Source organism: Cupressus sempervirens, chromosome 10, assembly GCF_028749045.1.
Source record: "Cupressus sempervirens isolate cs-2001-9-10 chromosome 10, ASM2874904v1, whole genome shotgun sequence".
Lineage (NCBI taxonomy): Eukaryota > Viridiplantae > Streptophyta > Pinopsida > Cupressales > Cupressaceae > Cupressus > Cupressus sempervirens.
Window position 1 is genome coordinate 844,180,951 of NC_143127.1, and position 144,179 is coordinate 844,325,129.

A 144,179-nucleotide genomic window follows, 5' to 3' on the forward strand; every position below is an offset into this window, starting at 1 on the left:
TTAAACCTACATCTAATTTAGCTAGAATGAATATAGTGATCCCATATATATATTACAAATAACCATACAATAAAATGTGTGTATGCCATACAAGGCGCATCCTATGGCATGGATTTCTCAAGCCTTGGTATGGGCAATCTAAACCATAGTTTGTGTGACATATAGCATGTACACCCTATGTAATGTTCCTAAATGAATACACACATGTAAGAAAATCTTCTAAATAGGTATGTAATATCCAACATGCCTTGCTAGGTCAATTTAAACACTAGTACCACAAATACAATATAACATTGAAATATAAGTACATACTCTTCCTTTCTTATACTTATGTTACATTTTATGCATATACTTTCAAGATGTTTGAGAGTGCTTTCAACTTCATAAGAGTTATAAATTCTTGATTTTGAGGTTTTAAAAAAAATTATGCTTGGCGAATTTCAAGAATTAGAATATTGTCTTCAATACAATTTCCAATGGAGTATTTAGTGTAACCTTAATCACTTCACTTTTACATAATCATTTAAGGATCATTGTACATTTTATTGTTTATGCTATGACTAATTTGGTAATTGACAATATATGCCTAACCATGTTCAGAGGAGGAGAGAAGGGGGATGGGTGGTGGGCTAGTGGGGCTCTCTCTCTCTCTCTCTCTCTCTCTCTCTCACACACACACACACACACACACACACACACACACACACACTCACTCACTCCCTCATATACATGGTATTTAATTTTTTTCTTCCAAATATGGTGTCTTCTTTGATCTAGTAATGCTAGCCCTTTATTTGGGTTTGATTCATGATAATATTTACTTTCAAACTATTTATCTTGAATAGTTAAACTGTGAATTTTTTATATTATTGTTCTTTCATATGGGTTGGCAACATACCAAAGCTTAAAATTATATATATTTTTTCTTATAGCTTCTATTTAGGCAACAATATCAATGTCTAAAGAAACAACATAATGCTCTTTAATTTTAAGTTTTCTTGTTAATGTGTTTTTGGAGGCACATTTATATTGTAAACAAATTTTCTTTATATTTTCACCTTCATATATTGAGCCTATATTAACAATCATACAATTAGTTCATTTATATTTAGTTGACAAATTAATAAATAACTTCATAAAAGCGTAAACATACATGTCATAATATCTTAGTTCAACTTATACTAACATATAATATTTTTGAATGGTAAGATGTCCATTCTTATTCAAAAGATGTTGAACTAATAGAAATAGTGAATTAATTTTCATATTATCATATAGATATTGTTTGTTAAAACATGAATTCATTCAAATTTTAAGATTTTTAAGAATTTACAATTAGTACAAACAAAGATTAACAAAATATATTACCTTATATGTACTGAAAGTAACGATAATGCTGAAAATGTTCATTAAATAAGCATTAATAAAGAACAATATATAAAATTGTAGGATGATATGTTTCAACATCATTTCTCATTGTTAAGAATGAAAGGAGAAAAAATGTTATATATGTATGTGAGTGACCATTATTTTTTAAATTTTTTAAATCTATTTCTATTAATATATGACAATGAAAGAAAAAATTTTTGTTGGGAACATCCTCTCAATATAATTTTCCTTTAAAGGAATTATAATTGCTCTTTGAGCATTAATATGATTGTAACAAGAAAGATGGGGAAAACAAATTACACAATAGTTATTAATTATAAAAAGAAGAAACACTGGTAGAGGTAGTGTTAGTCGTATTGGTATGACAGTCTTCTCCCAAATCTAACAAGAGCTGTAAATTTCTTGGTATTTGTGGCAATGGAACCTCCATCTTCCCTTCCAACATCTTTACTACTTCACTCATGCTTGGCCTCTCATTCTCATCATCCTGGATACACAAACCCCCAACCACAACAGCTCTTCTCACCTCTTCGATATTCGCCTCGCTTGCCATCCTATTATCCACAACGCCTGTTATGTTTCCTCCTTGAATTTGATGTGAAGCCCAGGTAGGAAAGTACATCCTACTCACCTCCACCCTTAGATCCAGATTCCTACGGCCAGATACAATTTCCATCAATGTCATGCCGAAACTGTATACATCCACCTTCGGAGTGATAGGAAGGCCACCGATCCACTCGGGGGCCAAGTATCCTGGAGTTCCTCTTGTTGTTGTCAATACGCGACTGAAATCTCTTCCCACCAGCTTTGACAACCCAAAATCAGCTATCTTTGGGTTGAACTCACCATCCAGAAGAATATTTTCAGGCTTAATATCACAGTGAATGATGCGATCCCTGCATTCCTCATGTAGATAAACTAATCCTCGTGCAGTGCCCAGTGCGATCTGGAATCGGGTCTTCCAATCCAGCGCCTTCTCCTCTGTGAAGAGTGAGGAATTCAGAGAGCCGTTGGGCATGTACGCATACACCAGCAACCTCCGAGAGCCTTCTACACAGAATCCATACAGCCTCACCAGATTCACATGTTGTAGATTACCGATGGTACTTATTTCTGCACGAAATTGCTTTTCTGCTCTTGTTCCCAAACCCTCTAATCTCTTTACTGCCACACGCGTGCTATCTGACAGAGTTCCTTTGAACACCGAACCGAATGCTCCGCTACCCAGCTTATGCTTGAAATTCTCCGTTGCAATACGCAGCTCTTTGTAACTGAACACTTTTAGCGTGATTGGTACAGGCTCGTTCTCTTCTCTTCTCTTCTGCTCTTCTCTTCTACGTTTCCACAGAACAAATGCGGCCAAGAGAACAAAGAAAGCTGTGATGGAAGGAAGTGAAATAACAAGTGCAGGGGCTTTGCTGTTTTTCTTTGATGTCGAGATTTGCAACTCGGAAGCTGCCAGCCGGATGAAGATGGATTGGTTGTCAGATGAAATGCTCATTGTCGACAAAACTCCAAACCACAGTCTACAGACTGGTACTGAACCAGAAGTAACAAAAGCAAAGGCTGTACAGGAGCAATTGTTGAGACAAGCTGTCCTGCAACCTTCCATCGTAGGCTTCTTGTTGTACGAGACAGCTTCTTCTTTCGGCAAGTATCGGTTCTTGGATTCCATGAAGCCGTCGGACGTGGTGCCCTCTGTGGCAGAGCATTGGAGGGGAATTCGCCGAGCACAGCCACTTGCCAACCAAGTCTGAGAATCATTAATGGGCGTGAAACCCTCAACACAACTGCACACATCATTCGCATTGCACAGCCCATAGGCCCCACAGATATCATACTCACTGCATTGACCTTTGTACGATGACCATGCCTCACTCCAGTGACCATCATCCATCCCAAAATAAACTTTTAATTGGCTATTTTCCTCTAATCGAACTCGCGCTGTCAGGATACTTTCGGACGGTTTTACTGTAATATAAAAGTAGGATCTTGAAGTCGAAACCCTCACAAAGGAAAACTTGTATCTGTTAAGATAGTATCTGCCCTCTGGAATTTTGCTAAAATAAGTCCCACGCCACCATCCAGTGGACCAATATGGAACACTGTCGTTATAGCTCATCACCAACTGCGCCTTTCCTTGAGACATCTCCGTTCCCATGGAGAAGAGCCCACTTGCAGGATCAGAAGAACTCTTCCAAGAAGTTAGCTTCATGCCCCTCCAGAACTTCATGCCAGGCAACCATGTATCTCCCGGATGAGCGAAACTCTCCCACACAATCTCTGACCTGTTTTGGCCGTCTTCAAGCATTATGATGAAATTACCAGACTCGGTTATCACTGCCCGTGATCCTTTCAGACCATTATCAGTCGACCAAACTAACCGACCTTCTCTATCAAACAACCTGAGATGACCGGAGCTCGAAAAGCTGAGAACGCCGGGCATCCCTTGGACTGGGTTATTCCTATTAGCCACCCACACTACCTCCTTCTGGAAGAATCGTGAGTACCAGATGCCAACGTAAAAATTATTCGTTCCATTCGGACTGAAAAATCCAAGTTCAAAAGTGCCATACTTGGATATTATGGTCTGATTCCCAAGAAGCGAATCTCCCAGCAGAAGCGAGTCCCTGCCATCTAGTGCCAATGAGGTGCTATTGTTCAGTCCAATAATAATTGTCATAATCACTATAAAGACCAAATACTTCATCGACATGTCGATAACCATAGCAAATACATAAATAGCAGGCTTTCCTTATATAAAACTGCGATTAAGCTAGGAGCAAATACCTCATCACCATCTCTATAGAAGCTGTACGTTTCTAATTCAAATAGATAGGAGCAAATTGCTCATCGTCATCTCGTGGAGATGGTCATAACTGTTAAGCTTGTAAAAAATAGTCAATTTTAACTGTTTAACATTTAGTGTTAGAATTAAACTTAATGTTTGATATTTAAGCAATCCGCTTGTTATAAATTTATTATTTTATACCAGTGCACAACCTAAGATTCCATATATCTATAATTTTAGTTTTATCTAGTATCAATCTATAGATATTGATATGGATGGTTACATTTCTAAATCATTCCTACAAGAACTGCAAACTTTTTGTTATTATTTTCAATTTCAGATGACGATCGCGTTCGACTTTCCTTCTAAAATATCTTTAGAATTTATATGAGATTGGGATCGGGATAGTTGACCTTTACTCGTATTATTGAGATCATATTATTCTATACAAAGTTGACGTCAGCTGATAGCGTCATTCGAATCAAATAAGATCCCATGGTTGGCAGACCAATTTGGATAACCATAGATGACTTGTATTTTTCTGAATATATATATGGATATGAATTATAGTCAACGCTCTACTGTAGTTTAGTTTGAGGACAAATGCTTATTCTAAGGAAAAAGATTTATTCCAAGCTGTTTTGATGATTTAAACATCTTTCCATTCAGATTGGAAAACAAGAAAAAGAGCGAACGTGGAAAAAGTGGTGCCGTGGATCGTTCCGAAATTCGCTCAGTTTTCCGGGTCAAAGAAATGATTTGACAGCGCAAATACTCCACTCCACCGTACAACTCGTTCGGATTGGTCTTCTAAACGAAAATCCACGTTTTCTCGATCAAATGTAAGTCAAGACGGACGGACAATGCCAGTTGCAGATGAGGACTTACTCAAAAAATAAAAGAAAAATGGGAGTTGCACACCAAACAAGAATTGAAACAAAATTTTAAAATAAAAATATATATACAAGGGGACTAGCCAAAAAAAATCATCAAGAACAATACTACTCACAAAAAAAAGACACAAAGGATAACACTAAAAAACATAAGAATTAAATAAAGAAAATAAAATGAAGGCCAAAGAAATTAGCAAAACCTCATAAATACTTAAGAGAAAGTAAAGAAATGAGGAGAATATAATCACAAAAAAGAACTATTCAAAAAAAAAGATAAAGATTTAAATTAAAAATATAAGAATTAAATAAAGGAAATAAAATGAGGGGCAAAAAAATTAGCTAAACCTCACATAAAATAAATGGAAAGTAAAGAGATAATTAAAAATGGCAGGGATTAAGAAAATAAAATTACAAATGGTCATATTTTTAATAAATAAACAATAGGAAGCTTTTGGAATTTTTTTTTTTATGAAAGTGAAAGTTGTATATATTTATATTAACTCAAAAAATATAGAAATATTACACATTATTAAGCAGTAATATGAAAATTCAGTGTGATATAACACAAACAAAGTGTTGAAGATGGTAGCTGCGATAGAGATCTTTATCTCTGAAAATATGAACGTTATTATTGTTATTGTTACGTTCAGTTGAAAAAGACACCTAAGTTTTAATTTGTAATAGTAAATGTAAATGACATGTGTCATTCTCATGCATTGAGGCATGAATATTCGAAGAGTCATATTTAATTATAGGAGTTATGAGAATCTCAAGAGACCTTCGGTTATAATGTGAAGAGTCTGTTCTTAAGTTATATATATCACATTAAGCGATAGGTATTGTACACTTGAACTTTTATTATCAATAAAGATAGATTTTGTTGTGTGGCTGGGTTTTTCCCTTCATTCTTGAAGGGTTTCTATTCTTTGTTTCAGTTTTCTCTTTCTATTTGCTGGTTATTATCTTTGATTTCTAGGCTATAGTTTCAACATGGTATCAGAGCTAGAGTTTTGTAGCTCCCCACTTCAAGTTACTACAAAAGATTATTTTTTATTATTATTTATTTATTTTTCTTCACTATTGGGTGAGGTTCTTGGCTCCTTGCTATCATGTCCATTTGATGATTCTGGTGAGATAGGTCAGGACATTTATTTCTTTCATGCACTCTATATTTATCATGAAAATTAAGGAATTCACACCTTCAGTAGTATTATAGGGAGCAAGTCTGAATTTCATCGCTTGGGTTGTCATTAAATTGCTTTAGTTAAGTTGGGTTGTTTCATTGCTACCTATTTCTGTTTGGACTGTATAGACATTCACTATTGCAAGTTTGATTCAGAATTGAATTTTTTTATCTAGATTTAATCAAAAATTGTTGTGGGACATTTTATTTTTTTTGTAGACCTTGAGTATATTGGTTGCATTTGCATGTCAGTTCACCAGGTGTCTTATTTTTCTCCATCGTTTTCTATCTCTTAATTCTTTCTGGGTCCTGTATGTGTGTTGACGACAGTTATCCTTTTGGACTTTAGTTACTTATTAAAGATTTATTGCATATATGGTAACTGTCACTTTTGAGAAATGAAGGTCATCGTACAAGATCATTCCTCCATCACAGCTCGCTTCAGGTTAATCTTCTTTCTGTTAGTGATGATGGTATCGACAGTAAGTCATATATTATCTCTAGCTTTACAATTACTACATATATTTACTTTGCGATTGATAGGCTCGTTTTAGATATGTGACATCTGGAAAAATCAGCTTTTTTCTATATGGTCGACATCTCTTTTCTTATTGACTGCTTCTCAAATTTAAGTTTTTTTCAGTATCTTTTCAAAAGTGAAGGCTAAGTCGATTTCTCATGTGTTGATAGTTTCTCGATCATTTTGATAGTTAGAGTGTGTTTCTTTTGAAGGCAAGAGTCACTATTTTTTTATAACATCACTACAACATGAAGGGGTGTTTTAAGACAACATTAGAGACAATTTTTAAGGGAATTGTTATAATTTGAGACAAAAAAAAAGTTGTTTGTTGTCTTACCTATTGTCTTTAAGCGACTGTCTTAAACAATTGTCGTAAATTATTGTCTTATAAAGACAATAAAGAACAATTTTTTTATTGTCTCGTAGAGACAATTTTAATTTTGTCTTTATATAAACTATTGTGTCTTTAATCTCACTTATTGTATTTCTTAAGATGATTATGGAGAAAATGGTGCAAACTAATAAATTTTTTAAAATTATATTATTTAGTATAAACTAAAATATAATTTATTATTTCATGTTAAGGCACGATGGATTTGAACCACCATCCCCTGCTTTTAATGCAGGTGCTCATCCATTGAGCTAGCACCTTTTAAAATAAAGAAAAATTTTGCAAATATGAGCCACAAGAAAGGAGCAAAACCAATTAATTCAATGAGTAGTAACATTGGTGGTGAGCTGGACTTACATGTGGATAGACGGTGCTAGGTTTTGGCACATTCAAATCTGGCACTCAAGGTTGCTAGCTCATCACACAAATGTAACAAATTAGATGGGACTTGAACTTGTTTTAATTGTAGACTATAAAACACAATTTCAATTGTTGATTACAAGCTTTTGATAGTTTAAAAAAAAAATAGAATTCTAATTTAAAAACCTTTAGTTATGTTCTCTATGTGTGTTGACTTAAGGCTTTGAAAACAGGCATGCACATACAACAACAGAGAAATTTTAGCCGCAACTGATTTGGTATACATGTACACCTAATGTGGAGGCACAAACAAACAAGTCAACCATTTGTCATCACCACTTATGCCAAGAATGAAAGCCTTTAAAAGTAACTAATTTATAAAATCAATTGTAAATTGTTGCATTCCAAGAAGACCATTCAACTGCAATTCTAAACATGACAGTCAGCATCGAGTATAAGTTGAATCACCTTGGAGAAGGCGAATGGAAGAACTTTTTTTAAAAGAGGGAAGCACATTGGAATTAAGGGAGCATGGACAATTTGGTAACCAATGTGGATGGAAAGCTAGTTAATGGAAGACATTGTCCCAGTTACCTCTACTCTCCACATGATATGTCTACCACCTCCTCTCAACTTGTAGACTCATCACTACAAAAAATCATGGCATGACCAGATACCTGTAAGCCAGAGCATGACATATTGGCTCTATGACTTAGCACAATGTAATGAATTTTATTTGGTAGATAAACCATCACATCTAGGATGTAAGAACGTTGTTTTTGGCATTCATTGCTCCCACCATAATGGAGGCCAATGCAAAAATACTAAAATTTATGTAAGTAGAAATTTCTAATTTCAGACAAAATGTTGGACAAGGGTCAAAACATGGGCATGCTTCATCAAGGTTGGACGTTGTCACCATGCATGATTGGTAGCCCACACAAGCAGAAGATATTGAACAAAAATAGCCTGAGACATTAGGAGTTTTGGATTTAATATGGGAGCTTTCTCGGCCATATTGGACCCCACACAAAAGAGCTAGGGATCATAGAATAAAAAAAACATTGGTAGAACTTTCATTACAAAGATTCTCATAAATATATTTGTTCATATGATAGAGGATTTGCTGACTGTGGCAGCATCCGAGAACAATCTAGTTTGTGATGTGGAGCAATACAATGGAGAATACAAAAGTATGTTTCATCTGCCAAAAAATTTGTGGTAGGTGATAAAAGGACTACTTCGCAATTTTGAATTTGGGAAGTGGATCATTGAAAGCGCAAGAGTGATTTTGGAGCACTCTCCCTACACAATGGAGCTTGCTAAGGAGTAGTAGATACTAAATTATTCAAGTACATTAGAGGAGCTCTATCTTTTACATATTTTAAATTTTAAACACTAGTGGAATCCAATGAAATTCCAGAATCCAGATATCTCATTTAAAGAAATGGAAACAATTGGAGGAGAATAAATTTTTTACTCTGATTTAGTTTAGAAAAGAATCATTTGAACGGTATTAGTACAGAGTCTGGCAACCTTGAGATCATCTCAAGATCTCATTGTTCTCTAAGATTTGGAAAAAAGAAGGGAATGTTGTTGTACATGACTCTACTGGTGAAATCGAATGGAAAGCAGGGGATGTCATACTGCATAGCTGTGCTAGTTGGACTAAATACATTGTAATTATTATTTTTTGAGTCCAACAGGTATTTTTGACTTCAAATGAGTAAAAGATTTTTATACCACACACAAGCATATTTATGTACAAACAGATAACTAGGAGAGAAAAATTACATACCATAATATACCCTACCAAGAGTCCAAAATGCTAGAGCTCCGCAAACACTAAAGATGCCAATTGTTTGCCGCACCATTGTTGAGCAGGGTTTTTGCATCTGATCTCATTAACTCTCCATTCGACCATCCTAAAAATTGCCTCAGGACCATCTTCCTTCTTTCTGATACTTTCCTATAATCTTCCTCAATCACAACCAATTACCAAAATCACCAATACTTTTAATATCAAAATATGATAGTAATAAAAAGAAAATCTAAACACATATCACTTATGAAAAAAGAAAAATAAACTCCATAGTGATCCCTGCCAATGCTTGTGAGTGGGGGATGAAATTTCACCTCAGCCCCTCCCATACATTCCTCTCAAGATGTGTGGTAATTAAAGAAGATCCTCTCCTATAATATATGGAATAATCATTTACTTTTCAGGGCAAAGACAACTTTCTTCTATAGCCCACAATATATAATAATATTCAGCTCCTTGAATATTTTCATGATGAATTCTCTTATATAAGCTTTTCCAATTTTCAAGAAGGCATCAATCTGCTCACCTAAGATTATTATCACAAAATCAAACAGTCCTAGACTCTCGTAACATTTGGAAAATCATTTTCACCTTGATTATTCAAAATCATACACAACCATTGAAAATACAATTCATTTAAGTACATTTTTCTTTTAATCACAAACAAATATTATTTTTCAGAAAGAGGTTATCATGAAAAGTTTATGCTCCTTTAAGAAATAATCTGTTCCAGTTGACCTCAATGTTCAAAGATGTTTAGATTGCATAAGATACAAGATCTTTCAACGTTGAGGCCCTAGCTGGAACAAATTATTTCTTAAAGGAGCATAGATTTATCATGATAACCACTTTCTGAAAAACAATATTTGTTAATGACTCGACAAATTTTCATTGCATGAACTCCAGTTTGATTTTGTTGAAGAGTTGAATAAGAATTTAATATTTTTTTGGCCAGCTCTAACCAATGAAATTATTTGGTTTTTGTGAAAACAACAAAATAAGGATTGTTTTCAAGGAACAAAAAAGCAACTCACTGAGTCATCTAAAAAACTCATCTTTGTCTATATTGTCATGCAGATTACCCTTACACTAGACCTTACATAGAAAAAAATCTGGGAATTAATTTCCCATGCAAAGTCAAGATAGTGAAAGTCAGAGTTGAAGATGGAAAAATGTTGGCCTTATTCTAAAAAAAGAATAACAAATTTGTCAAAAGCTACAGGAAATTCCAAAAAAGGGACAAGAGGAATTATACCTATCGTAAGCTTTAAGAGGATAAGAATCTTAGAGAAGGAATGACAGTGCTGAGGAAGACATGGCGTGAAAATGGTGAGATCTAATGACTTAATTTGAGATAACAGTCAACTAATTGGAACCTATGATATGGATACATACAGTGAATTGGAATATGTATTTTGCTAATCCTTTGAAATGTTCAGCCTTTGGGTTGATCCACCATCTATTCCTCTATTTTTAGTTCTTCTTGGTTAAACTATTGTATCTACAACTCATTTTGCTAAGACCAAGAAGATAATGCATATTCATATATATGTGTGTAACACTTTCCTATTCATTCACATAGTTGCCCTGCCTCTAAACAAAAAAGTATGAATTCAGTGAATTAAATTAACATGCACAGAAGAAATATTTTCTAACAATAAAAAATGATTTTTAAAACATGAGATGTCAATTGAAATGAGCACAAAAAATAAATCATTGAGGCTTTCTTAATGAACACCCAAGTTCAATTCCCCAAGAAGCATGTTAAATGCTTCAAATATAAAAATGTTGAAAGTTGAATTGGGTAAACTAACACATCCAATTAATGGTATGATGCATCCCAACAGGTTGTATGTTGTATCACAACAAGGAATTCATGTCTAAATATGACATTTGAGATAACTGTCGAAGGAAATCCCATAAAGTGATGTTAACCACACAAACAAATATATAAAATAACTTGCAAACGGTTCCACTTTCTATGATCTCAGCATCTCTAAGGCCATGTGTGCATGTTTGAAGATCTTTACTTTGAAAGGTTGAACAAGACAATCTAGTAAGTGGTTGAATCCCTCTAGACACTGCAACATGATATTTTCAATTTGTCAACACTCTCCATTCTTACAATGTCAAATAAAATTAGAATGGTTTACAGCTCAACCTATAATCAAAATACTAGATCATACAGGGGCCAAAAAAGATATTGACATTCTGTTTGCTAAATCTGGACCTCTTTCAAAGAACAAAAAAGATCTAAGCACCCATAACAAGTATAATGAATATTTTTAAAGACTCCACTCAGCCCATTCCATAGCCAACAAAATCAATCTCTAATAATCAAGGGGAACTCAATTATGCAGCCCTAAATAAAAGAGTATTTACAAATTTTTTTAACATTGATTTTTGCAGCCAAAACCATAATATTGGATGCCAAGAAAATGCTAAGAAATTTTGATTGTATGTAGCCCAAATCAAAGAACATTTCAGATTTCTTATTACAGATTTTGTTGTCCAAAACAATGACAAGAAAATTATAAGGTAATGTAATAACATGCACCCCATTAATAACCCAATCCATAACGTAGGAAGCAATCTAAAAACTAAGTTAATTGGGGATAGATTCAATTACTCCCAAAGATTTACTTGTCATCAACGCAGCCAATAATGAAACTGATCTCTTTCATTTTAATGAGCAATATTTAAAACAAACAAACTCATATGCAACCGAGTACAACTTTCTCTATGAAATGCAAAAATGTTTTATTTCCATGTTTCTCTCTTTACATATTATTAATCTTCCATAGAGAGAGCTTTGTTTTCTGCTCTCTAGTCAAGATTGGATTCTCACAAATTTGTTTTTAAAACAAAACTATGTTATACTTTTCCTATCAAGAATCAACCCTGAGAACACAAGGAATGCGCCAATGAAGTTGACACTCAAAAATACATCAGAAAACCAACAATAGCTAGATCATGAAGTGGCAACTCCATTTGACCAAGTTTTATTGGCACAATAGTGTCAACATAATGAAATGTACCCCAATAAAGATAGAGATAACCTTTATTACCACAAAGGCACCAAATGTCTTAAGGAAAACAAAAACACATAATTTTTTTGAAGCCAAAAGAGCCCCAAAAAAAGTGTTTCCTCCCAACTTATAAAAATAGATGAGAAATAATTCTATTGTAAACCTAGTGCTAATATCTCCAAGGTCCCAAAGCCAACTACGAGTTTGTGCTACAGATCCAATATCTGTGGTTTCCAATGACTGATGATAGTTGTGAAAATTGAAAATTCCTGTCAATGTTGCTATCTTATCAAGTTAGATAAGTGTGAGTTAGGGCAATCACAAAGCTCTATTTGCTAGAGGGTTTTGATCTAATGCACAATAATCATGGTGAATTCCAAAAGAATCAAACTAATGGCCTGTATCCACATGTATATTTTCATCCCATGATTTAGATTCATGATCTATTATACTAATAGATAGCTCTGCAAGTTGTTTCAGATCACTCCTCGAATTTTGTCTGATACACCATGGTGATTTATTGAAGTGTCTTTCATGTGTTGCAGCAAAAGCTGGCACAGATTGCAATGAATGCATCCTCTGCGTACACTTACTTTCACCTTTTTCCTTCATTGTTTAGAATAGATCCCTAGCTAAGGCAACTAGGACCATTAAATTGTAACCATTTTTTTAGCATATGAGGATCGATCTAAATTGTTCTCATGTGAATTTTTCATATTCTTTCTTTCCCTTTAAATCAATAAACACATTAAACAAGTGTTAATGAGCTTCCTTTGAATTCACTTCATCCACCAGATTATGACAATTGACATGAATAAATAAGATTGATATTTAGAACTTGCCAAATTTACCCCACAATCTAATACTGGTGAGGTTGTAAATTGGGAATGCTATCTTTATAAATCCAAAAGGATAAAACTATAGTATTTACCAAATTCCAATTTATTCTAGTTTCTTAGGATGGGGTTCTATGGAGAGGGGTGGGTTGATATATGGTCAAAATATTTCCTATTTCACCTCAATCATATTTAGAGGGCTAAAAATAAGAGCTTCTATTATCCTTTACCCCTCCCCTGTCCAAAATCCCACAGAACCTTTCTTTTCTAAAAGCCCCACCAAAGCTTTTCGTTACTAGTTGTTGTGAATACTAATTTTCTTGAATTGACCATATATTTTTTTGTCATGTTACAAACTACATAAAATATTGGACGTTCGATCCTCTATTCAAATTGGAAGTCTCAATATTCTAAACAACATACCACTTTGTTAGTAGCCGTTGTAATATGAATAGCATTAGCCCTCCATCTTTTTGTTAGCAGATGCATGTGCATGGTATCTATAACAAAAAATGGCTATCAACTCCATGTCACTGTCCTATGAGAATAAATATATAGTAAAATATGATATGGTGAGTTCAACTAGTAATTTTGTTTGGAAATTTTAAAAAGCATAATTAAAATAAAAAAGACTAGATTTATGTGGTCAATTATGAGTCATATCTCTTTGCTTTTAGATTCAGTTGGGTGCAATTTTGTTGCTTTACAACTCTCTCACTCATCCTAATTAAGTATCACAAGGTGTGATCCAAAACATTGATGTTACAAAATCACACACAGTTGAATCTAGAAACAAAGAGAAACTGATAATAATTAAAATTTAAATTCAATAAATAATATGTTTTGGTAAGAAGGAAGATGTAAACAAAACATAAATAATTTTTCCTATTTTGCACGTGTCTCCTACTTATACTACTCTGAATCAACCTCAACAGTAGGGAGTCGAATTGACCTAAACATTAGAAATTGGAAAAATTGTTTGATGTTGATCTACTTATCCCTAGTTTAATGGCTTGAGCTAGATATCTATCAACTACTCATCCAACCAATTGGATTCTTTCCCAAGAGGCTCAGGGAAGCATCCAATACTCTGTTGGGGTAAGACATCATAAGAAATCCTCACAGGGATGGGAAGAGACATTGAAAAATTGCATATAGGCCTAGGGTTTCTCTGGTAAACCCCCAATTACAAATTACCTCCCCCACCACTAAACATTTTGAGTCTTTGTCTCAAGAATTTGTGATTATGACAGAACAAGAATTACAATAAGAAAAGAAACCCAACTCTAGTTTAATTGAGTATGTGATACAAGTAATAAATAATATTTGCATAAGGGCATATACATTTTGTTTATTTAGGGATATAGTGATAATTCAACTATTATGTAAGAGAAAAGAATGGTAACTCTGATTTCATTAGGGATACACTATAATCTATATGTATGAGAAAAGAAGCCTAGAGCTAGCTTAATTATGATTACAATATAACCAATTTGTACCAATCTATGATAATAGAACCATAGCTTGGATGATAGACAAGATTTATGTAGTTTGTGGTTATAAGCAAATGTTGGTTTGGATTAACTATTAAGTAACATAGAAATTCTTGGTATCAATATCAATAAGAGCTAACAAATTTCCACAATCCATCAATGTTATGATTTGTTATTTGTATTTGATTGTGTGTCCAATTTTTTACATAAACATTTCGGATCACACTCCGTGATCCATCATCAGGATGCATGCAAAAGAAGAGAAGGCTAACTATCTCTTTTTCTCCTTCTCTTCTTTTGCATGCATCCTGATGATGGATCATAGAGTGTGATCCAAAACGTTGATGTAAAAAATTGGACACACAATCAAATCCAGATAACAAATCATAACATCAATATCAATGTTTGGATCTTTTAGCATCGATATTTCAGCTCATTTCTGGATTAAGTAACGAAGAATACACAAAAGAAAGGACATCAGAGTATTATGTTTGATGTTAGGGTGTATATGATAGCACAACGAGCTTGTATACTTGGATTTAATGTTGGTGATGAATTGGAGGAGTAGCCACCCTGGATGGAATTTTGCTATATTGAATTTCTCTAAGAAAAACCTTTCTCTTTAAAACTGTGCTAGTGCAAGTTGACATTCCATGTTCATATGGTAAAGTTTTGATTTGCTATTTTGTTCATAGAATAAAGCCACTCTTCTAAGAAATATCCCAAGGCATGATACTAAATGTCCAGACTAAAATATTCATGTTAAAAATATCAAAGATTAGTCTCCCAGATTAGTCCATATTGGAATTGGAGGTGTATTTCAATATGTACATTGTATGTAAATAATAAAATTTCATCTCAAAGTCCCTTTTTGTGTAATCAAAATATTTTGATAATCTAATATTTGATTACTTGAAATAAATTTTAGTATTAAGTTAAAAGATGATTAAAATGAAAAAATATATATATTTAAATAAAGAAGAGATTATTTTAGTTGTCAAAAATAAGATGGTGAAGAAGAGATTATTATGGTCAAAGATGGCGTAATAAAAATGTAAGAATAGAGAGAAAGGAACCTAAGTACAAAGATGCAATAGGAAATATTGGCGCTTCTTTCTTCAATTCTTTTTTCCTTCATCCTGATTTTTTAAATCCAATCATCACGATTAGTAGGATAATCAAATGGCTATGAGCTATTGTTATAGCTTTTGAAAATGAAGAAACTAACCAAACACAGTTATCTTGCCAATGTATTAGTCGTTTACATATATAGTAGATATACTTCAGGAATATGGTCCTTTGGCCTCATGCATGGCAAGTATATACTTTTTTTATAGTTCACTTTATTGCAAAGTCATGGATCTATACTAATATAGAAGCTTATCATATGGTTGCACTTAAGAATGCATAGTTCACCCTCAATGGGAAGACATATCATTTGTTTTTCACTGCATTAATAAATTGAAAATAAATGTAAAACACTCATAAAAGTATAAGTAGTTTCTGGAATGTAGATTTTTCACTTGGGGTTGTATAGTAAAAGCCTTCATTTTGGAAATTACTTTTCGCATTCAGATTGATATATTTTTCTCTCAAATAGAACAAATGACATTTTTCAATGATTTTCGTATTGTTATCAGCATTTTTTTTTTCATGGCTATTTAAATTTCATTTGTATATTCATTTCCTGGGCTGGAGATCTATAATGATTTTGTGAGCTGCACATAATCATCCCTAGTTTTTCTTGTATAAATACAACATTGATTAGCCTTGTTAATTTTTTGTTTTGTTGCTTTTGGGTGAAGTTGTCAAGCTATACTCTTCATCAGCATCATAAATAGTTGCTCTCCTACTCGGCCCCGGCCCCACCAAAGGGCAGGCAGATAGGTTGTCGATAATAGAAGAGTAGTAGGAGCTATAATTTATCCTAGTTTTGCAAAGAACAGTGATTGAGATCAGGACAAATTTAGCATCAATACAAGGACAACACTTATTTCGTATTACCACTCTGGCTAAACATTTGAGGGCTTCATTTTTCAGTGGGGTTGCCAAAACGTCATTATGAAATAATGTAATAGAAAAGAATTGGGTAACACTAATACGTGGAAGTGGAGATGGTTGTCACTCATCAATCAAGTAATCATGGTAAAAGCAGTTACAGGGGTGATGTGTATATATATATCATGTCTTGCTTGGCAGGAGGCCTCTAAAATGAAAGAAGGTTGAAAGGATTTTTTATTGGGAGGGGATGAATGAAAGCAAAAGATTCTCGTTGGTGCACTAGGACAAGGTGACTAAACCATTTGAATATGGTGGGGTGGGAATTAAAGATATAAAGTAAGAAAGACAATGCATTGGGTGCCAAATTAGCCTGAAAGGTGTTCAAACACTCTAAGAAATTATGGTGCCAAATCATGAAAAACAAGTATTTGGATGGTCTTAATCCAAGTAGGAATCTCACTTTGGCATTTAGTAATAGCAGTTCAATTGTATTAAGGTTCGAGTGGGATTGTTGATAAACATTATAAATTATCCAACGTGTGGGTGAATAATTGGAGAACAAACTTTTGGGCTGACTTGTGGGATGGATTCCTGCAGTATTAAAAGAGATATTACTTCAACTCGGGGGAAGAATGTGCAACATTATATTGATAGAATACACATTCAAGGTAGGATGGTATAGGCAAACATTGAAACTATTCGGATCAAGGAAGAATCAAATCAAAATTCAATAAGAAACCTGTGAAGAGACCACTAATACTAATGTTGAGATTCAATGGTGTGCTACCATATTAGGCCAATACTATGCCCACTTGAGCTACACGATGACAATATCTACTAGTAACATGTAGAATAATGACAAATGCCCAATAAAGCTTTGTTGGATTAAGAGATTGCTTTTGAAAGAAAGTGCTTTTCTTTGGACCATTTTGAACAAATGTGTCCTTACAAGAGATAAGTACATAGAACAAAGATGAGTGGCCCAAGCTGGTGTGTTCTCTGCAAAAGTGTGAAAGTGATATTACAACACTTAATGTTGTGTCCTTTCCTTGAACAGTATTGCAAGTGGTTTCTAATGAATTGAACTAGATGGGTCCAAAATATAAGAGCATTGCAAATTTCCTAAAGAGTTGGCCAAAATTGAAGTGAAAGGGCATTTGGGGCATTTGGGGAGGTTTGTTGGGATTCTTTGGACAGACTGATCAGTTGTCTCCCATAGCATATATAATCTAGTGTCACGTTAGGCATTTTGGATCTTCGGGCTAAGAAGGAAAAATGCATGAGGAAGGAAGAGAGTTTGATTGGGAATGTTATGGAAAATTAGCATAATTTAGAGGATTTTAGGGGTTACACAGGTAATAATGGATATTTTCTCAGGCAAAAAAAAGCTATATAGGATCGTAGAATTTGGTGCAGGAATAGGCTTCCTCCTGATAAGAACATGTAGGAAAGGGCTCACAAAATTTACTGAAAGGGGAACTGAACAACACAAAAGGAATACATTTTTTACTTTGGCACACATTGATGGTGTGTAGTGGAGTCAAGAGAAGAGTAGGTTGTGTTCCTCTTCTTACTACTGGATGAAGAGGACAGAAACATGATTATGAACATTGTTGATGCAAATGCATGGTCTAAGCAACCAATTCATGATGATTCATGAGGCTCTATTTGAGCAACTGGAGAAAGTGCTAGGTGACTTCTAGATGCTCCAATTTACTCAACATATCATCTAATCTAAGTGTTGCAATGCTTTGGACAAATCAATCAGATGGATCCTAAAGTATCCATAATCTAGTGTTATGTTAGGCATTTTAGATTTTGAGGCTAAGAAGTAAAAATGCATGGGGAATGTAGGGAGCTTGATTAGTTGTATGGAAAATAAGTATAATTTGGGGGAGTTTAGGGGTTGCATAGGCAATAATGCAAATCATTTCAGTCCAGAAAAACTAGATAGGACATATAGTTGATCAACATGAACTTAAATAACAGATCATATTAATTGAAAAACCTCAGACAACTAAGTTGTGATGTCAACCAAGAAATAGAAAATTATTGGGCTGTCACAAAAGCCATCTCTAATTCGATGGCTTAGTTAAGAACAATATTCACTTCACGAAATAGATTAAATTGTCCAATAACAACAAATAAGGTTAATGTGTCCTATAGAATTAAAGTTGAGATTGTCCAATAGTGGATAAGGTCAATGTGTCCTACAGTAAAAAGGTTGAAAAGTTATGCTTGGAAAATAATGGTAAAACATTTTAAATTCAAAAGAACTCAACAGCACAGAAACATAAACCTCAAAAATTGAGACGATGACCTCTGTCTGAAGAGCGCTGTACACATCTTGCACATCAAGAACCACAAGCATTGACGGCTGCACAAAGAAAGAAAACTATGAAAATGATAAATGTACTGAACCTTTATTTTAATATTAGTATCACAATAACATTCAATATTGCTACAATCAAAATAGTTCATACCTTTATCATATATCACAACATGAAATTATAATGTTATTTAGATAACAATATATTGAAAAAGATTTCTAGGCTAAACTATATTGCATTACCTTATGATAAACGACTCTTGGTAATTAATCAATTATTCAAATTTCATCCTTATATTGCTACTCTGCTAAGTGGGTTATTATAGAAAGATTCTCATTTCTTATCAAAAGAAGCTGGAAAAATTTATTAAAACACAAAACAAGTATTATCATCAACACAAATTCTTGCAACGTAGGGTTTTAGAAACATTAGATACTAAATAGATGACTCTGGATTAGGAAACTTAATAATTAGGCAGGATCAACAACACCTTATAATATTTAAAGCTCCTAAAAAAATGGTAAAATGAACTCTTTATGTTTCATCAAAGTGCATATCAAGACATCCCCAGCATGGCTTTGTGATCTCTACGGTACCCAAATGGGGATGTAAAATAGTCAACTCCACACAAACATAGTTACAATTATCCATAACCTAATTACAGTAAATTAAGGCTTTCACTTCATCAGCTAAAATGAATTTGAATGTAAGACTAGTCTCATCAATCAATTAGTTGATCACCTTCAATAGCACCTGAGAGGAGTGATGACTACCACAGAAGAATGCCAAATGTATGTTGATCTGCCCTAATTTGAGTAATACAAAACATTTGGTTTAGTTTTCATGTTCACCCAATAAAGTTTGAAAATTTTCTTCAACTGTTTGCCCGAAGGTGAAAATAAAAAGACGAACTTGAAGGGTTCTAATAAGGAAAATAACTCACAAAATTCTTGTGTTAATCAAAACTAGAATTCTTGGTTTGACCAAACTCACCCTGTTAAATAATGAATATCAAATCAGATGATAGAAAGTATGGACAAGTAGCCTTATTCTGTAAAAAAAAATCAAAATGTAATTATAAACTCAAATAAAAGAGACATGAAAAATAAACTTGACAGAAAAACACAATTCCTAGATTTCAAGAGATTAGTTTTTCACACTTGTATCAATTTTTATCAAACATGTAACTAGAAGGTAGGCAAAATGATGAAAATTTTATGTAAATAAACTCCACAAAGTACAAATGTATTTTAGTACACTCCAAACCTGTCAAAACATGAAAGTGAATCAGAGCTGTGTATTTTTTATAAAACAATGGTATAAGTTGACCAAATTCTTCCCTAAAAAACCAGGTTCCTAGTCTGGTCTGGTCCAAATAAGGGTTTGATTTTGGTTGAGCCCAACTATGGTTTGGATACGTTCAAACTCAAATATAGCCTAGGTCTTGTATTCGCACTGTGGGTTTGCAGAGAAGGATCCAAGAAGAGCTTTCCCAAAATTGAAGTGAAATTTGATGTATGCCATAGAACCTAGGTAGAATTTGAGTTGTGAATTGAGACAATGAACTTAAAATAGGATTTTCAGTGGTGTCCTTTAAGAACTACTTGTAAACAAACCATATCTAAGGAGTTGTGATTGGAATTCCAGAATGGTTATCACCAATAGTCAAAGTAGAGGATGCATCACAACTGTATATCATACAAAAAGACTATGGAAATTTATATTCGATACTATGGAATTATTGTGTAAGGGAAGGATCAATTGACATCATCCAGACATATTAAAAAAAATTGGATCAAGGAAGAAGCAAATCAAAATTCAAGAACAAATCTATGAAGAGATCACTAAAACTAATGTTTAGATTCTCCAGTAGCTCAGTTGTTTATTCTCCTTTAGATTATTAAGGGAGAAAGTATCTTCAAGGCTTGCGTCACAGTTTATCTGAGGACGAATTTTTAGTCATCCCTAAAAATGAAATCAGCTTATCTAAGAATGCAAATGGGATTGAGAATAAGTGAGTAACAAAATAGAAGACAACTACTTCCATAAGGAATTAGTTCAAAGGTTATCAATAGTCACAATTCTGATAACTACTATCACCTTCATTGCCGCTTTCACAAATCTAGGAGGAGTGAGCAGCGATAAAGGTATTCTGTATAGTTGAGATTAGACCTTTCATACAAGAAAGAAAACATTCAGCATGGCCTAAAGCAATGCTTGATGCATCAAAACCCTAGGAGGATCCATGGAGTGGAGAGATAAATGGTAAGGAACCACGTCAAATTAGGGCAAAACATTGTAAAACCTATAATCTCAATGAAATCATTAAAAGATCAAGATACCGCACACAGTAGGGCATATAAAAACAAAGAAAGCTCATTAATATATTATGCAACCATGACACGTGTCTTACCTCAGTTGATGTGTTTGAGATGGTCCAAGGCTTTTAGCAGTTGACGTTTTCTAGCCTAAGTGATCTTTTTCCATTAGATTGAAAACCGAAAATCCCAAAGACCATATTAATTGTGCCAAACTAGAAAAGTATAATGCAAATATAGAGGAAATCGAGCAAAAACGATTAAACTTACAAGAGATCTTTAGGGTATTTACCTTTTTATTGTGCTTATCAGAATCATTCTGGTTGAAGGCATCGACGGTTAGGGCATGATAGATCGGGATAAAAAATTTGATATAAATGATGAACTCGTCATGACTTCCAATCATATCCATGATGATAACCCTTTTGCTTCTGTTGGGAATAGCCGATGACGCAAGAGTATGATAGATCAAGGAAAAAATTGTTATATAACTTAGGAACTTGTCATGACTTCCAGTCATATCCATGAGGAACCGACCTTTTGCCTCTGTTGAAATCTGCAAATGATGCCCTGTTCAGAACTACGGATGATGCCCTATTCAGAATGCAAAAACTGAGTTAGTCTAATGAGCGCCATAACAATCTGTCATTTTAGGAAAAGTCACAAGTTTCTCTATTGTCTTTATTTAAAAGACTTAAAATAATTTAAATATAAATAATGTTTTAAAGACAAATTTGATATTTTTTTCTTTAACTAACGTTTTTAATAGTGCTAGTGTGTAGTAGTGCATGCTTGGGGCTTCAAACGTTCATTATCGATAATTTATACTCTCTTTTCTGCATTGAATATTTGTCTTAAGTTCATGTGATACCAATGATAGGAGTGTGATGTTTTCTTGATTAATGTTCTTTTTCACTCATTTTTGCATATTCAATGGCACTCTCTAGCGTTGTTTTTTCCTTCTCTGTCAGGGTTTTTCATATGATCTTCTGAGTTGTATCCTCTCATATATTTCTTTTTGGCTTGCTCTCATATGTCGTGGTTTTTTTTATATGCTATTTCATATGGAAGTTTTCTTGAAATTTCTTTCTTTGAAATTGGTTCATGTCATTTCAACTTCTCTTTTGTATCCATGCTCATTTATTCTTTCATCGGAAGACTTTGTGGTTTGAGTGATTTTATGGAGGATGATTTAGCATCGGGACTGTTATCCTTCTTCTTCGACGGGTTGATTTGATAGTGTCAATTGCTTGTATCTTCTCCTCCATTGTCTTATTTTAGATACTAATGACTTCTTGTTTTTACTGATTATTTTGCATGAGTTTTACAAGAATTATAAAGGATGGTGAAGTGTCATTAATAGAATTTTGGTATAGTTCTATTTTTATTATTGACTTCTTAAGTTACTTTCTTCTTTTTTCCCTTTATCTAGTGTTTTTATTCAATGACCTGGCATCACATGTGGTGGACTTTTAGTTAAAATGAAAACTATTATTAATCGCATCATGTCTATTTGGAATCGTATTTTTTATCTATCATTAAAAGGGAATATTTGGTGAGAGTCCATATCGTGTGTATATTTCCTCATCGACAAAGCTATCATCTTCACAATTTATTTATTGAGTCTCATTTTCTATAGATTCAAATTTATTATTTCTAGTGTTGGGAAAGAAAATTTTAGAACTTGTTGGAGTTCCTTGTCAAGGGTGGATGTCATTCTTAGCATCAAACAATTCAAGATTAGTTCAAGTCCCTAGTTAGCCTCAAGGTTATCGGGATTCATTATTTCTTGGTAGATATGTTCTTCAATCTGCAGTTGCAATTAGGAAGTTGTGACTGTGACTTGTGATCTAGGAACTTGTTTCTAGGGCATACACCATTCTAGCCGAGATGCTTGTCATTTAGAGCAGGTCTCAGGTTACTAGTCTTCATAAATCACATATGTGAGTTTGTAATGTGGATGCCAACATATTCAAAACTGGTAGAACATCATTGGAGCTCAATCAATCATAAGAAAAGGTTGGAATCGATGAGAAAACTAATAAGAGATTACATGAGAAAATAATGGATTACCTCTAACAAAGAGATAAGAATTCTATGGTCATTTTTCTTTGCAATTTTTAACTTGAAATAGTATGCTTTTAGCATTAATATTTATAATCAATTGATAGTTGATTGCAAGATGCAACAAGATAATGATTATACTCTAGAGGGAGATGTTGAGCTTTAGAGGGAGATTTTAGCTTCAAAGGAAGGCTTCATAATTAAGAAGGGAGTGGTTATGGAATCCCCTTCACTCTCATATATGCTTGTGATGCTTATGGTATTTGCAAAATTTGAGACTTAAGTGGAACCAAGTCTTGTTTTTATGCATTCTTGTGTGAATAAATGAGATTGTAAGATCAGCTATGATAACTTTTTCACTATGCAATAGTGAACATCATGTTGAGAGAGTCCACGATGTCATCACGTTGAAAGATTACATGATGGGAGTTGGATGTCATGTTGAGAGATTCCATGATAGTTCATGTTGAGAGAGTCTGTGAATAAAGGCTTAGTTGTGAGTCTGACAAATCTTTTCATGTTGAGAGATGAATGTGATTAATTTTTACAAGGTTTCATGTTGAGTGATTACATTAATATGTTTGATTGTTATAGTTTTTCATGAATCTAATAGGATATATGGGATAAAATTTTATCATTAACATTTTGGTTGTAGTCTTGTGTGATTGTTCAACTAAAGATCTCTCTCTAGCTAAGAGGGAGTGTTGAAGATGGTAGCTGTGATAGAGATCTTTATTTTTGGAAATATGAACGTTATTATCATTATTGTTACATTAAGCTGAAAAAGACACTTAAGTTTTAATTTGCAATATTAAATGTAAATGACATCTATCATTCTCATGCACTGAGGCATGAATATTCGAAGAGTCATATTTAATTATAGGAATTATGAGAATCTCAATAGACCTTTGGTTATAATGTGAAGAGTCTCTCCTTAAGTTATATATATATATATCACATTAAGTGATAGGTAATGTGTTAGATTGTGGTGACTGATCAAGAAAGTATTGTACATACTTCATAAATAGTGGGGTTCAGAAAAAAAATTTGGGCAATAGCCGACATGGTAGCCGACATATTATGGCCGACATATGGCTGACATGTTATAACCCTAAAGTGGTTTAATACTTGTATAAAAGGGCTTAGGGTTGGGTATTTTTTCATAATGTTGTGATACGAAATTGGTTCTTGCGGCGGTATTGAGTTGTAAGGGATTACGAATTGTAATTAGGTTGTAATCACTGGATTGTAATAAGATCAGACTTTCTATTTGGTGGACAAAGCCCAGGGATTGGGTGAACCATGTTAAATGTTGGTGCCTTGTGTTCATTTCTGTGTGTTCTATTATTTTTTGTTATTGGTTATATTTGCATGTAGTTTTTATTTCTTTCTGTGGTTTATCCTAACAAGTGGTATCAGAGCAAGGTTGTCTTTCAGTTATCCTCTGCAGGAAAGTCTCACAGTTAAGTGGGAGTCTCACAGTTGAGTGGGAGAAATGGAAGATGAGGGTAAGTTGAGGGTTGACAGGTTTAATGGGCAGAACTTCCAGTTATGGAAGATGCAAATGGAAAACTATTTATATCAGAAGGATTTATGGAAGCCATTGGCAGGAAAAGCCAAGAATTAGGGAACTATGTCAGAGGCTGAATGGGATCTTTTGGATAGAAAGGCACTCGGAAGCATTCGGTTATGCTTGGCACCATCGGTGGCATTTAATATTACAAAAGCAAAAATGAGAAAAGATTTGATGAAAACCCTAGCAACACTGTATGAAAAGCCCTCCGCTTCAAATAAGGTATTTCTCATGAAGCGTTTATTTAATATGAAAATGGAAGAAGGTGGATCTGTTGCAGATCATTTAAATGAGTTTAATACTATTACTAGTCAATTATCTTCTGTGGGTATCAATTTTGATGAAGAAATTAGGGCTCTCTTGATTTTGTGTTCTTTGCCTGAAAGCTGGAATGGCTTGGTAATGGCAATGAGTAATTCTATTCCTGGATCTAGTACCCTAAAATATGATGATGTGATCGGTGTTATTTTAAGTGAGGAAACTCGTAGAAAATCCTCAGGTGGATCTACATCAGGAAGTGCTTTAAATGCACAAAGCAGGGGCAAAATGACTGAAAGAGGAAGTAACTCTGGAAATCGTGGGAAATCAAGAGGAAAGTCAAAGGGGAGGAGGTCTCAATTGAGAGGACCAAATGATTGCTGGTACTGTGGGAAACCAAGGCACAAAAAGAAAGATTGCTGGAATCGAAAGAAAAATGAAAGAGATAAATCAAATGGAGACAAGGAGGCAAACGTGGTAAGTAACAAATCTGAAGAGGATGCTTTGCTTCTGTCTTTAGAGAGTGTTGATGATTCATGGGTTTTAGATTTTGGTGCTTTATTTCATGCTACACCTCATGGAGGTTATTTCCTTGATTATGTCCAAGGGGATTTTGGGCTTGTTTATTTGGGGGATAATGAACCCTGTCAGATTGTTGGAAAGGGAAAAATTAAGATTAAGTTGCAGAATGGGAATCATTGGCTACTACATGAGGTAATACATCTTCCAAAGCTGAGTAGGAATTTAATTTCAGCAGGGCAACTCGGTGATGAGGGTTGTGTAGTTACTTTTAATGATAAAAATTGGAAGGTTTCAAAAGGTTCCCTTGTAGTAGAAAAAGGTGTGAAAGTAGGCACCTTATATCTTTGTACAGGTCATATTGTTCCTTCTACTTTGATTGTTTAAGAGAAAAATGAATATTCAGGAACAATTACTACAGTTGAGCAGGGAGAACAAATAGCTGTTGTAGATTCTGATACAACGATGTGGCACAATAGACTTGGGCACATGAGTGAGAAAGGTATGAAAGTACTTCATTCAAGGAAAGTTTTACCAGGTCTAAAATGTGTGAATATGGATTTCTGTGAAAGTTGTGTGTATGGAAAACAAAAGAGAGTGAGTTTTGTAAAGACAGGGAAGGAAAAAAGAAGAAGGAGAAATTAGATCTTGTGCATACAGATGTATGGGGACCAGCCCAGGTATCTTCCCTTGGTGGCTCTCATTATTATGTTACATTTATTGATGACACAACTAGAAAAGTATGTGTTTATTTCCTTAGACAGAAATCTGATGTATTTCAAACTTTTAAGAAATGAAAATGCTTGGTTGAAAATGAGACTGGTAAGAAATTAAAATGTCTTAGATCTGATAATGGTGGTGAGTATTGCAGTCATGAATTTGAAGATTATTGCTCCACTAATGGTATTCGTAGACAAAAAACTGTTCCAAGGACTCCATAGGAAAATGGAGTGGTTGAACGCATGAACAGGACTATAATGGAGCACGCAAGGAGCATGCGGTTGCATGCTGGGTTGGCCTTACACATGTGGGCGGAGGCTATCAATACTACAGTATATTTGATTAATAGAGGTCCCTCTACTCCTTTGGGCTTTGGTATTCCAGAGGAAGCATGGACTGGTAAGAAGGTGAGTTATTCTTTTCTCAAGACCTTCGGTTGTGAAGCTTTTTCTCATATAGACTCTGAAAATAGAACCAAGCTAGAAGCTAAATCAAAGAAATGTGTCTTTGTTGGATATGGCATTAATGAATTTGGTTATAGGCTTTGGGATTTTGAAAATCTTAAAATTATTAGAAGTCGGGATGTCATATTCAATGAGAAAGTGTTGTACAAAGATCTATTGTAGCAACATGAGAAGAAAGAAGATGATTATGTAGTGCTGGATGATACTCCAAAAGCTGATGTTCCAGCCATTCCTCATGATGTGCAACAACTGCAACAACAAATACCACACACACTAGTGAATGTTAGATGGTCAACAAGGCAAATTAGGCCTCCACAAAGGTTTTCTCCCTCTTTGTATTCTATTTTACTTACTGATGCTGGTGAACCTGAAAGTTATGAAGAAGCTGTGCAGGTGGATACTAAGATTCAGTGGGAGTCTGCAATGAAAGATGAAATGGACTCTTTGCTAAAAAATAAGACATGGGATTTGTGCAAGTTGCCTGCAGGTAAAAAGGCTTTACAGAATAAATGGGTTTACAGGTTGAAAGAAGAGGAAGGGGGTAAGAAAATATTTAAGGCCAGGTTAGTTGTAAAAGGATTTGCACAAAAAAAGGGAATTGATTTTGATGAGATATTTTCTCCTGTTGTTAAAATGACTTCTATTTGTACTGTTTTAAGTCTTGTGGCTACTGAAGATTTGCATTTAGAGCAGATGGATGTTAAAATAGCCTTTCTTCATGGTGATTTGGATGAAGAAATATATATGGCTCAGCCACAGGGTTTTGAGGTCAAAGGTAAGGAGAACTTAGTGTGCAAATTGAAGAAAAGTTTATATGGCTTGAAGCAAGCACCTCAGCAATGGTATCTGAAATTTGATAGCTTTATGCATGAGCATGGATATAATAGGTGTCATTCAGATTACTGTGTTTATTTTAAGAGGTTGGATGATGATAGCTACATTATTTTATGTTTATATGTTGATGATATGCTTGTAGCTGGGTCTAACATGGATCATATTAAGGGGCTAAAACACCAATTAGCACATGCATTTGCTATGAAGGATTTGGGGGCAGCAAAACAAATCCTTTGTATGAAGATTTGCAGAGATAGGAAGAATAGAACATTGATGCTATCTCAAGCTGATTATGTTGAGAAGGTGTTGCAACGTTTCTCTATGGAGAATGCTAAAGCTGTCAGCACACCTTTACCTGGTCATTTGAAATTGACTAAGGAGATGTGTCCCAAGACACAGGAAGAGGAGGATAAGATGTCCAAGGTACCCTATGCTTCAGTTGTAGGAAGTTTAATGTATGCTATGGTATGCACTAGGCCAGATATTGCACATGTAGTGGGAGTCATTAGCAGGTATATGAGTCATCCAGGATTTGAGCATTGGAATGCTGTCAAGTGGATTCTCAGATATTTGAGAGGAACATCCAATAAGTGTTTACACTTTAGGGGCTCTACTACTGATTTACAGGGCTATGTTGACTCAAATTTGGCTGGGGATATTGATACCAGGCGAAGTACTATAGGTTATGTCTTTACTGTTGGTGGGGCAGCCGTGAGCTGGGTTTCTAGGTTACAAAAGATTAATGCTCTCTCCACTACAAAGGCAGAGTATGTTGCTACTACAGAGGTAGTCAAAGAGATGATATGGCTTTAGTTCTTCTTGAAAGAATTGGGACATCCTTAGAAGGATAATTATTTGTTCACAGATAGTCAGAGTGCCATTCATCTTGCTAAGAATTCAGCTCTGCATTCTAAGATCAAACACATACAATTGCGGTACCATTTCATTCGGTCAGTTTTGGAGGATGGACAGTTAAAGCTAGAGAAGATACATACCAATGACAATCCAAAAAATATGTTGACAAAGGTTGTAACAAGGGAGAAGTTGAACTCCTCTTTAGCTTTGGTTGGTCTTTTAGACTGAACATGAATAAAAGAATAGTAAAGTCCAGGATGGTTTGATCCAGTGGGAGCCCCATGTGGTAGTGGTATTGCTACAGGATCAGTCTCCAAGTGGGAGATTGTTGTTTAGTGTGGAGCCTGATCAGTCCCCAAGTGGGAGATTGTTAGATTGTGGTGACTAATCAGGAAAGTACTGTACATACTTCATAAATAGTGGGGTTCGAGCCATCGCACCGAAATTTTTTTTGGGCAGTAGCCGACATGGTAGCCAACATATTATGGCCGACATATGGCCGACATGTTATAACCCTAAAGCAGTTTAATACTTGTATAAAAGGGCTTAGGGTTGGGTATTTTTCATAATGTTGTGATACGAAATTGGTTCTTGCGGTGGTATTGAGTTGTAAGGGATTACGAATTGTAATCAGGTTGTAATCACTGGATTGTAGTAAGATCAAACTTGTTGTTTGGTGGACATAGCCCAGGGATTGGGTGAACCACATTAAATCTTGGTGTCTTGTGTTCATTTTTGTGTGTTCTATTATTTTCTGTTATTGGTTATATTTGCATGTAGTTTTTATTTCTGTCCGTGGTTTATCCTAACATATTGTACACTTGAACTTTTATTATCAATAAAGATATATTTTTTTGTGTGGTTGGGTTTTTCCCTTCATTCGTGAAGGGTTTTCCCAAGATATTTTTGGTGTTCTTTGTTTAAGTTTTCTCTTTCTATTTGTTGGTTATTATCTTTGATTTCTGGGCTATAGTTTCAACACAAAGAACCTTAGAAGTTTATACTAGAGAATAAAAAATGAGGGGGAGGCACTAAGGAGAAGAAATAGATGGAGAAATATAATAACTTCTACTAAAAGCATATATTTACATTATCGAGATGCTTTGAAAACTAGAATTATACAATGAGACAAGCCAATAATGTTAATGTGCACATTCATAGAAAATATATCAGAGTGCCCAATCAAGCAATCTGTTAAAAAAAAAGTTTCTAAGGAATGAAACAGATTCCTTCATTATATCACCATATCTCCTTTTTGACAGTTCAAGGAAGAGAGCCAAATTAAGTGTTTCCCTCACAACCACCCTTGAAGCTCTACCAAGAACATGAGCAGTAGTCTTAATTAAAACACCTTTTGACAAACATGAGGCACATGAACATGTTGTAGAAGAAGAGAAAGACAACTAAATAACAAAACTTGTTTAACCAAGGTGGAATCAAGCAAAACCTTATACCTACAAACCACATTTTGAACATAGCAAAATCTAATGTATCCATTGAACTCTTAATTGAATCATACAAAAGATCATTAAAACAATTTCTTAGCTATTTGATCCCTTGATAAAAAACCACCCACTTATGCAAACCCACTCCACATATAGATTATACTCTTGAATAGCCTTTCATAAAGCATTATCAGGAATCACTCCATTTCTAACTACCTTATAAACCAATGAGACTAATTCATCTTCACACTAGAGTAAGTCAAGATCATTTGAAAGAAACACATACATAATTTGGTAAGGATAAATGTGATGGCAAGTTACAAGAGACAATATATTCTCACCAATGATCACCTACACATTCTTGCAATAATCATTGAATCCTATATGAAATAGTTGGTTTAAATTTGCGCTACAAATCTACCTGGTAAATGGCCTTTGAGAAAGAGATAACTGAACAAACATCAAGAAGTTCAAAGGAGAGTAGTTCATTCTGCAATAGTGGTACCTCATACAAACATGAACTTTATTTTTATTGTCTTGAGTCGATTTTATGGAGCTTGTATTTGACTCTTAAATAAATTCAAAAAGTGTTTCAATGAGATGGAAACTGAGAGATTAAATAATGAAAAATGCTTGCAAAGGATGTAGAATAAATTTTAATAATGCAAGCTTGATACAAATACTAGTCGCGAAGCTCAAACCTAGATACATGGCCATTTGATGAAGGGTGATCCCCTTAATACCATAAACACATAACAAAAACAAAGAAATAACAACAATTTGTGAGAATAAAATATGGGCTTCTTATGATACCAAAAATGCAAAATTACACAATTCAAGATTACAATATGGTAACCCACATGGGTGCCTATATTACAGTAATCTACAAGATAAAGCTGTGAACTATCACCCAAAGCTATCCTAGATAATGTATGTGCACTTCTTAAATAGGAAATTTTATGTTTTTTAAGAAGGTTCGCCACTCAAACTTAATACCTAGGGCTGATAGACCCAAACAATACATATAGAGTCAGCCAAATACATTTTTGACATTTATTTTAGAAGTTTTGGTTGGCCCAACTTCAGAGGGCCATAACTTTCAAAACATTGCTTTGATCAATGATCACAACCACTTTTCAGAATCCTCAACTCCTGATCTACAAAATCACTTATGTGCAAGCACCCATTCGTTGAGTTTTCAAGCCTCATCCATGCATGTTTAGACCTCCAATGGTGAACCTAAAGTTTGTATACAAAAATTACACAACAAAATTCTATAATAAATCCATGAATACTCATGATATGGGTCTGAGCCTCAACTAGTAGGATGATATATCCAAGATGAATATCCACCTCTGAAATTAGGACATTCTAAGCTCGTATGATTGGCTTACTAAGTAGCAAGCTTCAAGAAACAACAAATCTACATTGAGACAACCCTAATTCAAGAAACTAAAATGAAATATTTTTTGGGTGATGCAAGATTGCTCTTATAGCCATGATGCTCTTGCATCACCATCTAAGAACAAAAAGGTATAGGAATGGATAGTCATGGCATGGGAAGATAAGAAACATGCGTCCCATCATTTCGAAAAGATTCAATTAGGAGAAATGAAGACAGTAGATCCAATAAATACAATACATGTCTAGAGAGATGGGAGGAAGAAGGAATAAATTCCAGATCTTGAAAGTCGGTGAAATAATTGCCTTTAGATTTAGTTACATCATTTAACCATTTAGGTGAGTGTAGTGCCATGTGAGGTGGAAAGTTGAAACACACATGAGGGAATGTAAGCCATTGTCAACCAAGAATGGAAAAAAACTTTGAATTACTTAAAATCTTTGTCTAATTTGTTGAGTATTGATGTGAACTGAATTATGTTATTTGATCAAATCACACCCTTCCACTTGTATGCCATCACAAGACATGTTTTCAAGTAGATCAACATGTCAAATACCTTCATTTTATGTATTCATAATGAAAAATTCCCATAATATGTCCATAAGAGACCAGACTTGTTGGAAGATAATATTGTAAATTTTCAAGTTTGAGAGATCCTTGATTTGGTTGCCTTGATAATAAGCATTGATCTCAAATTGGTTTTGAAAAATGAGTGTCTATACACTTAAGTCATCTACTTAGGTCATGCCATATAAGTAACATATGCTAAGCATAACATATAAGATAGTGCATGTCAAGTAAACAATGAGTGTCAAATCACTCAGATGCCGAGTAGATAGTATGTGTTGAGTGATTCAAGTATCGAGCAAGCAATGCATACCGAGTGACAACACTGAAGTTATAATTAGTGCCGAGCACTAGGGACTTCAAATGTCGAGTAATACAATTTTGACATAGTTGTTTGTATTAGTACAAACTACTATGTAAACCATTTTTGAGCCGACTTAACTATTTTTTTATGATCTTTGTTGATAAGGATGAATCTTAATTGTGAACCCTATGCATTACATGCATCCAAATATAAAAAGGGAAGGTTTAAGAAAAAATATGGGTGAATCACTACTGTTGATTCATACCTAACCCTAAATCACCTAGGTCTTCTTAAGGAAGATAAACCCTAAACTTTTGAGAGAGAGAAAAGGAATGCTAACTTGAACTGGAGAGATTTTGCATATGTAGATAGAGTGGTCATGGTGATTAAGGTGTCATGAATTGAGTTACATTGCAGAATGAGTTAGAAGGAGAAGAGAGGAAAGGAAACATAGGACAATTGAGGTACATATGATTAGAAAGGATCAAGTACACATCAATATAGAGGTGATCTAACATCAAGAAACAAAGTGCTAACCAAAGGATTATTGTTGAGACATTTTAATAGGTGAATCAATTAAATCTTTTAACATGGTAGTCTTGATAGGCTATTATAAACCCTTTAACAGGGTGCTTACTTCATTGTAAGTTAAAGTCCTCTTACCAGGCACACCTTTAGTAGGGTGTTTAAATCCTTTAATAAGGTAGGATCTAACAATCTTGTAAGCCTTTAATAGGGTAGACCTTTCACAGGGTAGATCATGTTTCATGGTCAAACATTGTAACCTTCATTGGATACACTTTAATACTACAATAGTGAAGATTTGTGGGTGTCATCCCTCCCTAGTTATAGCTTCTCCTTTGAGGGTTTTTGGGTAATCAAATATCTTGTTTCATACATGTGTTGAATATTTTCTTCAATGCTATGAATGTATATGCTTAATTTGGTATTTCATCTTATATGCATAGACTATGAGATGGATGTGTGGTGAAAAATTTAGAGGTTGAAAGTTTTAAGTGCTGATTCACCCCTCCCATCCCTCCCTTGCCCCCAAGATTTTACTTTCCTACTGTGTTTCCAACAATTGGTATTAGAGCACAGTTCTCTAAAAGAAAAACTTTGCAACTTTGAGAAAAGATCTTGGAGATGGAAGTCTACAAATTAGGAAAGACTATTGAGAACCAGACAATTGAAATACAACTTTCCCTACATCAGCTAAATGAAGCAAGAGATGAGTTAAAGAGATCATTGAAGAGATGAAAGTACTTTCAATTTGATATTTATACATGAATACAGGTTGCAACATCCTCACAAATTCTAAATATTTTAATTATTTACATAATTTGACCCCAAAGAGATACGACACATATATTTTATAAATAACCGTACAAATGACAATTTAAACCTACATTTAATTTAGCTAGAATGAATATAGTGATCCTGTATATATTTTATAAACAACTGTACAATAAAATGTGTGAATGTCATACAAGACACACCCTCTGGCATGGGTTTCTCAAGCCTTTGTATGGACAATCTAAACCATAGTTGGTGTTTCATATAGCATGTACACCCTATGTTGAGTTCCTAAATGAATACATGCACATAACAAAACCTTCTATATAGGTATTTAAAATCCAACATGCCTTACTAGGTCAATTTAAGCACTAGTACCAAAAATACAATATAACATTGAAATATAAGTATACTCTTCCTTTCTTATACTTATGTTACATTTTATGCATATACTTTCAGATGTTTGAGAGTGCTTTCAACTTCATAGGAGTTAAAAATTCTTGATTTTGAGATTTTTAAGAAAATTATACTTTGCAAATTTTAAAAATTAGCATAATGTCTTCAATATGATTTCCAATAGAGTATTGATTGTAACCTTGATCACTTCAATTTTGCAACATCATTTAAGGATCATTGTGCATTATGTTGTTTATGCTATGGCTAATTCAGTACTTGACATATATGTCTAACCATGTTCAGAGGGGGAAAGGAGGAGAGGATCTCTCTCTCTCTCTCTCTCTCTCTCTCTCTCTCTCTCTCTCTCTCTCTCTCTCTCTCTCTCTCTCTCTCTCTCTCTCTCTCTCTCTCTCTCTCTCTCTCTCTCTCTCTCGCATGCGCACACACACACACACACCCACACACATTCATTTTTCCATATACATGGTATTGAATGTCTTTCTCTATTTTTATTCTTAAAAATATCGTGTCTCATTTGATCTAGTTATGTTGTCCCTTTATTTGGGCTTCATTCATGATAACATTTATTTTCAAACTATGTATCTTCATTACTTGAACTTTGATTTTTGGTATTTTTATTCTTTCATATGGTTATTAGTAGTGTATAGAAGCCAAAAATTATATTTTTTGTTCTTATAGCTTCTATTTTGATAGCAATATCAATGTCTAAAGCAACAACTTAATATTCTTTAATTTTAAGTTTTCTTGTTAACATGATTTTGGAGGCACATTTATACTGTAAAAAAATTTTCTTTATATTTTCACCTTCATATATTTAGCCTATATTACCAATCATACAATTAGTTCATTTATAATTAGTTGATAATTTCATAAAAGCATAAACATACATGCCATAATATCTTAGTCCAACTTAAACTAAAATTTAATATTTTTGAATAGTAAGATGTCCAATCTTATTTAAAAGATGTTCAACTAAAAGAAATAGTGAATTAATTTTCATATTATCATATAGATATTGTTTGTTAAAATATTAATTCATTCGATTGTAGAGATTTTTAATATTTTACAATTAATACAAACAAAGATTATCAAAATATGTTGCCTTATATCTACTGAAAGTAAACATAATGCTAAAAATAGTTATTAAAGTAAGAATTAATGATTAATAAAGAACAATATATTTAAATTTGCAAGATAATATGTTTCAACATTATTTTCTTGTTGTTAAAAGTAGAAGGAAAAATAAATGATATATATGTTCTAGTTCAACAATGAAAGAAACCATTATTTTTTAATTTTATTTGTCTATTTCTATTGATATATGATAATAAAAGGAACAATTTTATTTTTTGGGAACATCTTCTAAATATGATTTTCTTGTAAATGGAATTTTTATTGCTATTTTACAACTAATATGATTGTAACAACAAAGATTGCAAAATAAATAACTTTAAAAGGTGTTGAAGTAAAACAAATAGTGAATTAATTTTCATATTATTATATAGATCTATTGTTTGTTAAAATATTAATTCATTCAATTTCTAAGTTTTTTATTTTTTCCAATTAGTACAAACAAAGATTATCAAAATATTACCTTATAACCACTAAAAGTAAAGATAATTCTAAAATGGCCATTAAAGTAAGCATTAATGACTAATAAAGAACAATATACAAATCTATAGGATGATATGTTTTAGCATCAATTTCTTGTTGTTAATGTTTAAGAGTAGAAGGGAAACTAAATGATATTTATGTATGTGTGAATGAGGTCATTATTGTTTAAAGTTTATTTATCTTTTTCTAATGATATATCACAATGAAAAGAACAATTTGTGTCAATGGGTCCTTGGTCTATTGGTGAAGTTCAATGGCTCACAAAGAGCCTACTAGGGATCAAGTCTTGCTAAGTGCAAGGCTCAAAGACATCATAAAGAATGAAGCTGGGATTGTGGCCTGTATTGGGTACCTAAAACCTCTTTGTGGATGACATCCATAAAAAAAATGAAAGAACAATTTTTTGTTTTGGAACATCCTCTCAATATAATTCCTTCTAAATGCAATTTTAATTGCTCTTTTATAATTAATATGATTGTAACAACAAAGATTGCAAAATAAATAAACAAGGGCCTTGTTTGAGCATCAGTCCCTGCCTTTTGTGACTATTGGAAAATAAATTTCAAAAGAATAAAATTGAAAGCATTTCATTCAACTGCAAGCAATAAAATTAGTTATTGTTATGTAACACTAACAAATTCAAAATAAGTTAGTTATATATATTACATTTTATTAATAAAAATTAGATTTAGGTAACGTATTTAAATGTTAAAAAGAAAAGAATGAACAACTTTGTACCCATAATGGTAAGAACCTGATAGAATGTTGCAAGAGTTTTTTCTTTAGTCCGATCAAAACTTTTGTCTAGTGAGAGAAGCTTAGAATACAAAATACATCATATGCATTATCTCACTTAGGAAAGCTTGATTAATGGATTGGTCATTTCATATATAACTTAGAATATACAACATTGTGATCAAAGCTTAGAATATATAGTTTTTCCAATTTGAAAATATTTTTGTAGACTAATTGCTGCTCCACAACATGTTTGGAGGCATTTCGACCTTTTAGGGACTATGGTATTGACTTTTTCATATATTTATGTACTAGAATATCTTCCCTGAGACACATGATACATCAAAGCATGCCCCTTTCCTATAAATATGAAGATATTCATTATGGATACACATGTCCAAGTCCCCTTCAAAAGGACAAGCATCTCCAAGCTTTAGTGGAAGAAACTGATTTTTTGAGAATAACTTTTGCTAAATGAGACTTATTATTATCAACCAATTCTTTAAATTTAAATCAAAATTTGTTTAAAAAGAAATTGTTTCTTATTTATTTTGTCATTGTTACTTTTAAATTTGTGTTTATGCATTTCCAACCACACTCTAAAATCTATAATATACTAAAGATCAACACATGAAAATTGATTGTAAACATATTTTATTACTCTTGTTTAGTTGAAACATGATCTAAACTTTTGAAAAATCACTTCACACATAATAAAGAATTAATTTAGTTGCAAAACCACTGACACATCATAATATTGATTCCAAACTTCACATATAATAATTTCAAATTTTGAACTTATCAGCTTTATTTGCTACATGTCTATAGGCATGTAAATGTTAGTATAGTCACTAGCTCATCATTATTTCTTAATTTTAATTTTTTGTGTGTAATTTTAATGGTTCAGTTTAGGAAAATATAAGTTGTGATTGTAGGTTTCAACAAATAGCAACACTCTACCTACTTTTGTGTTCAAAACCATTTTATAATCGGATCCATGAGTTACATATCATATTCATCATTATTAGTGATGTTGGAAAAAAAAAACAATGATAGTCAAAGTGTTAGAATGGAAGAAATTTGGAACAAGAATTAGAGAGAACATCACTTTAATGCATGAACAAGATGGTTCCCCTAACATAAATTAAATGAAATTTTTGATTTCCAAATATGTAAGTTAGAAATGTACATTGTAATAAACCTCTTTGTCATTTCAAAGATTGATTAGAAGAAGGATTAAGTCATGCATTTCTATTAAGCTAAAGATTGATTAGAAGAAAGATTAAACTAGGCAATATGTATTGGGAAGCCGAAGTTGAATGGCTAGAGTAGCATTTTGTAGTGTTATAACATTAGGGATCTCTAGTTGCCAAGGCTTGATAATTAAAAGAAAATAATCAAAATTTCTTGGTATAGAGGGATACCAAATGAGGAAAAAGAAAACTCAGGTACCCTAAGAAGTCTAAGTAAACTGATGCGTATAAAAGATTAAAATGAAATCTGGCATAAAACTAAAACAATTGAGCAATTGTGAACTATAGCCCAAAGTTGTAGAGAGTAGAAATAGAGCAAACGAACAATCAATCTGCAGACTTCGATAAGAGTCTCAAAAAAATTGAACAATTGAACAATATCCATACACAAAAGGAAGCAAGGAGAAAAACTTTCAAATGCATGACATAATAATATCTTAAGAAAAATAGGTGTCTTGGGCAAGAAGATACTGACCTTCAAAATTGCAGACCCTGTTGTCTAAGTGTTGTGGGCCTTTGCAATTTGTGCTAGCTCTTAAAACCAAACACAACATTTGAAGCTTTGATTAAAGAAATAAAAATTTGAGACACCACTTCCACTATCAATCATAAATATAGTTAGTTGTTGATATTTTTTTGTTAAATTTGAAAACAAGCTAACATATAAAAATGTAAAAGAGGCAAAATTTCCCCATAAATCTTAAAGATTAGGAAAAAAAAATTCAGTACCATTAATTGAAATAGTTTAGGGAAAAGATATGAATAAGAGGAAAATTATATCATAAATTTAAATCAAAGTTTTAGAGTTTACCTTAGATCATGATAAGCTACTGTCTTTATGAGAGAAATAGACAACAATTAGCTTTTGAGATCTTGAATACACTTCTTGTAGAAGAGGGTCTTATCAGAATTGTAGGAATTGAGCTCATGTTTTTTTCTTTTAACTTCACAGAGACCTCTTTAAAGTTCCTTCTACAATTTTAAGAAACATGAACACAAATGCACCTTACTCTTTATTTTACTACCGCGTCAACACATGCAAATAAATCTTTTGGGACAATTTACTTTCTTTGGTGCTATCGATGGAAAAGAGTTAGAAATGGACGTGTGGATAAACTTAAAATCTCCATGCCATGCACGAAGGACACATTGATGCTAAATGTACTCTTAATAATTGTTGTAAAATTCTTATGAATTAAAACAAAGGACTCTCGGGAAAAATAGCTTTAGCCAATAAGAAGAGTACAATTTCAAATTAATATTTACTTAAAAATACAATATTTTCAACAACTTTAGTTTTGAATACATAAGAGTTATTTAACACTTTTCTCAAAACGTAACTAATAGAAAAGAAGGCAGTGAAAACTATAGTCTCCTGCCTTAAAGGAAGGGACTAATTATATAATAGTTATTAACATCCTCTCACCGAGATCACACTCCAACAAGTTTTACTTTATTATTGTATAAGGAGATCGGAGCTAAAATGAAGTATCCTGGAGTTCCTCTTGTTGTTGTCAATACACGGGTAAAATCTCTTCCCACCAGCTTTGCCAAAAATAATTGTAATCTCTAAGACCAAATACTTCATCGACATTTCGATAACCATAGCAATTACATAAATAGCAGGGTTTGCTTATATGAAACTTCGATTAAGCTAGGAGCAACAAATAGAGAGGAGCAAATAGCAGCTGTACGTTTCGAATTAAATAGTGAGGAGCAAATAGCTGAGATGGTCGATAGTAATTATGACTTTATCAGTTTATGTGGGTACACAACGTAAGATTCCATAAGTCTCTAATTTTATCTTAGAATCGATCTATAGATATTGATATGGATGGTTACATTTCTAAATCATTCCTCCAAGAACTGCAAACTTTTTGTTATTATTTTCAAATTCAGATGACGATCGCGTTCGCATTTCCTTTTCAAAATATGATTAGAATTTATATGAGATTGGGATCGGGAAAGTTGACCTTTACTCGTATTACTCAGATCATATTATTCTATACAAAGTTGACGTCAGCTGACAGCGTCATTCGAAACAAATATTCCATGGTTGGCAGACTAATTTGGATAACCATAGATGACTTGTATTTTTCTGAATATATATATGGATATGAATTATAGTCATCGCTCTACCATAGTTTAGTTTAAGGACACATACTTATTCTAAGGAAAAAGATTTATTCCAAGCTGTTTTGATGATTTAAACATCTTTCCATTTAGAATGGAAAACAAAAACAAAGAGCGAACGTGGAAAAAGTGGTGCCGTCTATCGTTCCGAAACTCGCTCAGTTTTCCCAGTCAAAGAAATGATTTAACAGCGCAAATACGCCACTCCACCGTAGAACTCGTTCCGTTTGGTCTTCGCAACGAAAATCCACGTTTTCTCGATCAAATGCAAGTCAAGAGGACGGGCATATTTTTATCGGTTATTATAGGTGGGCATTTCAATATAAACTTGTCCCATGCATAAAATAACTAACTAGTTGTTTTGTTTTTGAGTGGTTTATATTTTTCATTAATATTTTTTCCTATTGCAATCTTATTGCAATCTTATGCAACACTTGGTGAAGGAAGCTTTGGGTTTAACTGTGGAGGAAACTCCGTAGTTAAGCGCGCTCAGGCTGGAGTAGTACTGGGATGGGTGACCTCCCGGGAAGTCCCGGTGCTTCACCCCTGTGAGCATCACCTAGATCCAATGAGTGCTAAGTGTTCCATTTATTCTCGTGAGAGATGGATTCATGTTGAATCACTACTCATGAAACATGGGTCATCGAGTTTGACTCAAAAATCACACAGTTAAATCCTGATATTCACATCACAATTTGACTAGCTGTGAAAATCATCTCCTACTTATCAATTGATGAGCTTAAGGGGCTTTCTAATGAATGGTTCATAAGGCACAACACTTGGTGAAGGTTTTGCAAATGGGGTTGCAAGCTTTGGGTTTAACTGTGGAGGAAACTCCGTAGTTAAGCGCGCTCAAGCTGCAGTAGTATTGGGATGGGTGACCTCCCGGGAAGTCCCGGTGCTTCACCCCTGTGAGCATCACCTAGATCCAATGAGTGCTAAGTGTTCCATTTATTCTCATGAGAGATGGATTCATGTTGAATCACTACTCATGAAACATGGGTCATCGAGTTTGACTCAAAAATCACACAGTTAAATCCTAATATTCACATCACAATTTGACTAGCTGTGGAAATCATCTCCTACTTATCAATTGATGAGCTTAAGGGGCTTTCTAATGAATGGTTCATAAGGCACAACACTTGGTGAAGGTTTTGCAAATGGGGTTGCAAGCTTTGGGTTTAACTGTGGAGGAAACTCCGTAGCTAAGCGCACTCAGGCTGGAGTAGTACTGGGATGGGTGACCTCCCAGGAAGTCCCGGTGCTTCACCCCTGTGAGCATCACCTAGATCCAATGAGTGCTAAGTGTTCCATTTATTCTCATGAGAGATGGATTCATGTTGAATCACTACTCATGAAACATGGGTCATCGAGTTTGACTCAAAAATCACACAGTTAAATCCTGATATTCACATCACAATCTTTTATCATCTTATGTAAGAAAGATCTTTTATCGTATATCTTGTATTTAATGAGTGCGTTATAAAAGTGTTTAAAGTATGTAAAGTCATAATTGTTCAATCCAATGAGTGCTAAGTGTTCCATTTATTCTCATGAGAGATGGATTCATGTTGAATCACTACTCATGAAACATGGATCATCGAGTTTGACTCAAAAATCACACAGTTAAATCCTGATATTCACATCACAATCTTTTATCATCTTATGTAAGAAAGATCTTTTATCGTATATCTTGTATTTAATGAGTGCGTTATAAAAGTGTTTAAAGTATGTAAAGTCATAATTGTTCATGATTAGGAGAGTAATTAGAACAACGTTCGTGGTGTATTTGACATTAATCTTGTATTTTGTCCCATGTTTGAAAGAAATTAATTTGGAGAATGATTGTAATATTCTTTTTATTTATGTGAAGAATTTAATAATATTCTCCTTTAAAATGTTATGTATTTATTTAATTAATATAGATTTTTATTTTTTATTTTTTTTAAAGTTAAAAATATCTTATTTAAAAAAATTAATAAAAATAATTCGTTCATGTGTGTGGGAGTGGGGGGGTGGGGGGGTAGATAAAATATATATTAAAATGTGAAAATAAGCATGTCTTTTTAGATTTTAAATGAGAAAAAATATTTTTATAATTGAATGCCAGTCCACAAGCTAATAATATTCTCCTTGTTTAGGTGAAGAATTTAGGACATAATTTTTTTGACTAATTTATATAAATAAAAATATGAAGTAAATTGAAAGATATATTTTTCATTTTGTGAAATTTTTTCTATTTTTAGAAATTTAAAATGTTATATAATTATTTGATTATTAATGATTAAAAAATAGAAAGAGTATAAAACATCTTTATTTTTTAAAATTAATAAAAACAATTCACTTAAAAATTTGCAAGGAATTTAAGAAATTAATAATAAGAAATATTAAAATGTGAAAATAAGCATATATTTTTAGATTTTAAGTGAGAAAAAAAAATCAATTGGGAAGTTAATAATATTCTCCTTATTTAGGTGAAGAGTTTAGGAAATAATTTTTTATATAAATAAAAAATATGAAGTAAATTCAAAGATATATTTTTCATTTCATAGAATTATTCTCTATTTTTAGAAGTTTAAAATGTTATGTATTTATTTTATTATTAAAGATTAAAAACTAGAAAAACTATTTTATATATATATATATATATATATGTAAGGAGTTTAAGAAATTATTAATAATAAAAATATTAAAATGTGAAAATAAGCATATCTTTTTAGAGTTTAAGTAAGAAAAAACATTTTTTTAATTGGGTGTCAGTCCACAAGCTCATTCCAATTTTAAACTATTTTTGGTATGATCCCCTACCATAAATGTCCATATAGTTATATATGTATTTTGTTTCCATCCCCAAAAACTACTCAATAATCCAACACATTATTATGAACTAATAAACTACCAACAAATTAGTTCCAAACATAAATGACTTACAAAATAATTTTTACATGCCCAATTTAGGGTTGTGTTTTACTGGAAATGTAAATCTTTCTTATGAATTAGTTTAATTCCCTTTTAGAAAAAAACTACACAAATAATAAAATATTAAGACTAACTTTCTACTTTATTTTTTAAATATGTTTTATGTGATCATTACAAATTTAACTAGATGACAATATAAATAAGCCATTAACGAATATTGTATTATTCATGCATAAATAAAGAAAATGAAAATTAATGACATCAAAGTAGATGTAAAAGTTATATAGTCAAAGAAGGTAACAAATCTTTATTCTTAGATAATAAAGCCATCCTTGACTCTTTATGAATTTGAAAAAATAGAAAAAAAAAATATGTGAAACCATTTGGGATTGAGATCCACGATCCTTCCCATGAAAAAGATAAAGTCATTTCATATGACACACCCAACTAAACTAACAAGTACTAAATTTAAGAGCCTTCCATTTTATCATAGCAACTTACTCTAAGACTCATAGGTTGAGACCTATATTGGTATTGTGTTGAATGATGAATGGAAGCACGTATAAGGAAATTGAACTATTTAAAAGAATGCCTCTTCAATATCTTATATTCTTTGTTTTGGTTCTAATATGACAAGATACTTGAATCTTAAAGTCCCCCATTGAGCTTCATTTTTTCACCTATTATTGCTCAGAGATAATGTAACTATATTCCCCATTTTACACCAAATTTTAATAAATTAAGCTCTCAGATTTAAACTCTTGTTACAAAAAAATTATTTTGGCTACACAATAACAAAATGCAAAAGTTATTCAATCTACCTGCTACACTTAGTACTGTAGTAAGAGAACACCTACAACCAAATCTCGATAGCGATGTCGATTAACTTCCAAAAAAACTCTTTCTATGTAAAGGCCAATGAACAATGTTAACGAAAAACCTTTGGATTCAAATGGGCCTTGAAAATGGATCACTTGGGGAGGTGGTAGATATTGTGTATACGGGTAAGTGCACAAAGTTGTGGTGCCAAAAGGGGGGTATAAGTGGACACCTTTTTCCTAAAATATGCAAATTTTGAACTTCAACAAGAATTTGAAGATAGTTACACTCAAAATTTTCTTCAGATATGACAAAAAAAAAAAAGTCATAGTCCTTTGAATCTAGTTTCTAAACTACTAATTTTTTTTCAAAATGGTTTAGTTTTAGGTCCTCAAAAAAGGGGGCCACAAAAAGTGGTACTGTTTATTCCAAAAAAATATAGCACAGTAAAAAGTGTGGCCCCCCTAAAATTTTAACTTTTTTTTTGAAATTTTTTAATCGCTCTGGTCAAAAGTTACTTAACACTATGTAGTTTATCCCAGATTTTTCGAGTAATTTTATAATATAGTTTTTTTTTTAACGAATTTTTTAACTAGACACATCCCAAAAACGTGAAATATCTGTGTGCTCCCCCTAGAAATAATTGAAAACTAATCTAAAATCAAAACTTCTTTTTTTCAAAGTGTGTAGAATGGAGTCTAGTTTCTAAAAAACTAAGTTGTTACAAAATTCGATGAATGAGCTAAAATCTATAGCCCAATTAGTACGTGGTGGTTTTTGACAAAAAATGAACATACATTCAAAAGAAATTATAGATGAAAGGCTTGAAATAGTTCAAATTAAAAATAAATTATATGGTTAGATAGCTAACACAGAGACCTATAATGCTATGTAACCTGATCTTATCAATACCCAACCATGAGAAATCTTGAAGGGGAGCACAGAAGAAAAAATAATCATTTTTTGAATGTTTGTTGGAAAACACGTCTCGGGCCTGTTCATCAAATCCAAACCTTTGGGTTGGATCTCCAAGGCAAAACCAAGCCTTAGGCTTGGGTTTGATTAAGTTTTAAATAGCGCATGCCCCCTATAGTGTGCACGCGCTATAGCGTGCACGCGCTATTTAAACCTCAGCTCTAAATAACGCGTGTGTGCTATAGGGCGCAAGCACTATAGTGCGCATGCACTATTAAGATGTAAGTTGCAAAAGAGAACTAGGTGGGGGGGGATAGGGGAATGGCTATGTGTGTGCATGAAAGAGATAAAAAGAAAGTAGGGGATAGGAGAGGGGAGAGAGTACAGGATGGGAGAGAGAAAGTGAGAAAGAGTAGGGGTGGCAAAGAGAGTATAGGATGTGAGAGAGAGAGAGAGAATAGGGGTGGCAAAGAGAGGAAGTGTGAGAGAGAGTACGGGTGGAAAAGAGAGAGTGTGGGATGGGGGAAAGAGATTTAAAGTAGGGGATGGGAGAGAGAGAGGAAGTGTGAGAGAGAGTACAGGTTGGGAGAGAGAGATTAAGAGTAGGGGATGGAGAAGACAGAGAGTAGGTGATGGGAGACAAAGTGGGAGAGGAAGAACTTGAGAGAGAGGAGGATGGGAGTGCATGTGTGTGAAAGAGAGAGAGTATGGAATGGGAGAGGGGGAAGACAAAGTAGCTCAAGAGAGAGTAGGGGATGGAAGAGAGAGTAGGTGATGGGAGAGGGAGTGGGAGAGGGGGAGATAGGGGGAATAGAAATGCGTGTAAGAGAGAGAGAGAGAGAGAGTAGGGGATAGGAGAGAGTGTGAAAATTTAAGAGAGACTAGAGGGTAGCAGAGAGAGAGAGAGAGAGAGTGGAGAGGGAGAGAGTAAGAGTGAGAGTGAGAGAGAGAGTAGGCAGTGGGAGAGGGAGAGCAAGTGAGAGAAAAAGTAGGGGATGGAAGAGGAGAGAGGGGGGATGGGTGTGTGTGTGTGAAAGAGAGAGAGTCAAGAATGAGAGAGGGGAGAGAGAGATAGAGAGAGTAGGCAATGGTAGAGGGATGGGAGAGAGAGGGAGAGAGAGTGAGAGAGAGAGAGAGAGAGAGAGAGAGAGAGAGAGAGAGAGAGAGAGAGAAGGTGGTGGGAGAGGGAGTGGGAGGGAGAGAGAGGTGGAATGGAAGCATTTAAGAGAGATAAAATAGGGGATAGGAGAGAGTAGGCAGTGGGACAAGGACTACGAGAGAGAGGGGGGGGAACGGGAATGTGTATTTATTTATAAGATAGATAGAGTAAAGGATGGGAGAGAGTGTGAGAGTTTGATAGAAAGTAGTAGGGGATGGGAGAGAGAGTGAGAGTAAGGGATGGGAGAGAGAGAGAGAGAGAGTAGAGAGGAAGAAAGAGAACTTGAGAGAGATAGATAGTAGGCAGTAGGAGAGGGAGTGGGAGAGGGAGAGGGAGAGGGAGAGGGAGAGAAATAAGGGGGATGGGAGTGTGTGTGACAGATGTAGAGAGTAGGGGATGGGAGAGAAGAAGAAGAGTGGGGGGATAAGAGTGTGTGTATCTATGAAATTCAGAGAGTAGGGGATGGGAGAGAGTGTGAAAGTTTGAAAGTAGGGGGTGGCAGAGAGAGAGTATGATGATGGGGGAGAGAAAGTAGGCGATGGGAGAGGAAAAGAGAGAGGGGGGATGGGAGTGTGTGTGTGTAGGAGAGATAGAGCAGGGGATGGGAGAGAGTGTGAGAGTGTGAGAGTAGGGGGTGGATGAGAGAGAGAGTATGACGATGGGGGAGAGAAAGTAGGCGGTGGGAGAGGGAAAGAGAGAGGGGGGATGGGGGTGTATGTGTAAGAGAGATAGAGTAGGGGATGGGAGAGAGTGAGAGTGTGAGAGAGTAGGGGATGGGAGAGGAGAGAGAGAGTAGGGGATGAGGGAGAGTGTGAGAGTGTGAGAGAGTAGGGGATGGGAGATGAGAGAGAGAGCAAGGGATGAGGGAGAGAAAGTAGGCAGTGGGAGAGAGAGTGGGAGAGGCAGAGAGAGCTTGTACAAGATGGGAGAGAGAGAGAGAGAGAGTAGAGAGAGAGAGAGAGTAGAGAGGGAGAGAGAGAACTTGAGAGAGAGAGAGATAGTAGGTAGTAGTAGTGTGAGTGTGAGAGAGAGTAGGGGGTGGTAGAGAGAGTACGACGATGGGGGAGAGAAAGTAGGCAGTGGGAGAGGGAGAGAGAGGGGGAATGGGAATGTGTGTAAGAGTGACAAATTAGGGGATGGAAGAGAAGAGAGAGAGTAGGGGATGGGGGAGAGAAATTAGGTGGTAGGAGAGGGAGAGAGATAGGGGGGATAAGATTGTGTGTGAGAGATCTAAAGAGTCAGGGATGGGAGAGGAGAGGGGGTGAGAGAGGTAGAGAGAGTAAGTGGTGGGAGAGGGAGAGTGAGAGAGAGTAAAGGATGGGAGAGAGTAGGAAGAGAGAGGGAGGGGATGGGAGAGAGAGTAGGGAGGATGGGGAGTGATGTGTTTTGAGAAAGTAGGGGGTGGCAGAGAGAGAGTATGACGACGGGGGAGAGAAAGTAGGCGGTGGGAGAGGAAAAGAGAGAGGGGGGATGGGAGTGTGTGTGTAAGAGAGACAGAGCAGGGGATGGGACAGAGTGTGAGAGTGTGAGAGTAGGGGGTGGCAAAGAGAGAGTACGACGATGGGGGAGAGAAAGTAGGCGATGGGAGAGGGAAAGAGAGAGGGGGGGATGGGGGTGTATGTGTAAGAGAGATAGAGTAGGGGATGGGAGAGAGTGAGAGTGTGAGAGAGTAGGGGATGGGAGAGAAGAGAGAGAGTAGGGGATGGGGGAGACTGTGAGAGTGTGAGAGAGTAGGGGATGGGAGACGAGAGAGAGAGCAGGGGATGGGGGAGAGAAAGTAGGCGATGGAAGAGAGAGTAGGAGAGGCAGAGAGAGCTTGTACAAGATGGGGGAGAGAGAGTAGAGAGGGAGAGAGAGAGTAGGGGGTGGTAGAGAGAGTACGACGATGGGGGAGAGAGAGGGGGAATGGGAATGTGTGTAAGAGAGACAAAGTAGGGGATGGGAGAGAAGAGAGAGAGTAGGGGATGGGGGAGAGAAATTAGGTGGTAGGAGAGGGAGAGGGAGAGAGATAGGGGGATAAGAGTGTGTGTGAGAGAGATATAAAGAGTCGGGGATGGGAGAGGAGAGGGGGTGAGAGAGGTAGAGAGAGTAGGTGGTGGGAGAGGGAGGACGAGAGAGAGTAAAGGATGGGAGAGAGTAGGAAGAGAGAGAAGGAGGGGATGGGAGAGAGAGTAGGGAGGATGGGGAGTGATGTGTTTTGAGATAGTGTGTATGCACTATACTGCATACGCGCTTTATAGTGCGTACGCGCTATATTGCGTATGCACTATCTCAAATCACCAAAAAAAGGTCAAAAACCAACCTTGGGGCCCATTTCATACATTTTTAACTTTTGGTTTGTTATGCTCTCTATTATTTCGATAGAAAACACGGGTTTCAACATCTAGCAAACACTATTTCAACACTTTTGGAAGCTAGCAAACACCAAATTCAATCATTGGATACGTGATTTGAAGAATTTTTGAATATTCTTTTAATAGAAAAGGTTAGTGCAATCCATTTTAAATATTGTTTGTTGATATATAGATACAAATTTGATTATAATTTGATATGTTATGTAATATATAGTGAATTCATTAAAAATTGTATGTTTGAATGAAATGTTATTTCGAAATGGTTAGAAATTTGACAAGTCGTTTGATATATATTGTGTATTCATTCAAATAATTATAATTTTTATATGTAATTGAATAATTTTTAATTTACACATTTTAAGTAATTCGGATGTTTGAATAATTTGACATGTAGAAATCATCATCATGCCAAGGAAGAAACCAAAGATTCAAACAAATGCAGATAGGGAGAGAGATTTAACAATTAAAAGAGATAAAATGAAATTACTGCGTGAACAAAGAAAATTGCAAAGCAATGATGAAGAATTAACTTTCGAAGAGGATCAAGAACCACCAGTACAAAGAAACAAGGAGGAAGAATTAGAAAGACAAAGAGAACGAATGAGATTGTTACGCTCAAGAAGACAATTGAATTGTGAAGCTACACCATCCTTCAATGTTGGAGTCATATCGTCCGCTACACCATCTTCGAATGTTGGAGTCATATCATCCACTACACCATCTTCCAATGTTGAAGTCATATCGTCCTCTCATGTTGAAGAGACACTGATTTATAGATTCGACGATATACACACTCCATCATGTCACGTTGAAAGCACAACATCAACACATCAAGTAGGTGATATTCCATCTTTTACATCTTATTGCCGAGGCACATCATCTTCAGTTCAAGGTATGCAATACACTCAACCTTATATTGATGTTCAAAATGTTGAGAGAATTGAAGAGATTAGAACAACTTCTAGAATTCATTTTAGAAAACCAAAATATTTGATTGATATTGATACTAACATTTTGAAATCAATGCCTGACAAGATTAGCAAGCGTACTTGTCAAAGAAAAGTTAATCATATGTGGAGATTATTTTTTGAAGAATTAAATATTATAGGTCAATGCCAATTATTTGTTGAAATGATGAGGAATTTGAAATTTAGGCCTATCATGAAGATTCTTAGGCTAAGAACGATGGATGATTCAAATGAAAGAAATATTGTAAAGAATCTAATGAGTTCTTATGACAAAGTGGGTTCTAAATCATGCACCAAAGATAATAATATCACAAGATGAGTACTCACATCGACAATAGTAAGTAGCCAAATGAAGAAAGCTTGACTCATGAGAAAGAAAAGAAAAACATTAAAAATTGGTAGAGGTACCTTAAGGAGAGCCATGCTAAGGCATGAGAGATTAGAAGATCCAACAAAAAACGAGTTATGGACATTTAGCGGTAGACTACCGCGAAAGGATAAAGAAATTAGTGAAGCCTTGAAATCATTGATCAAAAATTTTTGGAAAAATAACACACGTGTTTCTCCTAATCAAAGAGATGTTGTAAGAAGGAGGATTGGTAGCCGAAATCATGAGCCACATGCGAAACATATTTTGGACTCAACTCAAACACAATTTTTTGCAAAATTTATTGGTATGTATCCTCAAATTCGAATAAGTCAAAGATTTTTTGAGATGGGTAAACCTTTTTATGTGAAAATAAATCACACGCGCACAACTTTTTGTTGTAGGATACATATTGAATTTTCTAACCATTTTGATATTTTTAGGCACATATGTGTAGTTTTTCATTCTCAGTTTGTTTTGCAAGATTGTGACATAAAAGAGCCACCAAGATCTTCAAGGGAATTCATATCCAACATTTTATGTGAAATAGGGGACGGCCAACAATTTTACAAGACATCATGCTTGGATGGTACGTGCTTATTTTGTGGTTCTTTGCAACTTTTATCAACTTGTCAACATATGGATAGTACACATGCAATTGGAAATGAAATAGTAGATTATGAAAAATTCAAGACAGTGACATATGCTCTAAAAGATGGGAAACATGGTAAAAGATGTGATCTAGTTATTGAAAAGATTCCAGTGTATGAGTTCATGAAGATTTTTTGTGAAAAGATTATGTACGAGTATGCAAGGCATACCCATAGAGCTTGATGGTTGGATTTGCAATTCAAGTTGTGTAAGGATACATTTCCATTGGATACCATTATGCAGAGAACTATACACTACAACCACAAAATGAGGTGCAAGCAAAGTATTATACATCTCAATAGGTTTCTATATTTGTTCACATAACATTCATGCATTCACCTACAAGTACAGAAGATGACAGGAAGATTTTGAGGGAGTACCATTTTTACATCAGCGATGATCGATCACATTCTACGGAGTTTGTACATGGTTGTTTTCAACTATTTTATGGAGATTTGGCTAATAGAGGCATATCATATCGTCAACACATTATTTGGTTAGACAATTGTGCATCTCAATTCAAGAATGCACGGATGTTTTATTGGTTGAGCAGGATGCACAGGTTGTGTAGAATTCAATATATGTGGAATTTCACAGAGGTTGGTCATGGTAAGGGAGAGCACGATGGTGCAGGCGCATGCATTAAAAGAGCCTTGGCTCATGAAGAACTAAAGTACAAAGATGGAGCAATATTGATAGATGCAAAATCCATCGTCCAATGGTGTAACACTACAATGGGTCCAAGTAAGGAAGGTAAGTCTACAGTTTGTAAATGTTTTTGGTTGATAGATAATACTAAGATTGCACCATATCAAGATTATTGCACACTAACAGGATCTAGTGAGTTGCACTCTTTTAGAAGCTCTGATGTAGGTTCATGGAGTATCCACACACGAAAAATGGCATGCTATTGTCCATCATGTGCAGAGGAAAATTGGGATGACTATGAGTCAACTGAATGGGTGGACAAATGGGATATATGGGTTTTGGACCCAATTGACACCTATTGTCCCCCACAAGCACTGGAAATGGTAGAGATGGATTCATTTATTGACTTTGACCACTTGTCAGATTTAGTGCAACCTGGTAATATATATATATATATATATATATATATATATATATATATCTTTGTAATTTCAATATGCAACTTTATAACTTTTACCCAAGTATTTTCTAAATTAATGACCGCATTTTGTACATTTGTCACTGCAGGCCATGTTTTTGTTGTTATTGTATCTGAAGACAATGAAGAAGGGACAGATTATTATTTTTGTTGTTGTGTTGAAGCAAAACAAAAATTGGATCACTTGGTTATAGATGGTGAAGGTTTAGAGTACCATGTCGGTGCGGTGGTTGTAACAAGCACATGGCTTAGATGATATCCTATGAAGAATCCTAACTTGTGGTCACTAAATGCCACAGGGCTGCAATCTTTGATGGGGCATATCTCAGAGCTCATGTGAGATATGGATGAGATTCTAGTTCCTATAGGACCGTGTTACAGAGACCTACAATAACCTCTCTCACTTTTTGGAGATCGCATTCTGTTTTCATTCTACAATGCCATCTCAGGTGATGCTGAAACTTGCAATGTTGACCAGTACAAAGTTGCCAACTGCCAAATCTCTCTCATCTTTCATCATGGGATCAAACTGTCTGCTCCATTAGCTCTAGGTGACTGGGTAAACCCTATCCCCAACCTTTTCTTGTCCCCTTCAGTGCTCGAACGTTCTCAGGCATGCTGAACCGAAATGTCCCTAAGGGTCACTAAATGCCATGGGGCTGCAATCTTTGACGGGGTATATCTCAGAGCTTGTGTGAGATATGGATGAGATTCTAGTTCCTACAAGACCATGTTACAGAGACCTACAATAACCTCTCTCACTTTTTGGAGATTGCATTTCGCTTTCATTCTACAATGCCATTTCGGGTGATGTTGAAACTTGTAGTGTTGGCCAGTACAAAGTTGCCAACTGCCAAATCTCTATCATCTTTCGTCATGGGATCAAACTGTCTGCTCCATTAGCTTCGGGTGACCAGGTAAACCTAATCCCCAACCTCGTCTTGTCCCCTTCAGTGCTCGAACATTCTCAGGCACGCTGAATCGAAATGTCCCTAAGGGTCACTAAATCTCACAGGGCTACAATCTTTGATGGGGCATATCTCAGAGCTCGTGTGAGATATGGATGAGATTCCAATTCCTACAGGACTATGTTGCAGAGACCTACAATAACCTCTCTCACTTTTTGGAGATCACATTCCATTTTCATTCTACAATGCCATCTCGGGTGATGTTGAAACTTGCAGTGTTGGCCAGTACAAAGTTGCCAACTGTCAAATCTCTCTCATCTTTCGTCGTGGGATCAAACTGTCTGCTCCATTAGCTCTAGGTGGCCAGGTAAACCCTATCCCCAACCTCATCTTGTCCCCTTTAGTGCTCGAACGTTCTCAGGCACGCTGAACCAGAATGTCCCTAAGGGTCACTAAATCTCACAGGGCTGCAATCTTTGACGGGGCATATCTTGGAGATTCTAGTTCCTACAGGACTGTGTTGTAAAGACCTAAAATAACCTCTCTCACTTTTTGGAGATCGTATTCCATTTTCATTCTACAACGCCATCTCGGGTGATGTTGAAACTTGCAGTGTTGGCCAGTACAAAGTTGCCAACTGCCAAATCTCTCTCATCTTTCGTCGTGAGATCAAACTGTCTACTCCATTAGCTCTGGGTGGCCAGGTAAACCCTATCTCCAACCTCGTCTTGTCCCCTTCAGTACTCAAACATTCTCAGGAACACTGAACCAGAATGTCCCTAAGGGTCACTAAATGCCACAGGGCTGCAATCTTTGACGGGACATATCTCGGAGCTCGTGCGAGATATGGATGAGATTCCAATTTCTACAGGACTATGTTGCAGAGACCTACAATAAACTCTCTCTCTTTTTGGTGATTGCATTCCATTTTCATTCTACAACGCCATCTCGAGTGATGTTGAAACTTGCAGTGTTGGCCAGTACAAAGTTGCCAACTGCCAAATCTCTCTCATCTTTCGTCGTGGGATCAAACTGACTGCTCCATTAGCTTCAGGTGCCGGTCAAACCCTATCCCCAACCTCGTCTTGTCCCCTTCAGTGCTTGAACGTTCTCAGGCATGCTGAACTGGAATGTCCCTAAGGGTCACTAAATGCCACAGGGTTGTAATCTTTGATAGGGCATATCTTGGGGCTCGTGTGAGATATGGATGAGATTCTAGTTCCTACAGGACCGTGTTATAGAGACCTACAATAACCTCTCTCACTTTTTGGAGATCGCATTCCATTTTCATTCTACAATGCCATCTCAGGTGATGTTGAAACTTGTAGTGTTGGCCAGTACAAAGTTGCCAACTACCAAATCTCTCTCATCTTTCGTCATGAGATCAAACTGTCTACTCCATTAGGTCTGGGTGGCCAGGTAAACCCTATCCCCAACCTCTTCTTGTCCCCTTCAGTGCTCAAATGTTCTCAGGCACGCTGAACTAGAATGTCCCTAAGGGTCATGAAATGCCACAGGGCTGCAATCTTTGATAGGACATATATCAGAGCTCGTGCAAGATATGGATGAGATTCTAGTTCCTACAAGATCATGTTGCAGAGACCTACAATAATCTCTCTCACTTTTTGGAGATTGCATTCCATTTTCATTCTACAACGCCATCTTGGGTGATGTTGAAACTTGCAGTGTTGGCCAGTACAAAGTTGCCAACTGCCAAATCTCTCTCATCTTTTGTCATGGGATCAAACTGTCTACTCCATTAGCTCTGGGTGGTCGGGTAAACCCTATCCCCAACCTCATATTGTCCCCTTCAGTGCTCGAATGTTCTCAGGCATGCTCAATCGGAATGTCCCTAAGGGTCACTAAATGCCACAGGGCTACAATCTTTGATGGGACATATCTCAGAGCTCGTGCGAGATATGGATGAGATTCTAGTTCCTATAGGACCGTGTTGCAGAGACCCGAGATCAACCAAGGATAAGGATAGCATAGTAAGAAAATGATTATTTATCTGGTGGATATAAGTCTTTTATGTAACAAACCATTTATATGCATAGTAAAAGAACTAAATATAGATTTGAGACATATTGATCACCTGCAGTCTGATCATCTTCACAAGTATGCAACTTTTGTTTCACTATTTCATGCGAGTTTATTGAACTTTCTTTATGAGGTCATTTACAGATGGGATGTTCAAAGGTTGAGTTCCTATGGGCTGTCAATACTTTGACTATACTTTAAGTCAACGATTATCAATATGGGAAAAAATGGAACTCGTTGTATTTTGAAGTACTGAGAAGATGGCCTTGCCCTTCCCCAGGATTTTCAAAAATGGGAGACATTAGGTAAGAGAGTGAAAATGTTACTATCACTTCAATGCACATGATACAATTGGAAATGCAAATTTTGATGGTAATCATTTTGTGATAAGGGAGAGACTAGGGATGATCATTGTTACTATCTCTTTAGTAGTGGATTTTTGTTTTCTCTTGAATTTGGTGGTGGGGGATCAGTGGTAATTCTCCTTGGATATTCCTTCTTATGATGTTAGTGACAAGTGTTGCTCTTTGAAAACACTTGTACAATCTTTTTTAAATTATTAGATAAAAACAAAGAATTGTAAGTATTAAACATGATTAGCCTTTAGTTCCTAGAAGATCTTTATTTCCCCATCAATTCATTTAGAAAGTTAAGTTTTAAGAAGATCATAAATAGAAAAAATTAGAGAAGCGATTTAAACATTTATATTGATTGGAAACATGTGAGTCTTGAGTTTCCTCTGCCTTTTAAAGAACGTTCCTTAGCTAGCATACCTAATTCCACATTCCATAAGAGTGTCATTGCGCTAAAGATTTAGGAAACCAACTGCTCTAAGATAAAGCTTCCCGATCAATAATAATCTAGCCTATTGAGGTACATACTACTTCTCAATTAAACTTGTGTTAATTCAGTATTAATTTTGTAATTAACTACAATTTCAGTATCTGTGTACAAGGGTGACTGAGAAAACTATTTGAGGTCTAATTTGAAAATATATTTGTAAGGATCTCGACCAAGGTTCACAACTTTGATGATTAATACATTCATTCAGGCTAGAACCTCACTACAAAAAAATAATATATAAAAAAGGTAGTGAATAACATCATGTCTAGACCTAAATCAACCAATGAGAGTCAAATCAGCATAATGTGGAACAACAATATATGCATTGAGTGGGTTGTCATAGAAAAGCTTTAGAATAAAATTCATGTCTAGAATTAAAAGACCTTAAAGAAAATTTATGCTTGTAACACAAATGGCCATTCAAAATTGAATATGATTACAATATGTCAAATAGCATTACGAGAACTTGTAATGCTCTTGTGAACATCATGTTAATTCTTGTAAGAATCCCTAAGATGCTTGTTATACTCAAAATTTTGTTGAAATTGAATTAATTTTTACCCTGTTGGTTAATTGGCTTAGGGTGATATATGCTTCTTGGATGGAATAATGGGTTTGTGATTAACTCTGTATTAAGATTCATAGCATCTTCTAGTTATTTGCAAAGGAAATTTATAAATTAAGCTAATGTCATATGGCTTGCTTGAGAAAGATGTCTGTGTTCTTATTGATGGGTACTAATGACTGTCCACATTTAGTTCTTCAATATCCTATTTGACAAGCTTTCCATAGACATTTCTTTGCCTTACTAAGTATTTTTGAAAACATATTTGAGTAGAAGCACTGTAGTAGATACTACGTGATGTTTTAACAAATAAAGTAATGGGTTAAAGACTATTATTTCCAAGGTATTATGTCATAGTATTTTAATTGTAATGATCTTAGACTAATGATATTCTTGAAGGTAACTTTGACATGCAGCAAGAAAGACAACCTACAGCCAAGGCTATATTGTGCCTACAACCAAAGCCATAAATGCTCACATCCAAAGCCACTAGTGCACATAGCCAAAGCCATGGATGCTTATAGCCAAAGTTACGAGTGTTCGCAGCCAAAGCCATGAGTACATGAAGTCAATGATCACAATTGTTTACAACTATTCACCAAAAACAACTTCTTTGCAATTTTTGAGAAATACTAATAAAGCAAAAAATAACATCTACTAGTTGGTAGACATAATGGCAACTCTCTAGAAATTGAATTTAATTTCATACATGCACATATCTAATTTAATGTCATACATGAACATATCTAATTTAACGTCATACATGAACAAACATATAATATAAAATGATAACCAATAATGTAATATACATTAACAAACACATAATCTATTATGATAACCAATAATGTCGTATATGAACAAAAATATCATATATTAACCAATAATGTCATACATCAAATATAGAATGTCATATGTATGTCAAATATGTCTCTCTGATGCCTATATATATACATGGGGAAGGAAACAAGTCTATATATATGTATCGAATATCTCAACTAAATCTTTTCCTTCCCACGAGGGGAAGGAAACAAGTCTCTCGACGTCCTCTACCATCATGTGGAGGGAGACAGTGGAGATGACAGGGCCATCCTGACATGCTCACTTGACCTCTTGTTGAGGCTCTTCTCCAGGTCCAACTGATACAAATAAAGTAGATATTAATCAATATTTATTATACATTGAAATCAAATATATGTACGCACAAAATTAATTATTTTCTTACCGCCAAAAAATAGTCACTTTGTAAGTCCACCTCAAATGCTCGTGGGCGATCAGGCGTCACAAGACCCTACAATAATTCAATAAATAATATCACTTATAAATAACATTAGAAATTTTGAGATTAACTATTATAAACAACAACTAAAATGAAGAAAATTCTTTCATACCTCCGTCAGTGGCTGTGAGCTAGCCACAGCTGCGGCCACTCCACTATCAACAGACTATCGCAGATGAGTAGGTGTGTCCGACATCATGAGTTGCATGTCATACAATACACATTATATCTAACATGAAACATGGAATAAATATAATCAAATGAATTAAATTAGCATGGAACAACTGTACCTGTGTGAAGCTCGTATGATGTCTCTGCTCTGTGTCTGTGGTAAAGGTTGAGGGTCCTGTGGAGAACTGATGCACATGCATAATTTTTTTTGTCAATCCTTAATATGATTACATAATAAATATATATATTAATTAAAATGATTAAATTGATACATACCTCAGGACTCGTCGAAGGGACAAAAAAGGGCCTGGAGGATCGCTGCTAGGCCCAGCAACACTTTGACCCTAAATTTTGAACAATGTCAATAAATGCTAATTAATTAATCATTCACTATACATATGAAATGTGATCAAATTAGTAATTTACCTATGTGTCAATGCCAAATGTCTCGTTCAGGAACTCATCGGTGACAAGCCCATCATCTGCAACATCTCCAGCATGAGTGCCAAATGTGCATAGGGATCCGCATGAAGTGCACATGTGACCACGACGCATAGAAGGCTCCCCCTCAACTAATGGGCTCATGGAATGGATGAGGGTCCGTGTCAAAGCATTAATGGTCCCTAGAGTGCTGGCCTATACATGTTCCTTCACAACTGAAGGAATAATCACATGCTCATGCTGTGGATGGACCACAGGTGCCCTAACTACATTAGGGTCACGACGTGCTCCTGGCCTCTCAAATGATGACCCCCCACCTCTACCCTAGGAGTCTAACATATCAAAATAATTGGGGATTTCCCCAAGGACAAACTCACAATATAATTTCTTCAAAAAATACATGGGGACCTCATGATTGTTGCAAGGAGGGGCATCAAAAACCATCCACCATCTATCCGAAAAATTATTTCTAATAGCATCGTGTATACACCAATGGATGGGGAATCATTTACACCAATGGATGGGGAATCATTTAGTACCCTCTCTAACAGTATTTGGCTCACCGGGTTTTCTAAATAATGCACATATACTACCTTTTGATATTTCTTTTTTTTTAACATCTTCATATGACAATTTATTTGCATAAAATCTTTTTTGTTCATCCCTCTTAGCCTGCCAAATATCTAACTAACCACTAACTAAGGCTATCTGAGTGTTAATGGATTCGAGGGATGATGCCAATTGAGCCCTCATTGGGTTGGTTTGTCGGGATTCTTTCAACCGAGCAATGAGTCTTTCTAATTCAGTTTTGCCTCTCTGTATTTCATTTCTTATATTTTCTTATGTGCCTAGCGGAGGTCTTGCAATTGGTTCGAGTTGTGGAATTTGTTGTTCTTCTTGAGGAGGGTTTTGATTTTGAGGTTCTTGAGGGTTTTGTGGATTTTCAGGTTGATTATGGACATTTCCTAATAAAAAATCAATTGAAATCCAACTAAATAAACAAATCTAAATGAAATTTGTAAAAACCCTACAAAAGAATATCAAAAACCAATAAAACAATATGGAAAACACATTAAAAAATGCAAAGTTAAGTTTATATCGCTTACCTCATCGTCGTGGGTGTGCTCGTTGTCTTGGATTTTTTCGGTGAGGAGGCATTTTGGCAAATGGTGGTGAATTTTTTCTATCAAACCTACGTACGCACTGTTGGAGAGCCAAAAAGAAAAATGAAAATGATGGGCCATGGGTCTGCAGCCCATCATATAAATTTTTGGATATCAGAATAGCGCGTACGCTCTATTGAAAATTAGAAAAAAAAAAAAAAAAAAAACCTTATCATCTTTTTGGCACCACAACTCGGTGCATATGCCCATACACCAGGTCATAAACCTTAGAACCACCTCTATATGTGGTTGTCTGATTTGATAATTGCAATGGACCACCTTGGGAACTAGACGACCCAAAAAGTTTTCCTATAGCACTTTTATTCTTTGGTAATCATAAACAAATACCACCATCCACGTTATGGGATTTCACCATACATTAATCCAAGGATTGAGACTTCAGAAACCAAAAAAAAAATTGATTCTAGTTCAATGAAATGACAAGGTTTGACTTTTATAACTATATCATGAGTTAAATCACTAGACAACCTTCGTATAGAGCCACCATTCTCCTCTGATCAATATTCAAGAATGAAAAAAAAACCATACACCATTAAATATTAGAAGAAAAAAAAGAGTCTCAACTGCAACAACTTTCAATATATGAATCTCTGTTTGTTTACTTCACCAATTTTTTAATTAGCTATATTTATGCATTTTAGTATCATCTTTCCATAATGTATAAAGTTATTGTGTTGTAGGTATCTCGAAAAGATAACCCTTGTGGCAATGCAATGTAGTTTATTGATTTATGCATATTTGTATATATCCAATATCAACTATCATGTTTATGTAGAATAAAACTGATTAATAAATATGTTTTTTGTGGAGAAACTAATGGTAGCATGCTTTCTCTATGCAACTTTTTTTGTATTATATATAGGGAGATAAAAATACAAATATCACTAAAGAGTTTCAAAAATACACAAGGTGAAGCCTCACCACGAGAGTTTTAAAGAGTAAAGTAATAGACCATAAACATTAGATAAACAAGAAAGGAGGACTAATGAAGCAGATCCTCGTGAGCATCCACCCATGTTGTCCAACCTAGACTGCCCTCCATCCAAACAATGTTCTATAGGTTCTAAATTTGATTGAGCAAGAGGATCATGTTGCCAATGGTGTTTTTATTAGTCCTCCTCACTTCCTTATTTAGCTACTTGATAGCTTGCTCAAAATGTTGGAATTTGTCCATATGCCTCCTCCATAAGTGCCCATCCTTGAGCTTAGTGGTGAAGAAGGTGGCATAACCGATATTGAGAAATCTTTTAAATTTGTCTTTATAACTTTCATAGTAATATGAGCTTGCAAGAAAAAATTTAACTAAGTGGGACTTCGAAAAGACTCAGTATGAACCCTAGGAATATTCTGAAACCTTTCCTTGTTCCTACATTTCTAGATCTGCCAAAGAATGTTAGAAGATAGAATGTTCCAGAAAAGATTAGTATGCTTCTTAATCCCATCAATATGACTAGTAATAATTTCAAAATTATTAAACTTGGTAGGATAAGAGATACCAAATATGAGCTAGATCTCTTTAGCAAAGCTACAATCAAAGAAAATATGCCTCCTAGTTTCCTGAGTTCTACATATAGACAAAAATGCATCTCAAAAAGGTCCTTTCTAATGGGGAGTCTATCCAAAATTAATAGTCATTTAAAAAATTTGATCTTAGGATCAATCGTGCTTTTCCACAACTTATGAAAGTATTGTCATTTTCAAAAAATATCAGCAAATTATGTGATCCCTATGGTAGACTAGTGCTTGGAAAAGAATCCTTGAGAGAGGGTAATAGGTTTACCAGCTAAATGAAAATCCCATCAAATGGATCTTTCACCATAGAGTTGATTTTTATCATGAAAGTTCTTATTTTTGATGTAAGGTCTGACATGGTTCTAGGCTTTCCAAATGGATTTAAAGAAAATAGATCCTTGGGGAAATCTCTTTCAGTATTACTTCTAATAAGATGCTTCCAAGAATCATCCCCATCCAAAGAGTGAAAGATCCATTTGGAGGCAAGAGCTAAGCCCCCAATTTTAAGGTCCTTCAGCCCCTAACCCCTAAGGAGCTTGTCAATGTGACACTACTCCCATTTAACAACATGGAGCTTCTTGTTACCTTTGCCATTCGACCAAAGATAGTTCTTGATGGCCTTTTGAATTTCAAGGATTTGGTAGTTATTAAACATCAAGGTAGAGGCATAATATATGTTGTAAGAGGAGAGGATTTTTGGCAAACTTGAACTCTAGCAACCAAGGACAAAGATCTGTTGTGCCATTTATTTAACTTTTTGGTGATTTTTTCCTAAACCCAAAGCCACGTATCTTTAAGAGAAGGTTCAATAGAGAAAGGGATGCAAAGATACCTAACAATATTGTGAGGACCTTCCCACTAAAAATTATATTGTTTAAACCAACCAGGCGAATGATCCTTCCATCCAAGACATATGGATTTGGACTAAGAAAGACATGCCCCAGAGAAACTTGTACAACCTTGTGAAACTTGATGAACCAAGCCAAAACTTCCTAAAGAACCTAGTTGAGGAAACTAAAAGGAATGTCAATATGAAAGGTGTAAATTTTAGGGGATGTCTATGCAGGGACCACCATTCATTAGGATTTTTAATTAATAATTTATTTATTTTAATTGTATTCTAATATACTTTGATTTTTAAATTATAAAAAAAATCTTGTGAACATGCAAAGTTTCAACAAGCAATAAATATTTTTTCTTCTACATTTCTTATATGAATTTAAGAATATGAATGTGACTATCATGGATTTGATTGTTATTCATGTCAAATTAAAAAATTTTAATTTAATTTTTGTTGTTTACATTCCTTTCGTGTCATATTAAATATTTGGCAAAAATATACATGGACAACTATCTTATATGGACTTCCACCCTTTGCCACTATCGGTGTACCCCTTGCTCCTTCAAGTGAAAGTGCTAGTTATTATTTACGCCAAGTCAATCTCTCTCAACTAATACTAGCAAAATGAAATTTTTGTGTGCAAAGATATTTTTCTCACTTTCTAAATTATTTCACAATTGCATTAGAGTGGCTTCCACTAGACTATGTTAAAAATTTTGTCAGCAATCTTTCAAATCACACTACTTAATCTATTATAAGGGTAAAAGACAGGAAGAGATACAAAATAATGTGAGTTGTAGATGAGGACTTGACTCAAAAGATAAAAGAACCAAGGAATAATGGAGGTTGCACACCAAACAAAAACCAAAATAATAATAAAATCTAAATAAATTAATAGAGAAGAGCACTAGCCAAGAAACCACCAAGGACAATATTACTCATAAAAAAAGAGACAAGGGATAACACTAAAAAACATAAGAATTAACTAAAGAAAATAAAATGGAGGCCCAAAAAAATAGCTAAACCTCATAAATACTTAAGGGATATTAAAGAAATAAGGAGAATATAATCACAAAAAAGAGCTACTCAAAAAAATTAAAAAATAGATAAAGAATAACACAAAAAAATAAGAATTAAATAAAGAAAATAAAATGAGGGGCAAAAAAATTAGCTAAACCTCACAAATACTTAATGGAAAGTAAAGAAATGGTGGAAATTGGCAAGTGATTAAGAAAATAAAATTACAAATGGTCATGTTTTTAATAAATAAATAATGAGAACTTTTGCAATATTATTTTTAATGAAAGTGAAAGTCATATATATTTATATTAACTCAAAATATAGAAATATTACATAATATTAAGCAGTAATTTTAAAATTCAATGTGGTATAACACAACCAAAGAACCTTAGAAGTTCATACTAGAGAACAAAAATGAGGGGGAAGCACTAAGGAAAAGAAATAGATGGGGAACAGAAGAACTTCTACTAAAAGTGTATATTTACATTATAGAGATGCTTTAAAAACTAGAATTGTACAATGAAACAAGCATGTGTAGGCCCACAACAGTGAGCCTGAAGTTTTTATACAAAAATTGCACACCAAAGTTTCACAATAAATCCATGAATACTCATGATATGGCACTGAGCCTCAACTAGCAAGCTGATATATCCAAGATGAATATCTACTTTTGAAATTAGGAAATTCTAAGATTTTATGACTAACTTACTAAGTAGCAAGCCTCCAGAAACAACAACTATGCACTAAGACAACCCTAATTCAAGAAACAAATATATATATATATATATATATATATATATATATATATATATTTGGGTGATGCAAGATTGCTCTTAAACCCATGATGCTCCTGCATCACCATCTAAGAACAACAAGATATAGGAATGGATAGTCATGGCATGGAAAGATAAGAAACATGTGTCCAATCATTTCAAAAATATTAAATAAGGAGAAATGAAGCAAGTGGATCTACAGTGCATGTCTAGAGAAATGGGAGTAAGAAGTCCATAAATGTCAGATCTTGAAAGTATGTGAAATAATTGCCTTTAGATTCAATCACATCATTTAACCATTTAGGCATGTATAGTGCCATGTGAGGTGGCAAGTTGAAACACACATGAGGCCATGTAAGCCATTGTCAACCAAGAATGGAAAAAACTTTGAATTACTTAAAATCCTTGTCTAATGTGTCAAGTATTGATGTGAACTAAATTATGTTATTTGATCAAATCATGCCCTTCCACCTATATACCATCACAAGACATGTTTTCAAGTAGATCAACATGTCAATTACATTCATTGTATGTGTGTGTAATGAAAAATTTGCTGAATGTGTCCATAAGAGACCAGACTTGTTGCAAGATATATTGTAAATTTTCAAGTTTGAGAGATCCTTGATTTGGCTACCTTGATAATAAGGAGTGAATCTCCCTCAATATAAATTTGAGAGAGCCCCATAAATCATGCAACTTGCAAGCCAAGTATTAATGCCAATGACTCTGACTAGTCATTAGTCCCATAAGGGATCAACAATATTTTTTCCATCAAGAGATACGACAATGATCTTGGACCCATATTCCTATGTCCAACCTTGCTCGAGTTTCCTTTAGAGCCACCATCAAAATTCAATTTGACATATGGTTGATTAGAAGCCTTCCATTTGATCTCCTTTCTATTGATCATTATTATTGGGAACTAAAAAGAGGAATACTTAATAGGTAGTTCGATACTCGACCCACAATAACTGTTCCCATTTTTTGTCACAAAGAAAACTCAAACCAATTGAGGAAAGAATTTTAGATGTCTTTGAGAAAAGAGGAATCTTCGCTTGAAGATCCCTTAGGCCTTTGTGCAAAGACCCTACGTAAGGGTCTCCAACGAAGACTCCCTTCCTTTGTGCGAAGACAACTAGGCTAGAATTTTTCTTTAAATTTTGGGGACTTCATGTCATTTTTACCATTCTTATGTAGTGATTTTATGGACCCCAAGCCTTCAAGTGAACATGGTGATGCATGTGCCTTGAACTAGTTTTCCAAAAACATTTTTGACCTCCTTTGAGCAACTGGCATGCAACATATACATTACTTCCTTTTTGTATTTTTTGAATATTTAGTTGTTTTTTATTATATATTAGTTATTTTTTATGTTTTTTGTAACTATTTTATACATTTTAGTTAGTTTTTTATATTAAGATGTAGTAAAAAATGGGGGCTAATCTAGAACAACAAGCTGACAAAAAAGAAAAGAAAAGAAAAAGTCAATTGAAACTGCATATTAACATGTCCCAATTTCTATATCTACTATAGCCTGTAGGCTGGCTAGCATACTTAAACTTAAAAATATACTTAACCAAAATATAGTCAATAAACATAAACTAAGTTCAATCATGATAAGGGAGGAACATAAGAAATTTAAAAATATCAAAAAAGAAACAAAAGCATAGAGAGCTAGATCCATTTCCTCTCTTTTTCAAGCCTTCCTAGCAACACACAAAGCCAATCATCTACTAGGAATCGATATGTAAGGTGTCCACTAGCAGATGCAACAAACTTGTCCTTCTCAGCATGAAGGACATGAAGAGTAGTGGTTGTCAAGTGCATCACTTTGACAATAAAGTTGGCCACCTTGTCAAATCTCTAATCCAAGTTATTGTGTCTTTTCATGAATTTCTTGAAGGTCTCCTCCAAGTTATCTAGGTTATCATGAGTTTCTTGATGGTCTCCCTTAAGTTATCTAGGTTAGCTTAGTTAATTTCATCTTATCAATAGCTTTTTTAATTCTATTAGATATTTTTACACAACATTAGATAGAAAATATTGAAAAATCATAGTTGAAACTATATCTAGAGAAATCATCAAGTCTAGAAGACAAAAAATGAAAATTCTAGGTGGGAAAAATTAAAAATAAAAACCCTAAGTGGATAAAAAATGAAAAAATAAAAAACCTAAGTCTAGAAAACAAAAATAAAGTCCCCTCACTCCCTCTCTCTCTCTCTCTCATGTATTTAATTTGTAAAATCATAGGACTTTTGAAAATACTTCTAGTAAGATGTTTAAGTATGCATTTAATTTGTATACATTTGTTAAAACATATTAGATATTTAGATGTGAAATTAATTTATGCTCAAATGTTTGAGATGTACATTTAATTTATTTTGATGCATGTACATTTAATTTATTTTGATGCATGTGTATTTAATATAAATTAGAAGACCTATTAGGACCTATTAAACCTCAAATGACTAATAATGGATATTGTAACCTAATGGGGCCCCTTAAAACCTTCAATGACTAATAACACCTAGTAGGACTATTATGACCTAACATGAGTAATAACACCTATTATAATCTAATATTACTAAGAACACCTTTTAGAACTTAATAGGAACTATTCTTACATAGCATGATTAATAACAACTATTAGGACCTAATAGGACCCCTTAAGACCTTAGATGACTAATAATGCCCCTATTACAACCTAATAGGAACCCTTAAGACCTTAGATGATTAAGAAGGCCTACTAGGACCTATTAAACCTAATAACACCTAATAGGACCTAACATGACTAATAATGACTATTATGACCTAATATGACCTATCAAGAAATAACATGAGTACTAATTAATCTTATGATCTAATAGGACCCCTTAAGACCTTATATGACATATAGCACCCCATAAAAGCCATTAAACCCTATTAATTCATTTAATAACATCTATTATGACCTAACATGACTAATAACATCTATTAGGACAGATTATGAAATAACATGACTACTAATGGCTATTAGGATCTAACAAGACCCCCTAAGACCTTAGATGACATGTAACACTGAAACAATACAAGGTATAAGATTTGATATCAAACATTGACATAGTGGAAACACAACACAAGATATAAGATCCGATACCAAACATAACTATTTATTCATAAAATAACTAATTACATGCAATGTGTCTAGCTATAAGGCCTTATGGTTACAACCAACTAAAAAGAAAGTAATATTTCTACAAGATCCTCAAGATCCAATCCAAACCCTAGCTAGCCTAGATCTATAAAACAACAACACTCTGGTAGAAACCTCCAAAAAGATATAAACTTATGCTAGCAAGCCACCAAGAAATCTCCTTGTTTCCCAAGCCACTGTTAGAGTAAGTTATTTATTACTCTAGTTGCTTTAGCTCTCTTAGGTGCATATAATTAATATTTTATATTAATTATAATGTGCAAACCTAGTTTTCTTTCCTTTAGGGTTTCATTCACCTTAAAAGGTTGAACTTTTGTATTTTGTTTTCATAACTTAGAATACATTTTTTCTCTCACATTGTTGAGAACTTCTAAGCTCTACTTTTTCCATTTTTTGGTTTCTCTTTATTACAAGATATTTGCATGCAAGTGTTCTTGAGGATCTATAAAGTTGGTTTTCTCAACTTCTACATGGTATCAAAGTGAACCTACTGCTTCCTCATCTAAAGATTCTTGAAGTCACGATTGGGCCCAAATGGACACTACCATTGGATCTGGAAGGCCATTTGTAGTCAAAAAACATATTAAACTTTTGGTTTTTGGCTAAAGGGTGTTTTGGAAAAAAAATTAGCCCCCTGGTACAGTCGTACGGACGCAGGGTTCCAAAAAAAAAAATTTAATGTTTTTTTGGGCACTTCACCCATGGGCCACCCCGCAACCACTAGAGTGCCGCCTACACCAAGCCTGCACTTAGTCGTAGCTAGCGCAACACCAACAACACGGCCAGCACCCCGTCGCCACCAATCGACCACCTAGGCACCACCTCCACCCAGCTCTAGCCAACAGTGCTGCTAAGTTCTCCTCTCGAGCACCACTACCACTGGCGGTCCTTGCGAACTCATCGCTTTAACATTTGACATCATCATGACATCACTTTTTGTCATGCCTACGTCAACAATCCATCAGTTGACATCATCATTCTGTCAACTAACGCCACTTTTTTGGCAATCCTAGCTGACGTCACTTTTCGTCAACATGACATCATTTTTTGACTGATGATGTCATCTTTGTGGTGACTAGATTTTTTTTTAATGATGGCCTAGTGATGGCCGTACAGGCATCAAATTTAGGACACTATCTGTAATTTTCCAGTGAGCTACTCTTTTGGACCTACAGTCAATTTTTTGCTTATAACTTGAGCATACGAATGTATTATTGTGATCTAAAAGAAGCATCAGAAAGATGACTCAAACATGGAGACAATGGTTCTAGTTTTGTTTGATTCTAAGTTAATTTGAGCTTCTAAATTTGGTGTTGAAGTAGAGGCTTCTATTTTCCTCATCTCTGCATCTGAATTCTAGGTTCTTTTCTCAATTTTTGTATTTTTCCATAGTTGTTGCTTTTGGTTTTAGGGGATATTTTTATTTGTTGTGGGGGGGAGCATTTTCTATTATGTAATTTGCTTCAGAATCAAACCCTTCTACTTCTATCTTTTATTTCTCTCAATGTCAGATCCTTCTGTGATCTGGCTCACAATGCACAACTATCACACTTGGAAGACATAGATGACCAAACTTCTCATGTCAAGAGGCTTATGGTCCTGTCTAGATGTGAACCAACCTATTCTACATCGCCTTTTGAGGTTCTTTAGAACAAAAACAAAATGGATGAAGCCATGGGACTGATTGCACTAAACATCTCTCATAGTCTACTATTTCATTTGGATGGTTTGACCACTCCACTGGCTATTTGGACCAAATTCCACACATTGTTTGGTATAGTGAATGAGTTTCAGGCTCTACAACTTGATGTAGAGTTGACTTCTTTAATGCTAGCCATGTTTCCCACTATTCAAGACTTCCTGATGAAGTTCAAATCTCTGTGTATAGTCTTGTAGGGATGTCATAAAAACAAAACTAATGATGAGTGTATTTTTTTGATACTCTCAAAATTATGAGGATAGTATCAGATCTTTTCTTCCACTTTCTACTCCACCATGGATGCCTTGGGTGATAGACATCAGATGCCCTCATTTGAGACATTTTATGATTGTTTGACATGGGAATAGGCTAAGATCCAATAGGTGGATGCCTCTAGCTCTTCCAACCAAACATTGGTTGCTCAGACTTCTCAAGAGAAACCAAAATAGAAAGCCAAACTGAAGAAAGATGCACCAAAAATTGATGCCAAACCTCTAGCTAACCCTTCGAAGATTAAATCTACTTTGAAGTCTACTGAGTCTACCTCCAAGACTAAGAAGAAATCAACTGAGACCTATAGTTTTTGTGGAAAGGATGGACATCCCATTTCTAGGTGTTGGAAACATTTGGAGGCTTTAGAAAAAGCCATGTAGGAGTGTCACATTTCAGCTCCTAAGTCTGCATCCCCCTTGTAGGGAAAGGTCACGCTCTTATAGCACGAGCTATGACTTTTGGGCCTACTTGGATTCTTGATTCTGGTGCCTCTCACCATATGAAAAAAACTTAGCAGTTGGTCACCTCACTTGCCCCTTGTCCTACTTCCTAGATTTTTGTTGGGAACTCATCACATCTTTCCATCATGGTTTCTAGTTCTATTGCATTAGTTAGGGGCTCTCTTCAGGATGTTCTTCTTGTCCCTAACATTTTGACGAACCTATTATCTATCTATTAGATTTGCCACTCTGGCTCTAGTAAGACAGTTGAGTTCTCACCACATGATGTGGTTATTAGGGACCTACACAATTCTGAGATGATTGGGGAGCCTACTAGGAGTGTTGATTCTGCATCTCACCTCTACAAATTTGATGGATTTGAGTCTTCTGATGACACAGGTTCATGTCTTGTTGCACATGCAGATTTAGTAAGCAGACTTTGGCATGAGCATTTTGGCCATGTCAATTACAGATATCTTTAGCAGATGAGCACATAGGCACTTGTTCTTGGGCTTTCCCGAATTTCTTGCAAGATGGTGTTTGTCAGGGTTGTGCTCTTGGCAAACAACATAGGGATCCTTTTCCACATGGATGAGCCACTCGTGCTTTGGCATCACTGGAGTTGATTCATAGTGACCTCATGTCATTTCCCAATCCTTTTTTAGGTGCCAGATATCTGCTTACTTTCATTGATGACTTCTCCATACGTGCATGGGTGTACTTTTTAAAGTACAAGTTTGATGTCTTTTATTCATTTCGAGTCTTCAAGACATTTTTTGAGAAGCAGTCTAGTCTTTCTATTTGGTGGATATGCGCAAATAATGGGGGGGAGTATGTGAACCAAGCTTTTAGGGATTTTTTCTCTAAACATGGTCTTCAGAATCAGTTTTCAGTGCCCTACACCCCTCAGCAGAATGGTGTGGCTGAAAGGATGAACATAACCCTTCGGGAGATGGCTAATTGTATGATTTAGTCCAGGTCCATGGATTCATGTTTTTGGGTAGAGGCAGTATATTCATAATCGAATGCCTCACAAGGCAGTTAGAAATATGACTCTTGAGGAGGCTTGGTCTCGTGTCAAGCCTGATGTTTCTTCATTTTGATTTTTTGGTAGTGAAGCATGGGCATTTATACCAAATGCTCAGAGGAAAGAAATGGAGTGAAAGAGCTGACACCTCATTTTTCTTGGCTACTACAATGATGTTAAGGCCTATAGGTTGTTTGATCTTGATTCCAGAGAGGTCCTATTTCGACAAGATGTCTAGTTTGATGAGCACCTTCTTGTAGTAGATACCCCACATCCAGAGTCTACTTCACTTACCACCACTCCCTCATCCTTTCCAGTCTCTTTTCTAGATGATGAGGATGATGATCATGTTGATCCCCATTTATCTCCACCACAAGATCCTCCCTAGATGCCTAAATGGGCTCGAGCTACAGTTGAAGCTATAAGATTGCTAGCTAGTGATCCTACCACTTCCTGTCACACCTATTCACATACTGTGGGTTCTAGTCTTCTCAATCATGCTATTCATGATGATCCTCAAAATTTTGCAGTAGCGATAGGACATCTTGAGTGGGACAGTGCAATGGAGGAGGAGTATTCTTCTTTGATGAAGAATCATACTTGGGATCTTTATCCTCTTCCTAAGGGAAGAAAGGTTGTATGATGCAAATGGTTGTATCATACTAAGTTTGCTAGTGATGGTTCCATTGATAAGTGCAAGGCTCATCTTGTTGTGAAGGGTTTTTCACAGGTTGAGGGTATTGATTACGCTGAGACATTTGCATCTGTCACCAAGATGAACTCTATTTGCCTTGTCTTATCCCTCGCAACTTCATAGGGATGGCCAATTTTTTAGATGGATGTGAAGAGTGCATTCTTGCATGGTGATCTTACTGAGGAGATTTACATGGAGCAGCCTTAGGGATTTGTGTAGGATTCCACCTTGGTTTGTAGACTTCAATGCTCATTGTATGGTCTCAAATAGGCCCCTCGGGCTTGGTATAAGAAGATGGACTCTTTTCTGCTTTCTACAAGCTTCACCCATTGCCATTCTGATCCTATAGTCTACATTCAATGTCTTGAGGCTAAGGTTTTGATCCTTTTTCTATATGTTGATGATCTTCTTCTCATAGGTAGCTTATCCTCTATGATTAAGCATGTTCAGAGAGCATTGATGGAACAGTTTGAGATGACTGATCTTGGCCTGCTACACTATTTTCTTGGTCTCCAGATTGTTTAGTCCCCTGCTAGAATCTTTGTTTATTAGCAGAAGTATGCTCTTGACATGCTTTGACACTTTGACATGCTCGATTGCAAGCTTTCTCCTACACCTTTTCAGTCGAGTGTAACTTTGTCTACCTCTTGCACTTCACCTTTAGTGGATCCCACATTGTACCAGCAGTTGGTTGGCAGCTTGTTGTACCTGATACATACTCATCCTGATCGTTCCTTTATAGGGGTTCTTGTCTCTCAGTTCTCACATGATCCTCATGAGAGTCATTGGCAAGCTACCAAGAATATTTTGAGATACATTCAAGGCACCTTGATGTATGGCATTCATTACTCAATAGGGAATCCTCACATTGTTGGCTACATTGACTTGGATTGGGCCAGTGACGTTGATGATCTCAAGTCTACTTCTGGCTTTGTTTTCTATCTTGCCTCTGGTCCTATCCCATGGTCATGCAAGAAGCAACGAGCTCATGCACTTTCATCTATAGAGGCTGAGTATCAAGCTACAGTGCTTGCTAGTCAGGAGATTTTATGGCTTTAGTAGTTGATGACTGAGTTTGGTTTTCCTCCTGATTGTCCCACTATTCTGTGGTACAATAATTAGAGTGCTATTCATATTTCTCGCAACCTAGTGGAGCATCAATGCACTAGACACATTGAGCTTCATATGCATTTCATTTGTCATTTGATCCAAGATGGTGTTCTCTCTTTGGATTACATTTCCACTAATGCATAGGTTGCTGACATCTTCACCAAGTCATTTGCATCGCCTCGCTATCTTCAACTGTGATCTATGCTTGGGATTACGGAAGTTGTTCTTTGGGGGTCTTCTTGAGGCCTTCCTTCCTTCATGTTTTTTTCAGCATGTTTCTTCTATCTCTTTTTGGACAGGGTTTTTTCCCACTGGGTTTTCTCCTTTGTCTCTGATTTACAGAGATTTCCTTGTATTGGGTACCTAATCAAGCTTTGTTGTCGGGACCCATTTTTTGCTTTCATAGCTTTTCTAGGTTAGCTTCCTCCTAAGCTTCACTTAAGGGGGGGTGTTAGAGTAATTTATTTATTACTGTAGTTTCTTTAGCTCTCTTAGGTGCATATAATTAATACTTTATATTAATTATAATGTGAAAACCTAGTTTTCTTTCCTTTAGGCTTTCGTTCACCTTAAAAGGTTGAACTTTTGTATTTTGTTTTCATAACTTAGAATACATTTTCACTCTCACATTCTTGAGAACTTCTAAGCTCTACTTTTCCATTTTTTGGTTTCTCTTCATTGCAAGATATTTGTATGCAGGTGTTCTTGAAGATCTATGAAGTTGGTTTTCTCAACTTCTACAGCCGCAACTACTAGCTCTTCTCAACTTTTCTTCTCTTCTACATCCTCTTCTCCAAGATGGATGATTATGGCTTAAGACTCCACAGGACCCCTTACTTATACCCAACTAAGCCACATGTTAGCCTAGCAAGTTACAAATTATATAGACCCTTAAATTAAATACATGTTGAGCCACAAGTTGACCTACAATAGATATTAAATATCAAATACCCTAGAAGGCTTACAACATTCATTAAATACACCTAGGAAAAATTTAAAACACCCAAATAGGTCCACACAAACTCCCATAATCACTCCACATCACGTTCTCAATCATCACGATGTAAATACCAAAGGGGGAGATTGTTAGCCCCAACTGATATTGTAATTTATAGTGGGATATTATTAGGTGATGATACTATTAATGTATGCAATAGAGTCATATCATTTTTTATATTTTCATTCACATCAAAGTCTTAGTTGGATAGACATTATGCTAACTCAGGAAAGTACCATATTAGTTTATTGATGAAGATAGAGTTAATATTTAAGGTACTAAATGGAATTTCAATGAGTTGGATAATGATTATGTAATATTGGTTTGGTTTTTTTGAAATCATGTATTGTTGCAATGAATTGAAGATTACAAGGTTAACTAAGTCATAAGGTTAATGAAGGGAGTTTGTATTTACTGAGTGATCCTGAGTGATTGGTAAAGGAAGAAGGAAAACATAGAGTTGCCAGAGAAATTTAGTATTAACTAAGTTATGTGTTTCTTAAGTAAATGTTATATTTTCCAAGTGATATCTAGATGAACAAGATTGAGAAATTGGAATCTAAGGCTGAATTTTGATGCAAATATGGAAAGTTTGAGAAGGTATAAAGCAAGAGTCAATTTTTTATACAAGATATATGGCTGAGAAAAATCAAGAAGGATTTGATGAAGGAAATTGAACAAGGATAAGGATGGACACAAAGTTCTATGTAAATTTAAATTTTCTATGTGTCTAAGTTCATTGTATGAAGAAATTACAGTGTAAACCTAAGATCAATGATGTTGATTAAGCAACAAAATATGGAAGAATCTAGAAACATTGAGAAATCTATTTATGGAGGAGGTCAATATAGTTTTTGGTTATTGGTTCAAAGTGGTTTCTGATTTCATTATGATGATGATCAAGAGTTGATGATGTTGGTTGATTGCTAAGTAAGAGGTGAAGATCTGATTGAAGGTTGCTGAGAAGTACAAAGTTGTAGAAGGAGAAGAGCTAAGTATTGAACTAGGTGAACTGAGCATAACAAAGAGAAGAAAAGAAGAAGGGTTTTTAAATGATAGAGAAAGTGCAAGAATGTATATCTAAACAAGAAAAGGTAGTTACTATTCTTAACATATCACTTTTAATGTTAGTGCTTAACCATTATAGCAGAAAATCTTAGAAATACAAAGTTTACCTAACTAGTCTATGAAATCCTATATAGTAACATCAATTAGTGATGTTTGTAAGTCTTTAAAATTAGGCCACTCTTTTTAGTCAAGGACATGGAATGATAAGGTCTAGATGATCTTTTTCTAAAATCTTCTAACAAGGTCACTTTAAAAAAGTGCATGTAACCTGCAACAAGGTTTTCTCCTAGTAGAGCTCACTTCAGAAGAGTGAAATTTTTAGGTTGTTAGTCCCATGTGGTTTTTCCTAGTGTCAAAATTGTGTGAATGTTATTTTTTTTGCAATTTGATTTATATATCTTAACAATTTATTGCAACTCAATAATAACTAAGATATCACTGGGTAATTATTGGATATTTACGAAAAAATCAGTAATACAAGGAACTATTTGAAAAAAGAATGATAGAAGTGTTTAAAATTTTGATTAAAGACTACACTAAGCAATTAAAGTTAATGTTATTGATGTTTGTGATAATTTGATGGTCTTGAAATAGTTTGAAGGGGCTATGAGATAACTAGACATAAATGATTCCCCCCCCCCCCCCACCCCCATCATCTTAGTTGTCTAACAGACTATATACATAAGCACTTCAAAATCAAAAAAATGAATCTCTTAAAATAAGTTCAAATCACATGGCTCTATAGTAGTGTAATTAAAAATGTTAAGGTATTGTGGTAGTATATTAATCATGGCATACCTCAAGCCAATCTAAAAATTAAGTCTTAATACATATCTAGAATTAGTACAAATAAAGATTGTCAAAATAAGTTACCTCATATCTAGTCAAAATTAAGATACTGATTTAAATATTCATTAAGTATGCATTAATATATATATATATATATATATATATATATACATACATATAAAGTTGATGTAAGACCATTATTTAATGATTTTTTTAAATTTCTATTCATATATTTTAAAGGAAAAAAAATGAAACATCATATAAATTTAAATTTAAATAAGAAAATGATTTTGATTACTCTTTTACAATTATTAGTTCATGCCTATGGTAGTATACTTACACATCCATTGGATGCAAATAGATAATTAATTCTACCAATTGCATTTAAAGATTCTTGGGACATACATACATACATGCATACATACATACATACATACATACATACATACATACATACATACATACATACATACATATATATATATATATATATTTGGACTATGTTTATACATAAATGCATATTTTCAAAATATTAAAAAAGTTAGTTATCTTTATTCTTATTGGTTTACAGGAAAAAATAGAAAGGAGAAATATATATTTTTTAACAAATAAAGACATAGATTTTGTAAACTGCTCTATAAGATAGTTGGATTTATAATGAATTAGATCTTTCTTGAAGCTCTAGAAGCTTTTGGTGAGTCTTTCCTCTCTATTTACTCAACTCTAGAAACTACTGATGGAAGGTCTAAAAATTGGTTATTTGAATATGGACCATGTGGTTCATAATGAAGTTTGAATCTCATAAAATCAAGTTGGTAATGCCATAGAACCCTTGACACTTTTTTAGTTGTAGATATATAGTTGTCTCTGCCCTCTTTTAGACTTGGAAAAGTAATATCTATGACTAACTTTTTTGAATGCACTAGAAAAAGGAGTCAATGGATTCCTTTAGAGAAAATATAGATGATTTAGTTGGTAAGTCATATCTTCTTGGGGTTTCAATATTTTGGGACATTATTAAAATGTCCATGTTTTTGGGGCCTTTAAATCATGCAAAGAATTTGAACTTCCTAAAAAATTTACCATTACAATTAAAGGGATTATCTTCTAGGTTTGTGATGCAAATGAGAATGATAGTGCATTTGAATAGAGAAATCATTGCTGGTTATCATGAGTTTATTTGAAAAGTCCACAGAAGGTTGAACACCTTGTAGTTAACATTAAAATATCACCCAAACTCTATATGCTATAAAATTAATTATTAAAAAATAAAACAAATGTTACAACAACACCTAAACAACTTGAGGTTGAAAGTTAATTCCACTTCCAGTAGTCCATCCTATTGGAAACTACAATTTAAACAATTCTTATATTTTCATTGATGTCAAACCAATTGGTGAGATAGTATTCTATCTAATATAAGTGTCATATCTATTTGATTAATGAAGAGAATTTGAGAATTTGTTCATAACAAAAGAATCTAGAGGATAGGTTGAGTTATGATGAGGAAACTATAAATGGACACTTGATTAGTTGGACTTGACAAGATGTATTGACTATTTAAATCATGTAACAAGAGGAGAAGGTAGTAATGTTCAAGTCTTTCAAGTGTGAGAAAAGATAAATCAAATGCATTGGATTGACTGAGTAACAAATTAGAACACTAATGAATTTTGATGTGCATGTTGAGTGGGTGATGCTAGTGTCAACCAAGCCATAGTAAGTGTCGAGCGAAGTTAGAGTTGACTGAGAATTAGTATTGACCAAGTGAAAATGCATGTGCAATGCAAGAAATTTAATAGCAACTGAGTGACAAAGTGATGACTAAGTGTCAGAACTTAATTTTCGTTGAGGAACAACATTTAAATTTTTGTGAGAAATCATAATTTCTAGTCAACTAAATTGATTTCTCGGGATATAGAAAGTGTGTTGAAGATAATGCTCGATGAGTTGGATCATTTAATTCTAGAAGAGGATTAGGTAAATGACCTAAGAGATGGATTCCAAGAGAAGTTTCTAGAAAAGAAGAATAAAAAATGGCAAATAGATATTGTAAACCCTCAGATCTATAGTGGTGCTTAAATTGAAAAAGATCATAACTACCTATTTAAGGAAGTACAAGGAAATATTTTTTTGCATGGCAGAGAATATATCCATGTGGAAATGTTCCAGAGAGTTGGTACACTTGCTAATGTTATTGATCGGCTAATCTAACCAGAAGGATGAATCAAGTTCAAAAGAAGTAAAGGGTGATTATTTGAAGAGTTGCCAAGTGAATCAAAATTGAGATGACAATGGAGGCCAGATACTAAATCAGTACATGAGAATTGAGCAAAGATCTGTACATGCAAAGTGAGTTGTACTTAATGAATTAAACTTATTGTTACTTTCTAACAATTGTGAATAGTATTTGAAATGGTTTAATCAAGGTTGACCTAACAATCATATGTAAATCCTTTAACAAGGTGGCATTCTAATTGAATGTTCTAAAGCCCTCTGACAAGGACACTACTAATAGGGTGATTAAATCCTTTAACAAGGTCATATTTAGCAATGTGTTTTATAACCTTTAATAGGGTTAGCTCCTTACAGAGCTCACTTTAGAAGAGTGAAAATTAGTGACATGTTGCTAGTGGTTTTCCCAAATTAGGTTTCCATGTTAAATCCTAGTGTCAAACTTGTGTGGATGTTATTATGAAATTTTACTAATCAAGTGTTTACATTCTGCAAGTTAGTTATTTTAGAACAATGGATAGTTATTTGATGATGCAGGAGCATCCTAGGTTGACATGTTATCCTACTCATTTGTTTTCATTCTATCAATTGTTGTTGAGTTTCAAAAATTGTCAAGTTGCAACAATTGTCGAGTGTCAATAATTTTATAGTTTAAGCTAATTTGAGGTTATCCCACATCATGTTAACACTCGGGTTCATGGGTAAAAGCATAAACTTGTGTCACCCTTTTATAAAGGAAAAGGCTAACAAAAGTAAAACTATTCATCTTCAATGACATACAACTACTAGTGTTATTTAGAATTTGATTATGAAGTAAAATAATGAAAGGTGTAGAAATGGATAAAGTTTATGATTATAATTTTTAATAATTATTTGGAATAAGAATTGATATATTTTCCTAATTTTTAAAGACTAATTTTTACAAATTGAAAAACATTGAAAATTAGGGGTCTAGTTCCCACCACAAAATTATATGGAAATAAACTTATTTCCCTTCAATCTTAGATTATGTTATAGATAACATATATAGGTAGAACAACCAAAAGTAAAAATTGGATTTAGACCTATGTTTTATCTTTTATAAGAATCCAAATTTCAACTCACCTAAAATTGATAGTTTTCATCTCCCACCATATTTTTCAAAACAAATCTTTTCTAACCAAAAGAAAAATTATACATTCTTGAAGAGGACTCACTCCTCTAGAACGTCATATAAATTTCAAATTTTCTTGATATGATTTAATATCTTTTCCTTTCTCAAAATTGACATCTTCTCAAGTGTTAAATATGTACTTGTAATTTTTTTAAATTATAATATACTATATCTAATTAAAACAATATAAACTCTATATGAGAATATTCTTGACTCTAAGCTCTATAAAATGGTGTTTATATGTCATTTTAAAACTATCATAAAAAATAGGAAGAGTCATTGAAAAATCAGTTTTCTAAAATGATTTTATTTCTTTAGTAATTAGAACAAACTAGTATAAAACATGCATTCAATAGATATTTCTAGTTGGAAAAGTGTGACACTATATATAACTTAGCTAGAATGAATTTTCCTAGATCATATGTTTGAATAAAATTTATTTTTAGATAGAAATACTCAAATTTAGTTGTTTTGTTAATTCAGCCTAAAAGGTGACACAGCTTTGTACTTTTACCCCCAACATGTTATCCCATCTCATTTTGCAGTGTATGCCAAGTTCCACAATGTATGTCGAGCTATTCTTCATGCTCTGAGTTACCTAGTGTATGTCAAGCTATCCTTCATGTGCTGAGTTACTTAGCCAATGTTGAGTGACCCTTCATGTGCCAATTTATCCTATTGATGTCGAGCATCAGTATTTTGGACATGGTTTTTGTGTTTTTGGTGTAAGCCGACTTGCAAGATTTCTTTCAATCACAACATTTATGTGATCTTTTCTTGGGATGTGTCTAGACCATTTTTGGTTTGGCCTTCATATTATGTAATGTTACAAAATGATCTAAAAGCCATTTTGGCAAGTATAAAAAGAGTATTTGGGCTTAGTGTTAGGCATATTAGAGGGAGTTAAGAGTAGAACATGAAAGTTTGGAGAGTTGATGGCATATGTGTTTGGAGCTATGAATTTGAAACTAGATCTTTGATCTTGAATGTATATTGTATCTAGTTGTAACCTAGAAGGCCTTACAGCTGGGCATGTATGCTAATATTTTCATGAATCTATAAAGTATCTTATTCTCTCTCTCTCTGTGGTGTTGTTCTCTTTGTGTGTTTGCTTCCATTGTTAACTTTCCAAGGTTGGTTAGGATTGCTAGGTGTGCCTTTGGCCCTAGTTATTAAATAGCTCTACTTGCATCAAGTGCTATCAAAGTGTAGCTGTTCCTAAGTGTGCAAGTAGATCACCAAAGTGTGAGGCAATTTGTACTAGGACTTTGGATCATGCAGAACCCTATTTCTAATTTGGTTGTATGGTTGCAGATCTATCCAGATTTGACCTATAACTTGCAGAGGGTTACAATCTTGCAAGAACCTAATTTGTAAAGATGGTTCATGGTAGAGGAGATGTCAATAATGCTATATTGGATCAATTGAGATAAATTATAGCCAGATTAGATGTTGTGGAGACAACCCAAAGAAGAGGAGGGCATCTTGAGGATGTGAGTGATGATGAAGTAGAAGCACCAAACCCTAATCTAGAACTAGAAGAAGAGCAAGATGAGGAAAGATTGCTAAGAGTATTGTCTAGGGCACATTCAAACCCTGTTGTAGAAGTTGTTCCTTATGATGGAAAGTTGGACACAAATGTTGTGTTTTATTAAATTTATGATATGGAGAAGTTCTTTGAGTATAAAACCACTCCTGATAATAGAAAAGTGAAGATTATAGTTACTAGGCTGAAAGGTCATGCTTCACAATGGTGGGAGCATTTGCAAACTAATAGACAAAGGAGAGGAAAAGAGAAGATCAAGACTTAGCTGAAAATGGTGAACAAGGTGAAGAACAAATTCCTTCCTAATGATTACCAAATTAGCTTGTTGAGAAAGATGTAAAATTTGAGACAAAAGGACATGACTGTGAAAGAGTATACTGAGGAATTCTATAGATTTGACATCAAATCTGAACATGTGGATGATGATGTTGAGAAAATTGTAAGGTACATAAATGGATTGAGATCTGGAATTCAAGATGGAAAAAGTTTAGTGAAATTGGACAGTGTAGAAGAAGCATATCAATATGTGTTGAAAGCTGAGGAAATCTTAACAAAGAAGCATGAACAAAGATAAAGAGGTAGAGGATGGTGGCAAATCTAACAATTTTGTGCAAGATAAAGGAAAATCTAAATGGAAGAATGATGACAAAGACAAGACCAAGTGGAAAGGTGGTAGTTCTTACTAAGGAGGTACTGATTCTTACCAAGGAAGAGGTAATTCATAATCTAGAGGTAGTTTTCGTGGTAATTGTTTTAGATGTGGTATAGAAGGGCGTAGATCTTCTGAAAGTGGGTAGAATAATAGAAATGTTGTGATTCAAGGAGACATTGAGAGTTCACTAAGTGGTCTTGAGGCTAGAGAAAATATGATGGTGAGAAGAACCTTATGTAATAAGGGAAGTGATAAGGAACCTGTACTTAGAAGAAATATTTTCAAGACCAGATGCAAGATGGCTAGAAAATGCTGCAAGGTAATCATTGATAGTAGAAGTTCTACAAATTTGGCATCAAAGGAGATGGTTAAAAATTTGTAGTTGCAGAGGCTGAAACATCCTAAACCTTATCATGTTTCATGGATCAAATATGAGCATAAGATATTGCTAAGTGAGCAATGTTTTGTAAAGTTCAAGATTGGAAATTCCTTTGGTGAAGTACTATGTGACATTATGCCTATGGATTGTTTTCATATTTGGTTGGGTAGACCTTGGCAATATGATAGATATGTTGTACATGATGGAAGATTGAATCAATATACTCTTTGGGTGAATGGGAAGAAGCAAATATTGCTGCCTTTGATTGAAAGTCTAGATGAGGTTTGTTGTACTATAATAAAAGTTTGCATGGTTAATGGGTAACAATTTGAAAAAGAAGTGAAGAAGAATAAAGTATATTTTTCTATAGTTCCTAGAGGACCAAGTGTTGGTAGTAATGACAGAGTAGCAGAAGTTAGTAATGACCAAGGGACAACAACTAGTGGTAGTCGAGTACTAGTAAAAATTACAGAATTGTTGAATGAGTATAAGGATATTGTTGTTGAGGATATTCCTAATGGTTTACCACCAGTGAGAAGTATAAGTCAATGTATGGATCTGATTCTTGGAGCTAGTTTTCAAAACAAAGCACCATATAGATTGATACCTACAAAGAATGAAGAACTTAGGAAAGTGCATGAGTTGCAGAAAAAGGGTTTAATTAGAGAAAGTTTGAGTCCATGTGTTGTACCTATTGTATTAGAACTGAAGAAGAATGGAGAATGGAGAATGTGTACTGATTCCAAAGCTATTAACAAGATCACAGTGAAATAAAGGTTTCCCGTGCCAAGGATAGATGACATAATGGACTGTTTGAGTGGAGCAAAGTATTTTACCAAGATTGATTTGAAGAGTGGTTATCATCAAATCAAAATTAGAGAAGGTGATGAATGGAAGACTACTTTCAAGACAAAAGATGGTTTGTATGAATGGTTGGTTATGCCTTTTGGTTTGACTAATGCACCTAGTTCTTTCATGAAGTTGATGAATGAAGTTCTGAAAAGATTCTTAGGTAAGTTTGTGATTGTTTATTTGGGTGATATTCTAATATTTAGCAAGAATAAGGAAGAACATCTTGAGCATGTTAGACAAGTATTGTAGAGATTGAAAGAGGAAAATTTGATGATTAATCTAAAAAAGTGTTCTTTTATGCAAGAGGAGATTGTGTATTTGGGATTTGTGATTTTAGCTGATGGTTTGAGAATGGATCTAGAGAAGGTTAAAGAAATTTTGGAGTGCCCTACACCTAAGAATGTTGGTGAGGTAAGATCATTTCATGGTTTGGCTAGTTTTTACAGAAAGTTTATAAAGAATTTTAGTGTTGTTTTTAATTCTATGACTGAGACAATGAGAGGAGATAAAAAGGAATTCAAGTGGACACACAGAGCTAATAAGAGTTTTGAGACTTTGAAATAAAAGGTTGTTGAGTTTCCTATATTGGCCTTGCCTAATTTCAATAAGGTATTTCAAGTTGAGTGTGATGCAAGTGTTTAGTGCAATCAAAGCCATATTAAGTCAAGAAGGTAAGCCTACTGCTTTCTTTAGTGAGAAGTTGAATGATGCTAAAAGGAAGTATTATGTGTATGATCAAGAGTTTTATGCTATTTTTCGAGCATTGAAGAAGTGGAGACATTATTTGATTCCTAAGGAGTTTGTGTTGTATACTAATCATAAAGCTTTATAGTACTTGGGAAGTCAACATAAATTGAACCAAAAACATATAAAGTGGGTTGAGTATTTGTAAATTTTTACATTTGTGATTAAGCATAAGAGTGGTGTTACTAACAAAATTGCTAATGCATTGAGTAGAATACGTTCTTTGTTGATTAAAATGAAGGTTAAAGTTATTGGTTTTGATGAAATGAAAGAGTTGTATGATGTTGATCCTGATTTTTTTGAGGTGTAGAGAGAGTGCAGAGCACCAAATTTGACAAATCATATTAGTAAGTACGATGAATATTTCATTCAAGGAGCTATGTTGTTCAGAGGTATTCAGTTGTGTATTCTTAGAAGTTCTATGAGGTTGAATCTAACTAAGGAAAAACATAGTGGTGGATTGGCTAGACATTTTGGAATTGATAAGGCATTGAGTTTGTTGAAGGAGAAGTATTATTAGCCACAAATGTATAAGGATGTTCAAAAAATTGTGAAGAGTTGTGCAGTTTGTCAAGTTGCAAAAGGAGTAAGTCAAAATACTAGATTTTATAAACCTATTTTTGTTCTTGAGAAACCTTGGAGTGACTTTAGTATGGACTTTGTTCTTGGTTTGCCTAAAACAACAAAGGGGTATGATTCTATATTTGTTGTTGTGGGTAGATTTTCTAAAATGGCTCATTTTATACCATGTAAGAAGACATCAGATGATAAGCATGTTGTTGAACTTTTCTTCAAAGAGGTTGTTAGATTCAATGGATTACTGAGAAGTATTATTTTTGACAAAGACAGTAAGTTTGTTGGTTATTTTTGGAGAACTCTATGGATGAAGATGGGTACTGAGTTGGAGTTTAGTTTGACATTCCATCTACGAACTGATGGATAGACAGAGGTTGTAAATAGAAGCTTGGGTAATTTGTTGAGATCCTTAGTTGGAGATGAAACACATAATTAGGAGATGGTATTGGCACAAGCTGAGTTTGCATATAATAATTTTGTGAATAAAAGTACAAGGAAGACACCTTTTGAGATTGTTACTGGAATGAAGCCTAAAGAGTAATAGATTTAAGGGATGTTGTTGGTGAATAGAAAGTGTTTTAGGAGATGAATTTTCTAATTTCATGGAGTCTTTGCATAAGGAAGTGAAGCTGAAGTTGGAACAAAGTAATCAAAGTACAAGGAGAATGTTGATAAGTCTAGAAGACATCATGTTTTTGAAATTGGTGATGAAGTGATGGTTCATTTGAAGAAAGGAAGATTTCTAGTTGGAACATATAATAAGCTGAAGATAAAGAAGTTTGGACCTTGTATGATCTTGAAAAAGTTTGACAATAGAAATGCTTATGAAGTTGAGTTACTTGATGACATGGATATATCTCCTATATTCAATGTTGTTGATCTATATAAGTATCATGAATCAGATGATGAAGTTGTTGTACTTGATGATTAGCCTAAGAAGTAGATTGAAGAGGTTGAATAGATATTAGATTAGAGAGTTAGCAAAAGCACAAGAGGAGAGGACTACTATGAATATTTAATAAAGTGGAAGAATAGACCTATTGAAGATGCTACATAGATTTCTCAATCTGAGTTGGATTCATCTCAGGTTGTAACACTTGCATGATTGAGGAGAATCATTTCTTTCTACCTTGGTTGTTTGATGTGGGAGCATCCTAGGTTGACATGTTATCCTACTCATTTATTTTCATTCTACCAGTTTTTATTGAGTTGCAGACATTGTTGAGTGCCATTAATTTTGCAAATGAAGCCAATTTGAGGTTATCCCACATCATGTTAACACTTAGGTTCATGTGTTACCCCATCTCACTTTGCAGTGTGTGTTGAGTTCCATATTGTATGCCAAGCTATTCTTCATGTGTCAAGTTACTTTGTGTATGCTAAGCTATCCTTTGTGTGCCAAGTGACACTTCATGTACCAATTTGTCTTGTTGATGCCTAGTGTCAGTATTTTGGACATGGTTTCTACATTTTTAGTGTGAGCTGACCTGTGGGATTTCTTTTGATCATGACATTCATGAGGAGATCTTTTCTTGGGATGTGTCCAAACCATTGTTGGGTCAGCCTTCCTATTATGTAATGTTCTAGAATGAACTATAAGCCATTTTGACAAGTATAAAAGGAGTATTTGGGCTTAATGTTAGGAAAATTAGAGGGAGTTAGACTAGAATGCAAAATTTTGGAGAGTTGATGGCATATGTGTCTGGAGCTGTGAATTTGAAGCTGGATCTTTGATCTTGAATGTATATTGTATCTGGTCGTAACCTAGAAGGCCTTACAACTAGGCATGTATGTTTATATTTTCATGAATCTATAAAGCATCTCTCTCTCTCTCTCTCTCTCTCTCTCTCTCTCTCTCTCTCTCTCTCTCTCTCTCTCTCTCTCTCTCTCTCTCTCTCTCTCTATGTGTGTGTGTGTGTGTGTGTGTGTGTGTGTGTGTGTGTGTGTGTGTGTGTGTGTGTGTGTGTGTGTGTTCTCTTTGTGTGTTTGCTTTTGTTGTTAACTCTACAAGGTTGTTAGGATTGTTGGGTGCGCCTTTGGCCTTGGTTAATCAATAGCCCTCCTTGCATCATTTGATGTTGCTAATAGTTTATAGTAGAGACTGAGAAATGAAATGATAAAATCTAAAGTTGTTTAAGTAACTATTTGTTTGTTCAATTGGTACATATGGACCTTGAATAACCAATTCACACCTCCCTCCCACCTCTCAATTATTCTAAATATTCTAACACATCCCACTTTTAATATATCTACCTATGATATATTATTACAAAGAAGCATTCAAAAATTTCTTCCCATCGATATCATCTATTACTACAGATAAAACCTAACTATATTACTCTCCTCAAGTGATGTTGTTTCTATAGAAGCATCTTTATTTTCTTCATCAGAAGATACATAAACCAAAATTAGAGGATAAAAAATAAATTATAAGGACATTCCGTACAAAATATGAATTATTCTTGCTACCAAAAACTTTTAGTACATTACAAAACTGATGATCTAAATTTATAAGGATGATAATAAATAGTTAAATAAATTGATGAGGTTTTTTAATCTATTTCCCTTGTTCATTTCTTTTATTATTCAGGCCAAAATCCCTAAGAATTTGGATGTACTAAATATGGAAAATAACTTGATGATCTTGTGTATTGGTAAGGATGGCCATTATAGTATGGTCACTGATCAATAAACTAGTCGTTGTCTTCCATTATAGCTCCAATAATTTAGGAGTTATATGGATTGTATATAGTTTGTGGAGTATATCCATAGCCAATTGTATATGTTGGTATAAATAAGTATTTACTTATTACACTTACTTAAGTTTTACTTAGGTTAATGCATTATTTAATTATTTTGCATTATTTTATTATTATTTTAGATGAGACACTTAGGAGTTTGTGAACTCTCATTGAGTTACACAACTCTAATTATGTACATGGTATCTACAACACAGGAGTATGCATCATTCACTGAGTTGTCATGATGACAACATAGTTATCAGCACTCCTCATTTAGCACATGTTGTCTACACCACTGATTTACGTGCTACACCATTGTAGGCTTATCCTCACATCATTGCACTTAATCTCGTGCTTAATGGAGGATAACCCATATCTAGTGGACATGTGCCTAGTTGTATGACATATCATGATACTGACTTCTATGCATTCTAGAAGCTATCTTAAGGCCTTTATATTTAGGCACTCCTAGTGTACTCTGGAATCAAGTTATTGAATGAATATCATCATTCTGATCATACTCTATCTATTTTGGTCTATTCTTTAATGCTTGGGTGAATTCTAGCCTAAGAAAAATTCTTACATGGTATCAGAGCTGAGCAAGATTCTCATCACGTAGCCATTCGAGACCATTCATGTTGTGCACCTTGACATGAATCTGAAGGATCCACAAAAATTGGGAGCGTCCAGAGCCAGATCTGACCTCACCGATGCATCCAAAGCGTCGATTTGATGAAGATCGATTATAAACTTGCCTATATTGGGTGAAAGTTGATTGTGAGGCAAAAAAAATTTGCAAACCGGCACCGGAAGGCACTGATTTGCAATTGGGTATGATCGTTTTATTTGATCTGATTTATTATTGTTCAGATTTGCATTTAATTTATTCTATGCAATTATTTTTATTTTTGGAATTTTTTTTTCAAAATTATTTGTCTTATAAAGCATACAGGCAGAGAAAAAAATTTGGTAGTGAAACCCCAGCTCGGCCCTATATTTTGTTGATGGAATTATTTTATCGCAAGGTTTAATCAATTATTCTGTAGGCTCTTTGCTAAATACATGTAGTCCTATTGATAAATTTGCCGCAATATTTCAATACGTAGCACATGCATTCCAAATTCCAGTGAGATATTACACCAACCCGGCAAATCCAAGACCGACGGCCATCTCTAACCACCTCACTTTGTTTGAGAAGGGTGAGAGTTTCCTTTTAAAAAATTCCTTTAGCACTGACCCTATGCATGTGGGACAAAACTGCTTCTGTTAAGCTACAGCAAAGCTTGGCGACGGAAGGAATTTCCTACAGGGAATCTTTTGGGATAAGTACCGCAGACACGCGGCATCACCACACAGCCTCCGTGCACCCAAACCTATGGGGAACCACATCTACACGTGGCACTCACCAATTTTTCCATGTCGATGACCTGTAGACCATGTAATCCTGCGCAGTACTTTGCACATCACACTCACCAACGCTGAGTCACCCTGCCCAATCACCATCTGATGTTAGCATCCACATCAGATTTGACTCACCTTCCACGTGGTAGAGATATAATTAGCATTCCATACTGATAGTCAGGCATGGACATGCCATTAGTTCCATATGGATCCGTATAGCACAGATTCCACGTCGACTGCCATGTCATCCAGTGGGCCAAATTTTGTTAACATCATCATTTTGCTATCTTAAAATTGATGCATGTTTGGATGTTCTTTTAGGCCAAATTTCAACTGATTTGATAGTCGTATGACCATCAAATTTAACCCCATCTTTTGCTAGTGCAACCCCTCACCAAATTGATTTTGGTTTTTGCAATCCGACTTCAAGAGGCCATAACTCGCACATCCAGACTCCAATTCAGGTGCAATTTTTTTTGAAATTGGTTAAAATTTTCTAAAAAATTTAGTGGTGCAACTATTTTCTATTTTTGGTTCACAGATTGTTCAAAATTTGCATTTTTTGGTGACTGTACCTGGATAATCCTGCATTTTGCAAATTCAAACGCTTAATATGAGAACATCTGGAGTCAAAAATAGGTTCCATTTTTTTTGAAAGTGAATATTTTTTCATCTACTTTCTAGATATGGCATCAAATTGTAGTTTTGTGTGGACAAAATTGTCGCTTTTAGCAATAGGGCCTTTCTTTGCTTTGTAATGCTTCAGAATTGTAGCACTTTGTAAAGTTTTAGATTTGTACTCCATTAAGAGGTTGTAACAAGAAAAATCAGAATTCCATGAAGGTCAAAATTGGCAAGTGGCTCATTGTAATCGCACTACTGATAAAGTGCCCAAAGCATCTTTTTTGGGGGGGTTTCTTGATTTAGTGAAAAGGGGGGGTATTCTTGGTGTTGTGTTCTCTCTTTTCTGCACTTTTGTTTCATTTTTTGCATTATGGGAAACTTTAAGTTTCCAAATTAACTCCTCATAACTATGCTTCGTGGTCAATCAAAATGTTGTATCACTTAATGCATAATGGAGTTTCACAATATGTAGATGGTACTCTTCCTAAACCAGCAGGTGATAATGTATCAACAAGTGAAATTTTTTAATGGGTAGCAATGGATAGGAAAGCCCTAGGTGATATATGTTTGGGGGTAGATGATAAGATCATATATCAAATTAAGAAATGTACTACATCCAAGGAAGCTTGGGATACCCTTGAAAGCCTTTATGGTAAAGTGTCTGAAGATGATGTATTCAAAATTGAAGATGAGCTTGTTTCCTTAGATCCTAAGTCATATGACTCAATACAAGACTTCATCATTAAGGTGAATAAAAAATTAAGGACAAAGCTTACTGATTGTGGGAGTTCTATCAAAGATGACAGACTAATCTATCTCATTCATAACAAGTTGCCATCAGAATATTCCACATTTGTATCTTCTTTTAACACCTCAAAGACTACCTTAGGGTCTGCCTACAAGAAAGTCATTTTTGATGAATATACAAAACTGTTGGATGATGAAGAAAAGAAGTTGAAAACAATGGGGATTCTCAAATCACCTCAGTCCAAAGCATTGGTGGCCAATGAGGGTTCTCAAAATTCAGCTGGACAATCTTCAAATAAAGGAAAGGGTAAGAAGAAATGGAAGAGAAAATTTGAGGATGTAAAAAAGACAACAAGGCAAGTCCTCAAATTCGAACAAGAAAGGGGACAATGATAAGGAGAAGAAGAAGTGTGCTTATTGCAAGAAATTGGGTCATGAAGAGCATGAGTGCTATCTCAAAAAGATTGATGAGTTAACCAACATCATGAAGAAACATAATGTTCCATTGCCTAATGCTTACAAGGATAAAGGATTGTCTTCAAATTCAAAGGGCAAAGGGCAAGCACTCATGGCTAATTCAAACTCTTCAAAAGAATGGATATTTGACTCAGGTGCCTCATATCATATGGGTTTTTCAAAGGAGGATTTTTCTTCATTGAATTACTCAAAGGTACCGCACATCTTCATGGGGAATGATAGTAAAATGGAAGTTGAAGGAAAAGGAAATGTAGAGATGGAAAATGGAGAGTTTCAAGAGGTTCTCTATGTTCCAAACCTAAGTTCGAATCTCCTTTCAACCTACCAAGTCACTCACCTCGGAGATGGAAACAGAGTTGAGTTCCTTCTGGCAATAAAAGTGCACAATCTTAAAGATGATTCTTTGGTTGCAGTGGGGAAAGTGAATGATCACAAGAGGTTGTACTCTTTCTCTCATTTTGTACCTAAGTCTCCTTCAAAGGCCTTGTTAACTCAATCAAATTGAAATATGCAATTATGGCATGAGCAGTATGGTCATCTTGACTACCGCTATCTTTAGCAACTTTGCATAGACCAAATGGTGAAAGGTCTACCTCAAATCAACTTTTCTAAGGGTAAATGTTCAATAGATTTAGTGGATATGCATCCAAAGGAGAAGTTACAAAGAGGGAAGTCTTCAAGAGCAACTAGTGTTCTACAAATGGTTCACATGGTATTAGCAGGTCCTTTTGCATTCAGATAGGGTCACTACATACTCACCTTAGTTGATGACTTTTCAAGGTTCACTTGGGTCTACTTTCTTCGTAACAAGAATGAAGTGTTGGACAAGTTTCTAGACTTCAAGACTCTTGTAGAATGGAAATCTAGGAAAGCCATCAAAGTACTCTGAATGGACAATGGAAACATGGATGTGAACAAAAGACTTAAGGACTTTTGTAGACATGAGGAAATTGATCTTCAGAATCCTTCAGCATTTAGTCTGCATAAGACAGATGTTGCAGCTTTGAGGATTCGCACTCTTAAGTCTATGGCAAGTTGCATGATTCATGCCAAGTCTCTAGATCCATCATTAGAAGTTGATGCAATATCTAGTGCCATTCACATTCTTAATCGTTCTCCTCATCCAGCCTTAGATGGCAAAACTCCTTTTGAGGCATGGTGCGGTAGAAAACCTATTGTGACACACTTTAGAGTCTTCGATTTTCCTGCATGGGCAAAGATATCTTCCAGGGGATGCAAGGCACAGTCATCTTGACCTTGTACCTTCATTGGTTATGAAGACCGTGTGAAGTCATACAGACTTCTAGATCCTGAGACACATCATATTTTTGTGGAGAAGGATGTACATTTTGAGGAAAGTTCTCCAAGCTTGTCCTCTACTCCTCTTCACACATCATATAGTGTGGATACTGATAGTGACACCAACAATAGTGCTTCATCAGCTTCAGACACATGGAGTTCTATCAACAGATACAGTGAAAGGTCACTTCATCAGTTCAATCCACATGCATACATCACCACAGTGATAGGTCCAGAACAACAGGGTACATCTAGTCTTCTAGATACAGGTTCAGTGATAGATTTGGAGGAAAGTATTCATGATCTGCCTCTTCTTCTTGATGTTGAAATACCTTCTTCAGTTGTTGCGAGGGTTTCATCTGACTCTCTTGCTCATTCTCTACATGATCGATCCTCACATGTTGAAGTGATTGTGGATACTTATGATCAACAATTGTAGTAGGGTTCTTCATCAGTTGCAGAGACAAACAGTTCTTTGGGATAGGTTCTTCAACTAGTTGAGCAGGTTTCAGAGACATCACTCATTCATGAAATTCTTTCCACACACAGTGGAAGCATCTCATTTGTACCCTTGACATTGTTTCTTCCTAAGGAGAGGAACACCATTTTGCAATCTTGGATCAGCTTCTTCATCGGAGCAGTCACTATTCAGCATTCTTCTTTGGGGGGGAGCCCATCCTGTCTCTCTACCTCTTCTCATCATTCTCTTATGTATATACTGGATGTATGTCATAATGAGGGGGTCTTGATTACTCCATCCATCCAATCCATCCTTATTTATCTCTCTTTTTGGGGGAGGGTTTTTCCCACAAGGTTTTACCTCTTTCCCCACTTTATGGGAGATTGCATATGATTATGTACATGGGTACCTAACATGGCCTAGTAGTCGAGACCCATCCTGCATATCATCCTAGATTCATAAGCTTAAGGGCATTCCCCTAAGTTGCACTTAGTGTTGGTGTAAATAAGTATTTTCTTATTACACTTACTTAAGTTTTACTTAGGTTAATGCATTATTTAACTATTTTTCATTATTTATTATTATTTTAGGTGAGACACTTAGGATTTTGTGAACTCTCATTGAGTTACACAACTCTAATTATGCACATGGTGTTTACAACATAGGATTATGCATCATTCACTGAGTTGTCATGATGACAACACAGTTATCAGCACTCCTCATTTAGCACATGTTGTCTACACCACTGATTTGCGTGCTACACCATTGTAGGCTTATCCTCACATCATCGCACTTAATCCTGTGCTTAATGGAGGATAACCCATATCTGGTGGACATGTGCCTAGTTGTATGACATATCATGATGTTGACTTCTATGCATTCTAGAAGCTCTCTTGAGGCCTTTATATTCAGACACTCCTAGTGTACTCTGGAATCAAGTTATTGAATGAATATTGCCATTTTGATCATACTTTTTCTATTTTGGTCTACTATGTGCTTGTGTTGAGTTCTTTAATTCTTGGGTGAATTTTGGCCTAAGCCAAATTCTTACAGTATAGTATAAGACAAATCCATTTTCAAAATGAACTCATTGCATTTAAAATGCAATATGAATAAGTACATTTTTCAAAAATAAGATATGCGTCCCTAAAAACCCTAAAATAGTAATTTGAATATTATATAAATAAATAAGACAAATATATAATCAAAAATTACATGGCATACTAAAAAATGTAAATAAACTTACAAAAGAGTATGGATTAGAAGCTAAAAAATACTAAATGAAAACTGGTTGATACTAAAATGGGTTTTTTATGTACTTGATTAAATCATGGCTATGACAAAATAGATGCAATGTTCAGTAGAATACTTCATATTTTCAAACCACTAGTTATTTATTATAAGTCATTCAATAAGGAAAACTAACAACCAATAATTGAATTCCAATTCATGAATAAAAAACTAAAATTAGGTATACACTTAAAACCTAAAACTTCATTAAGTATTATTCTCAACAACATCAAAGTTTTATGCTTGAGACATACATTCACCGAACAACTTAGTTGCAAAGCCTCAACTAACAACAACATAGAATTTGAACCAAAAAATATGGTCTATGTGCCTTTATTCAAGAATATCATACCATCTCCAATTTGACTTCATTCAAGAGGAATAACAAATTATAGATAAAAATGAAAGAAAGATCATACCTTCTCCCTTTTTCTCAATACTATTTTGAGATTATTTTTCTCTTCTAAACATTCACTCAAAAAATGAAATATCTAAACTCATCTCGAATAAGTAATTAGGAAGAATTGTGATATTGCTATTAGGATTTAACTATGTAGTTTTTAAGTCAAACACATTGACTTTCTAGCAATGAGTTTGACTCAAAAACTACATAGTTAAATCCCAATAGTCACAATTTGACTTTCTATGCAAATATCTCCTACTTATCACTTGATGAGCTTAAGGGGCTTTCTAATGAATGGTTCACAAGGCACAACACTTGGTGAAGGTTTTACAAATGTGGTTGCAAGCACAATGGGTTTAACCATGGAGGAAACTTTGTAGTTGAGTGCACTCAAGTTGGAGTAGTACTGAGATGGGTGACCTCCTAGAAAGTCTCAATGCTTCATGTCTATGAGAATCACCTAGATCCAATGAGTTCTAAGTGTTCCATTTACTCTCATGAGATATGGACTCATGCATGAATCACTACTCATGAATCATAGATCAATGAGTTTGAATCAAAAAATACATACTTAAATCCTAGTAGAAATATCACAATTTGACTTGTTGTGGAAAAATTGCCTACTTATCACTTGATGAGCTTAAGGGACTTTCTAATGAATGGTTTATAAGACACAAAACTTGGTGAAGGTTTTTAAAATGGGGTTGCAAGTAGAGTGGGTTTATCCATGGAGAAAACTTTGTAGTTAAGTGTGCTTGAGTTGGATTAGTACTAAGATGGGTGACTTCCTAGGAAGTCCCAGTGCTTCACCTCTGTGAGCATCATCTAGATCCATTGAGTGCTTAGTGTTCCATTTATTTTAATGAGAGGTGGATTCATGTGTGAATCACTACTCATGAAGAATGGGTCAATGAGTTTGGCTCCAAAACTACATAGTTAAATCCTGATAGCAATATCACAATTTGACTTGCTATGGAAATATCTCCTACTTATAACTAGGAAGAATATTTCTCTAAGTAACCTTTAGATTGCACTAGAAATTTACAAGCAATGAATTTTAGCCATGTTTATATTTGCATGCTTGCAAACATATGTCAAAAACTAGAAGCACAAACAAGGCATGTAGACTTTGTTGTTTAAGTAAAAATAATAATTTAATTTAAAACATTCTTGTTTGGCAAACATGTCCAATCATGAACCAATGTATTTTTCCAGCACTCCAAGGCACTCTATACAGAGTTTGGGAAATAATGTATTGTCCTTATAGGTCTTTATGTTTTGGTCTTATTGATACATTTAAAAAGGTGTCAAATTTTTTAAGAGTATTTTAAAGTAAACTTCTTTCAAAAATATTACAATACTAAATAAGCTTAAAACTTTAAGTTGCATAAGTTTGTTTGTGCATTTTCATAGATGCTAACTACATTGGCCAAAAAGTAAAAAGTGCAAGTGAAAAATAAATTGTATTTATAGTAGAAAGTTGAATCAAAATTTCACCGCTTTTTTTCTTACATTACTATAATTTCTACACCATTTGAAAAATACAAACCAAATTGAGAACAAATTTGTTCAGTGCTACCATAGTTGAACCCTTACACAACCTCATATACATTTTACTTTTTCATGGCATTTCTCCTTCTCTAATACATGTCTATTGCATGCAAAAGGATTTGTCCTTTGTCAAACAAATGTCCAATAAAGAAAATATGACACACAATGTCTAAGAAAGAGTCTGTAGGGAGCATATTCTTTGATGGACATTATAATTAAAGAAAAAATTCCATATCAGCTAAAATGATTCCATATGCCATGCTTCTCCATCTTTAAATTTTAATATTTTATCGAACTACTCTTACAAGCTTTGACGTGTCCAAAAAATTAAATTTTTTTAACTAAAATAAATATTTTTTATTGTAGTTAAATAAAATTTGAGAAGCAACTATGAGCTTAAAACTTATCAAGGTTGGCATTGTTATCTTATTTCTTTAGGCTTTATAGTTCAAAGAGCAAAAAGAATCTACATTAAAAGTATTATTATTATTACACCCTTACTTAAAAATCCAACTTTTCACAGTTTAGAAATTTAATTAAATTTAAATGTATTGTATTGACATTATCTTTACAATATTCAAATTTAATTATATATAGAACAAATTTTAATAATAATTATTAAAAAAATTATTTTTATTATATTTATAATTATAATATATGTGAAATTAATTTAAACAATATTTTATTTCTTAAAATAGAATTATAAGAATGAAAATTATATAATATGATGTCAAGCTATAAAATAAACTAGTTTTAAGTAACAACTTATAATATCAAAGAAAAAATAGTGATTTTTTTATTACATTAAAAGATAAAAGTGTACATATGACATTTTATTTATAGTAACTATTTATTTCTTAATAATTCTTCTTATATATGACATTATTGTTTTCATATATGTTATTTTTTAGGGATATTTTTTATAATTTTGTATAAATATAAAATGTATTTTAAATAATAAAATTTTGTTGATATTTTATTTATTTTAATTCTATATTTTTATTGATTAGATTGTAAAATACATTTGGATTCACCATCAATATGAGATAACACAAAATAGATCATGGAATGTGATCTAAAACATCAGTAAATAAATAAAATTACATACTCTAAACTATTTTTAAAAATTAAGCTATAAATGTGTGCAACAATTCACGTTAAGCCTAAATCTAAATCATCATTCATTTGTTGTCCAACCCAACAACCATTGTTTAAACCTAAATAGTAAATTCAATTTTGATCAGATGCTTATTGTCTTAACTCCAACTAATCATTATGCTTCACTCAATGAGTACATAAAACTTAATGTTATAATCTAATGTAAAAAGACAAGGCCTTTAGGATATTTAGTTCATATCATAGAATCATCATTCATACATCATTTGATGACACTTATTAATAGGTCTTGTCAACTTAGAGGTTATATGTCTCAAGTGCACATGGTATTGGTTTAGCCTTTGTACCACTTACTATTAAATGATGCCAAATCACTACATGCACTACACTAATATGTGCAAGACAAAAATAGACCAAATAAATTATCATAGTGTGCTCATTGCACATCAAAGTGAATTACTATGTTTAAAATAATTATATGACTTTAAAGATTCTCTCGCTTCCCTCTCTTTACATATAATTACACATATTTATATCCATCGAAACACTCTCCATATCTCATCTCATTCAATATTTCTAGTTCCATATATATATTTCTACTTCCCTTCTTCTCCAACCATAAACAACATGTTCAACACATTGACACGGTTATTAATTATAAAAGGAAGAAATACTAGTAGATGTAGTGTTAGTTCTATTGATATGACAATCTTCTTCTAGATGTAACAACAGTTGTAATCTTCTTGGTATTTGTGGAATTGGAGCCTCCATCTTCCCTTCTAACATCTTCACTACTTCACTCATGCTTGGCCTCTCATTCTCATTGTCCCAACCACAACAACTCTTCTAACCTCTTCCATATTTACCTCACTATCTTTTATCCACAATGCCTATTATCTTCCCTTTCTCTTCTGAATTTGAGATGAGGCCCAAATAGGAAAGTACATCCTCCTCCTCTCCTCCACTATTAAATCTAAATTCCTCTGACCAAATATAATTTCCAACAATGTCATCCCAAAAGTGTAAATGCAGAGTAAAATGAGATGCCTCAAATAGGTGCCCATATACAACCTTCAGTCTCCACAACCATCTCACTCCATTCATCCGCTATCGGAGATGGGAGTGTGGTCCAAGCTCTTTTACCACACCAACCACAAAGTGCTTAGCTCCCCTAGGGTCCTTCCTGACATGAAGAACACTCCAACCTTCTTACAAAAATCTTAGCAACTTGGAACAAGAGGATCCAATTGATCCAGTGCAGTTGCAAAACATACTACTTACCACATATGTCTAAGTAACCTAATCACAGAAAGTGGTAGGAAAAAAATAACATAATAACATATCTATACATATAGCAGTAATAAAATGGCTTGGTGAAGCACTTTAAAGCCAGATTTAGTTGATAGAAGAAACAAGACATAATGTATCCATTCTATCCCTCTCAAATTGCTAGATTACGCCCAACCATAAGGAGTCTAAAAGAAACACTCAGGTCAAAAATCATCATATGACAATAATAGTTTATTTCAAAGGATGTACTCATATACATGCAACATAAAAGTAATAATTCAAGAATGTACTCAACTACATTCTCCATAATAGTCTAATTTACATCAATACATACATTTAATAATGTCATCCAATATAGAATTTTTACAATGTATTTGTTACAGTGTTAGCAGCAAAATATATGTTATATTTAAACATTTGGTTTGGCAGTCTTCATTCCTCCTGTACTACCCTTCAAGAATATTTAGTTATCATTTGATATTTTTATACTTTTCTTTATCTAATCAAATTATCATGATTTAACTTTGTTTTTACAACATACAAAGATAGAATCTATATACAGACATCACACGGTATAGCTAGGTCTATCAATGACCCTACATTGTTTTCATTGTTTTACATTCTATGTTCAATTGATTGATGCAATATGGCATATCATATAAATAATATTAAAACTACATACACACTAGTATAACATTCCTTGTTCTTATTTCAAGAATAAGTCAATAATAACAATCCCTTTGTTAAGTGGATGACACGGCTTATGTAATGTGCACCCTGGAATGCCCAAAAACTAAATCAACTACTAAAATAGATTTTTTTATGCAAATTGAAGATGGAACTAATGCTGAAATTATATTAATTCTCAAAATGATGAAATCAAGTACAAAGCAATGTATTCCAAAGTCCAAACCCCAAGGGAATGACATAGAATATTACAAGAGAGGATGAACGTCCTCTATTGCCAAGAAAGATATGTGATTCACACATCCAAGCTCTTATCAAATGTCATTCACAAAAATCCCATGCTCAACAATGAGACTTTCACCCCTATTTATCCTTTTCCTTCACCCTTCTAGAAGGAACTAAAACATTAATTAATTGCAAGTGTTGAAGCTTACCCCTTCCAATAATTAATGAACTCTCTAGAAACTCCTCCCTTGCAATACAATAATTAATTGTGCTTCTAGAAAATTAAATTACTAGAGGCTTCCACCTTCCCAATAATTAATACACACTCTAGAAACTTCTCCCTTGTAATACAATAATTAATTAAATTAATTAAATATAAAGTCACCTTTTAATTTTTAATTTTAATTTATTTAATGACTTTATAAGAAATTAATTTAATTTCCTCTTATGCTCCACTTAGACTTTGGAGAACGTGAAGACTAAAAAATTGGGTCATTATAGCTTACTGTAATTAGCAGGTAAGAATTATTCAGATATGAAGCCTTGACTCAATTAGTCCCCAATTAATTAAGGCTTCCTCATTTGTCTATCATCCATTTTCTATTCATGCCATCAGTTCTTGAAGACAAGGTTCTCCGTCATTTGTGCCATGTCCTAGGAAGTTTTACTTTTAAATTGTCTAGACATTGTTAACTTGTCGATTTTTCTACACAAGAAGCAATGAGTTTTAGTTGTGAAAAACAAAGATTTAGAACCCATAATTTTGTATAATTTTAAATGTATTCATATGCAGGCCAATACCACAATCATAGATTGATTCTACCATAATATGTAAATCTAAGGAAAAGACTTTCAATATGATTCCCAAGATTTAGTGACATAAGATCCAGCAAAAGACAAGGAATGTTGTCATTCACAAGAGCCAAAATTTAAGAAAATACATGGGAACCTAGATAATGTGCGTGTTTGAAGTTTGTGTTGATATTTCACCTTTAGCTAGCTGCCACACCAAGTAAATAAATAAGAATTTCCTCTATGTGTTCTTTCCAATGAGGCTTTTTGTATAACATCATATACATTATCTATAGGACTGATCCTAATTTCATCTCTTATATTCTATAGGCAAAATTTAGGAATACAATGTTTTGCAAAAGAAATGTTTCACTCAGTCTCAATGTATGCATATTGATGTTTTTACTAAGAAATTTAGTATTAACTAAATTATGTGTTTCCTGAGTAAATTTTATATTTACCAAGTGATAACCAGATGAACAAGATTGAGAAATTGGAATCTAAGGCTAAATTTTGATGCAAATATGGAAAGTTTGAGAAGGTATAAAAGCAAGAGTCAATTTTTTTTTTACAAGATCTATGGCTGAGAAAAATCAAGAAGGATCTAATGAAGGAAATTGAAGAATGATAAGGATGGACACAAAGTTCTATGTAAATTTATATTTTCTATGTGTCTAAGTTCACTATATGAAGAAATTATTGTGTAAACCTAAGATCAACGATGTTGATTAAGAAAAAAAAGATGGAAGAATCCGAAAACATTGAGAAATCTATTTAAGGAGGAGGCCAAGATAGTTTTTGGTTATTGGTTCAAAGTGGTATCTTATTTCATTATGATGATGATCAAGAGTTGATGATATTGGTTGATTGCTAAGTAAGAAGTGGAGATCTAATTGAAGGTTGTTGAGAAGTGTGAAGTTGTTGAAGGAGAAGAGCTAAGTGTTGAACCAAGTGAATTGAGCATAACAAAGAGAATAAAAGAAGAAGAGTTTCTAAAAGACAGAGAAAGCGCAAGAATGTATATCTAAACAAGAAAAGGTAGTTACTATTCTTAAAATATCACTTTTATTGTTAGTGTTTAACCATTGTAGCAGAAAATCTTAGAAATGCCAAGTTTACCTAACCAGTCTATGAAATCCCATATGGTTCATTGATTAGTGATGTTTGTAAGTACTTAAAATTAGGCCACTCTTTTTAGTCAAGGACATGGAATGATAAGGTCTAGATGATATTTTTCTAAAATCCTCTAACAAGGTCACTTTAAAAAAGTGCATGTAACCTACAACAAGGTTTTCTCATAGTAGAGCTCACTTTAGAAGAGTGAAATTTTTAGGTTTTCAATCTCATGTGGTTTTTCCTAGTGTCAAAATTGTGTGAATATTATTTTTGTTGCAATTTGATTTTTATGTCTTAACAATTAATTGCAACTCGATTATAACTAAGATATCATTGGGTAATTAGTGGATATTTACTGAAAATTAGTAATACAAGGAACTATTTGAAAAAAAATGATAGAAGTGTTTAAAATTTTGATTAAAGACTACACTGAGCAATTAATGTTGATGTTGTTGATGTTTTTGATAATTTGATGATGTTGAAATAGTTTGAAGGGATTGTGAGATAACTAGACATAAATGATTCACCCTCCACCTGCACCCTCTTAGTTGTCTAACAGACTATATACATAAGCACTTACAAGTCTATATATATATATATATATATATATATATATATATATATATATATATATATATATATATATATATCTTGAAATAAGTTCAAATCACATGGTTCTATAGTAGCGTGATTAAAAATGTCAAGGTATTGTGGTATTATATTAATCATGACATACCTTAAGCCAATCTAACAATTCACTCTTAATACATATCTACAATTAGTACAAATAAAGATTATCAAAATAAGTTACCTCATATTCAGTCAAAATTAAGATAATGATTAAAATAGTCATTAAGTATGCATTAATTATTATATATATATATGGACTATGTCCATACATTTATGCATATTTTCAAAATATTAAAAAAGTTAGTTATCTTTATGCTTATTGGTTTACAGGGAAAAATAGAAAGAAGAAATATATTTTTGTAACAAATAAATACATAGATTTTGTAAAATCCTCTATAGGATAGTTGGATTTATAATGAATTAGATCTTTCTTGAAGCTCTGGAAGCTTCTAGTGAGTCTTTCCTCTCTATTTACTTAACTCTAGAAACTATTGATGGAAGGTCTAAAAACTAGTTATTTGGATACAGACCATGTGGTTCACAATGAAGTTTGAATCTTATAAAATCAAGTTGGTAATGTTGTAGAACCTTTGACACTTTTTTAGCTATAGATATATAGTTGTGTCTACCCTCTTTCAGACTTGGAAAAGTAATATCTATGACTGCCTTTGTTGAAAGCACTAGAAAAAGGAGTCAATGCATTCCTTTAGAGAAAATATTGATGATTTAGTTGGTAAGTCATATCTTCTTGGGGTTTCAATGTTTTGGGTCATTATTAAATTGTTCATGTTTTTGGGGCCTTTAAATCATGCAAAGAATTTGAACTCCCTAAAAATTTTACCGTTACAATTAAAGGGATTATCTTCTAGGTTTGTGATGCAAAAGAGAATTATAGTGCATTTGAATAGAGAAATCATTGTTGGTTATCATGAGTTTATTTGAAAAGCCCACAAAAGGTTGAACACCTTGTAGTTAACATTAAAAGGTCACCAAAGCTTTATATGCTATAAAATTAATTATTAAAAAATAAAACAAATTGTTACAACAACGTCTAAACAACTTGAGGTTGAAAGTTAATTCCACTTTGAATAGTCCATCCTGTTGGAAACTACAATTGAAATAATTCTTATGTTTCCATTGATGTCAAACCTATTGGTGAGACAATATTCTATTTGATCAAAGTGTCATATCTGTTTGATTAATGAAGAGGATTTGAGAATTTGTTCATAAAAAAAGAATCTAGAGGATAGGTTGAGTTATGATGAGGAAACTATAAATGGATACTTGATTAGTTGGACTTTGACAAGATGTATTGACTATTTAAATAATGTAACAAGAGGAGAAGGTGGTAATTTTCAAGTCTTTCAAGTGTGAGAAAAGATAAATCAAATACATGGGATTGACTATGTAATAGAGTAGCATACTAATGAATTTTGATGTACATGTTGAGTGATGCTAGTGTTAGCCAAGCCATAGTAAGTCTCGGCGAAGTTAGAGTTGACTGAGCATTAGTATCGACTGAGTGAAAAGGCATGTGAAAAGAAAGAAATTTAATAGTGACTGAGTAACAAAGTGATGACTGGGTGTTAGAACTTAGTTTTGGTTGAGGAACAACATTTTAATTGTTTATGAGAAATCATAATTTCTAGACAACTAAATTGATTTCTTGGGATATAGAAAGTGTGTTGAGGATAAGGATTGGTGATTTGGATCATTTAATTCTAGAAGGGGATTAAGCAAATGACCTAAGATATGGATTCCAAGAGAAGTTTCTAGAAAAGAAGAGAAAAAAATGGTGTAAAAATACATTGTATTTGATGGATCTAATTGTAAACTCTCAGATCAATGGTGGTGCTTAAGTGACAAAAGATCATAATTGCCTATTTAAGGAGGTACAAGGAAATATTTTTTCCACAGGCAAAGAATATATATGCATGTGGAAATGTTCTAGAGAGTTGGAACAATTGCTAATGTTATTGATTGACGAATCTAAGAAGAAGGTTGAATCAAGTTGAAGAAGTAAAGGATGATTGCTTGAAGGGTTTCCAAGTGAATCAAAATTGAGATGACAATAGAGGCTAGATATTGAATCAATAATGAGAATTGAGTAGAGATTTGTACATGCAAAATGAGTTGTACTTAATGAATCAAACTTATTGTTACTTTCTAATCATTGTGAATAGTATTTGAAATCGTTTAATCAAGGTTGACCCAACAATCATGCGTAAATCCTTTAACAAGGTGGCATTCTAATTGAATGTTCTAAAGCCCTCTAACAAGGACACTGATAATAGGGTGATTAAAGCCTTTAACAACATCATATTAACAATGTGTTTTGTAACCTTTAATAGGGTTTGCTCCTAATAGAGATCACTTCAAAAGAGTGAAAATCAGTGACATGTTGCTAGTGGTTTTTCCCAAATTGGGTCTCCATGTTAAATCCCAGTGTCAAACTTGTGTGGATGTTATTATGATTTTTTACTAATTAAATGTCTACATTTTGGAAATCAATTATTTTAGAATAATGTATAGTTATTTGATGTTTCTAATAGTTAATAGTAGAGATTGAGCAATGAAATGATAAGATCTGAAGTTGTTTAAGTAATTTCTTGTTTGTTCAATTGGTACATATGGACCTTGAATAACCGATTCATCCCATCCCCCCCCCCACCTCTCTCAATTATTCTAAATATTCTAACACATCCCACTTTTAATCTATCTACCTATGATCTATTATTACAAAGAAGCATTCAAAATTTCTTCCCACCGATATCATCTATTACAATGGAGAAAAATTAACTATATTACTCTCCTCAAGTGATGTTGTCTCTATAGAAGCATCTTTCTTTTCTTCATCAAAAGACACATAAACCAAAAATTAGAGGATAAAAAATAAATAATAAGGAGATTCCATATAAAATATGAATTATTCTTGCTACCAAAAACTTTTAGTACATTACAACACCAATGATCTAAATTTATAAGGATGATAATAAATAGTTAAATAAATTGATGAGGTTTTTAAATCTTCTTCCCTTGTTGGTTTTTTTTATTATTCAAGTCAAAATCCCTAAGAATTTGGATGTACTAAATATGGAAAAGAACTAATGATCTTGTGTACTAGTAAGGATGGACATTATAGTATGGTCATTGATCAATAAACTAGTAATTGCCTTCCATCATAGCTCCAATAATTTAGGAGTTATATGGATTGTATATAGTTTGTTGAGTATATCCATAGCAAGGCGGTATCTAGTTGTTGCCTGACTCTCAGTCACCCATCATTTTTTTTTAATGTCAAGTCAGTCTGGTGTCTAGGTCTAAGTCCTTCATAGGTAGGCCATCCTTGCCGGGTTTCCCTCTTTCTTGCCTTCTCATTCATAAGCCGGGTGGGTTGGTTTAAATGTTGTCATTATTTGGGTAGGTGATAGCTCCTAGCCCGGCAAGAATATCATGTTCTCCCTGATGATCTTCTCGGATAAAGAATGATTGTAAAGCTGTGATCTCCAGGCATATATGTGGGATCTGATTTGATTGATATAATATCAAGTCTAGCATTTGAGGTTTTAGAATTTCATTCCATGGGGCAGTGGGTGCAATCCAATTGACAAGATTTCTACGGTTCTAATGTGTACAATAGGTATAAAAATAGAGCTTGCAAGTGGAAACTGTTTGATTATGCAAATTAAGAGGAGTTCAACATATTTTTTAGATGATTACAAAAATGGAGATGATAAAGATATCATCATGATATCATGTTATCCAACGCTTGTGATATTGAAGACCTTATCTCAAATGATAACCAGTTTTGGAAGGGAATTTGAATTGATTTGAAAGATCCAAAATGTAAAATTCCAAATTATTTACGTTTGAGGAGTTTAGAAGTTCAATGGTCATGCGAAAACTATCCGAGCTAGTTAAAGCATCAATAAAAATACAACAATGTGATTATGCAAGTTTAATGAATTATTCGGAGAGGTTCATTCAAGGGTTTGATGGTTCATTGTTTCAACATGTGGATTTAGAGTGAAAGTTTAGTCTCAAATTGCCAAGTTCAATGATTTAGAGCAATGGTATGGAGATCATTCAATTCTAGATCAGAGGAATTCACAAGAGGTTTCATAGGTTCAAAAGTTAGTTCAGGTGTTGGGACTTGTTGGGACTAATGGTATTGGGAAGTCTACTGCACTTAAAGTCCTTGCTGGAAAACTAAAGCCCAATATTGGCAGGTTCAATAGTCCTCCTGATTGCAATGAAATTCTTACATATTTTCAAGGATCAAAGCTATAGAACTATTTCACTCTCATTTTAGCAGATAATTTGAAGGTCACCTTTTCATTGTTTTGGTTTACTCTGCGTCATTTTTCTGATGTAGGCAAAAATCAAACCTCAATATTTTGATCACATACCAAAGGCAGTATAAGGGAATATGGGGGAAGTGCTTTCCCAAAAGGATGAAAGAGGTGTGAAATCTGAGGTTTGCGCTGATCTTGACTTGAATCAGGTTATTGACAGGAGTGTTGGTGATTTTTCTGGAGGAGAATTATAGTGGTTTGGAATTGTAGTAGTGGCAATTCAAAATGCTGAAATATATACATGTTTGGTGAACCCTCAAGTTATCTTGATGTAAAGCAACGACTTGAAGCTGCACAAGTAGTGCTATCTCTACTTAGGCATAACAGCTATGTTATTGTTGTTGAGCATGACCTTAGCGTCCTTGATTACTTATCGGACTTAATTTGTTGCCTCTATGGAAAGCCTAGAGTGTATGGAGTGGTAACCCTTCTATTTTTAGTAAGAGAAGGCATTAACATCTTTTGGCTGGGTTTGTTCCCACTGAAAATCTTCGATTTCGAGACGAATCGCGAACATCCAAGTTTGCAAAGACACCACAAGAAAATGTAGAAGAAATAAAAAGCTATGCACGGTACAGATACCCAAGCATGTCAAAAACTCAAGGTGATAAGCTGCAGCCAATAAAGACACAGATGAATTGAAAAAGAAAAAAAAAATCTCATCGAATCTCGTTTGGAGGTGAAACTTGATGGATGCCATAGCATGAGTTGCAGGTGTGAAATTTCAATATTTGAGCCCAAAGTTGATAGCAACCCGATGTAAAAGAAGATCTTATGAAAAGCCTTGATTATAAGTCTGCTATTTCAGAATACAGTGATTCCATGGGTTACAAAGAAAGCAAATCCAATGCCCTTGACTCAAATGGCTTTAAATCAATGAATGTCGATAACGATGAAAATAGTAATGCAATTGATCAAGTGAAGGGGCACAAGGGCTATCTCCTTTGCAAGTAATGGACGTGTCGTATATACTACTGGGGCTAATGGCATGGTATGTGAGTTGGATTCAGAAACAAGAAATCTCTTAGAAAAATTTAGAGTTTCAAAGAAGGCAATTTCTTCTTTGGCAGTCTCTTCTGATGGAATAAGCTTGGCTATAGCAGGTGCAGAACTAAAACATTTTAGTTTGCCAGATAAAAAGAAGTTGCAAAAATTTACAGGGCATCCAAATTTTGTGAGGGTTATGATGTTTGCAACAAGTGGGAAGCATATAATTTCTTCTGCTGCTGGTGAGAGGCATGTTGCTCTGTGGAAATGTGACAGTAGTAAAGGATCTGGAGCTGCTGCATCTGTTCTTTCGATGGAGCAGCCAGCTGGTGCCTTGGACTGCAAAATTTTTGGAGATGATGGTGAAGGTCTAAGTGTTCTTGTTGTTTCAGAATCGGGTGTTGCTTATATTTGGTACAGTGAGAGTGTAGAAAAGTTGAACTCAACAAAACCAAGTAAAGTTACAGCATCTATAAGCAAAGAGAACAGCTCCATTGCAAAGTCTATGAGGAAGAGTAGGCCTTGTGTTTTTTTCAGCAAAACTACAAGGTATTGGAAGTGATAGCTCTTTAGCAGTTCTAGTTGCATATGGTAACTTAGTAAAGCCAAGTTTTGAGAGGTTGGAGGTCTTGAAGAAAGGCACATACATCATATTGAGTGCCTCCGATAGTGAAATGTTATTGACTGCACTACATGATAAGAGTGATGTTGCAATTAAAGGTCAACAAAATGGAGTCACTACTTTAGGTCCTACCAACGCAGAAGATGCACGAAAAGATCAGTTGTTTATATGAGTTTTCATATGAATGATCTAGTCTGAGTGGCTCCAAGGATCAACACACCATCAAAAATAGCATCACTGATGATCCTAATAAGCACAGTAAGTCGGGACCAATGGAAAGTTGAGGAGGCCTTCTACACTACAGACCGAGTGATGATTGTATCTTTTCACAAATTTGGGGATTATTTTCCTAGAACAGGCCACATTAAGGATGTGGGACATGGTAAAGGGAAATACTATGCCTTGAATGTTCCCTTTGAATAATGGAATTGATGATGAGAGCTACAAGAATATCTTCAGGCCAATTATTCAGAAGGTGATGGAAGTATATCAGCCACATGTAGTTGTGCTACAATGTGGAGCAGACTCTCTTTCAGGTGACAGATTAGGGGTCTTCAATTTATCAGTTAGAGGACATGCCGATTGTGTACATTTTCTTCGTTCGTTCAATGTACCACTGATGCTGGTTGGTGGTGGTGGTTACACCATTTTTAAAGTTGCACGTTGCTGGTGCTATGAGACTATTGTTGCTATAGATGTTGAGCTTGAAAATAAGTTGCCTTATAATGAATATTTCGGACCCAACTATAAACTTTATGTAGCTCCAGCTAACATGCCAAATGAGAATAATACAAATGATTTGGAGAAAATGAGAAATGCATTGCTAGAATAGCTGAGCAAAATATAACATGCTCCTAGTGTACCATTTCAAGAAAGGCCAACAGATACATAATTTCCTGAAGAAGAAGAAGAGGAGATGGAACGATAGTCAAATTGTCAAATCTGGGATGGGGAATATATTGGTTCATAGTCTGAGGAAGACCATAAAACCCAAAATTTATTTTCACAAGCTGAAATTTACATTTTTAGATGGTAATGGGGAATTTTTAAATTAGGATAGGTCATATGAAGAGACAAACTCATTTGTGGCTCCTTTTGTTTGTAGTTTCGAAAGTATTAGTCTCTAGTCTTTTCAAATTCTGGAATTTGAAACACTTGGCATTCTCATGAAGGTCATATGTTGTAATCTCTATATATACTATTGGAAAAGTAAATGCAAGGGTCAAAAAACTGTTGGTATGAAGAGAGATTGCAAAGACAATCACGCTTGGTGTCAATTCTTTACTGTCCAAGTTCTGCTTTTTCTGCATACAGTCAGAGAGCTGGAGTAGGGAGAGGGGCACATTTAATTTCTGTAATTTTCGTTTCTTGCATTTGGGGAGTTTTCTATTCCATTTTTGTAATAGATTTGATACTGACTTGTAAGTAATAATGATCAGAGCATCATTATTTGCTATGTTCATAATAAATAGAGATCTTTTGTTAAATCAGAGAGTTTAAAAGGGGTTTTTTTGATTATTCACAATTAGAGAGTTGCATTAATTGATTTTGGGCATTATCTTACACCTTAGAATTGGATAACAAATGTGTTGTGGATAAGAGGTGTTTGTAGCCATTTCTATTATAGGAACCAAAATAGAAGATCTTCTGTTCTAATTTCATTTACATTGCATTTGCATTTGCATTTATTGAATTCATATTGCATCCCCAATGCCGAGGAGTCATAAGATGTGTGAGTTCTCGAAGTTGCTAGGTTTAGGATCTAAATTTTGCCTGAGTTAATCTTGCCTAGGATTGACTTGGTTTTCCTCTTTCCTTCTCGGGTTAAGAACGCACCCAGTTAGTTTAGGCAATAAAACAAATTCATTGCATATCATTTCATAAGGGCGCTGTACCTTCCAATTCAGAGGAAATCTATCAATCTCATGATAGATTATCCAATTGTTGGCATCTAATTGTTCTTTCAAATTTGGGCATTTTGAGAGTTTATTTAAAAGGACAATCTATTTACCAACAGATTTTTGGGTACTTTGCTGGGGAGACGAAAAAAAGATCAGTGCTGGAGATTGTTTTCTCAGTCTTATTATTATTATCTCAGCTAGAGATTGGCGACTCTATGTTTTAAAGAACCCTGTTGCATATCAGAGTTTGAAGAATTTAAAAGGAATCAGGCTTCCAGTCCCAACCAGCTAAAGAAAGAATTAATTCAAAGTTGATGGTAGGAAGTTTCTAGTGAAGAAAAATAGAGGAGAAAATTTGTGTTGATGTTTTCTTCCTCAGTGGTTATAGATATCTCTACTATCTAGAGATTGGCAACTCCATTCTGGTTCTCACAATTTTGAGTAAGAGGTCTAGTGTCTATATTTTCAAATTTTATTATCTCTAACTTGCAAAGATTGGCGACTCTGTTGATTAAAAATGACCATGCCTATTAAATTGGTGAAAAGAGGGAGACCAGATTCTTCCCTTATAGAGCTTCATCACACTCTTGATTTTGTATTGCACAACATGTTTGAAGCTTGGAGAGAAAGCATCAATAATGGAGTAAGGATGAACCTGAGTATCAAAGAAGATCATGCAACCATGTTGTTATGGAGAAGTATATGTGCAAGATATCACCTATTGAAAGAGGTGGAAGAGAAAACAAAGTTGTTGCAGAAGTTAAAGAGAGAACTACATGTAGGTGAGGGCGAAATGTCAGAAGCCCTTTCAGATTGTATTTCTTTAAAAAATTTAGTTTTGAGTGAACAAGAAGTCAAACCAGATGTGCCTAATAAAAAACCAATGAATGAAGAACATTTTTAGCCTGAATCATCACAGGAAGAAGAAAAAGTAGTTTTGATCCCTTGTTTCTCAACAATTTTTCCTTTGGAATCATTAGTTTCCCCAATAGATTCATCAGTTGAGGATGAAAAGGAGATTTCTCCTCCTAGTGATGAGACTAATCAAAAAGATTTTGAAAGTGGTCTACATGTGTCTGAATACCAAAAGCACACCATCAATAGTTCAGATGCAATTATGGATGATTTCAGTTTCTCCCAAGAATCAACAGGTATGAATCTAGAATCACTTCCTGAATTGAAAGCAAAAGAATCAGTTTTGATTTCAGACGATGAAATTATTGAAGCCAAAGAAACTACATTGATTGTTGAAATGAGTGAGGAATCAATGATTGAAGATAATATTGCTCATAGGCACAATGAGGAATCATCTCTCTTAGTTGAATCACTTAAGGCTGCAGAGAATTTTTTTGAAGAAAATATAATCAGTGAGAAAAATGAAGAGTCCATCACAACCAGTGGTTTGATTCTTGAAAAACAAGAGATGTCTTGGTTTCCAAAAGTACAACTGTCAGCAAATGAGGGTATTCCTCATAGTGATAAAAGATTGGTCAACAAGGACCCCATGGTAGAATTTATTTGTTTTGAAGAAAAGGTAATGATTAATTCTTTTGATGAGTCTTATGTTGAAAAGAAAGTGAGGTCATGTTTTGCTAAAGCTAAAAATATGGTCGAAGAGTTGATAAGAAAAATTGAAAGAGAAATAAATGGGGATCATGCTTCAAATTGTTGTCTTCTTGAAAATTATCTTGAAACAAATGTGTTGGCTACATTATGTTTTAGTGGTCATCATACTAAATCTGAGAATGTAACTTCTTATGAGATGGATGAAAGTGATAATGAGTTACCTTGGAAGAGGCACCGGAAAAAAGAACGTTTCCAGCCTATGGAGATTCTTGAAGATCATGAAGGAAAGGTAAGCAAAATTGAAAAAGAAGATGTATCTATATTTTCTTTTCCTGATGTTGATGAAATTTGTGAAATGGATGAAAAGAATGTAGGTGATATTTCAAAATTTCGGTCTGAAAATCATCCCAAGGCTGATGGATTATTTAAAAATGAAATTTTTGGTGTCATTGAAGAGTATAATAGTATTGAGTCTTCCTTCATTATGGCTGGTAAAGATCAGTTTTCTGAAACATTTTGCTTTGAAGATAATTTATTGGTGAATGATCTTGATCAAATATGTGCAAATGAAAAGGCTGAGATATTTTCTGACAACCACCTTACTAAAAATGTTGATGAAGAAATTGATGCAACAATAGTTTTTGAAAAAGATGTTTCAAATATTAATGAAGTACTGCAGCATCCTGTAGGAGACAAAGAATTAGATGAAGAATTTTCTAGTCATGAAATAAAAATTGAGCAATCCTTGGTGCCAGCCACATATGATTCTTCTTCTTTAATCAATTCAAATATTAAAGTTTTGATTTTAGAAGGACATTTCTCAAATTTGATAAATGCTAAAGATGAAGAAGATGTTTCAATTATATCAGAATCTATGAGTAATGAAAGATCATCCAATTTCAGCCTGGGTTTGAAGTCTGAAGTGGTTATTAACAGTGCGTCTAATGCTGGTATTTTTGATAAAGGTGATATTGTTGGTAATAAAATAAACACATGTAACTATCTTCCAGCAACATGTACAAAATCTAGTGATTGTTTTTCTTCTTCACCAAAGAAGTTAGAACATGTGAAAAATGGGGATGCATTTTTCAGCTCTGGTCCAGAATCAGAAGTTGTTTTTGACAGTGCTTGCAAACGGTATGATGATATTTCTCTCCTAAAAGATTTGCAATGTTCTGATTTTGTTAATTATGATTTGAAATTTGATATCTCTCCTAAGGATGATAATAGAGCAAATGAAGATGATAATCATGAAAAAGATGAAATGAATTATATTCCAATAATGCATCCAGAATATGTTGAATATTTTCTTCCATCACAAAAGCTTGAGTATGCAAGGAAGGATGTACATGGAAGCATAGATGAATTAGAGGTCTATAATGAGGCTTGGCTGTTTGGAAAGATCTTGTGGGTCATTATGTTGCAAAAGGCTTTGGGGCTTAAGTTCAACAGTGAAGGAGTAGCTAAAGATTACCTATGTTGTTTCAAATTGATGAAGCATCTTCCTCTATTCAGAAGAGGTTCATACTTTTCTCTTCCCGTGAATGGCCACATATGAATCTTTCTTTATTGCTGGTCCTGCTAGTGAGGTTTCCTCACCTTTTCTAAATAAGTTTTCTTTCCAATTTTGGTGTGTCTAGTGTAGCTCCTTCTTGCTTAGTATGTTGTGGTTGTTTTCTCTCGCTTTGTTTCAGTCTGCCCTGCTCCCCTCCGCCCTCCCTATATGCACTTTCTCATTGATTTTGGTCTATACTCTATAACCCAATGCTGAAGGCACTTGTTTAACCAGAGATGTTGGATTCTCTATGCACTTTGCAGTGCATGTTCCTCAGTCAGAGCTAGCTATTGCCTGACTTTCAGTCACCCATCAATTTTTTTTTAATGTCAAGTTAGTCTGGTGTCTAGGTCTAAGTCCTTCATAGGTAGGCCATCCTTGCTGAGTTTCCCTCTTTCTTGCCCTCTCATTCATAAGCCGGGTGGGTTGGTTTAAATGTTGTCATTATTTGGGTAGGTGATAGCTCCTAGCCCAGCAAGGATATCATGTTCTCCCTGATGATCTTCTCGGATAAAGAATGATTGTAAAGCTGTGATCTCCAGGCATATATGTGGGACCTGATGTGATTGATATAATAGCAAGTCTAGCATTTGAGGTTTTAGAATTTTATTCCATGGGGCAGTGGGTGCAATCCAGTTGACAAGATTTCTACGGTTCTAATGTGTACAATGGTTATAAAAATAGAGCTTGCAAGTGGAAACTGTTTGATTATGCAAATTAAGAGGAGTTCAACATATGTTTCAGATGATTGCAAAAATGGAGATGATAAAGATATCTTCATGATATCATTTTATCCAAGGCTTGTGATATTGAAGACCTTATCTCAAATGATAACCAGTTTTGGAAGGGAAGTTGAATTGATTTGAAAGATCCAAAATGTAAAATTCCAAATTATTTACATTTGAGGAGTTCAGAAGTTCAGTGGTCATGCTAAAACTATTCGAGCTAGTTAAAGCATCAATAAAAGTACAACAATGTGATTATGCAAGTTTAATGATATATTCAGAGAGGTTCATTCAAGGGTTTGATGGTTCATTGTTTCAACATGTGGATTTAGAGTGAAAGTTTAGTCTCAAATTGCCAAGTTCAATGATTTAGAGCAGTGGTATGGAGATCATTCAATTCAGGATTAGAGGACTTCACAAGAGGTTTCATAGGTTCAAAAGTCAGTTCAGGTGTTGGGACTTGTTGGGACCAATGGTATTGGGAAGTCTACTGCACTTAAACTCCTTGTTGGAAAACTGAAGCCCAATCTTGGCAGGTTCAATAGTCCTCCTGATTGGAATGAAATTCTTACATATTTTCAAGGATCAGAGCTACAGAACTATTTCTTTCGCATTTTAGAAGATAATCTGAAGGTCATCTTTTCATTGTTTTGGTTTACTCTGCATCATTTTTCTGATGTAGGCAAAAATCAAACCTCAATATGTTGATCACATACCAAAGGCAGTGTAAGGGAATGTGGGGGAAGTGCTTTCCCAAAAGGATGAAAGAGGTGTGAAATCTGAGGTTTGCGATGATCTTGACTTGAATCAGGTTATTGACAGGAGTGTTGGTGATTTTTCTAGAGGAGAATTACAACGGTTTTCAATTGTAGTAGTGGCAATTCAAAATGCTGAAATATATATATGTTTGGTGAACCCTCAAGTTATCTTGATGTAAAGCAATGACTTAAAGCTGCACAAGTAGTGCTATCTCTGCTTAGGCATAACAGCTATGTTATTGTTGTTGAGCATGACCTTAGCATCCTTGATTACTTATCGGACTTCATTTGCTGCCTCTATGGAAAGCCTGAAGTGTATGGAGTGGTAACCCTTCCATTTTCAATAAGAGAAGGCATTAACATATTTTGGCTGGGTTTGTTCCCACTGAAAATCTTCGGTTTCGAGACGAATCACTAACATCCAAGGTTGCAGAGACTATGCACAGTACAAATACCCAAGCATGTCAAAAACTCAGGGTGATAAGCTGCAGCTACTGAAGACACAGATGAATCAAAAAAGAAGAAAAAAAGTCTCATCGAATCTCGTTTGGAGGTGAAACTCGATGGATGCCATGGCATGAGTTGCAGGTGTGAAATTTCAATATTTGAGCCCAAAGTTGATAGCAACCCGATGTACAAGAAGATCTTATGAAAAGCCTTGATTATAAGTCTGCTATTTCAGAATATAGTGATTCCACGGGTTACAAAGAAAGCAAATCCAATGCCCTTGACTCAAATGGCTTTAAATTAATGAATTTTGATAATGATGAAAATAGTAATGAAATTGATCAAGTGAAGGGGCACAAGGGCTATCTCCTTTGCAAGTAATGGATGTGTTGTATATACTACTGGGGCTGATGGCATGGTATGTGAGTTGGATTCAGAAACAAGAAATCTCTTAGAAAATTTTAGAGCTTCAAAGAAGGCAATTTCTTCTTTGGCAGTCTCTTCTGATGGAATAAGCTTGGCTACAGCAGGTGCAGAACTAAAACATTTTAGTTTGCCAGATAAAAAGAAGCTGCAAAAATTTACAGGGCATCCAAATTCTATGAGGGTTATGATGTTTGCAACAAGTGGGAAGCATATAATTTCTTCTACAACTGGTGAGAGGCATGTTGCTATGTGGAAATGTGACAGTAGTAAAGGATCTGGAGTTGTTGCATCTGTTCTTTCAATGGAGTAGCCAGCTGTTGCCTTGGACTGCAAAATTTTTGGAGATGATGGTGAAGGAGTAAGTGTTCTTGCTGTTTCAGAATTGGGTGTTGCTTATATTTGGTACAGTGAGAGTGTAGAAAAGTTGAACTCAGCAAAACCAAGTAAAGTTACAACATCTATAAGAAAAGAGAATAGCTCCATTGCAAATTCTGTGAGGAAGAGTAGGCCTTGTGTTTTTTGCAGCAAAACTACAAGGTATTGGAAGTGATAGCTTTTCATCAGTTCTAGTTTCATATGGTAACTTAGTAAAGCCAAGTTTTGAGAGGTTGGAGGTCTTGAAGAAAGGCACGGACATCATATTGAGTGCCTCTGATAGTGGAATGTTATTGACTGCATCACATGATAAGAGTGCTATTGCAATTAAAGGTCAACAAAATGGAGTCACTACTTTAGGTCCTACCAACGTAGAAGATGCACGACAAGATCAGCTATTTATATGAGTTTTCATATGAATGATCCAGCCTGAGTGGCTCCAAGGATCGACACGCCATCAAGAATGGCATCATTGATGATCCTGATAAGCACAATAAGTTGGGACCAATGGAAAGTTGAGGAGGCCTTCTACACTACAAACTGAGTGATGACTGTATCTTTTCACAAATTTGGGGATTATTTTCCTGGAACAGGCCACATTAAGGATGTGGGACATGGGAAAGGGAAATACTATGCCTTGAATGTCTCCTTTGAATAATGGAATTGATGATGAGAGCTACAAGAATCTCTTCAGGCCAATTATTCAGAAGGTGATGGAAGTATATCAGCCACATGTAGTTGTGCTACAATGTGGAGCAGACTCTCTTTCAGGTGACAGATTAGGGGTCTTCAATTTATCAGTTAGAGGACATGCCAATTGTGTACATTTTCTTCATTCGTTCAATGTACCACTGATGTTGGTTGGTGGTGGTGGTGGTTATACCATTTGTAATGTTGCACGTTGCTGGTGCTATGAGACTGCTGTTGCTGTAGATGTCGAGCTTGAAAATAAGTTTCCTTATAATGAATATTTCAATCCAAACTATAAACTTTATGTAGCTCCAGCTAACATGCCAAATGAGAATAATGCAAATGATTTGGAGAAAATGAGAAATGCATTGCTAGAACAGCTGAGCAAAATATAACGTGCTCCTAGTGTACTATTTCAAGAAAGGCCACCAGATACAGAATTTCCTGAAGAAGAAGAACAGGAGATGGAACGACAGTCAAATTGTCGAATCTGGGATGGGGAATATATTGGTTCATAGTTTGAGGAAGACCATAAAACCCAATATTTATTTTCACAAGCTAAATTTTACATTTTTAGATGGTAATGGGGAATTTTTAAATTAGGATAGGTCAGATGAAGAGACAAAGTCATTTTTGGCTCCTTTTGTTTGTAGTTTCGAAAGTATTAGTCTCTAGTCTTTTCAAATTCTAGAATTTGAAACACCTCGAATTTGAAACACTTGGCATTCTCATGAAGGTCATATGTTTTAATCTCTATATATACTATTGGAAAAGTAAATGCAAGGGTCGGCAAATTGTTGGTATGAAGGGAGATTGCAGAGACAATCACACTTGGTGTCAATTCTTTACTGTCCAGGTTTTGCTTTTTTTGCATACAGTCAGAGAGCTGGAGTAGGGAGAGGGACACATTTAATTTTTGTAATTTTTTGTTTCTTGCATTTGGGGTGTTTTCTATTCCATTTTTGTAATAGATTTGATATTGAGTTGTAAGTAATAATGATCAAAGCATCATTATTTGTTATGTTCATAATAAAGAGAGATCTTTTGTTAAATCAGAGAGTTTAAAAGGGATTTTTCTGATTATTCACAATCAGAGAGTTGCATTAATCGATTTTGGGCATTATCTTACACCTTAGAATTGGATAACAAATGTGTTGTGGATAAGAGGAGTTTGCAGCCATTTCTATTACAGGAACCAAAATAGATGACCTTCTGTTCTAATTTCATTTACATTGCATTTGCCTTTGCATTTATTGAATTCATATTGCACAACCAATGCCGAGGAGTCATAAGATGTGTGAGTTCTCGAAGTTGGCTAGGTTTAGGATCTAAATTTTGCCTGAGTTAATCTTGCCTAGGATTGACTTGGTTTTCCTCTTTCCTTCTCGGGTTAAGAATGCACCCAGTTAGTTTAGGCAATAAAAAAAATTCATCGCATATCATTTCATAAGGGAGCTGTACCTTCCAATTCAGAGGAAATCTATCAATCTCATGATAGATTATCCAACTGTTGGCATCTAATTGTTCTTTCAGATTTGGGCATTTTGAGAGTTTATTTAAAAGGACAATCTGTTTACCAACACTAGTATAAGACAAATCCATTTTCAAAATGAACTCATTGCATATAAAATGCAATATGAATAATTACATTTTTCAAAAATGAGATATGTGTCCCTAAAAACCCTAAAATAACAATTTCAATATTATATCAATAACTAAGACAAATATCTAATCAAAAATTATGGCATACTAAAAAATGTAAATAAATTTACAAAAGAGTATGGATTAGAAGCTAAAAAATACTAAATGAAAACTTGTTGATACTAAAATGAGTTTTTTATGTACTTGATTAAATCATGGCTATGACAAAATAGATGCAATATTTGGTGGACAACTTCATATTTTCAAACCACTAGTCATTTATTATAAGATATTAAATAATGAAAATTAAAAACCAATAATTGAATTCCAATTCATAAATAAAAGACTTAAACTAGCCATACACTTAACCTAAATCTTCATTAAGCATTATTCTCAACAACATCAAAGTTTTAAACTTGAGACATACATTCACCAAACAACTTAGCTGCAAAGCCTCAACTACCAACAACAAAGAATTTGAACTAGAAAATATGGTCTATGTGTCTTTATTCAAGAATATCATACCATCTCCAATTTGACTTCATTCAAGAGGAATAAAAAATTATAGATGAAAATGAAAGAAAGATCATACATTCTCCCTTTTTCTCAATACTATTTTGAGATTGTTTTTCTCTTCTAAACATTCACTCAAAAAATAAAATATCTAAAGTCGTCACAAATAAGTAATTAGGAAGAATTTTGATATTGCTATCCGGATTTAACTATGTAGTTTTTGAGTTAAACACATTGACTTTCTAGCAATGAGTTTTACTCAAAAAACTACATAGTTAAATCTTGATAGAAATATCATAATTTGACTTTCTGTGCAAATATCTCCTACTTATCACTTGATAAGCTTAAGGGGCTTTCTAATGAATGTTTCATAAGGCGCAACACTTGGTGAAGGTTTTACAAATGGGGTTGCAAGCACAGTGGGTTTAACCATGGAGAAAAATTGGTAGTTAAGTGCGCTCAAGTTGGAGTAGTACTAGGATGGGCGACCTCCCAAAAAGTCTCAGTGCTTCACGTCTGTGAGAATCACCTAGATCCAATGAGTTCTAAGTGTTCCATTTACTCTCATGAGATATGGACTCATGTATGAATCACTACTCATGAATCGTGGGTCAATGAGTTTGGCTCAAAAAATACATACTTAAATCCTAATAGCAATATTACAATTTGACTTGTTGTGGAAAAAAATCCTATTTATCACTTGATGAGCTTAAGAGACTTTCTAATGAATGGTTCATAAGGCACAACACTGGGTGAAGGTTTTGAAAATGGGATTGAAAGTAGAGTGGGTTTAACCATGGAGAAAACTTTATAGTTAGGTCCACTTGAGTTAGATTAGTACTAGGATGGGTGACCTCCCAGGAAGTCCTAGTGCTTCACCTCTATGAACATCACCTAGATCCAGTGAGTGCTAAGTGTTCCATTTATTCAAATGAGAGGTGGATTCATGTGTGAATCAATACTCGTGAAGCATGGGTCAATGAGTTTGACTCAAAAACTACATAGTTAAATTCTGATAGAAATATCATAATTTGACTTGCTATGGAAATATAGCCTACTTATTACTAGGAAGAATAATCTAAGTAACCTTTAGATTGCACTAGAAATTTACAAGCAATGAATTTTAGCCATGTTTATATTTGCATGCTTGCAAACATATACCAAAAACTAGAAGCACAAACAAGGCATGTGGACTTTGTTGTTTAAGTAAAAATAATAATTTAATTTAAAACATTCTTGTTTGGCAAACATGTCCAATCATCAACCAATGTATTTTTCTAGAAATCCAAGGCACTTTGTACAAAGTTTGGGAAATAATGTAATGTCCTTATAGTTCTTTATGTTTTGGTCTTATTGATACATTTAAAAAGGTGTCAAATTTTTTAAGAGTGCTTTAAAGTAAATTTCTTTCAAAAATATTACAATACTAGATAGGCTTAAAACTTTAAGTTGCATAAGTTTGTTTGTGCATTTTCATAGATGCTAACTACGTTGGCCAAAAAGTACAAAGTGCAAGTGAAAAATAAATTGTATTTATAGTAGAAAGTGAACATCAAAATTTCAGCCTTTTTTCCTTACATTACTATAATTTCTACAGCATTTGAAAAATACAAACCAAATTGAGAAAGTCCATACAAAACTTGAAAAAGGTTTTGATTTCTTGGACAATAAACAAATTTGTTCAATGCTACTATAGTTGAACCCTTACACAATAGGTTTCACTTTTTCATGGCATTTCTCCTTCTCTAATATATGTCTATTGCATGCAAAAAGATTTGTCCTTTGTCAAAAAAATGTCCAATTGAGCAAATATGATACAAAATGTCTAAGAAAGAGAGTGTACCTAGAGCATATTCTTTGATGGGCATTATAATTAAAGAAAATACTTCATATCAGCCAAAATGATTCCATATGCCATGCTTCTACATCTTTAAATTTTAATATTTTATTGAACTACTCTTGCAAGCTTTGACTTGTCCAAAAAGTTAAATTGTTTTAACTAAAATGAATATTTTTTTATTGTAGTTAAATAAAATTTTAGAGGCAACTAAGAGCTTAAAACTTATCAAGGTTGGCATTGTTATCTTATTTCTTTAGGCTTTATAAGTTCAAAGAGCAAAAAGAATCTACATTAAAAGTGTTATTATTATTACACCCTTACTTTAAAATCCAACTTTTCACAATTTAGAAATTTAGTTAAATGTATTTTATTGGCATTATCTTTACAATATTTAAATTTAATTTTAATTTTAATTTAATTATATAGAACAAATTTTAATAATAATTATAATGTTTTTTAATTTTATTAGATTTATAATTATAATATATGTGAAATTAATTTAAACAAGATTTTATTTCTTAAAATAGATTTATAAGAATGAAAATTATATAATATGTTGTCAAGCTATAAAATAAATTAGTTTTAAGTGACAACTTATAATATCAAAGAAAAAAAAAGTGATTTTTTTATTACATTAAAAGATAAAAGTGTACATATGATATTTTATTTATAGTAACTATTTATTTCTTAATAATTCTTCTTATGTATGGCATTATTGTTTTCATATATGATATTTTTTAGGGTTAATTTTTTTAATTTTGTATAAGTATAAAATGTATTTTAAATAATAAAATTTTGTTGATATTTTATTTAGTTTAATTCTATATTTTTATGGATTAGATTATAAAATACATTTGGATTCACCACCAATATGAGATAACACAAAATAGATCATAGAATTTGATCTAAAACATCAATAAATAAATAAAATTACATACTCTAAACTATAAAAAGAAATTAAGCTATAAATGCATGCAACAATTCACATCAAGCCTAAATCTAAATCATCATTCATTTTTTGTTCAACCCATAACCATTGTTTAAACCTTAATAGTAAATTCAATTTTGATCAAATGCGTATTGTCTTAACTCCAACTAATCATTATGCTTCACTCAATGAGTAAATAAAACTTAATGTTATAATCTAATGTAAAAATACAAGGCCTTTAGGATATTTAGATCATATCATAGAATCATCATTCATACATCATTTGATGACACTTATAAATAGGTCTTGTTAACTTAGAAGTTGTGTTATATGTCTCGAGTGCACATGGTATTAGTTTAGCCTTTGTAACACTCACTATTAAATGATGCCAAATCACTACATGCACTACACTAATATGTGTAAAACAAAAATAGATCAAATAAATTCTTCACAGACCTTCCATTCCTCATTGTGTGCTCATTACCAGGGATTACTTTAGCGATGAATCTTTTCCTTTTAGCGATCCCGTCTTACGGGTCAATCATCATTTAGTGAATATTTATCATATTTTTGTCCAACCACGTCACCAGATATTTATCATATTTGGGTCCAACGCCTGAGGTGGTCGCCCATTAGTTATCACATGATTGGTCAAAAATATCGATGCAATCGCCAATGCGATATACAGTTTGGATACATTTATTTTAAACATATTACCAGCCTTTGCATGTTGTTTCTTATTGGCTGATGTTATTTCGCCATTACTACAACCATATAAATTTTCCCTTGGGTTGGGTGTCGCCAACCATTTTACCAACGTGTGTCAATCACCCGCCCCATTTAACCAACTATTTCCTACTATGGGCTTGCATAGGAAGGTGCATTTTGCCTGCATTTGACATCCCTACTTGTTAATCCCGCCTAATTCACCAACCTAGATTGGACTATAAGAAATTATTATTCTACACAATTCGCTATTTTCTGGTCTAGAGACTGGCATTTATTATTGCTATCAAACTTTTAGAGTGCTGAGTGCATTGGCCATTGACTCGTGGACCCTAGTTTTTGTAAAAGGTAAGTGATTTTTAAATTATTTTGTAAGTGGTACTAGTTTTTTTTTAGTTTCATTGTCCAGTGTTTGCTGGTGACTAGACATCTCACATGTTAAGATAGCCTATAGGTATTAGGTTTGTGAATTATATTGGGTAGTATCATAGACTATAGTACTATAGTAGTAGTACCCTTTTTTTGAGAATGAATCATATTATTGTTATTATATGTAGTCTAAGTAGTTAAGTCTTTTGTTCAACAACTAAGTTGATTTTTTTTGCAGCCTTTATCGGTTTGCCATGTCAAACAAGAGGTGTTTGATCCCTAAAATCCAAGAGAGACCACCATTACCAAAATGCAGAACCATAGCGGCATATTTTGGTGGTGGAAATATTGGCAACGTACAAGATTCACAAGTTAGATCTCCAGTGGTTACTAAAAAAGGAGATTCATCACAAGTTGGACCCTTATGCAGTATTGAAGTTCAAGTTGGTGAACCTGATATCTCAGTCGAGGATGAACTTGAACAAGATCTAGAGGAACTTCCCCCGAGTAGGGAGTCACAAATTGAGATTATAGAGTTGGAGTTAGACTCAAACCAGTCGATTGAGAGAACCAAAATTAATTCCATAAATCAGGTTCATGCACAAAAGGGGAAAAGAAAATTGGAATCGAAGAAAGATTGATCTCGATGGGATCTATCCAAAAGGAATTTTCAATTAGAATGGGTGGAAAAGTACTGGTTCATTGAACCAATGCCCAATCCAAATGATGGTGAGCCTCTTGTAGAATGTAGATGTAAGATTTGCACAGAGATAACAAAGAAGGAGAAGAGGCTGCAGCTTAAAATTGATACCATAGAAAAGCATGTCGGTAAAGTTTACAAGAAGGAAATTATAGATGGAGTCAAAAAATCTGTGCTAACTTGGAAAACAAAGGAGAACTGTCTGCATATCAGGAATGCTGAAATATATGAGTTACACTAGCAAATAAAGGAGAAGCGTTCTTTAGTAAAAGATTTCATTGAAGATTTCATTGGAAAAGCAATGAAATTGCAAAATATGGGAAAAGTAGCTCAATTAGGTGTGTTCTTTTATATATTGAGTAGAGGATGCCCTATGACAGACTACCCTTCAATGACTACATTATTGCATTTTTTGAAAACTTGAAACTATCCTAACAGTCACTGGTTAGTAAACAGCAGGTGGGAAAGGGCTAAATGTCTTGCACAGGTTGAAATAGAAGATATGAAGGAATCTATTTAAAAACTCAAATTTTATTACATTGTCTCTAGATGAAGTTACAACAATTGATAATACTTCCTAGGTGTGCATGCATGTTTATACTATAAACAATCTTTTTCGTCAACCATTTCTACTATCTGTTGCTAAATTGAATCATAGTGCGACAGCTGAAAACTTATATGAATTATTAAAGACTACTCTAATTGAATCTGGAGGTTTGGATAGCATGGAGATTGCCAAAAATTTGGTGTGTGTTTGAGCAGATGGTGCTTTGGTTATGCAAGGTCATAAAGGTGGTCTTTGCAAAAAGATCAAGAATGATTTGGCACCCTATGTTATTCCCATTCATTGCATGGCCCATCGAATGAATCTAGCTTTTGAAATTGTCAACGATTTTGGTTGTGTAAGTGAAATCTCTGATCAAAGAGATTTACCAATACTTCTGTTGAAGTCCAAAACGAGTCCAAAAATTTTAACACTTTGCTACAGGACTTACTAATGGGAGGAAGCTTATTAAAGACAATGATACCAGATGGATCTCTTTGGATGAACCAGTGCATTGAGTAATGTCTAAATACCTATAATTTCTTGGACTAATCCACTATGTGCAAGACAGATTCCCTCGACTATATTCAAGCCTAACTAATGTTAAGGTACTCTTAACTTTAGCAGCTATTCTCCCCATGCTACAGGACATGAGAAATATTATAAAAAAGGTTTAGCAAAGAGCTATGTACATTGTAGAATATAATAAGCTGTGTAAAATGACATGTAGTAGCCTGGATACTCTGTACCAATTATTACCATTAGATAAAACAAAGTTTGCAAAGTGGTTAGAAATCTCAGATTTGAACAATCCTAGGAACTTTTTACATATTGGTACAAACGATGAGGTATATGCCAGGGTACGTGGAGTTGACATACCAATGTGGTACTATGCCCACGTCAACCCCAACTCCAACCCCAATGAAGTAGAAAGCAAAGTTGAATGAGAACCAAAGAAGGTACTTTCACGTGTTACAAGTGAAGCCTTCAAGAAGATCAAAGAATTTGTGCTTGACTTTGTCAAGTGAGTTTGCTACAATTTGTCATTAGAAATTAGATTCAAATTCCCTCCAGAGAAACTGCTAGAAGCAATGTCAATTATTTTTCCACAATATTGGTCTCTAAACAGTTCAATTGATTTTCGAAGAAGGATGATGACTCTGATTCAACATTTTTGCACACCTAAAGTAATCAATAGAGTCACCATAAATGAAATTTTAGATGAAACTCGACTAAGAGATCAATCATACTCTTTTGCAAACATAATGAGGGAACAATATGCTGTTATGGAGAACCCAAATGAAGAGGGAGCAAAAACAAAGCTTTGAAAAAACTTTGGTGAGAGCAATTAGTTGAGAGAGGCAATACCAGAATATTTCAAGCTTACCAATTTATGTTTGACAATGATATTGGGTCCAATGGAGGATGAGAGATTTTTCAGTACTTTGGGCTTCCTTAAGTCAAAGGTTAGAAACAAATTAAACAAAAAATTGGATAATTGTTTGAGGCTCTATAATTCTAGGTATGAGGTAGAAAGTTTCCCTTATGACAAGGTTGTCAGCATTTGGAGAAAGTGATGTCAAAGAAGAGGGATTGCCAATATTTCAAACACAAGTGGCAATGGTAGTGGCGGTGGCGGTGGCAGTGGCAATGGCAGTGGCAGTGACGGTGGCAATGGTTCATATCGTGATATTGAAAGTCAGAGCAATGAAGATGATGTTGAATTTGGCATGCATAGTGAGTCTAACGCTAACAGTGAATCTGAAGAAAACACAACAAACAATGAAATGTTATATGCAATAAATGAGGAGGATTTTGATGATAGTGATGCTGAGCTGGTCCAGGCAGAATGGCAACTATAGCAGCTTCTCAACCTTCTACGTGAGTCAAGTAGTAGGCTAGTAGCTCTGATCTAAGACTCTACCTACTAATTAATTATGTAACATGTTTGTAGAAGTTAATTTATAGCCTTTATTCACTATCCCTTTATAGATGCTTTATTTATTTTATTTTATTTTTAACATGTTGATGTTACAAACTTAGTACTTACATGTGGAGATTTTCATTGATTGTATTTTTTTAACATGTTGAGATTTTCATTGATTCTAGTTTCTTTAAGAAATTGTAACATAATGCATTTAATAGAATAAGCTCCATTTTAAAAAAATTGTATTATAATTTATAATTACAAATCAGCCTGTAACTTAATACATTTAATGATTGCCAATTACAAAAAATTACAACCCTTTGCAAATGACTCAATGTCAAATTGCAATGATTGTGAATTCCCTTTTGCAGATACAAGGGAGCAACAATAGTTGTAGGTTAGTTTGTAATTGTATATATGATCAGATATGCTGGCTCTTGATTCCTTATATGCCATAGTATGTTAATGCCTGGCTGCCCAACTATCCTGATATGCTGGCTCTTGATTCCTATAACAATTAACATTAAACAAAGTTGAAATTAAATCCAAAATTTTAAATTAAAGAGAAACAAGTAACAAAATGATTGTATTTCTATCACTTACTAAGTTTTTATAGTGTTACTACTTAGTGCTATCAGCTATGACTACCACTGATAGCAACAGTAACAGTTTGAGAAGATGACCCAGCTTCACTGAATTTCTTTAGGGCACTCCATTCTGCATCATTTGGAAGCCCTATTTTTTTGAGGTTGTAGCTAATTAGTTGTAGTCTCATCAACAAAAAATAATTTTGAGAGATAGAATCATATGATAGGAAGAATCTATCTATAACATCATTCATTGTTGATAGTGGTTTGATGCAACTTGCAATTCCCTCTGGAGTGAATTTCTTAGGCAATTTCCCTAAATTATAATTCATCCTACCCTACAAATTTTTCATGTAAAATTTAGTTGGATTTGGTAATCCAACATTCAGCAAGTTCACTATGGTGTTATTCATCTTCATCAACTCTTTGGAAGCAGAATTGAGCGATTCACCAATTCGCGTTACTTCTTCACAATGTTGAGAGACATTAATGGACATTACACAAGCATCCAAGCGGTTGTTTATTCCATGGTTTTCCAAATCCCTATCACTAGATCTCTTTAGTTTATTGAAAACTTGGTCAAAAAGATCTTTTAAGGAACTGGTGAAGATTTGTCTTTTAGCCTGAAAATCAATTTTTACATTTTCAAAGACAACTCTGAGATTGCTATTTAAATCAAGCCATTCAACCAACCATCACCGATCGTCATTATTTTGTCCCAAATTTCTTTTTTGTTAAGCTTAACTATTTTTATTATAGTATCTTTCACATGAAGGTCTTCAGAAGAGGTCGTTCTATTTTCTGCCATTACATGCTCCACCTTTTTCTTCATTTCAAACATCTCTTTTTCACTCTTTTTATTCATTTCCTCTAGTTGCCTTTGCCAATCAGATGCTCTCTTCCTCTCATCGTCCAATTTCTTCTTCAAATCTTGGATTTTATTTGCAGTAGTTACCTCTTTTTTCTTCTTTTCCTCAAGTTCCCTTTTCAAACCATGGATCGTCTTTGAAGTGGACTCCTCCTTTTTCTTCGCACTATCCAATTCCTTCTTCAAATCATGGAGACTTTGAGTAGACTCCTCTTTCTTCGTGTTCTCCAATTCCTTTCTCAAATCAAGGTTTTTCTTTGCAGCTGACTCCTTTTTTTTCTTTGCATTCTCCAATTCCCTCCTCAATTTGTGGATTGTGTTAGTGCTTGCAGTAACACTAGACTATGTTTTCTTTGCATTCTCCAATTCCTCTTTCAAATCACTGATAGTTTTTGCAGTTGACAACTCTTTTTGTTTCATATTCTCCAATTGCTTATTCAAATTGTGGATTGCGTCTATAGTAGACTCCTCTTTTTTCTTCTCATTCCCCAATTCCTTTTGCAAATTAAAAATCATACTTTCCCTAGACTCCACTTTTTTCTTTTCCTTCTCCCATTCATCCTTCAAAATTTTATTTTCCTTGGTAGCAAATTCCAGCTTAGTTTTCAAATGATTGATGACCTGTGCACTACTCTCTATAGACTTGAAAAACTGTGCAGTAGACACTTGTTCACTCTTAAGTCTTTTTTGGCACTCATCCAATTCTTTAGTCAAATGTTGCACTTGTTCATTCATCTTTTCTTGCTGGAAAATTGCCTCTATAAGAGAAGATTTCTTTATCCTATTTTTCAACTCTTTGAACCTATTGTCTACTACTTTCTCCTTTGCCTTCACATTATCAAGGTCTGCCTGTAACTTTTCTATTTGCTTTGTAAGCCTTTTTTTTTCCCTCTTCGCTTTCAGAAGTGTAGAGTAGACCATTTTGTTTCTCTCTTTTGATATATTGATTTTGTCAATATTTTTCACTTTTGACAAATCCATTTGAAGACTGGTAACTTGTATATCGTTACAATTTATTACATTTTGTGGTGGATTATTATCTCTACCCAGGGGCATAACAGCCATGAAGTTCATCATTTCATTGTTTGGATCATATGTTGGAAATATTCTGTTAGTAGATCCCTGACATTCGGCAACTGCATCACTTTTCAAAGTCTTCATAATTTGCCTATTTCTTTTGCTTGTCTGTTCAAACTTTGATACAAACTCATCCAAACTAAAATATAGGTTTTCTGACACAATTGAGTGTTTGAAAGGTGAATTATCAACTGTATCATTGAATGTTGATGCTCCTCCATCTCTAGCTAAACTTACTCCACCTACAATTGTATTTTGAGGATTGCCAACATACTGAAGATGGCCTATTCCAAATCTTGGCATTTTAGGACTATTTTCAGGGTTTTGTACAGAAGCCACTAGTGCATACATTGCTGAAGTAACCGCTGAGATTTCTTGCGATGTAATTGTCATAAGTTTTTGCTTTTTTGTACAAGGTTCATCCATGCTAATGCCAATGTCAGTGCCAGTGCCAATGGGATCAACTACAACTAGATTTGAAGATTTAACAAATAATGTGTTGGGATGACCTTCAGAAGCAGAAGTATAATGTTTTTTTCCCTTTTTAGATGAATCATCTTCAATCTCAAAGCTTCCAATGATTGGTTTACTTCCTCTTTTGGGTGGGTCTGGTACTGGAACTAGATTCCAAATCCCGTCACCACTTGCTCCAAAGGGCCCTATACCTACATAACCCATTTTTTGTATCATATTTGCTTCTTTACCATACATTTGTTTAGTAGAATCACTCATTTGAAGTTTAATAATATCTCTACCCCTGTTGACCCAAAATCCTCAATACCCTGAATGTCAGCATCAGACTGGAGGTCCTCCTGTCTTTGAATATCATTGTCACTACAACTACCAAGTTGATGGGTAAGTGCAAGAAGTTGGGTCTCACTTTTGGGCAAAAAGTGGAAGTGTTTTTCCTATTTTTGAAATTTCTTGTCAATTGATGTCAAAATTTGAGGCATTTAGAGATTGAATATAAAAAACTTCAGAAATAAAATTTTTTGTGTTCAGAATCTAGTTTTTGAATATGTAATTTATTTGTATACTCATATGATAGATTTTGTTTTTGGTATGGATCTTTAAAAACCACTTTTTCAAAATGCTTGTTTTAGGACCATACCACACTCATGTACGAACACCATAATTTGACACAAATAAATAAATTTTTATAAATCCTTTTAAAGAGAGTTACCTAATACACCTAAGATTGATGACAGTATTTTTCCTTAATTTTTATTGAATAATTTTATTATTATTAATTATTAATTGGCTACAAAGGTAAATTTTAAAACCTCTCGTGTACGGACACCATAATTTGATCAAAATTTCACTTTTTTCAAAAATTCTTTTTTTTACCTCGAAAGAATTATATGTAGATTGATGAAATATAAATTAATTTAAGAAAAATTATAAAATAAAAAAGTTATTAAAGTTTTAGTGAACTTCACTATCTTACATTTATGTACCACCTTTCATTAAAAAATAATGCAAAAATAGTAAATAAAATCATAGCACTATAAAATTTATATTTTTGAAATCAGGACAATGAGAGCTGTAATGGGTTTTTGTTTCATAAAAAATTTTTATCGAGAAGACCCTCTAAAAATTATGGCAAGGCATGAATTTGTTAGTTTCATGCCTTAGCCAAATCTTGAGAGGTCAAGGCATAGGCTTGGTCTGACCAAGCCTATCCCAAACCAAAATCTGAGGTAGGAGAATAAAATCCTGCCTGATGTTGTAAGAAACGAGTACCCGTTATTTAAATTCAAAAAATGGGTACTCATTTTGAAAAAGTCAAATTGGCATATAAAATCCCCCCAAAAAAACAAAATTTTAAATTTTTAGAAATAGGTACCTATTTTTTAAAAGTAAAAATGGGTACCCGTTTCTAAAAAATATAATTTTTTTATGTTTTCAAAAACAGGTACCCATTTTTTGAAAATAAAAAATGGGTAACCAATTTTAAAAAAAACGGGTGCTCGATTTTTAAATTTTGGATTGGGCGCCTGAGCCTAAAATAGGTACCCTTTTTTTTAAAATGGGTACCCATTTCTAAAAGAGTACAATCTCAATCGGTGGACTTCCATGGAATTGAGACCCAACTCCTTGCTTCTACCCTGATATAGTATAGCTGGATGCTCTTTATACCAATAAGTGTTGAAAAGGTCATCCTCATCAATTTCTTCAAAATTTGCTAATGTCTTTGGTTCACCCAAATTTTGCCTCATTTTCCAAAACTTAGTTATCTTGGTTTGACACCACATTTCAGATATGCATGCCTCTTTAATTGCATTCGGCATAGACTTCTTAAAAGGTTCAAATTCTTTCTCGTAGAACTTTAAGTATGTCAAAGGCCCTAATTTGTGTGACTCTGATATGTGCAATGTCATAATTTGGGATGATAGTTGTTGCATTGAAATATTATTCTCTGTTGCATGTTTCTCCATCTCTTTCTTAACCTCATCCCACAAATCCTTGTTTTTTAACTTTTCTATCAATGTCATCTCCTGGTGTTGATATTTGCTCGCAGAGTTCCCATTGGCAATAAGTCTTGTTTTTATTATGTTCAATGGATCATAATTCTAGTGACTAACAAAATGAAAGCCAAAAAAAGGTACCAATTCATTTGCCACTTTGAAAGCCTTTCTCTCAAATGTGAGGCCTCCAATTGCAAAAGGAAAGGAAAGAAATATCATTTTCTTTTGTTGTCCACTGAAAAGTTCATTTGCACTCTCCATCTGCCTTACATATTCTAGTGCAAAAACCCTTTCTATAACATGCATTGGAAGTTTGCAACGTTCAACCGCTAAACCATAAAACCTTAAGATAGTGTACTCTTCCATGAAGAACCAGTTAGCCAATTGAATCTGACTTCCCAATTGAATGCAATCTTTACAAGACACAGGCAATCTAGGCATTGTAGTGCCTCTGATTTTTTGGTAAATAGGTACCAAAAAGAAGTCTACAAAATGGTTGTAGTTTTTATTGTTAGTAGTCATCATCATCTTATGTGTTCACTCATATACTGGACTTGGTGTCTCTGATTTCTTCTAGGTTTTCTCATCAAACTTATAGACCTCAAAATCAAGCTTGTTGTTCTCTGTCTCAAATATTGGGTGATGCTTTACTAAAAGAAGGTATCACAAGTAACTTGTGAACCTAAATTTCTTCATCTTTCTTGTATTTGTACTTTGTTTAATCATTAGTAATTGTTGTTGCATAGATTCAACAATGTACAGAACAAAATCATATCTTACTGCTACATTGTCAACTGACTGACCTCAACAATGGATATTATAAATCATTTCAAGAACACTAGCCCCCACTTCCTTGTTACTGTCCAATCCTAGGCAAAATGATAACAAAGAAATAGTATTCTGAACCCATGGCACAAAAATAGCATACCGATAAGGATGCTTATGGTCTTTGTCCAGTGTAACAATAACACTAGTAGTGGACTCTGAGGGCATTAAACCCTTCATATATGAATCTTGGAAACTTCTTTCCAGCTTGTCATAAGCCTGAGCTAGTTTATCCAAGTCAATGCACTCCTTAGAGCTTTTTGTTCTAAACCCTAACCCTAGGTCTAACAGAGTGAAAAATTCACTCTCAGTTATTGATAAAATTTTCTCCTGAGTGTTTTGGTTTACAATTGCCTTTCTATTTTCATCATAATTCTGAGCACATAGTATTACAATTTCAGGGCAAGGGAATACTTCAGGTATAGTGAGGTTTGCTAATCCAATAACTAGAGTAGCTAATTTATTTGTATATGCACCAATACTACTGTTATATTTGTAATAAATTCTCCCCTTTTGGGGATCTTCCCACTTACTAAACAATGAATGTCCAATTGCCATGATTCCAAAATCTACATGGATAACAGGATCAAAAATATCATGACATTCATCACTGAAACCCGGGGTTTGTAGCACTTGCTTGAGTTGTATAATGGTGTTCTTTTCCTTTATGGGTGCACTTGTTTGGGAGGTTTTTGACTTTTTTTTGCCCATGCTTGGCTACTACTAGTTATTGGACTTTAGACCCTATTCAAAATAATTGTAAAGTGTAAACCTAAGACAATTAAAATCAAGATTTCTATTGCTACAAATTGCAATAGAATTTTTTTGAAAAAAAATAAATACCTGGAATTGAGATTGGATAATTGGTGTTGTCATCTGATACCCAAGTTTCACACTTTCAGTCTTCAAAAATTGGAACACAAAATAGAATTATGCCAGTCTTTGAAAATTTAAAATTTGAAAACCCTATGGCTATTGTATTGGACTCTCATCTTACACTTCTAGAACTCTCAACTTCATACTCTAAAAAGGTTAGTTGAAGTTTAATAGTTAAAATGAAAGTAATAAGTAATTAATGGTTTTAACTTTTATGTACAATGCACATCTAACCGTAATAAATTGTCAAGACTCAAAGTCAATATTAAATAATGTAGTGATGTACATAAGTTACATGTGTCACGATTCTAGATGAATCTTGGCAAATGGGAAAGCATTCCCCAAATCGGCCCGAAATTCATCTCGGACCGTCGATCTATAGACTATCAAATGGTTATTAAATTTATTATTGTTATTATATTATATTATTTAATATTATTTATATAATATTATTTATATAATATTATTTATATAATATTATATTAAATAATATAATATAATATAATAATAATAATAATGACCATCTCAATCTTCACTACTTCACTCATGCTTGGCCTCTCATTCTCATCGTCCCAACCACAACAACTCTTCTAACCTCTTCCATATTTACCTCACTTGCTATCCTTTTATCCACAACACCTATTATCTTCCCCTTCTCTTTTAAATTTGAGATGAGGCCCAAATAGGAAAGTATATCCTCCTCCTCTCCTCCACTATTAAATCTAAATTCCTCTAGCCAAATATAATTTCCAACAATGTCATGCCAAAACTATATAAGTCCACCTTAGGAGTTATGGGCTGGCATAGGAATTGAAAATTAGAATAGAAAATTAGAATAGGAATGAAAATAGGGAATGAGAATAGAAAAGGGAATTTTTAATTCTGTTTGGCTCACTTGGAATTCAATGGGAATATGTTAATCCATTGTTTGGTTGTACAAAAATGGAATAGGAATAAGGTTAAATTCTATATTTTTAAAAATAATTCCCTTAAATTTTTTCGTTTTAATTTATTATTTTTTGGTTAACTTTTTCAATAATGGTAAAATGGTTAATTTATTTTCATTTTTATTTTATTCATTGAAGTTAATGAGAAATATAATTTATTTCATTTTTTTAAGCAAATAGATATAATAATAAAATTTTATAAAAATAAGGTTTTTTAAAAATAAAATGATTGAAAAAAATTACAAAAAAAATTTTAAAATTAATTTTTTTTTTTTTAAATCAGATTGGGAATAAGAATGGCCTAATCCAATAAAAACTATTTTTTGGAATGGAAATATGTTCATTTTAGGGGCAAAATTAGAATATGTTTGCCTATTCCTTATTCTGATTTAGAGTACCAAACAGAAACTACATTTCCTATTCTAATTTTCCTATTCCTATTCCAGACCCAAGTACCCACAAGCTCCTCTTGTGGTTGTCAACATGTTGTTAAAATCTCTTCCCACCAACTTTTTCGACCCAAAATCAGCAATCCGCGGGCTGAAGTCTGTCCAGAAGAATGTTTTCAGGCTTGATATCATAGTGAATGATATGATCCCTGTTGTGCCCAATACAATTTGAAACCGAGTGTTCCAATCCAACAAAAAAAGAAAGGAATTAAGAGATTCATTGGGCATGTAGGCATACACTGGTAGCCTTCGAGAACCTTCTACACAGAATCCATATAGCCTTACCAGGTTCACATGTTGTAGATGTAGATTGTTGATGGTGTTTATTTTTGCACAAAATTGCTTTCTGGAAGAGTTCCATTGAAGATTAGCCAATGCCCTCTACATTTTGAATTAAAGTAGAAACAAAACAATACATCTCGCTAAGATGGTCCATACTTATTATGAGTTTATTATTTTGTGTGGGTACACAACATAAGATTCCAGCAAATCTATAGTTTTAATTTGATCGACAATCAATCTATAGCTATTGATATAGATGGTTGCATTTTTAAATCTTTCCTATGAAAATTGCACACTTCTTATTTTTATTTTCAATTTTAGACAACGATAGCCTTTATATTTCTATTAAATGAACTTGTAAAGGATGTAGACAAATAAGTATCCAAATTTGACTTCAAATTAGATAGCTTTATTGATGCATGTACTAATAAGTGACAACAGATTTCTAGAATAGCTATAGACTTCATATCAAACTAGGATTACAAGATAGTTTGACATTTTTATCTATTATTGAGATCATATTATTTTATACAAAGTTGGAATCATTTTATAATGCTAGATTAGAAACTGAATAAGATTTCATAGTTGGCAGACCTGTTTGGATAATCATAGCTTAGTTGCATTCTTCTGAATATAGATAGATAAGAATTTTAGTAAATGGTCTATCATATTTTGATTTAAGGAAAAAAATCATTCCAACTAGTTGTGATGTAATGTCCATATTCTACTTAGCAATTGTCAAATCATCAAACTACTAAAAATGCAAAAATAACAAATGAACCCTAGTTGAAAAGTCAATAATCATTTGATTAATCATAATCAAGGATTTATCATAAGTTATCTATTAAGAATATATCACGTGAGAATTATCCAAGGGTGTTGAGTACACGTCATCCATCCCTCAAAATACTTGATTTAATCAATATAGAAAATACATTATCCATTGAGTACAATTACATCCAAATGATCATCATACGATCATTATATATATATATATATATATATATATATATATATATATATATATATATATATATATATATATATATATATATATATATATATATATATATATATATATATATATATATATATATATATATATATATATATATATATATATATATATATATATATATATATATATATATATATATATATATATATATATCAATCAAATGTAGAGTAAAATAAGATGCCTCAAACATGTGTTGGATACAATTGTTAATTGTGTATTGTCTTTGATGTTACACAAATGTCATATCAACCATCAGACAGAGTCTACCGAGCTCAGACAGTCAGCAAAGCAATTTACAGTGTCTACCGAACGTTCCTGAATATTACATAGTAAGTTAGCCCTTACTGAGCTCACTTGGGCATCAAAAGATCTTGTAGCAAAAAGTTAATGTTAACCGAGCTCCCAAGGTTAACAAAGGGAAAGCTAATGTTTACCAAGTTCAATGTCTACCAAGCTCACTCGATAAGCGAAGGAAGGTTAGCTTTTATCAAGCTCACTTGGTAAGTGAAGGAAGGTTAGTGTTTATCGAGTTAACTCAATCTCCGAAGGAAGTTGCAAGGTTTGCAGTGTTTACCGAGCTTCACTTGGTTAACACTAGGGAAACCATTCTGGAGCAGTGGTCATCAAGTTGGGTCAAGCAGTAAAGAATTTTATTGTTCTAAAGAATTAAGTTTAATTGTTTTATGCAGCCAACTGATTTAATGTTTTTCAGTTTTTGTAACTTTTAATTGAGCCGATGTGAAAATCTGTAAGGTATATATGAAAGGTCAAGATGTGAATTCATAAGAAGTAAGAGTGTGGATGAATAAGAGTGTGAATGTATGGATATGGAATGAGTGAATATTGAATATATGAGCAAATTTTGAAGAAGGATTAGATATGCTTATGGAGCTGCAAAGTTGTATTCGATTAGTGAGGATCTAGTGCAGTAGAACAGAGATCTGTATTCAGCAAAGATAAGTTGCATATATTTCAGATCACTTCATTGTTGCTTTCTAATCATTGTAACACTGATTCAAAACCTCTTAATAGAGTTGGTTCAACAGCCATTTTGTAAATCCTCTAACAAGGTGACAATTCAGTTGAATTGTTTTAAAGACCTCTGACAAGGCCACTTCTAACAGGGTGACTAAATCCTCTAACAGGGTCACACCTAACAGTGTGTTTTGTAACCTTTAACAGGGTTGGCTCCTAACAAGGCTCACTTTAGAAGAGTGAAAATTGGTAACTAGTTACTTGGTGGTTTTTCCCAAATTGGGTTTCCATGTTAAATTTGGTGTCTCTTGTGTTGATGTTATTTCTTTATGGATGCATGTTAATCACTTTAAATGCTCAATAAGTTAACAGAACATCTATCAAGTTTTAGCATTCATTTGTGTGGTTATCAAGTATCAACAGCAACTATATTATAAGACATTTTAGGATTTGTGGATTTATTTTTGTGGTAACTGATTCACCCCTCCCCTCTCAGTTACTCCATCTCTATTTCCAACAACATGTACCCATATACAAGCTTCAATCTCCACAACCATCTAACATCATTCATCCGCTATCAAAGATGGGAGTGTGGTCCCAGCACTTTTACCACACCAACCACAAAGTGCTTAGCTCCCCTGGGGTCCTTCCTAACATGAAGAACTCTCTAACCTTGGCATGAGAATCCTAGAAACTTAGAATAAGAGGATCAGATTGATCTAGTGCAATCGTAAAATATACTACTTGCCACATATGTCTAAGTAACCTAATCATAGAAAGTGGTACCAAAAAAATAACATAACAACATATCTACATATATGTGGTAAATGTAATGACAACATATCTACTCATTTGCAATAGTGAAATATCAATATATCTACACGTGGGTAAAAGTACAAAGTTGTGTCACCTTTTAGGCTGATTTATTAGAATGACTAAATTTGAGTATTTCTATCTAAAAAACAATTTTATTCAAACATATGATCTAGACAAATTCATTCTAGCTAAGTTACATATGGTCTCACACTTTTCGAATTGGAAATGTCTATTAAATGCATGGTATATACTAGTTTGTATCCAATTTCTTTTTTTTTTAAATTATTTCAGAAAACTAATGTTTCAATAACTCTTACTATTTTTTATAATATATTTTTAATAAAATATAAACACCATTTTATAGAGCTAAAAGTCAAGAATAATCTCATATAGATTTTATAGTGTTTTAATTAGATATAGTATATTGTAATTAAAAAATTCTACAAGTACATATCTTAACACTCGAGAAGAAGTCAATTTTGAGAAAGGAAAAAATATTAAATAATATCAAAAAAAATTAAAAGCACATGATGTTCTAGAGGAGAGAGTCCTCTTCAATCATGTATAATTTGTATTTTGGTTAGAGTAGATTAGTTTTCAAAAATGTGTTGGAAAATGAAAACAGTTGATTTTAGGTGAGTTCAAATTTGAATTATTATAAAAGATAAAATATAGATATAAAGCCAATTTTTATTTTTTATTGTTCTAGCTATATATGTTATCTATAACATAATCCAAGATCAAAGGCAAATGAGTTTATTTGCATGTAGTTTTATGGTGGGAACTAGACCCCTAATTTTCAGCATTTTTCAAAAAGTGAAAATATGTTTTTCAAAATTAGGAAAATATATCAATTCTTATTTCAAATAATTATTAAAAATTATAATCCTAAAATTCATCTATTTCTACACATTTCATTTGTTTACTTCATTATCAAATTCTAAATAATACTACCAATTTTATGTAATTGAATGTGAACAATTATACTAGTATAACATTCAATATTCTTATTTCAAGAATAAGTCAATAATAACAATCCCTTTGTTAAGTGGATGACACAACTTATTATAATTAGCAGGTATGAATTATTTAGATATGAAGCCTTGACTCAATTAGTCCCCAATTACTTAAGGCTTCCGCATTTGTCTATCATCTATTTTCTATTCATGTCATCAGTTCTCGGAGACAAGGTTCTCTATCATTTGTGCCATGTCCTAGGAAGTTTTACTTTTAAATTGTCTAGACATTGTTAACTTGCCGATTTTTTTACACAAGAAGCAATGAGTTTTAGTTGTGAAAAACAAAGATTTAGAACCCATAATTTTGTATAATTTTAAATCTATTCATATGCAGGCCAATACCACAATCATAGATTGATTCTACCATAATATATAAATCTAAGGAAAAGACTTTCAATAGGATTTATACCATGCCATTAAAGAAAAATTTATCATGAAAAGAGAATAATAATGCATAAAAGAGGAACCTATAGAATATCATCATGGTCCAATTCCCTGTTAAGTTCACTCCTCCCAAAACTTTTCCCCTAGCCACCAATGCTACTAACCTCTAGCTTTGTGTTCCTAAACCCTTGTCCTTTTCCAGATTGGGTTCATATTTTTAACACAAGTTTCTTGGGTGCATAATTGACTCAATTTGATGTTTCCTCTTTTATTTTTGTCCCATCAAGATGAAAATAATAATTTATAAACCTAATCTGTTAAACCATGTGGCACTAATTTTTCCATTTTGTTCAGGTTGTTGAGAAATGGGTTGTAACATGTGATGATTTTATGATCTTTCAATCTAGAATGGGAAACAAAAAATTGGAGCTAGCATGGACAAAGTAGTGTCATGCACCCTTCGAAAACTCATTCAGCAAATCTTTGTTAATCTTTTGAAATGCATTTTTCCTAGTCAAAGAAATAATTTGATAATGCATAGCTCCACTTTGTACTCAAAATATGACTTTTCCACACGTTCCCCCCTGGCCTTCTAAATGAAATCCAGTTTTAATCAAATTATATCAAACATAAAATTGCTATCTTTTTATTTTATTTTTTATTAATTTTAATACATTTTTTGAATGTAATTCTAGATATTCTTTAACCATATGATCTAAATTTGACTTTTATTTATGATTTATACTATTTGATCTTATAAATATCATTAATAGAAATTTGCACTCATTTTATATAACATGAATATAATAAGTTAAACTTGAGCTCACATATTTTTGAGTAAGGCAAAATCAGATTTTGAAGGGTACTCGAAACCCTGAACAATCAAATGATAGAATGATATACAACTAGCCCAATTAACAAAATAGTTGCTATACAAGATACAATAGCACCAAGACAAAACAGAGCAAGCTAACTAAGACAAAAAGTCTTAATAACGAATTACAAGAAAGAACCCCATAGGACCAAAATATACATGACAACAAACCAACAGTCCAGCGAGAATGTCATTTCATTTGCTTGAGAATATCATATGCATCCTTCTCAGTGCTCTTCATCATCCGAAACATATCATTGATAGTATTCTTCTCAACATAATCAAAATAAATCTTTTTGAAGCTTCATCTTGTTCTCTTCCCCGGTCCAACTAGAACCCCTTCCTTAGGCTCAAAGTAATTATCCAAATTTATGACATTTTTATTAACTAACATAGCATGAAGATTTTTTTAAGTTAGCCCCACTCCTGATTCATTTTGGGAAGTCTTTTGACCATCTCGTCTTGCTTCTCCAATATATTCTAAATGACTACATCTTTTTGCTAACAACATTATCAATTTCTTTTTGTAGAAAGTCTTTGTAGTTCTCCTTGATGTTGAAGTCTTCATATGGATATTACTTTAAATCTTATTATTAAGCATAATAAGATCCTCCATAGAATTAGAAAGACATTATATTCTCTCATTTATATTTTTATTTCCTTCACAATCTATTGGGACTCAAAATTGAAGCCCCAATTTTGAGTACCATTCTAAATTTTAAGTCAAATTGAGCCCCTATAAGCACTTTTAATGCATGTGTATGGGTAAAAGTACAAACATGTGTCACCCTTTTACAAAGGAAAAGGCTAACATCAAAAAAAGTGTTAAACTTCAATAATGTAAAAGTCACATTTCTATTTTGAATTTTAAGTTGGTGTAAACTAATGAAATGTGCATAAAATGATAAAGTTTATGTATGTTATTTTTTAAAAAAAATTAAAAAATAAAAATGGTATGTTCTTATAATTTTCAATGACTTTTTTTGACAGTGTTAAAAACTAAGCAAATTAGGGGTTATAGTTCCCACCATAGAAATAACTATAAATAAATGTATTTTCATCTAAATTTGAACTACGTTGTTGATGACATGTTTACCTAGAACTATCAAAAAGAAATTTTCAAAAATATTGTATATTTTTTCTATTATAGCTATTTAAAGTTGAACTTTTCGTAATTTAACAATTTTTTATTTCCACCATCTTTTTCCTAGTAAATCTATGTTAACAATTACAAATGTTATATATTATTGAAGAGGAATCTTTCCTCTAGAATAATTAACCATTTTTAAAACAATTTGTTATCATCTACTAATTTTTATATTATTCTAAATGTGCATCATCTTCAATGTTGAAATACCTACTTGCATTATTTTGCAATTATTGTAATCAATATTGGGTCACCTATAGAAAAAATTATATTGGCATAATTCTAACTATAAGTTCTATTGAGTGGTTTTTTTTTTTTTTTTTGAAAGTCTAATTCTAATGATAACATTTTCCTCTGAAGTGTTAAGTTCTTCAGAATTGTTAAAAATATGAAAGAAAGTGCCACATCAAATGACACCTAGACAATTCTAGACAAATCCAATCTGGCCATACCTGATCCAGCCAGATCAAATCTACTCGGATCAATATGACACAAAAAATGCTCGTGCAAGGTCACATGCATGAGCACATTTGAAATGTATTGTTTTATTTTTAAATTAATTCAATAAAATAGGGTTTGAAATGTATTGTTTTATTTTTTTTATTAATCCAATAAAATAGGTTCTTTTGTTTTAAAGGTAAAGTTTTATTTTTAAATTGTTAAATTTAATTCAATAAACTTTAAACAAGAAATAGGTTTTCTATTTGAAATGTAATGTTTTATTTTTTTAATTGTTATATTTAATTTAATAAAATATATTTTTATTTTATTTTAAAGGTAAAGTTTTATTTTTAAATTTTTATATTTAATTCAATAAAGTTTAATCAATAAAATAGGTTTTCTATTTGAAATGTAATGTTTTGTTTTTTTAATTGTTATAATTAATTCAATAAATTATATATTTTTTATTTTAAAGATAATGTTTTATTTTTAGACTGTTATATTCAATTCAATAAAATAGATTTTTTATTTTAAAGGTAAAGAATTTTTTTTGTTATTATATTTAATTCATAATTGCATTTGTAATAGTAAAAAAGTAAAGTTTTAGATGAAATTTTATTGAAGAAATATTTAGAAATTAGATTTTTAAAGTTATTTGTGTATTGAAATCGATTAATTAAATTTATTATTTATTTAAAATTTATTAATTAATTTGATTTAAATAAATTATTAAAATGAATAAAGGTGCTTTAAAATATTATGAAAACTATTCAAATTATTAAATAGTTAAATTATTTAATTTATTTAATATATCTAATAAATTGGTTAATCTAAATTTAGCAATGCTTTAATGCAACTACTTGTCTTAATATTTTGTACTGTTACAAACAGTCAAATATAATAACCTTCTAATGTTGAATTTTTTTTCTAAATTGTATATGATCTACCAGTATTTATGTAATTGAATTTGGAAGTCTTTTGTATGCAGGTGATATCAAGCTCTCTAGTTAGGTTTTTGTGCAATGGGGAATAAAGCAAAAAGAGCAAAAAGATATGATCGAGTCAGAGATGACTAGAAGAAAGGATAGACGAAATGTAATATATAGAGCCACCAATTGAAGATCCATTGATTGAAGTTGAAGAAGATCCTATTGAAGTTCTAGGAAGTAGTAGGACATTTGGAAAATATGGTTTATGGTTGGAAAATTTGATGGAGATGGACAAAGACTCTCTTTTAAGAGAAATTGAATCATCTAAACACGTGATGCTTGAAAATACAATTAAGCTACATCTAAAAAAAATAGATGTGGAAGGAATATTTTGAAAAATAAATCTCTAATTGGTAAAGCACAATTATTTGTCAGATAATTTAGGAAAAGAGAAATGAGTTGTGTCCTAGAGTTGTTAGGTGTGAACAATAAGAAAAGCTGAGGAGATAATGTAAAGGTAGCAATAGTTTCAAATTTGAGAGATGCATCAAATGCTATTGATAACAAAAGTCATGTACTTGTTTTAAGTGTTGCACGAAGAGCATTGATGACTATGATTATGAAAAAGGACTTGTCACAAAAAAAACCAAGTTCGACCAATTTTTGAAATGATCAATCTATCTAGAAGAACTATTCAAAGATACATAAAAAGGAGAAATTTGCTTCATGAGAACATTGAAAAGAACTGGGTTAATATTTGTCAACTTCCTCAAAAGGATCAAATTTCTAAAGATGTTAGAAGACATGTTGTTGAATATTGGACAAGCTAGTCACGTGTTTCTTCCGATAGAAGAGATACTATACAGATCAAAGATGAAGAGACAGGTATGAAAATAGCACATCCAAAACACTTTGTAGACACAACACAATGTGAGTTATTTGAAGCTTATAAAAAATAATTTTCAAATGTGAAAATTTACCAAAGAATGTTTGAGAGGTTGCACCCATGTTTTGTATGCATAAATAAGGTACGTGAAACTTGTTGTCGAAATCATGTTGAGTTTCATCTTTATTTGCAATATTTTAGAAAAGCTATGGCAACACTTAAGTCAGATGTGATAATTCCTAGAAGCACAACACAGTTTGTCAAGTCTTTGTTATGTGATAATGCTAAAGAGTCAGATCAATTCAATGTAGAATGCCTAAAAAATGCATGCACAAATTGTGGAGAGTTGCAAAAATTTCCATATGAAATGGACAATATTGATGTTTCAACACTAGTTGTGTGGAACAAATTTGAGTATGAGATATATTGAACAAGGAATGGAGAAGAATAAAAAAATAGCTTTGAAGGAGAGCAATTTTCCATATGGTGAGTTTATGGATAAATTTAGAACTCTGATTTATCTACACATCCAGCATTGTCATGGTGCAAGATGGCAAGCCAAAAAATTTCGAGATTCAAAAAAAAAAATTCCACTGGGATGTGTTATATCAATTATATACTTTTTGAAAACTATACTTTTTCCCCTCAATCTAAAATTTAAGCTAAATATTATCACTCAAATCAAATTGCAATTTTGGTACAAGTTTCCTATAGCCATGCACAATTTGAGGTGGATGGGGTAGAAAGTATCAATCTAGATGAATGCATTATCATCAAGGAGGTCTATTTTGTCTTAGTGATGATAGGGTTCATGATAGGAGCTATGTAGCTCATTGTTTTGAAATGTTCTTTGATGATCTTGAAAATCATGGGATAAATGCTTCAAAACATTGGATTTGGTCTAATGGTTGTGCTGGTAAGTGTATTTGAAATTTTAACTTTAAAATTTCATGCACATATTTGATTAACTAAACAAATAACTATATATAGATTTGATTACTCATAAATTTATTTTAATTATTTTCCTAGAGCAATTTAAGTCTGCAAAAGCATTCAATTGGCTTGCAACACAACATGTGAGATGAAATGTTAAGTTTCTTTTTAACTTCTTTGAAAGTGGTCATGGAAAAGGAGAGCATGATGGAGCAGGAGCATGTGTAAAGCTTGCACTTCACCGATATGAAATTTCAGGTATAATATTGTTATGTACTAATCAAATTTGATGTCTATGACCATCTACAAGATAATTCTTTTATATTTTTTTTAAATTCATACAATTTTCTTTCCTATATAGGTGCAAAGATAGACAAAGAAAATTAAGTTATTGAATGGTGTAAATCTCATTTTTCTCCTCGTGATACAACATATAATAGACTTTTTTTTTTTTGGAACTGAAAGGTAAGATTTCTATTTTTCTTTGACATGATTACTTTAAGATTTTGATTATTGACATAGATACTTTCTAATTTTTGTGTTATAGATATTGATTATCAAATCCTTACAATTGTCAACCAATCATTGGAATTATAAGATTGCATCAACTAATGACCACTAGACAACACAAACTTCTAGTAATTCAAGTATAAGAAAAATCATGTTTTTGTGATGCCTTCATTCAAAACAATGCAATGGGTCAATGCAAGAATATTGTAACTGGCTATGTCTCTGAATGGACATGGACAAACATAATCAAAAGTACCCCTTATGAAGAAGATGACAATGACATAAACATTCATAATCCTATGTATTCAGCTAATTATAAATGTGGTTTTGATTTAGTTGTTCTATGTGAATTTCTACAAACATGTTTCATTTTAATATTAATTTGTCTTCATATTTATTTATTTATAGTTTCCATTATTTTTGTACATTTGTAGGTGACATCTTTCTTGTCAATGCAAATCCTTAAAATGTGGAAGGTGTGGATTATTATTTACTTAGATGCACAAAATAAAAAATCAAGTTGACTAAACTATCTACAAATGATGATAACTAGTCTTATCCAACTGGTTCAGTTGTTATAGAAGGTATAGATTATCCTCTTATGAGATGCATACAACTAATTAGATAGTGATAGATTAATTGTAAATAATTATTTCTTTTTTATATTATTGAGAATATTAAATAAAGTATAAATCTTATTTTGTTGGCACCTATTATTAGCAAACAAAAATTGACCACAATGGTGTTCAATTTATTGAATACATGCCTGCATGCCTGGCCAAAAAGTTTTGCATTACAGCCACTTGATTTTAGCCACAAAGATTCAGTATGACATTATGCAAAAAGAAGGACGTAGCAAACCAAAGTGGAGGTTAGATATCAAGGACCATGAAAAGTTGTTGGAGATTATTAAAGATAAAGAGGATCCTAATCATATGTATCAGCAACTTCCTGATTGATCTAAATAGGTTTAATGATTCATAAAAATATTTCAAATTTATATACACATTCATTGTTTTTCAATAGTTATACATGTTTTTGTTTTCTCAATATTTATACACTTTTACAAAAAACCTGGAAAATGATGTAAGATGTATTTTCATTAATTTATAGAACATGTAAATTTATTACACATTAACAACTATCTACAAAATAATGTATTTATTTCTAAATTTACTTGTACATTTGCTATGTACACTTTTACAGCACACCTAGAAAATTATGTAACACATATTTTCATTAATTTATAGAACACATAAATTTATTACAAATTAACAATTATCTAAAAAATAATGTATTTATTTCTAAATTTACATGTACATTCGCTATACAGTTTTATAACACACCTAGAAAATTATGTAACACATATTTTCATTAATTTATACAACATATAAATTCATTACACATTAACAATTATCTAAATAAAAATGTAGGAGATATTTCAAAAATATGTTTCCACATTTACATAAAACATATTCTATAAATCTAAATATCAAATATATCAACTGCATATAAGTTACATGGTCACATAACTCAAGAAAAAATCATATATGTCAACTATAAATGTAAATATTCACATAACTCATGAAAACATCAAATATGTCAACTATAAATGTAAATGGTCACATAACTCATCAAAATATCATATATGCCTACTATAAATGCAAATGGTCAGATAAGTCATGCTTGTTGAGGTAATGGGTGTTGCACACATTACATAATATTGTTATTTTATTATTTTATTTTATTATGTAATGTTGTGCCTAGATGGACGTGCAACATGTAAAGATTCTCATGAAATATTCTTGATAAGTTGTATTGTAACATTGTGATAATATTTTATGTAATTATTTAATATTGGGGAAAAGAATTAAAAGCCCAATATTAAATGGGGGGTCAGTGGGTTAGGTAGCACATGGTTTTAGCACATGGTTTATGTAATACCACTAAGTGGTTTTGTGGGACTTGCTACTATATAAGCAGCCACAAGGGTAGTTGTTGTAGAGAATGAAATAGAGAGAGTGAAAAAAAGACAAAAGGCAAGAGTCGAGCGAGACAAGGCTTGACAGGTTAGCCAAGGGAGCATTTGTGAAGGTTGAAAGCATGGCATGGGATGTGTGGATTCATGCTTGTTCACATAGTTTGCTCAGTTGTGGCTATGGCCATGAAGGCTTCCATGGTTGTATCACAATGGTATTTTTGCTGAATAATACATGATGATGGATGCTTTTGGAGGCTGAATTTTTCCCTCAATGAGGGTTTCCCAGGGTATATCTTGTGTCACATTTTGTGGGTATGTTTTCTATTCTCTTACATGTGGATTTTAATTCCGTATTTATTTTCAGATCTATTATGGGTTATGTGGAAACGGTTATATTCTTTATTGCCAAGTTTCCTTACAAGTGGTATCAGAGCTATGATTTTATTATTGTAACCCTAAATTGAATCCATGGGAATGCATGAGAGGATAAAAAGAAAGGGCAAGATATATGAATGATTTATTGCAAATCTGAGGGTTTTAGATTTGTTGTTATGATGGGATGTTAAAAGATTTGGGCATGTGAAATTTTTGGACAAAAAAAAAATTTCGGATGTTTCATTTAAAATGAGGGTTTTGGGGGGTAGCTTGCAGAAATGACCTCCTGGGTAAAAACAGACCTCACCATTGGATCCGGGTCAACATTTCCATAAATTTTGATATATAATATGCCCTAGTTTGGCCATGTTCAGAGAAATGAAAGACTTTTTTGGTTTCAACCCATGATGGCTATCAAATTTAATCCCGTCAGAATTTTCATCACTAAAAAAAAATTAAAAATGAAAAATCATACTGAAAATGGTAAAAAGACTATCTTAGTAAAATGGCCATAACTTTCTCTCAGAATATCAGATTTCAGAGTTCTTATAGGCGTTGGAAAGCTAATTCAGAGAACTACAACATGGCATAGGTTTGGTTCTATGATTTTGAGATTTTGTAAGGTTTTAAGAGCCCTAAAGTCAGATGTTGTTTATTTAGAGCACGAATTAGGGCATAACTTGGGCATACAGAGTCAGATTTTGGACTTCGAGTAGTCAACAGAAAGCTCTTGGAAAGATCTACACATTGGTTCAGATTTGGTGCAAGTTTAGCATGATTTATTTGTTGATATATTGATCTGAATAGTTTATAACTATATTTTGACTATGGTAACATTGGGAGTTTATGGCATTGGAGATTTAAGTTTTTTGATGTCATTGTATACTCAGTTCATATTTCAGATTGGTCTCATGATGATATGGTTATCAGTGTTTGGTTTGGATATTCATGATGACTTGTTTGGTCTACAAGTTGTGCAG

The 144,179-nt window shown here is 33.6% G+C and overlaps 5 pseudogenes; 3 read left to right on the top strand and 2 right to left on the bottom strand.

Annotated features, from left to right (window-relative positions):
• Positions 1–1,699: 1,699 nt before the first annotated feature.
• LOC149536624 (G-type lectin S-receptor-like serine/threonine-protein kinase At2g19130 pseudogene) lies at positions 1,700–4,105 on the bottom strand (annotated as a pseudogene).
• Positions 4,106–12,244: 8,139 nt separating this feature from the next.
• LOC149536625 (uncharacterized) lies at positions 12,245–13,043 on the bottom strand (annotated as a pseudogene).
• A 26,116-nt stretch (positions 13,044–39,159) lies between these two features.
• Positions 39,160–111,585, top strand: LOC149536626 (ABC transporter E family member 2-like; annotated as a pseudogene).
• Positions 105,142–105,887, top strand: LOC149536627 (histone deacetylase 6 pseudogene; annotated as a pseudogene).
• A 1,532-nt stretch (positions 111,586–113,117) lies between the features above and the next one.
• On the top strand, positions 113,118–113,878 carry LOC149536628 (histone deacetylase 6 pseudogene; annotated as a pseudogene).
• Positions 113,879–144,179: the final 30,301 nt, after the last annotated feature.